A 140,142-nucleotide genomic window follows, 5' to 3' on the forward strand; every position below is an offset into this window, starting at 1 on the left:
ACGTTCTAGAGCACTGTCAACCGCCGAAGAGCAGGTTCATCATGGCTCATCTAGTCAAAAGCTTAAAAGGTGTAAGCGATAAAATAAGGGCTAATTTTTTTCCAGTTTTGTTTTCTTGAAGGGTGATATTCTACTGAGATAAGATTTTCAACAAGAGATGGGAAATTATCGTATCGTTTGTCGCTATTGGGAGAGAAAAATATCTATTGTGGTAAGAATTGGGATTTTTTGTGAAAACAATACACTATTGTCATTCATTTTCTGCCAAACTACACAGTGCATCAAACTCTCCAAATGGGTTTGGCTATGTTACTACTTTATTCTTAAAAACCTTTATAGTTTGCTTTACATTGCAGCTTAATAATAATTTTCCAATCTTTTCATGCTTTTTCAATTTGAAGTAAAATCTTCAAAGACAACAGATGATAAATTCAGCTGAGCCCCACCTGTCTGTGACAGATGAAGCCGAATTTTAAGTGACCTTCACAACTTTGGCAATCAGTTTTATTTAAGTTCAGCCTGCATTTCTGTAGCAACATCTTGCATGCACATTTCCCCTAATTAGCCAATGATTAGGCGTGGCACATACAAAGCAACCTGTAATCAGTCGGTTCCGGTTTGTTCATTTCCATGCTTTCCAACTCACAACACCAAAGACAGGCAAAATATCTAAAAAAGAAAGGGTATTTTTTTTTTTTTTTTTTTGCTGCAACCAAAGCGGGGACTTCAACAACAAAGTGAGTTCCTAAAAAGCTCAAACTACAGGACAAATTCCACAACTAAATGTTGTGGGATTTTAGGCATAGAGAATGTAAGGAGGGCGTGAATATAAATGGTGGATCCTTAGCCAATCGGCTTCCATATGCAAAACCTTAAATACCTACCAATGCTAACAAATACCAGATCTAAAACAGGATATTAGAAATAATAAGAACATGGGGGGGCGCTTTTCTTCTTACACTGATGAACATTTTACCACAGCAATTGTTTGTTGCTAAGACTGATAGTGATCTTTCTGCTAGTAAGTTCAGAACAATACATTGCTTAAAGAATGTGTTACACTAAGAAACCACTGGGCGGCACACTACAGCAGTGTAATCTAAGTCCTAAATAAATTGTCAAACCTAAGCCAGTCTTGGAAAAAGAACTCCTAAAATTCACCATTTTCTGTAACTTGTTTAGGAATCACAACAGGTTTTCTGCAACAACAAGGAGAGTTTCTTTAAAACCCAAATATCCACTTGAATATTTTCTGAAGTAGGATATTTGGATGAGGCCCAAAATAAAAGTACTGCAGTATGTGGACTATGTAATGTGGCAGTCTAATGTTGCCTCACTTTTACAGTGCCTGCGGTTTCTTTTGTGTTACACCCTAATAGGACAGCTAATTAGAACAGAATACCATTACATGGGGGCTGCACGGTGGCGCAGTTGGTAGCACTGTTGCCTTGCAGCAAGAAGGTCCTGGGTTCGATTCCTGGCCTGGGGTCTTTCTGCATGGAGTTTGCATGTTCTCCCTGTGCATGCGTGGGTTCTCACCAGGTACTCTGGCTTCCTCCCACAGTCCAAAGACATGCCTGTTAGGTTAATTGGTCACTCTAAATTGCCCTTAGGTGTATGAATGAGTGTGTGCATGTTTGTTTGTGTGTTGCCCTGCGATGGACTGGCGACCTGTCCAGGGTGTACCCCACCTCTCGCCCATAGACTGCTGGAGATAGGCACCAGCTCCCCCACAACCCACTATGGAATAAGTGGTAGAAAATGACTGACTGACTGACCATTACATGTAGCACTTCATGCTCTTTTTTTAAGCCTAAAGTAAAATGAGAAAAATAAATGAAAAAACGTGTCTTTTGTTTAAATTAAGGCACTGAAAGTCAGGAATTTTAAAGTGAGGGCCTGTTAAAATGATCTAAGCATTTAATATCCTAAGTGCAGTAAATAACTCTCAGGATTTCTTGACTTAGGATAAATCCAGATTAGGTGGTCCAAGAAGTTGAAGCTAGCAGCTACTCCAAGAGGGGCTAAGACCAAAGCAGACTTCTACCACCTTAAAAATTTTGTAACAGTTTAAGATAAAACATTTTTTTTTATCCTTTTAACACCCTCAGGTTTCCAATAAAAGAGTGTTTATGCAGAAGCTGATAATTATTTACACGAAAAATGAAGGTTGGAGGAGGTGTGCCACCAGCAATCTTCCTGTGAGAAACACATACATTTAAAGCGTTTCCAGTAAAGAAGAAAAATACAGAAGTGCAGAAATCAATAAGATAACGTTCACTTAAACCACTGTAATATTTTTGCTTGTTATGCATACCTCTGTATCAGTTACTTCGACCAAAATGCTTCTGTTCACAGAACTCATTTTACACAGAAAGTTCATTGGGGGCGCACCATCTCCATTTCCGGTCTAAATACCTTTAGGCCCATGTGACATATGACCAGTGTTTAAAGATAAACACAAAATAGAGAAAATATTATTGGCATAAACAACTGTGACATTTTTGAGACTGAAATTGTTTTAGGTAGCTTCAACTACTTTACTACTTGCATAGCTTGATATAGCTGTGTAGTAAACGAAGAAAATAGTTTAACCTTCTAACAGAACCTCAAAAATCCTGAACAACCCTATAATGCTACCATACAAACAAATAAGGCACAGCTGTGCAGCTTGTCAGCCTTACCTGAACCTATATTAAAAATACTTTTTATATAATCTGAGTTCTTGTTACTGAGGCATATATAATATGGCATCTGTTAACAACAAAACTGTTTTGTCATTCTCTTCTGCTAAGCATCCAGTATAGCTGCTGGGGACGCAAAATGGCTCAAGTGACAAGAGGAAATTTGTGCTGCAAACGTTACTAGACACTGAATCAAGTAGAAAAAAAAAAAGCCTCTTCATAAGATAGAAACATGGAACAAAACAAAATGGGTTCTATGCCATGTTTCATGAAGTACAAGCCTATTTGAATAAATGTTATACCAATAAAATATGCAAAAACAATCCCTGACTTTGTGCCCTGTCCTCTCTCATGCACACACACAGGCGTGCTCACTCTCACATAGTTTCTCTTCCTCTCTCTTTTAAACACACTCAATATTCAGCTCATATCCGGGTTGACAGTTCTGCACCACCTCAGACTCCAGCCACATGAATGAAGGAAACAGGGACAGGGAATCCCCATGTCACTCATTATGAAACTCTCACACACACTTTACACCACCAGGCCGGGTTAATGTACATGTTCAGTGGGGGTGAGCATAGAAGTTGGTTGGCGGCAACAGGGAAAAGAAAAAGGAAGTTAAAATAAAGTTGAGCAACAACACCAGACTTTTTTAAATCTTTGAGTTTTGTGTGAAAGAAAACCAAACTAGATATTTTCTTAGAAAGTGAAAATAGGAAGAAAAAAAACTGTCTAACTGTGAGGAATGAAGAGAAAACACCTTTTAAAGTCAGGAGATGACTTCAAATACTGTTGATAATAGCAATTTGATGTGAAAGAAAAGTGAAATGGGGGGGGGGGAGGATTACTTTTTAGCCAACAAATGATACGTGTCTCTTTAATTTGATATCATTGCAGTACTCCTATCAGGAAAAATAATTACTGTGAATCACACATGAAGCTAAAAAAACTTTTCCAATTGAGTGTGTTGGCCATCGTCTTGTTCAGCCAGTGTGTGTCATGAAAATAGAACCTGTGATGTTTGAGCACAGTTTTTAGCACAATTTTCATTCACTTTGTCACAGCGGCTAGACTTTATGGTAAAATGGCAAATGGTTCTTATTGTATGACTTTTTGTATAGCTAACCCTAACCCTTTATCTAGTCTGAAGACCCCATAACGCTTTACACTACAATCCATTCACACACTGACAGTGGTAGGCTACACTGTGGCCACAGCTGCCATGGGGCAGACTGACAGGATCTGAGCTGCTATACAACCGAGTCCTCTGACCACCATCAGCAGACAAGGCGAGTGAAGCATCTTGCCAAAGGACACAACAACTGAGACGGACAGAAAAGGGGTTCATACCGGCAACCCACAGGTTACGAGATGAACCCCTACCACCTGAGCCACCATCATCCCTTTATAATGTATACAGAGTCACTACAAACTCCACAGAAAGATGTGACAGTAACAAATTAAACAGGGATTTCAGAGGTGCAGACTTCTTGTTTTCTCACTTTCAAAGTGCAAAGAGAGGGGACGGAACTTCAGTGTTCTGGAGCCATAACATTTTTCACATCATTTACACTCTGAAACAGAATTAATATCACTTCAAAGTAAAAGGAAGTTTCTTACTTTCACAGATTTTTAAGATATAAAGTCTGCATGAAAAAAGCATTTATCGTCCATACACCTGACCCTCTTGGACCTCACCAACAAGCACAAGCTGTTATTCAAACAATTTTTGACTCCGCTGATCCCACTGATCAAATAAGGAAAACATGAACTTCCCCACACTGTATTTCTTAAAAACAGTCGTTTATGTTGTTTTTCATTGTCTGCTTGCAACGGGTGCGGTTTTATCGTTGCGGATGATGCACACAGTAAGTCTGCATGCATACATCTCTGGAGAATACTGGCGCACCCTAGCTGGCAGGTACAGATGGTGAAATTTACATCACGTAGGCTTCAGTGTCAATCAGACAGTAAAGCAGAGTTATAATTTTGACCAAACATGTGCAAAATTACATTGAACTTATTCCCCACCTTCTCCGCAGATGGCTGTGAGTAGACGTCAGTGATTTAAAATCTAATACAGTTAAAATTTACAGAAAATATGAGCTGCAAATGAGTTTAAACTGATATGACAGAAATATGACACTGAAAAAAAATAGAAAACATTTTTCACTCTTCCTCCACAGAAGAAGCCCTAGAGAACTAGTAAAAAAAAAAAAAAGCATCCCCGTAGCATGATGCTGCCATCATGTGTACTGTTAGTTTTCCTCTACCCACAGCGTTTTGCATATAGGTCAAAAAGTTCTGTTTTGGTCTCATCTTGTTGACTCATGTTTGCTGTGTCCTCTACATGACTTGTGGCTAACACTAAATGGGACCCCTACTGGCTTTTCTGTGCTGTCACAGGCAGGCTTTCTCGTTGCCACTCTTTCATAAAGTATAGATTTCAAGATTGCACAATGAAAAGTATCTGAAAATTCTGGCTCATACGGAAACTTCAAGCGTTTCCGGAATCCTGTGAACGCACCATCCCTGGCAGCCTGAGAATGGATTGATAATTTAGGCGACGCCCTTTGCGTTCCGCTTCGAGTTTTCCCAGGTGACGCTCAGCTACCAAAATACCAAAACACTATATATATATATATATATATATATATATATATATATATATATATATATATATATATATATATATATATATATTACATTTCAAGTTTTTTCAAGTTTGTGGATACAACTAAAACTACTTACAGGTGCTTGCTGCACCACGCAGGTATACGCAAAAAATAACATCGCCCAAGTCAAGTCATTCAATAACTTTTTAAAAAAATAAAAAAGGAAGAGGAAGACCGACTTACTATCTCTGTCTGACTGACACCACACACTTCCTTTTATCTCTGTACAAACCGCCCATTACTCATGATTGACGCTGTGCTTGGCCTCCAAAACCTTACAGCTTTTCTAAACTCCATCTCTGCTGTGTAAAGTACAAAGCAGAAAAAAGCTGAAAATGCTGTCAAGCTGCAAAAAAGTCAGGGTAGCTGAATGCACCTTCATCAAAGTCCCAGGCACAGGCTGCTTCCTCATTTGGGCTTTGAAGGGACCGCACAGCTGTGAAGTGGAGAACTTATCTGAACTTTTTATGCGTTTAAATCATAGAACAAAATTTAATTCACAAACTTACCCCGAGTCACTGGCGGTCAGGCGCAACTTTTGCACGTCTTTTTTTCGGATTTCTTTTTTCTTTTTTTTTTGTCAACCAGCATTTGCGAGGCGCGCACTTACATGACCTGACACATTTTCTTTCACTTTCAAACTTCTGCAGCTCGGAATGAAAATCCCTCTGAACATGATCTCCAACAAACCATATGCGCGCTTTCTGTCACTCAGTTTCATCTTTCCCTAACCTTCCTAAGTGCTGCGCCAGCCCGCCAGCCCGCTCCGCTGCACCTTCACCATTCATACTGAGCTGTCTGACAGACTTGCAGAGTAATAGAATTTTGCATTTCTGGGCACACCCACCCGTACAGACCCAGCCATTTGTGCAGCAGCGGAGAAGGCTGGGTCATGAATGGAATTCGCTGGCTGTCGGATAAACCTTGATCCCACGCTCAGAAGTATGCAGGCGTACCGGACTTGTAGTAAACTATACCTAGAAGTTAAAACTCACTTGGCATTGACTATCATTAAGAATGGGAGAAAATGAAACATTTTCTTCCATAAAAGCAGACGTTAAACCAGTTTTAGCAACCTTGTTGAAAACATCTGTTTTCACCCAGGCATAAATTCACTGTCAACATCTGCGCAGAAACAATACCCTTGAAAAAAACCATAGGACCCGAACACACTTCTGGTATTTTGTTCCGATTTTACGTAATAGTTCAACATAAAGGTAAAGCAGAAGAAAATTATCATCTGAGGAGTAGCTAAGAGGTCATTGGATGCAAATACCCACAGCTCATGTGGTAAAATCTGTTGGCAAGACAAAGTTTAGTCATGCCTCCTGGAAGGCAAAGGCAGTTTGGATGGCAAAATTCAATTCAATTCAGTTCAGTTTTATTTATATAGCGCCAATTCACAACATATGTCGTCTCAAGGCACTTCACAAAGGGTTTGGAATGGTATAGGGTTGTTGGGGAGGTTAGATTAAACTACTGAGTGTTAGAGTTTGGCCATTTTAGAATGGGCTATGTGTAGGGGTACTAAGTAAAATAATACACTGATAAAATGTGTCCATTGGTGGGCATGGTTATACTAAAAACCACTAGGATTGGGGGTACCTCTCTCTGTCAGACTGATTATAACCATTGCAAAACAGAAGGGGTCGCACAGGTAGCAGAAATGGAGGGTGTGTTTGCACCTCAACCATAACTGAGCCGGTTTAGGCTAAACCTGAATCACCCTTACTCCAACCAACAGGGAGGTAGGAAGGCAGAGGTAAAAATAGTTGGAGAGTGTTGTTTCCTTTGTTTCCTGTTGCAAAAAGAAGGTCCAACTTGATGCTAACAAGCTGTGTCTAACAAAGGGGCCTTTAATTGTATTTTCAGTTAATAAATGGTCTCCTACATTGAATGTGATTGATAAGTGCTTATTGGCACATAGTTTTCTACAAGCTTCAAAGCTTGTTGAGCATGAGTTACAATGCTAAAGATGCATAGATGTATCCATGAATATTGTTAGAGTTACCTATCCTTTTCCAGCATCTAGATGTTTTCACCAAACCTTATGGATACCAATACCAACTGACTGTAGGGTTCAAAAGTAACAAAGATGTAGTGTCTTCCTCTGAATGGCGGTAAGTTATATTGTAATCACCATGCGACCACTTAATGCAACAAGCTATTTGACAAAATCAAAGTTTCTCACTATATCAACAGCATCTAAACCAATGGGAGACCCTAAAAAGTACAATTGAAACCAAAGGTAAACCTACCAACAGACCATGATATACCATTTTCATATCATTTGTTTATGGTGCAGGATGTTGGTATATCAAAAAGAAGTCATGCATGTCTAAAAGGGAAATTAACCACTTTTTTGTGAACATGGAGGAAGTAAAAACAGAAGCTGATATAAAAACTGGAGTTACTTCCTTGCAGCTTGTTTCGTTTAACTCAGTAGACACATGCAATAAATAGGAGGAAGAGGGTGTCTCTGTACTCCCCCTGTGTTTGAAGGTGTCACCTTCTGTCTTAAAATGTTGCTGCTCCACATTCAAAGAGGTTAACTAGAGGACTTTCTCAAGGAACTGCTCTTCGGTTTTGAAAAGACAAACCACAGTGAAATCTATCCTGTTTCTACATTAATGCTGAGTTACATAAGTTGGGAAGGTTGGTAAGAGCCAACTACTGCACTGGTTATGATGCAACTGCTGGTTCGCTTAACCTATACAACAAAAGCGGACATTAGAGAAAAGGGAAACACAGATGTGGTGACATGTCAGGAAGTCCTCCAATGTTTTAGTCATGTTTCTTAGAAAATGTACTTAATCCCATTGGAGCAGTTCCCACTGTTTGTACTTTGAGCAACATGTAAAGGGAAATATAATATAAGTAAATAAGGATGTGGAAGCAGCCCATATGTAGATGAGTTTTTTGCATACAGGAGGACACATTGTATAGTTCCTTCTACACTGATTTGGATCTTTTTAAGGTTCCATATTGTTTTCTTTACGAGGAATAGCTCATTGTTTTTGGTCAAGAGCTATGTTTCAACATGTTTTTGTATAAAAAGCAAGGGTCCATCACATATTAGCTATGCTTGAAGCCAGACAGGAAACATGGTCTTATAATCTTCAGCAAACATTTAGCCTACAAGGCTAAGGATTTCTTTATTAGAAACACTCCAATAACTCTAGACAGAGACTCTGTATATTCTCAACATTTCTTCAGTAAAAATGGACTGAGATACAGAGAACAGCACTCAGAGATTTTTCTCCATGTTAGGTTGATTGTACCAAATTATTACTGTAGCACATTCATCCTGCTATCTTCTGTCTTAAGTGTTTTACTGGAGTTTGATCAAGTGACTAAAGAGTTCGCCATTTTTATTTGCTTTGTGACATTGAATGAGACTGGGAAAACCCAGACATTCCTCTCTCCAGGGACGTTTTTCAGTTTATTGTGGAAGATCCCAAAGAATGACCTGGTCAGGTGGGAAATATAGTCCTTCCAGCAAGTTCTGGGGCTGGCCCTCCACCCATTGGAAAGCACACAGGAGGCCTCCTGAGCAGATGCCTGAACAACCTCAGCAGACACTTTTTGATGCAGAAGAGCAGTGGCTTTTCTCCACACTCCCCCCAGACAAAGGAGTTCTTTTCTCTATCTCCAAGGCTGAGCTCAACCACCCCAAAGAGAAGGCTCATTTAAGCTCCTTGTATGTCCATTTTTTGGTCCTGATCTATGTCTTATACCCATACAGTAGGTAAGAGTCAGAACATAGATCATTAAATTGAGAGCCTCATTTTTGGGATGAGACCTCTTTTCACCATGCTAGACCAAAGGAGCACCAGAATTACTGAAAACATGTGACATATTTAGGTCTCCAGTTCATTTATCTACATCTATTCTGCCATCACTCATGAATTAAGCTACCTGAATTCTTCCACCTGAGGCAGAGATTGACCTGAAGGGAGCAGTCCACCTTTATGTGGTTGAGAAACTCGGCCTCAGATGTAGGGGAGTTGACTCTCATCCCAGCTGCTATACACACGGCTTTTTTTCTATATAAACGGAAATAAAAAATATTAAATATCTTTAAAATCTACATAAATACACATGTGACTTTACAGAGAAGATAATGTGAGATCAGTCCAAGTATGCATGGTGTTGTTCTGAAACTCTTTTCCTGACTCTAGACCTGAATAACTCCTGGATAGAGGGAAGGTCAGCCCTGATAATTCTCTCTGCAGCCCTAATTGTTAGTTGCAGTCTGGACCTGTCCTGTTTTGTGGATGAGCTAAACCACACTGAGATGGATGAAGACAGGACAGACTGAATTATGGCAGTGTAGTACATGATCAGCAGCTCTTGTGGAAGGTTGGACTTCTTTAGTTGCCTCAGGAAGTACAGTCTCTGCTGGGCCTTCTTCCAAACATTGTCTATGTGTGAGGACTATCTCGGGTCTCAAGAAATGGTGGTTCCTAGGAACCAGAAGTGGTCCACAGCAAACACAGTGTTGTTGAGGATGGTGCGTTTGGGGTCTTGAGTGAGTTAAGTTCCAGGTGGTTCTGACCACGTAAGTACACCAGACAATCCAACTCCTGTTTGTATGCAGACTCATCACTGTCCTGGATCAGACTAATGACATTGGTGTCACCTGCAAACGTCAGCAGTTTTACAGACGGGTTTGCTGAGATGCATACATTTATGTAGAGGGAGAAGAGGAGTGGGAAGAGAGGTTCATGGTCTAAAGTTGCTCACAAAACCACATCATCTGCAAAAAGTAAAAATGGAACTCTGATGTCACTAAACCAGACACCCTCTCTACGACTACGCTATGAGAACCTGTCCACGAACATCCTAAACAGAATCAGTGAGAAGCAGCAGCTCTGGCTTAGTCCAATCCACAAAGGGAGCAAGCTCGACCTTGTGGCAGAAAAGTGGTAGCTTTATCTTTGAACATGTAGTACAAGGAATAGATAACTCTAACAACATCCATTCACTCCCCATATTCTACAGCAACCCTCCACAAAAAGCTTCATAAATCTTCTTCAGATCAACAAAACAAGTATGGACTGGTAAACCGAACTTACATTAACAAAAAAAACAAACACACAACATATTTCATGGCATCATTGCCTCTTAAACAAGGACGACACCAAAAGGCAACTGCTGCAAGTACACTATGGTTCAGTAACTTGTAGAGCCACCTTTAGCAGAAAACAATTGAAGTAGCCACTTTCTGTTTGACTTTATCAGTTTCTCACATCATTGTGAGATTACGTTTTGGCTCACTCTTCTTTACAACATTGCTTTATCTCATTGAGGTTTATATGCATCTATTTATGCCCAGCTCTTTGAAGGTTCAATTGCAGGGTGAGCTCTGGACTTTCACTGGACCATTGCAAAACACCTTTAGTCTTTTCTTTTTCAGTCATATTGTTGTAGATTTGCTGGTGTGTTTGGGATCAATCTTGAATAAATGACACATTTTGGGTCTAGTTTTAGCTCCGGGACAGATGGTTTCACAATTTGACAATACTTTGCTGTACAGAGGAGGTCATGGTTGACTCAGTGACCTCAAGGCAGAGATGGAGGTTTATGTCTGAGACTCAGACTTGCAGTTGGGGATTTGGGTCTCATGAACAATCATTATTTTTGGTATTTGGCAGCCAATTCAATCACAGAACACAGTTCAGACAGGGATGCCCATTTTCTCCTGAGAGTCTAATTTAGTTATGGAAAGTGGAGACTGAGTTTCATTTGTGCACAAAGCTATGTTAATTACAGAATTTCTTTTAGATAATTATACTTTTTTTCCACAGATATTCAGAAAAGAAAATGCATCTTTTGATGTAAAATTCAAACTCCAGAGCTTGTTCTTGATTGTCTCCTACTCTCCTTTTCGTCTCCTTTCATTTTATCTCCTTGGTGGTCCTCGGTCGGCCCGTTGTTTAGAAGAGAAGATCACAGTCTGCAAAGAAACTGTATACATGAGTGTTAAAAATGAATGCACAAACTCCTGTGTAAAGTTAAGACGTGAAAAAAGACAGAAGGGAAAGGCGTGTTCACTCCAACACACTTACATCAGCTTATTTTGGAAACAAACACAATGGCCTTTTTTTCCAAGAGGCAACACTCCTTTTCCCACAGGCTTCATAGATAGTGAGTTGTTAAAAAAACCACAACATTAAGTCAAGGTTGTCCGTTTCCCAACACATGCTGTAGCGTAAACTCCCAGGCTCTTACACAATAATCCATTTTGCTACAATTAAAACTGATCAGGCATGACTGAGAAGAATCCACCCAAAGACACATTTGTTATTTGCTGAAGATCTGAATCTTAAACATATTCAAATCCAGGCAGCATGATGATTTCCTGTTTTACAACTTCACCTCTCATTCTAAGCTGGTTTTGGTAGCCTGAGTGGCCAATGCCACCTTAATTATCCCTATTGGGAATTAGACTTGGAGCCTGCCCACAAATAAAAACCCCAGATACATAATACAATAGACTAAATACAATAAACAAAAATACCAAAAAAGTCCAAATGCTTTGCTCTGTTAAACCTGATGAAATTGTGGCATGCACGGATGGATGGACAGCCTGTACTTGCATACCAAGTGTATTCGGGCCATGCAGGCATCTTTTTTTAACGAAAGTCTTGCCAGTTTGTCCAAGATACCACAAAGCAACATCCTATTTCTACATTCTTGGTGGTGAACTGGTCAGCTAATTGTGAAATACATTAATTATACAACACCCATTCTTGAAAAGTTATCAGTGTGGAGCACAGAGGTGGTGCAGGGGTAAAGTGCGCAACCCATGTACGGAGACATTAGTCTTCACCGCAGATTGTCGCGGGTTTGAGTCCTGGTGCCTTTTGACATTTACTGCATATTCTCCACCCCATTTTCTGCCAACTAACTTTTGAAAAAAAAAAAAGTGTGAAAGATGAAAGCCAATACTGCTTAAAAAAAAATATCAGTCTGAATAAAAACATAGCTGATTGCCTTGACTCAATGACTTTGCAGCTATGCTCCTCTCGATCAAGTCTTATGCAATTAAAGAAAGTCTTATCTCTAATTGCATAAGGCTTTGCTTGGTTTAAAAAGATATAACACTCCTTTCAAACACGTTGTTCCCTTTAGCATCACAGGAACTTGAATGTTACAACAGTTTAACAGTTCATCAGCGAAGACTCCACTTTTCCGGCTGTTAAACCTCCAGACTTCGATCATCTGGAAGACACCCATGGGCTGCACCGGTTTCCTGTTGGCTCTGGACTCTCTGTTTGCTGATCAATGTCATGTGGCATTTTCCTGGAATATTTGCTAAGATGTGTTGACTGGAATGGCATGTGTTACTAGGAAACTGTAGGCGGCTTTATTTGCAACAACACACTAGAAGTCTGACTCTTACACATTTCATTGTGTGATACTGTGCACCCAGTGTAATCTTCATATGGTAGTGTGTAAAGCATTTACACAAGCTGTATATCAAGAACAAAATGTAACAACTGGATTTGAGATGTGAAGGGTTCTTTACCTGCAATGCCACAGTCATTAGAAGGTTCCCTAAAAAACCGAGAGTGAAAAAATATTAAGCCTTGTCAAAAAAAATACAAGTTAATAACTCCCTTCATGAATCGTCTCAAAGTCAAGCCAGAAACACAATTTTGCCATGTGGCTAAGACGATTAGGACCCAGGTGGAATAAGAGCTTGCAGGTTAACCCATGGTTACGCCTCTGAGGCGCTAAAGGCAGCAGTCACATAGCTGAGTTTCTGAGTAGGTGTGAAGCTGGAGGCAGTGCTGCATTATAATTGACAAAACTGGTGAACAAATGTAAGTTTGCATCGATAGGGAATGTGGAGACTGAGTGGTTGAGTTGGAAAATCCCAGGGCAGCTTAAAGGAGTGCTCCTCTGTGACCATATTGCCGAACAGCTTCATGAAAAGGCTTATTTTTGTTTACCCAAGAAGTCATAAGGGTGTCATTATCATTGTTTTCTTGTGCTATTAGATAGGCTTCTTTCAGGCTTTCAACCAATAGGTGATGTTCTTCTGGCTACATATTAAAAAGTAAAGGGTATACTCATGTTTTTGTTTCAGCTAATCATTTTTTTTCTAATGTACTTATTTACACACAAATCAGGTATAAAATTATGACCACCTGTCAATAAGTTCACTCTTTTGCAGCCAGAACAGTCCTGACCCATGAAGGCATGGACTCCAGTATGCCCTTGATGTTGTGCTGTTGTATCTGGCTCCAAGATGGTAGCAGTTGATTCTTTAAGTCCTGTAAATTGCGAGGTTAAGCATTCAGGGATCAGACTTGTTGGTTCAGAATATCCCACTGATTCTCGATTGGATTGACATCTGGGGAATTTGGAGACCAAGTCAATATCTCAAATTCATGGTTGTACTCCTCAAACCATTCTTGAACAATTTTTGCTTTGTGGCAGGGAGCATTACCAGATCTATGAGGCCATATCCATCAAGGAACCACATTTCCATGAAAGAGTGTACATGATTTTCATTGATGCTCAGGTAGGTAGGTAGCAAAACCCAATGCTTCACAGCAGAACATTGCCCGGAGCCTCTATCGACTTGCCTTCTACTCAGAGTGCATCCAGGTGCCATGTGTTTCTCACGTAATGGAGACACACACACACACACTTTTGGCCGCCCGTGTCCTGTAACAGAAAACATGACTCATCAAACCAGAGTAAATTCTTCCATTCCTCCCTAGTCCAGGTCTGATGCTCACATCCGCATTTTTGGTGCTTTGGGGGCCAGGGTCAGCATAGGCACCCTGACTGGGCTGCACCCTTCAATAAACTGAAACCCACTTTGTTTTCTGACATTTTTCTGTCAGAACCAGCAGTAACCTTTTCAGCAATCTGAACTACAGCAGTTCATCTGCTGGATCAGACCAGACATGCGTCAATGAGCTTCCTCAGATCTTCACAATTGTTCCTTCACTAATCACATTTGATATTGACCACTGCAGAGCAGCAACACCTCACAAAAACTGCAGTTTTGGAGATGCTGTGGCCAAGTCTTCTAGCCATCACAATTTTGACTTTGTCAGACTCGCTCAAATCCTTATGGCGGTCCAATTTCACGATTCTGATACATCTGCTTTGATGACACAGTGTTCACTTGTTGCCTAATATATCCCACCAGACAGACAGATGTCAAGATAATCAGTGTTAATCACTCTGCCAGTGGTAATGTAAAAAGCAAATATCGTGTAGTTTTTCTTCCAATAGAGTTTGGTTTTGTCACAAACCCTACATGAAAATCAAGGTTAGGGTTACTTTAAAGCAGATTCAGCTGTGAAGCGTTTTTTTTTTTTTTTTTTTTCCAGCAGGACTGTTTTTTTATGCCTTGTGACAAACCAAGCTGACAATCCATTCATGCCGACATTGTTTTATCAGTGTCCAATCAGTTGCGCAGTGTAACGAATGTCTTCGAGAGAAACCTTAAACAGTAAAGAAGATTCATGAAGGACTCCCTTACTCACGGTAAAAATTTAAAAGATGTAAACTTTGATTTTAATGTACCCAAGCTCTCAGCAGAAAAACGGCTCTGCAGTGATAAAATAACACAGGCTTTCATTGTTTAGATGGAGTCAACTACCATGTCAAGCCTTCACCCAAACAATTCTGAGTGATGACAAAATCCAGGAAGCAAGACACAACAGAAATAACCACAAACCTCTCCTCGTGCCAAAGAAAAATCTACTGTCTCAGCTCTGAAAATGCCTTCCTTTTAATGCCGCAAAATCATGTGAATCCGGACTGGAGGCCTTTTCGGGTGCTAATAAAACACTTCATAAAAGAGTTCTTCATACTTTGTGAAGCCACAAACACAATGGGTCGAACAGCTAATTTAGGGTCTAACAGATGCTTGAAATCCCACATTGTCTGTCCCAACAGTGAGAATAAACTTCAGTATGAAGAGAAGATCCAAAGCAGACAGAAAGGACACTTGTTAATCTTAACTTCTAAGTAATGGTACACAATAAAGTGAATCTAGCTGCAGTTTGCATACATGCAGCTCTCTAGCAATAAGGAAAACAATCTTAGCAATACAAACACATTATACCACCAGGTTCCTACAGGAATGGAGAGCTACTCTAAGTGGGGCAGCTCTGGGACGAGGGTGTGGACCTCTTGTTTGTTCGGATGTTTTCCATTTGTTCTGGAATGTTCTCCAAGCTGTCAGTTAAGTGATCTAAGACCCTAAAGCGCACACATTACATCTTCCCACACACACCAACCACATGATACAAGGATTTCCATGCTCAGCAGAGCATCAGAATTACAGAGCTTTCAGTTACTTCAAGTACTGAGACACAAAAAAACACTTTGAGAATCTGTTAATTAAACAGAAAGGTAAATAAATCTCAGAAAATAGTCAATTTTATATATTCATTGATTTTATCTTCAATTTTATTGTACTTAATTTTAAAGCTACAATAATCCAAAAAAACAATCCACAGATTTGAGGAAGTTGTAATTTTTGGGTTTCCTGGACATTTCTGAGCACTTTTTGAGCTCAGAATATGATTTGTTTTAAACTACATTTGGTTGCAGAGTGCTATAATGTGCATAATCACTTTATAGGTGATTTTTATGGTTTCACATTGGTCTGCAAACAGAATTGGCCCAACTTTAAAAACCTCAATGAACCCAAACTGAGTGAATGTTTTAAGTTTTTTTATGACACAAATGCCATACATTTGGAGCAGAGTCTGAATACCTTAGTACCCTGATTAACATTTATATCCTGAAGAAAATGAAACCCGTCATCTAAGACATGTAGCTGAACTATAATTGACAACAGCTAAAGAAACAGCCAAGATTTCTGTGACTAGAATTCTTCTTTCAAAGCAAAGTTTCGAAGAATTTAAAGTATGTAAGTTTCCACGTCGTTTGCGCACACCCCATATCTGTCCTGGGATTCAAGTGGTTGGCTAAACAAAACATTCTCATGTGACTGAAAATATCAGATAGTATCAGAAAGTGTTGGAATGTGTTGTAGACAGCAATACTGAACAGAAGAAAATGCTTCATGAGATGTTTGGGATTTATTTTCATAAAGCTTGGATAGAAAATTATTATTTTTACCAGCTGGATGTCCGTGTTGCGGTTTGCTGACTGTTTATTGGATTTTGCTTTATGGATTCAGTGCTTCCAATGTTGAAACTTGGATTCTTAAAACACAAACCAAGCTGCTTTCTGTCATATTTTCAGTGAAAGCACCAAAAAGGTTTCCATCTACACCAAGTTACGAGGTTGCGCCCTAATATCAAAAAACGTTATCACCTTTCACTGTCTGCTAGGCATAAAGTCTAAAACGTACTGACAGAAAAGGAAATTTTTGACTTCAGGTTCAAAGGCATTGTTTTGTTTTGAGACATGAGACGACAGCATAAAGCTGAAAGCCAGCTTCTTCCCAAAATAACAAGGAGTGACTGTATAGACTAGCATCTCTGCTTTGGAAGTTGTGGGGAATCCTTTCATGTGGGGAACCACCCAAAACAACATGTTTTGATCTCTGAAAAATGGTAAATAGCCTGCACTTATATAGCACTCTCTGAATAACTTCAAAGAGCCTTTATCTTGACCAAAGGGATGAAATGTGGCCAACGCCACAGTGCCATCTGTGCTAAATAAACAAAAATGTGATAGGAAACTTAGAATGAACAAAAAAAAACACACACTAAGAAACCACAATATTTATAGATATTTTCTCTTTTATTGTCATGCTTTACTCTTGGTGTTCTATTCATTTCTGTTCTAATTAGTTCAGCTCTTTGATGAAAGGTGCTGGATCTCTGAACATCTCCCCCAGTCCCACATAGATTAGTTGTACCACAAAATTGGCACATATACTGCATAATTGCTGCAGTTTGACCTGGAATGCTGTAAAAATCCTAATACAACAGCATATAAAAAATGTATGTTATTACATTTAACAGAAGTTGTCAAAGAAAACAAAGTCTGTATTTTCTATTTTCTCACTGTAACACTGAAAGTGTCACAAACTGACACTTGCTGTATATCAGCTGCAGTTTTTCCACCTCTTCTTGCAGCACAAGGCTGAACTTCATCCCTGAGATTCACACGGACTGGTTCTGAACATCAGGATGGAAATGCTTGCAAAGGGAACAGCAGTGACTGCGATCCAGATGCAGAACTCAGAAGGATGGGTACCAGTCTCAACAGGTCTCTCAGAGGGATGCCTAGCTGGCTGCTATGCGATAATAAATCTGCAAATGAGCTGCAGCCTGCAGGGAGAAATAACAGGATAGTACACTTTATGCAGTTACTTGCATTTATTCAGCTATTGCAACTTATTAGCACCACTAGCATAATCCTGTCAGACCCCTAATAATTTACAGGTTTTTCAGTAGAGTTTAAAAAAGTCAGCATGCTGTATCTTGGAAACTGCATAAAAGTCTTAAAGAAAATCAAAACTGGAGTTGCAGGTTGTGACTATAAAATAAATCCAAAAGATTTTTTTTTAATTGCAGTAAATGTGCATAGAAAGGACATATTCTGTACTATCCTTATATTTCCTAGGTAAACCAACTTAATGATATTGAGTCTTTATTCATAAGTATAAAGCCTTCTAGTTTTCTGCAAACATATGTACGTATCTTACCCTCCAGGTGTGTGTTTGGGTTTTTGAAGCAGGGGATGGAGCGGTACACCAGAAAGCCGGCCAGCATGACGGCCCGGGCGTCCCCGGATAGAACCTCGCTCCTCATGTAGGATCTCAACACTGAGCTGTGGTCTTAAAAGAAGGAAAGAAAAACATTTATAATCACATGTCATTAAACATCTTCATAACTGCCATTCAACCTTTTTCACTTTTAATTTTAGTTATCAAATATAATTGTAATATAGCAGTATTATAGTTATTTCCAGGAGCTGTTTAAGAGATGTGTTAAGAAGCAGTTTGGAAGCTAATAACTCAGAGACACAGACTGATGGCACCGCAAACAAAATACTTCCTGTCATACTGCTCATATGGTATACATATGAGTCCTTTGATGAACTCTAACAACTGGCTGATTTCTATCATTGTATTATGTTTCTAATTAGAAAAAATACGTTTTAGGATCCTATGATATTTTCTGCGCCCCAAGTTTGAATTCAGATCCTAAACTGTTTCACAAGAAGAAATCCCTGTAAATAATAAAATCCTAAAAAACACATGGTTTTATCAAGCTAAAACAAACATTTAGCTGAAGCAATTGTACTTACAACACACACTCTTCTAAGTTTACTATCTTTATGAGGACTTTTCATTGTCTTCCATTCATTTTCATTAATTTCTATGGCCTAAACCTGACCCTAACCATTACCAGTGCATCCCTAACCCTACCCTAAACTTAATTCACATTGTAGTCCTGAACCTAGCCCCTAACCCAAGAACAGTATTTAAAAAAGGGAGGACCTGGAAAATGTCCTCACATTGCTGGTAAAATATGAAAAATGGTTCTCACTAGCAGCAGGTACAAGAGCACACACATTGTTTTCATATGTTTACAGGGACCTTCCATTGACTTCCATTCATTGTTATAGCTTAACCCTGACCCTAAACTAAATTCATACCTTAAACCTAACCATTAACCCACATAAGCAATTTCCCCTTGTGTGGACCAGTCAAAATGTCCACAATGTTGGTTGTCCTGTCAGGGATTGATCCACACATTATCTATACATGCACACACACACATGCAATTTTAACATGTTCACGCATTTCTGTGAAATTGATCCTTTTTTTTGTTTGTTTTTTACTCAAGATGCATAGATTAATCAGCTTGTGACTGGAATCAAACAACTTTTTAACTCAAAATTCTGAGGTTAGAATTTTCCAATCAGAACACCAGAACAGCACAACCAGGCCAAGCTAACAAATTCAAAATTCAAATTCAAAAATACTTTATTAATCCCAAAGGGAAATTAAAAGTTGTTGTAGCTCATTATGAAGGTTTCTTCAAAGAGCCGTTGTAGATGCTGATGGCTGTGGGCAGGAAGGATCTCCTGTAGCGGTCTGTCTTACAGCAGATCTGAAGAAGCCTCTGACTGAAGACACTCTGTTGTTGTAGGACAGTCTCATGAAGAGGATGCTCAGGGTTCTCCACAATGTTCTTCTTTATATGAAGAATCCTTCTTTGCACAATGATCTCCAGAGGTTCTAGAGGAGTCCCCAGAACAGAGCCAGCCTTCTTTATCAGCTTGTTGAGCTTTTTTAAGTCCCTGGCTCTGATGCTGCTTCCCCAGCAGATGATGGCAGAAGAAATCACACTCTCCACAACAGACTTATTGAAGGTGTGCAGCATCTTGCTGCAAACACCAAAGGACCTGAGCTTAGTCAAGAAGTACAGGTCCTTCTCAAAATATTAGCATATTGTGATAAAGTTCATTATTTTCCATAATGTCATGATGAAAATTTAAAATTCATATATTTTAGATTCATTGCACACTAACTGAAATATTTCAGGTCTTTTATTGTCTTAATACGGATGATTTTGGCATACAACTCATGAAAACCCAAAATTCCTATCTCATAAAATTAGCATATTTCATCCGACCAATAAAAGAAAAGTGTTTTTAATACAAAAAACGTCAACCTTCAAATAATCATGTACAGTTATGCACTCAATACTTGGTCGGGAATCCTTTGGCAGAAATGACTGCTTCAATGCGGCGCGGCATGGAGGCAATCAACCTGTGGCACTGCTGAGGTCTTATGGAGGCCCAGGATGCTTCGATAGCGGCCTTTAGCTCATCCAGAGTGTTGGGTCTTGAGTCTCTCAACGTTCTCTTCACAATATCCCACAGATTCTCTATGGGGTTCAGGTCAGGAGAGTTGGCAGGCCAATTGAGCACAGTGATACCATGGTCAGTAAACCATTTACCAGTGGTTTTGGCACTGTGAGCAGGTGCCAGGTCGTGCTGAAAAATGAAATCTTCATCTCCATAAAGCTTTTCAGCAGATGGAAGCATGAAGTGCTCCAAAATCTCCTGATAGCTAGCTGCATTGACCCTGCCCTTGATAAAACACAGTGGACCAACACCAGCAGCTGACACGGCACCCCACACCATCACGGACTGTGGGTACTTGACACTGGACTTCTGGCATTTTGGCATTTCCTTCTCCCCAGTCTTCCTCCAGACTCTGGCACCTTGATTTCCGAATGACATGCAGAATTTGCTTTCATCCGAAAAAAGTACTTTCGACCACTGAGCAACAGTCCAGTGCTGCTTCTCTGTAGCCCGGGTCAGGCGCTTCTGCCGCTGTTTCTGGTTCAAAAGTGGCTTGACCTGGGGAATGCGGCACCTGTAGCCCATTTCCTGCACACGCCTGTGCAAGGTGGCTCTGGATGTTTCTACTTCAGACTCAGTCCACTGCTTCCGCAGGTCCCCCAAAGTCTGGAATTGGCCCTTCTCCACAATCTTCCTCAGGGTCCGGTCACCTCTTCTCGTTGTGCAGCGTTTTCTGCCACACTTTTTCCTTCCCACAGACTTCCCACTGAGGTGCCTTGATACAGCACTCTGGGAACAGCCTATTAGTTCAGAAATTTCTTTCTGTGTCTTACCCTCTTGCTTGAGGGTGTCAATAGTGGCCTTCTGGACAGCAGTCAGGTCGGCAGTCTTACTCATGATTGGGGTTTTGAGTGATGAACCAGGCTGGGAGTTTTAAAGGCCTCAGGACTCTTTTGCAGGTGTTTAGAGTTAACTCGTTGATTCAGATGATTAGGTTCATAGCTCGTTTAGAGACCCTTGTAATGATATGCTAATTTTGTGAGATAGGAATTTTGGGTTTTCATGAGCTGTATGCCAAAATCATCCGTATTAAGACAATAAAAGACCTGAAATATTTCAGTTAGTGTGCAATGAATCTAAAATATATGAATGCTAAATTTTCATCATGACATTATGGAAAATAATGAACTTCATCACAATATGCTAATAGTTTGAGAAGGACCTGTACAGTTTGCTCTGTCCCTTCTTGTAGATGGCTTCACAGTTGCATCTCCACTCTAGTCTGTTGTCCAGGTGAACACCGAGGTATTTATACTCCTCCACCACCTCCACTTCTTCTCCCATGATATAAATAGTTTTTGACTTATTCCTGTTTCTCTTAAAATCTACAATTATCTCCTTTGTTTTAGTCACGTTCAAAATGAGATGATTGTTTCCATACCATGCCACAAAGCTGTCCACCACCTCCCTGTACCCATCTTCTTGTCCATCTCTGATCCACCCCACGACTGCAGAGTCATCTGAGTATTTCTGCAGATGACAGGAGTCTGTCTTATACTGGAAGTTTGAGGTGTACAGAGTGAAAAGTAATGGTGAGAGTACAGTCCCCTGTGGTGCTCCTGTGCTGCTGACTACCTGGTTAGACACACAACCCTTCAGTCTCACAAACTGTGGTCTGTTTGTCAGGTAGTCTTTGATCCAGGAGATTGTTGAGGCCTCCACCTGAGTCTTCTGGAGTTTCTGACAAAGCAAATCAGGTTGGATTGTTTAAAATGCAGTGGAAAAATCAAACAACATGATCCTCACAGTGCTGCTGGCTTTGTCCAGATGACAGTGGGTTTGTTGAAGCAGGTGTATGATGGCATCTTCAACTCCAGCTGCACAGCGATAAGCAAACTGAAGGGGGTCCTGGTAGTTTATTGTTTGCTTACTCAGGTGGGCCAACAGGAGTCTCTCTAGGACCTTCATGATGTGGGATGTCAGGAGAACAGGTCTATAGTCGTCGAGGACCGATGGCTGAGTTTTCTTTGGTACCGGAACAAGACAGGAGGTCTTCCACAACACCGGAACCTTATTCTGGGCCAGGCTAAGCTTGAAGAGATGCTACAGAATCCCACAGAGCTGCTCTGCACAGGCCTTCAGGACTCTGGGGCTGACATGATCTGGACGGAAGCAAAGGAAGCATCAGCATCTTCTGATATGGTTGAAGGCAAACATGTAGAAGCAGAAGGGTCTAGGGCTGAGGTGGAAGATAAACATTTGAGGTGTTACTGGACAGCTGTGGGTCCTGTGGGTCAAAGGAGGGTGGAATGTCTGTTTGGCTGTGAGCAGGAGAGGAGGATGCGAAGCTTGTCTCTGAACTGTACCCATTGAAGAATATGTTCAGTTCATTGGCTCTGTCCAGACCCTCATCGGTCCGATCATCCCTCTGCCTGAAGCCCGTGATCTTCTTCCTCCCTGTCCACACATCTCTGATGTTGTTTGCTGGAGCTTGCTGTCCAGCTTCTTCTTGTACATCTCCTTGCTGTCTCTTATCTTGACTTTAAGTTGCTTCTATAAACTCCTCAATAATTCTGTCTCCCTCTCTGAAGGCTCTTTTTTTCTTGTTAAGCAGGTCCTTCAGGTCACTGGTGATCCAAGGTTTGTTATTGGGGAAGCATCTCACGGTTGTGGTGGGGATGATGTTATCCACACAGAAGTTTATATAGTCGGTTACACACTCAGTCGTGGCATTGATGTCCTCTCCATGTGGCTGGCACAGTGCGTCCCAGTCTGTAGCCTCAAAGCAACCTTGCAGAGCTTCCTGTGACCATTTTCTCACAGTCCTCTTTATTACAGGTTGCCTCTGAACAAGGGGCTTATATTTTGAGCAGAGAAAAACAAGATTGTGATCTGATTTGCCTAGAGGAGGTCTTGCTGTAAAGATGTATGAGTCCTTGACATAAAACAAATCCAATGTTTTGTTTTCTCTGGTAGAGCAGCTGACAAACTGTTGAAATATTAGAAGTGTGGCAGAGAGTGAAGCATAGTTAAAATCACCAGAAATTGCCACAAAAGCATTGGGGTTTTGTGTCTGTAGCTTAGCAAAAACTGAGCTGATGGCATCACATGCAGTGTCGGCAACAGCGGAAGGTGGAACGTAAACTGTTGCCAAAATAACACTGGTGAACTCTCTGGGTAAATAATATGGATGAAAACTTACTGCCAACAGTTCAATATCTGGACTGCAGAGATGACACTTCACAGTAACATGTCCTGCATGACACCATCTGTTGTTCACAAGTACTGCCAGTCCACCTCCTTTACATTTGCCGCTCCTCTTTAAATCTCTGTCTGCTCGTATGGTTAAAAAGCCCGGCAGAGAGACGCTGGAGTCGGGGATATAATCCTGCAGCCATGTCTCAGTAAAACACATACTACTGCATGCTCGGTACTCTGGCTGGGTCCTTTGTAGGGCTTGGAGTTCATCCAACTTGTTTCCCAACAATCTCACATTGCCCATCATAATCGACGGAAGAGATGGTTTGAACTTCCTTCTTCTCTCTCTTCTCTTAGCTCCTGCTCTGCATCCACTGCGTCTCCTTTTCAACTCATCAGGGATTTGGGGTTGTAGTTGAAGTATTATTTGAGCTTTTGAGATATTAATCAGCTGCTCCCGGTTGTAAGAAACAACCCCGTTGCCAATGCTTCATAACAAATGTCCAAAAATAGAAAGTATTAGGAAAAATCCTCCAAGCTGCACAGCATCTGACACCGGAGAGGACAGTTGTCCAAAAAAAAAATCAACTGTGTCCACCACAAGAGGAATAGTTCCCAAAAAAGAATAAATCAGAATCAAAAGAAACAGAACTACTCCAACCTGCTGCCACCTTGAGCGGCGCAATTCTAGAAAGCAACACTATTTACTATCAAAGCTGATACTAGCAGAAAAAGACACCAATACTTTCATTATTACTAAATCTTTTAAAAACATGAAGTCAGAAGAAGCACAACACCTTTAAAGAGCTTCTAGAAAAGTATTTTCGACACAGTCATGTCGGTTGCTCATTAAAGCTGCTACAACTCAGAGCTAGATTTCAGTGTGTGCTGGCCGTGTCACTTCTTCACAGTTCCATCCTTTGCAGCTCTGGTTGTTTTGTACTCAACTTGTTTGGGTTCAAAAAGGAGCAAACTGCCACAGGACGTCAATTCCTACCAAGCTTTGGGACGGCGAGTCAAAAATGGTGTAGGAGTGAATATATACTGTATTTTCAACAAAAGCATGTTGAGACCAACTGTGGTTTGTTCAAGCTGCAAGACACTGAGAGAGAGCAAGACTAAGCAAAAAACAGCTAGCCTAAACGGAGCAAAACAAAGGGTATTTGATTTCATCCTTTGGAGGTTGCAACTTTTGTTATGGAAAGTGCTTGATTTGCAGCCTTTAGGTAATCTCAGGGTTTAGATAAGAATCTGCAGTTGCTAGGCAACCGTCAGACTAGTGTTTACAGTTTGTAATGCTAACCACGCTAATTGCTAATATAAAATTATATATAAAATTTATATAAAATGATAAAGACTGTTATTAACAGCAAATCATTTTGTCTGTAGTAAATTAGTAAAAACCCTGTTCACATGTGGACCATTGCCAATAGTTAATGATGCCTCACAGCAGAAAGGCTAGGATACATATTTTGGAAGCTGCTATTTATAGCTCATGGCAAACAGGCTCTAGGTGACGGGTCAGACAAAGAGTGGTTCAAGAATCCTTCATGAGGACTAATACAGGTCCTTCTCAAAATATTAGCATATTGTGATAAAGTTCATTATTTTCCATAATGTCATGATGAAAATTTAACATTCATATATTTTAGATTCATTGCACACTTACTGAAATATTTCAGGTCTTTTATTGTCTTAATACGGATGATTTTGGCATACAGCTCATGAAAACCCAAAATTCCTATCTCACAAAATTAGCATATCATTAAAAGGGTCTCTAAACGAGCTATGAACCTAATCATCTGAATCAACGAGTTAACTCTAAACACCTGCAAAAGATTCCTGAGGCCTTTAAAACTCCCAGCCTGGTTCATCACTCAAAACCCCAATCATGGGTAAGACTGCCAACCTGACTGCTGTCCAGAAGGCCACTATTGACACCCTCAAGCAAGAGGGTAAGACACAGAAAGAAATTTCTGAACGAATAGGCTGTTCCCAGAGTGCTGTATCAAGGCACCTCAGTGGGAAGTCTGTGGGAAGGAAAAAGTGTGGCAGAAAACGCTGCACAACGAGAAGAGGTGACCGGACCCTGAGGAAGATTGTGGAGAAGGGCCGATTCCAGACCTTGGGGGACCTGCGGAAGCAGTGGACTGAGTCTGGAGTAGAAACATCCAGAGCCACCGTGCACAGGTGTGTGCAGGAAATGGGCTACAGGTGCCGCATTCCCCAGGTCAAGCCACTTTTGAACCAGAAACAGCGGCAGAAGCGCCTGACCTGGGCTACAGAGAATCAGCACTGGACTGTTGCTCAGTGGTCCAAAGTACTTTTTTCAGATGAAAGCAAATTCTGCATGTCAGTCGGAAATCAAGGTGCCAGAGTCTGGCGGAAGACTGGGGAGAAGGAAATGCCAAAATGCCAGAAGTCCAGTGTCAAGTACCCACAGTCAGTGATGGTCTGGGGTGCCGTGTCAGCTGCTGGTGTTGGTCCACTGTATTTTATCAACGGCAGGGTCAATTCAGCTAGCTATCAGGAGATTTTGGAGCACTTCATGCTTCCATCTGCTGAAAAGCTTTATGGAGATGAAGATTTCATTTTTCAGCACGACCTGGCACCTGCTCACAGTGCCAATGCCACTGGTAAATGGTTTACTGACCATGGTATCACTGTGCTCAATTGGCCTGCCAACTCTCCTGACCTGAACCCCATAGAGAATCTGTGGGATATTGTGAAGAGAACGTTGAGAGACACAAGACCCAACACTCTGGATGAGCTAAAGGCCGCTATCGAAGCATCCTGGGCCTCCATAAGACCTCAGCAGTGCCACAGGCTGATTGCCTCCATGCCACGCCGCATTGAAGCAGTCATTTCTGCAAAAGGATTCCCGACCAAGTATTGAGTGCATAACTGTACATGATTATTTGAAGGTTGACGTTTTTTGTATTAAAAACACTTTTCTTTTATTGGTCGGATGAAATATGCTAATTTTGTGAGATAGGAATTTTGGGTTTTCATGAGCTGAATGCCAAAATCATCCGTATTAAGACAATAAAAGACCTGAAATATTTCAGTTAGTGTGCAGTGAATCTAAAATATATGAATGTTACATTTTCATCATGACATTATGGAAAATAATGAACTTTATCACAATATGCTAATATTTTGAGAAGGACCTGTATATCGAGAGACGTGATGTTGCCCGGTACGGCGGAGCCGGGGTCCCACCCTGGAGCCTAGGGGTCGGGACTCGCCGGAGAGCGCCTGGTGGCCAGGTTTCTCCTCGCGGGACCCGGCCGGGCCAAGCCCGAATGAGAGACGCGAGGCCATCTCCCAGTGGGCCCACCACCTGCAGGGGGAACCGTGAGGGACCGGTACAAAGAGGATTGGGTGGCGGACGAAGGTGAAGACCTCAGCGGCCCGATTCCCGGATGCTTAGGCTGGCTCTAGGGATGTGGAATGTCACCTCGCTGGGAGGAAAGGAGCCTGAGCGTGTGTGGGAGGTCGAGAGATATCGACTAGAAATAGTTGGGCTCACCTCCACACACAGCGTGGGCTCTGGAACCCATCTCCTTGAGAGGGGTTGGACTCTCTTCTACTCTGGAGTGGCCCATGGGGAGAGGCGGCGGGCTGCGGTGGGTTTGCTTGTTGCTCCCCAGCTCAGCCGTCTCATGTTGGGGTTTACCCCAGTGGACGATAGGGTCGCATCCCTGCGTGTTCGGGTTGGGGACAGGTCTCTGACTGTCGTTTCGGCCTACGGGTCGAGCAGTAGTGCGGAGTACCCGGCCTTCTTGGTGTCCCTGTCGGGGGTGCTGGATAGTGCCCCTCCTGGGGACTCCATTATTCTGCTGGGGGACTTCAACGCCCACGTGGGAAACGACAGTGACACCTGGAGAGGCGCGATCGGGAGGAATGGCCTCCCCGATCTGAATCCGAGTGGTGTTTTGATATTGGACTTCTGTGCTAGTCATGGATTGTCCATAATGAACGCCATGTTCAAACATAAGGGTGTCCATCAGTGCACTTGGCACCAGGACACCCTAGGCAGGAGGTCAATGATCGACTTTGCTGTCATATCATCAGACCTTCAGCCGAATGTTTTGGACACTCGGGTGAAGAGAGGGGCTGAGGTATCCACTGATCACCACCTGCTGGTGAGTTGGAGGAGGAGAAAGCCGGACAGACTTGGCAGGCCCAAGCGCATAGTGAGGGTCTGCTGGGAACGCCTGGCGGAGCCCTCGGCCAGGGATGTATTCAACTCCCACCTCCGGGAGAGCGTTGACCAGATTCCGGGGGATGTTGGAGATATAGAGTCTGAGTGGACCATGTTCTCCGCATCTATTGTCGATGCTGCTGCCCGTAGCTGCGGCCGTAAGGTCTGCAGTGCCTGTTGCGGCAGCAATCCCAGAACCCTACACCGGCAGCAAGGGATGCTGTCAAGCTGAAGAAGGAGTCCTATTGGCTGTGGTTGGCTTGTGGGACTCCTGAAGTGGCTGACGGGTATCGTGAGGCCAAGCGTGCTGCGGCCCGGGCTGTGGCAAAAACTCGGGCCTGGGAGGAGTTCGGTGAGGCCATGGAGAAGGACTGCCGGTTTGCCTCGAAGCGATTCTGTCCGCGCCTCAGGAGGGGGAAGCAGTGCTTCGCCAACACTGTTTATAGTGGGGGTGGGAGGCTGCTGGCCTTGACTGAGGACATTATCGGGCGGTGGAAGGAGTCCTTCGAGGATCTCCTCAATCCTGCCATCACGCATTCCCTGGTGGAAACAGAGGCTGGGGACTCGGGGTTGGACTCTTTCATCACCAAGGCTGAAGTCACCGAGGTGGTTAAAAAGCTCCGCGGTGGCAATGCTTCGGGGGTGGATGAGATCCACCCTGAGTACCTCAAATCTCTGGATGTTGACACGCCTCTAACATTGCGTGGCGGTCGGGGACAGTGCCTCTGGACTGGCAGACTGGGGTGGTGGTCCCCCTTCATAATAAGGGGGACCGGAGGATGTGTTCCAACTGCAGGGGGGATCACACTCCTCAGCCTCCCTGGTAAGGCCTACGCCAGGGTATTGGAGAGGAGAGTCCGGTCGATAGTCGAACCCCGGCTTCAGGAGGAGCAGTGTGGTTTTCGTCCCGGCCGTGGAACACTGGACCAGCTCTATACCCTCTACAGGGTGCTCGAGGGTTCATGGGAGTTTGCCCAACCGGTTCACATGTGTTTTGTGGACCAGCAGAAGGCACTCAACTGTGTCCCTCGTGATGCCCTGTGGGGGGTGCTCCAGGAGTATGGAATCGGGGGCCCTTTATTAGGGGCCATCCGGTCCCTGTACGAGCGGAGCAGGAGTTTGGTCCGCATTGCCGACACTAAGTCGGACCTGTTCCCGGTGCATGTTGGACTCCGGCAGGGCTGCCCTTTGTCACCGGTCCTGTTCATAACTTTTATGGACAGGATTTCTAGACGCAGCCAAGGGCCGGAGGGGGTCTGGTTTGGGGACCAGTGGATTTCATCTCTTCTTTTTGCAGATGACGTGGTCCTGCTGGCCCCCTCTAGCCAAGACCTACAGCATGCGCTGTGGCGGTTTGCAGCAGAGTGTGAAGCGGCTGGGATGAAGATCAGCTCCTCCAAGTCAGAAGCCATGGTACGCGACTGGAAAAGGGTGGCTTGTCCTCTTCAGGTTGGAGGGGAGTTCCTACCTCAAGTGGAGGAGTTTAAGTATCTCGGGGTCTTGTTTACGAGTGAGGGAAGAACGGAGAGGGAGATCGACAGACGGAACGGTGTGGCTGCCACAGTAATGGGGGCACTGTGCCGGTCCGTTGTGGTGAAGAGAGAGCTGAGCCGAAAAACGAAGCTCTCGATTTAGCGGGCGGTCTACGGTCCTACCCTAACCTATGGCCATGAACTTTGGGTCATGACCAAAAGAACGAGATCCCGGATACAAGCGGCTGAAATGAGCTTCCTCCGTAGGGTGGCCGGGCACTCCCTTAGACATAGGGTGAGGAGCTCGGCCATCCGGGAGGGGCTCAGAGTAGAGCTGCTGCTCCTCCACATTGAGAGGAGCCAGTTGAGGTGGCTCGGGCATCTATACCGGATGCCTCCTGGACGCCTTCCTCGGGAGGTGTTCCAGGCACGTCCCACCGGGAGGAGGCCCAGGACACGCTGGAGGGACTATGTCTCTCGGCTGGCCAGGGAACGCTTTGTGTTCCCCCCGGAGGAGCTGTCTGGGGAGAGGGACGTCTGGGTGTCTCTGCTGAGTCTGCTGCCCCCGCAACCCGGTCCCAGATAAGCGGAAGACGACGAGTACGAGTATTTATAGCTCTTAAAATTAAATTTATAAAACTGAAAGAATCTGTATTATAGGGTCAAGCTTTACAAAAATCAAAGATCAGAATTTGTCCACAAACCCCTGATTGCAGCACCTTTAAGTTTCACAATTATCAAACTCATCACAATTTTCTGTAAAGTGTATTTTTCTTCACAGTGCTTGTTCATTCAAATCCATTCAAACTCCAAGAATGTAAATCTCTTGCATCAACTGCACAAACGAGTACAATAAAAATAAAGTGTCATTTTCAGTAATTCATGGGAGAGTTCCTGAGAACATCAACATTCTTGATCCTTACGTCAGTCGGCAACGCCTTTCAACTATCTCCCAGAACTGAAGAGGCTTAATGAAAGATTAAAGTGAGAACAAGTTTCAACAGTTTAATGATGAAAATCTAGTCCAACCGCTTCACCCGTTTCCCACAACTCATGTGGAGCGTTTTCTTTCTGCTGAAAGTGTTTGTGTGCTGGATACGTTATGGCATGTGTGTTTGGTTGTATGCACAGTCTGTTTGTCCTCTAAACTATGACATTCATGCGCTACACCCTGCACATAAAAACAAGTGGAAACACATCCACCTGTGACACTGTTGCAAATGAGGGCCACAGATAGTTTTCTTGCATAATGACACGGTTAGAGGTAGGAATGTGTGCTAGGAATGCTATAACAACCTAGCAGTTTATGATGACTTTGTTTATCACTGAAGCAATGCAAGATGTCACTTCGAAAGAATCTGTGTAACAGTTGACTCTAGTCAGCTGAGTGTGGTCACGTGACATCCTGCTGACTTCATCGCGCTCACAACTCATCAAAATGCCTTTCAGCAACAATACCTGCTGTGAGGTACAAGGGCTTCACTGACATCCTGTTGTAGACATTTTTTTGCACAGAGAACCAATTTAAAGAGCAGTGTGAAATTTGATCACAGCTTCTTAATTACACAGGTACATTTGGAAGCAATCCAGACCTATCTATGAAGATCAAATTAAACTGCAATCAGCTGTAGCACACTAAGATTAATTTGCTCGACTCTGTGAAAGAGAGTAAAGCACTTCATTGGAACATGGTCAAGGTAAAGAACATTTAGCAATCTTTTCAAATTAAAAGGTTAAATACTAAATCACTAAAACTCCACAGATAATCTCCTAACCATACCATCCACTTTACGTCGCCTAAAAAAGTGAAACTAGCATGACAAAATCTGTGCAAAGTGTGTTTTCTGGTTAGAAAATTGGAGGAACCAGTCCTGAGTAACTGCCTGTAGGGGCTTTATAACTTGCATCATGATCGCCTGATTAATGATATCATATCATTAACTGGAGGTTGCTTGTCTGCTTGGCCATTCTAGCTGACCAAGTAGTGACTAGTCCTTGAGATGCCACCAGACTGAACAAGGGAAACCTGAATCAGGCTTGGAAGTGGTTGTTGATCACTTTTTGTACTTTCAGTGACATTTTGTTTCCATTAAATGGCCTGCTGCCAGCCATGGCTAAATTTTGTCAGGGGGCGGCACAAACATGCCCAGTATAAAAAAAAGCATAAACGCCATCTCTCAGTTGCTCATTGAACTATTTATCTTTTGCTTATGTTTAAAAGGACACAGTGTTTGTAGGACACAGCGAATCAAAGTAAATGGCAGACTGTCTGATGTTGTGGTGTCCTCTACAGGTGCGTCTCAGGGTGGCATTTTATCGCTTTTGTTGTTTGTCTTCAACACAAATATGTGCCAAAGTCAGCATGAGAATCATCAAATAAAGTCTGGGGACAACTCAGTCAATGTGTCGCAGTTGAAGAGTGATGCCCCGACTGGTCACGGCCTGGTCCTGCATCATTTACTGGAGACCTTTCACTTGTCTTTTCTGTACAGGTCCTTCTCAAAATATTAGCATATTGTGATAAAGTTCATTATTTTCCATAATGTAATGATGAAAATTTAACATTCATATATTTTAGATTCATTGCACAATAACTGAAATATTTCAGGTCTTTTATTGTCTTAATACGGATGATTTTGGCATACAGCTCATGAAAACCCAAAATTCCTATCTCACAAAATTAGCATATTTCATTCGACCAATAAAAAAAAAGTGTTTTTAATACAAAAAACGTCAACCTTCAAATAATCATGTACAGTTATGCACTCAATACTTGGTCGGGAATCCTTTGGCAGAAATGACTGCTTCAAAGCGGCGTGGCATGAAGGCAATCAGCCTGTGGCACTCCTGAGGTTTTATGGAGGCCCAGGATGCTTCGATAGCGGCCTTTAGCTCATCCAGAGTGTTGGGTCTTGAGTCTCTCAACGTTCTCTTCACAATATCCCACAGATTCTCTATGGGGTTCAGGTCAGGAGAGTTGGCAGGCCAATTGAGCACAGTGATACCATGGTCAGTAAACCATTTACCAGTGGTTTTGGCACTGTGAGCAGGTGCCAGGTCGTGCTGAAAAATGAAATCTTCATCTCCATAAAGCTTTTCAGCAGATGGAAGCATGAAGTGCTCCAAAATCTCCTGATAGCTAGCTGCATTGACCTTGCCCTTGATAAAATACAGTGGACCAACACCAGCAGCTGACACGGTACCCCAGACCATCACTGACTGTGGGTACTTGACACTGGACTTCTGGCATTTTGGCATTTCCTTCTCCCCAGTCTTCCTCCAGACTCTGGCACCTTGATTTCCGGATGACATGCAGAATTTGCTTTCATCCGAAAAAAGTACATTGGACCACTGAGCAACAGTCCAGTGCTGCTTCTCTGTAGCCCAGGTCAGGCGCTTCTGCCGCTGTTTCTGGTTCAAAAGTGGCTTGACCTGGGGAATGCGGCACCTGTAGCCCATTTCCTGCACACGCCTGTGCACGGTGGCTCTGGATGTTTCTACTCCAGACTCAGTCCACTGCTTCCGCAGGTCCCCCAGGGTCTGGAATCGGCCCTTCTCCACAATCTTCCTCAGGGTCCGGTCACCTCTTCTCGTTGTGCAGCGTTTTCTGCCACACTTTTTCCTTCCCACAGACTTCCCACTGAGGTGCCTTGATACAGCACTCTGGGAACAGCCTATTCGTTCAGAAATTTCTTTCTGTGTCTTACCCTCTTGCTTGAGGGTGTCAATAGTGGCCTTCTGGACAGCAGTCAGGTCGGCAGTCTTACCCATGATTGGGGTTTTGAGTGATGAACCAGGCTGGGAGTTTTAAAGGCCTCAGGAATCTTTTGCAGGTGTTTAGAGTTAACTCGTTGATTCAGATGATTAGGTTCATAGCTTGTTTAGAGACCCTTTTAATGATATGCTAATTTTGTGAGATAGGAATTTTGGGTTTTCATGAGCTGTATGCCAAAATCATCCGTATTAAGACAATAAAAGACCTAAAATATTTCAGTTAGTGTGCAATGAATCTAAAATATATGAATGTAAAATTTTCATCATTACATTATGGAAAATAATGAACTTTATCACAATATGCTAATATTTTGAGAAGGACCTGTATATTACCTGGTCAATAACAAAAGAAATTAGCATAGACTTTAGGAAGGCACAATACTAGCCAATAAACTGATATTTGATTCCCAAGCTGATACAGTGTGCAGAAAACCCACCAAAGGATGCATTTTCTCCAAAAACTGAGAAGTTTGAACATTGGATGTGTTTTTTTAAAAAGGTTTTGCAGGTGCTTTATTGAATCTTTGCTGGACTGATTTGTTGAATCTAAAAAAACAAACAAAAACGTAACGGCTTGTGGGGCATTATCAAACAATGCCGAAAGATCACTGGGATACAGCTGAACATTATGGACCTAATTAAGTCCAGATCAGCATCTAAAGCCAAAAAACTCTTGCTGGAATCCACCCATCCACTGCAAACACAGGTTAAGCCCTTCAGGTGCGAGATATGCCCTACCAAAGTGTAAAACAAACAGATTGAAAAACTCTTTTAACCCTACAGTCACTGGCTTTTTAAACAAACTATATCCATGCAGACTGCTAAAACCAGGACCAGACCATTTAACATTGAACAGAAATTCTTTAAAACTGTTTAAATTTGTAAAATCTATTTGTACCAATAAGAATCACTGTTACTTTCAACTGTATGTAACGTTTTATAATCTACTGAAAATTGCTCTCAAGTTTAATTATTATGGATGACCTGGTTTGACCATATCTTAGGTCAAGGTCAATTTTATTTACACAGCACATTTAAAAACAACAAAGCTGTACCAAAGGTTCTTTATAGGCCAGACACAAAGTTAATCCAAAAAATATATAAACCAGTAATTAGGTATGTTTAAAGTCAAGAACTAATAAAATCAAGGAAAAAAAGGGGCGCGGCGCTGATGGTGTAGGGGTTAAGCACGGAACCATATAAGGAGGCTACAGTCCTGAAAGCGGCCGTCCCGGGTTCGGGTCCCGGACCCGGCGACATTTACCGAATGTTTCCCCCTCTCTCTACCCCTCTATCTTGTCTGCCTACTGTCAAAAAAAACTTATAAATAAAGGGCACTAGTGCCGAAAACATATCTTTAAAAAAGGAAAAAAGTCTGCAAAACTGTTTATGAGAATGATTCAAACTCAACTCAATAAAAGATTTAAGTAAAAAGGTAAGTCTTTAATGAACTTTTAGAGATCTTTACCAGCTGAACGCTGCATATTAAGAGAGGTAAGGGGTTCCACAGAAAGAAAGCGGCTCCTCTGAGCTGTTTTTTTTTTTTTTTAGCCTTCTTTAGTAGAACCTGCCCGACTGAAGGCAGAGATTTGAATGGGTTATAGACACTGATCACATCTAACAAATATGTTGGCACTAAACCACTTTAAACTTTATCAAGGAATAATGAAATGAATGCAGGAGACAGGAGCCAGTGAAGGGGAAATAAGATGGGTTGAGATGTTCACATTTTTTGTGAGGGTGTAAAGACGCGTGGGAAAGTTTTGGACTAGCCGTAAGTGCCGAACTGATAATTGGTCCAAGCCATTATATAGTGTGTTGTAGTAGTCAGGCTGACTGCATATAAAAGCAGGAAATGCTCTCTCTTGGTCTAATGGGGACTAATGGCTTGGCGCCTGATCTCAGAGTAGCAGAAACAAGAGAGACCAACGTTCTCTGCTTTTTGAGGAGAAAGTTCATAAGATCAGCAGTGTCAGCAGCCCATAACTATTAGGAAACAAGTAAATAGCGAGAAACCAACATGAGTTTTAAGAGAATTAAAAATTTCTTAGTAACTGTAAAAGCTGGTTGAGAACTGCTTCAGGAACCTAGAACAGTGCATGAAGTTGCCAGGACTAATAAAAAAGTACTGCAAGAATCTAAGCATCACAAAAGGAAATATTTAAATAATACAAACCCCAAATTTATCTGTAAGATTGTTATAGACGTATCACGACAACTAATCTCCAACCATCACCCACCCAACTATCCCTTCACCTTTGAGCCAGTTGTCCAGTGCCACATCCACTGCATTCTTCATGACAGGAAGAAACTCAGAGGTTAGCAAGGTGTCACGTTTGTTTGCAGGACCTCGCAGCATCCTGCTGTCCCACAACTCCACCACCAGGCGCAGCTGCCACAGGGGGAAGGTCTGCTGCAGGTCGCCCTGACGCAGGGCCCCAACCGCCTGAAAGAAAAGGGTGAAGACATACGTTAACCTGCAGCATTTTTGCTTGCGATGTGAGATGTGTTTGCACAACAGGGACGTTTTCCAGGAAACGGGCCAAAATTAGAATATTAGCATAAATGGTAACAGGCTACCCTTGAAAACCATTCTGATAGAAATGTAGTACTTTCTTGTTGGGGTTCACTGGGGATGGGAGACTCATGGGGTTGGGATTGGAGCTCATTGGGGGGTCGGGACTGCTCCGTCCAGGGGCGGCTCCAGTTGGCGAGCTGGTTTGAGCCATGTGGACCCCTCTTTTGTACATAGCCCTCTCTCCGGAGGTGGATGGGGGTTGTTGGGGACTGGGTTCCCAACAACCCCAGGCCGGGGTCACCCGGGTCTGGGCGGTAGCGGCGCCGTCTGCCTGTCTCTTCCCCAGGATGGAAGGGGACCACCTCCTGGGTCCGGTTGCCCCTAGGGGGTACCGGCGCCTGGACCTGGGAGTATAGAGTATGCATGGGGAGTGTGAGTGAGTGTATGACGTCCATTGTTGTTTATCCTTACTTTGGGTGTGAGCGATTTTATGTGTATGCATGAGGGTGGGAGTGGGTGATTGTGACTGTGTGTGCCTGTTTTTTTTTTTTTTTGTGACAGGTTGGGTCTTGGACTGCTCCCTCTCCTGGATCAGCTTAGGTCCCCCATAGTATGGGCGGCCTATTTCCTCCCCACCACACTACCTGCCGGTGGTTGGAGTCTCTGCCCGCTGGTGTCCCTGTGGTTCTCGGTGTCCGGGTGCTTTGGTGTGTGCTGGCTCACTTCCGGTGGCTGCTTGACGGGGCCTGGCCCCCTGGGCTCTGTCGGGCCTCTGCTTGGGGGGTGTTGTGTCCCGGGGTCTTGAGCCTCTGGGTCCATGGCTGGATCTGCTCGGGCGTGGACGGCTGCCGGCAGGGCCTGTGGACTCGTCGCTGCGGCTCCCTGGGGCTTCTGCACTGTCACTGCTGGATGGTTCCCCTGGGACTCTCCACTGCTCTTCTCTGGGGGGGTGCGGTAGTCCCGGCGGTGGTTCTCCTGGGGTTCCTGTCCTTTGGGGGGGTCTTTGGATGTCTGTGGCTCGGATCTCCTCAGTGTCCGTCCAGGGACCATGGGGCAGGTCTGTGGGTCCTCACACTCGCTGTTGCATATTTTTGTGGAGAAACCTTGTATACAAAAGCACGTCCATACTCATACTCACAGGTGTTAAGCTTCAGGTGTTGACAGATACATAGATGTTCTATATTGTGCTGCACCTCTCACTAAGTACATTTTACATTCAGAATTACCGTGTACTATTTTGTTAAAAAAAAAAAAAACAGCTGCAGGTGTATAAGCAAGCAGGGTGTGATCTTGTATTCTCTTCATCCTTCTTTCTCTCCTCCGCTCTTTCCTCCTTTTCTCCCCTTTTTCCCCCATCTCTCTCTTTTTTGAGCTTCTTTTTTCCTTTTCAATTCAGTCTCCGTGTCCGTAACAATTGAAATATTCCCAAAGAAGTTTGTAATAAAGTTTCTTTTATAAATATCAAGCAGAGCTTTAAGCCATTAGCTGTGATGCTCCGCTTGTGAAAGTAAATCTGTTGGGCTTTTTCTTGGCACTCAGACAACAATTCTGAGCGCTACTCTGCCGGACAGGACACGGTAAAAAAGAAAAAGAAAAAAGAAATGTATTACTTTCGGGACGTATTATGAACAAAAAGGAGCAACCTCAGCCTTTTGACACTAGTTCAATTCAATTCAATTCAATTCAATTCAAAGATACTTTATTGATCCCCGAGGGGAAATTAGAATTTCAGTACAACCCATCCAACCATACATCATGACACAAGACAAGGGAGACGGGTCACCGAGGCTTTGCTGCCCACTCACAGGCGCTGCCCTTGTTAGATGAGAAAAGAGGCCACATTAGGTAAGTAGAGGGAAAAAAAAAAAATCATATTTCACACTTTATCCTTAGCAGGATACAGTTTTGATTGCAAAAAACCTCAGCACAAAGAAGCAACAAGTTTACAAAACAACATCATGCTGGGAACGGTGAAGGTGGTGTGAGGGGTGCATATGTTTATCTTGAGCATGTGTGTGTGTGCGAGTGAGTGTGTGCAAGTAAGTCCATGAAGCACTGAATATGCACTGTCCTTTTTTGCTCATTGACTCCTGGATATAGGCACCAGCCTCATGTCACCATCCCACACACAATACAAATAACACGAATCGCCAAGAATTGCGAAATTTTAGGATTCTTAGTTGAATGTAATAAATTTGTATTTTATTCTGAGTCAGGTATTGCAATTCTTCAGCCTTCTGTAATTCTTTGCAAACGTTTTGAGCTCCAGAACTTCAAAAGAAAAAGAAATCTCAGTTAATTCTTTAAGAAATTGTAGGTCATTCTTCGGTATCATGACAGATTCCTAATTGATTCGTAGGCATTCCGTCAGGGATTCGTAAAGCGTTGTGTTGACCAAGTAAAAAAGGCATTTTCATCTTCCACCCTCAGCTCCTGCATCAGTCTGTTGTGACCATATTATAGCCTTCGAGCCAACGTCAGCCACAGTTTAACCTTTCACCAGGGGGCTCTTCTCTTTCTGTCTTCTTCTACCCATCAGAGGCGGGTGTTGATACTCTAGTTCCGAGGCCAGTACTACAGCATTGAACATCCACTTTGGAACTGATGCCCAAGCAGGGGTGAGGGATTTTATATTATATTTATATATATTATTTATATTATATCTTGATGGAAAATCCCACGACATGTTTGTAATAGTAACAAATTCAGATTGAATCATACCTGATTCTTAGATGCATTCAGCATATTGTTAACTGATTCCTAACATGTTACAGATTGGACCAGAAAATGAGACAAGACGAGTTCTCACGAATCCTAAAATGTAGCATTTCTTGACAATTATAGTAGCACAACAAGGCAGCAGCTGCTGCATGCATGCTCATTGTTATGCCCCGAAAGAAAGAGAACACAAACCTCTGTGTCTGCTAAACGTCCTTAGAGTTTGTGCCAGTTATACCTTATCACAAGGTCTGGAGTGTAAGAGTAATCTCTGTGTTTTATTGCAGAAAAATCAAGGGTTTTCTTGTAAATGAATCCTCCCCTCTCTCAAAACCTGAGCATAAAGAAGAACTCAGAATGCAAGATGATATTTTTTCAAACTTTTTTCTTTTTCAATACGTTTTCAGACTGTACAGGAACCTTGTAATTAACCATTTTTTTCCTGACCCTCTCTCAGCTTTTATCTCTTCAAACTGCACGTGACTGGCCAACAATCCCCCGACAACACCATGTGCCAGGCTGCTGCTACAATTATTGGGGTTTGTTCAATGTTGTTGCCTATGTTAATGTAACTGGAATTAGAGAATTCACACTGAAAATGAAACTTTCTATCTCCCAGCATCTTGGTCTCGCTGCATTTTAAATTAGTGAATCATTGCACGTGTATATTTATGTTATTTTGGCAAAGAAATTAATTGAAGCAACAAAAATCTGAAGAGCCGTTCAAAAGACGATAGAACCGGCTCTTTAAGTGAGCCAAACCAAAAGAACCAATTCTCTAAAAAGCAGCCGTAAATTTCACCACCAATATTATTTATGGCGATATATCTGCTCTACAGTTGCTCTTAGACCAACTATGGCCACGCATGTAAACATAAATGTGTGTGTCCTGTGTTGAGTGGGTGTGTTACCTGCTCAATAGCGATATATGTTGGCAGCATCTCCGGACACTCCTGTGTGACACACTCATACAGCATTGCTGAGAACAACACAAGGCTATCTTCTCTCTGTCAAAACGATAAGATCAGAGCACACATAGCACAAAATTACTGTTTTCTGTTAATGCTTTTGTATTAATGACTTGGTCATAAACATTCTCTACTACTTTGCTTTCCCCATTCATGAATGATTGTTCCCACTTCCTGTTATTATTTCTGCCTGCTGTGCATAAACACTTGTTGCAGTTAGAAAGCCACTGAGTGCATTCATGCTTGTTCTTTCCACTAAAAATGACTTTCAGCGATGTTTAAGACTTCGTTCAAGGGTGTCCAACATGCGGCTCCAGAGCCAGATGTGGCTATTTAGACCCTCCACTGTGGCTCTTCCTAACTTTGGCCAAAAATGCTAAAGAACTAAGCAATGTTTTAAAACAATGATTTTAAACAATATATTCATAACATTTCCACAAAGAATGACAATAATAGCGTAAATAATATTCTTTTTTTATGAAGTGGCAAACTACTTGCATTTGTGCCATCAGTTTTCATAAAACTAATGTCCCATTGAAGAAAACAAAAATAAAATGGTTGTTCTTTATTTTTAAATCTAAACAAATGTCCTACAGTAGATGAAAACAAGCTCTTTTGTTTCAAAAAGTCAAGCTGGAAAAAATTTCTCTCAGGATTGTAAAGGTTGCCGACCTCTGAGTTAGTTAATCAAACCGAAAGTCACATTTAATCAAACAGGAAAAGACGCCAATATAGGAACAGAGTCCAAATGATGTACCAGTATATGCAGGTAGAGTAAACAATATTCATAAGAATAAATATATTCACAATAAAGCGGTTTGTTTATTTTCGTATATTTTCCAGACTGCAAGTTCGTCTCCATGTTATTTCATGCCAAGTTAAGAAATGTATCTTTCAATTATCTGCAAGGAAACTAAATAGCCTCCATTTAGAAACAAATGCTGTGTTGGAGTGTTTGGGATGGATAAAAACAGACAATTGTGAATTACAAACTGTTACAGTTATGCTCCAATATGATGCATTTACTTCTATTTTAGAGTGCAAGCTGAAACTACGGGCTTAGGCAATCTACCCAATTAACCTGAAGTCACGATGAAGCAGCCTCTTTTCTCACAAAATAGAGGTCAAGTGATTAATAATCAGATTTAACATCAGTTGACACAATCACTTTAAACCATTTAATTACTCTGTGTGCAGCTCTGTGTGTGTACATATGAAGACACTTTGGTCAAACAGAAGACATGACGGTATTTACGATCAAAAAAGAAAGCACAACACAGGTTCTCTATAAAATGCTGCAGAAATGTTGAGCTTAGGTCAAGGTTAACATTAGTGGTTTTGAATGAAAGGCCTCGATGACTGCTCAATGCATAGACACGCCATCCAGGACACAAATTTAGCAAGGACTTTCAGTTTACAGCAAATGGATCATTTTCACATTGAAGAATTACCAAACAGTCTGTAGAAGCTGTTTACATTTTTGCTTTAAGTTTTACATAAAGTCAGAATCACAGGTTGGCAATTATTTAAGGATGACACGGGTTAGAACCGGAACATGCTTTTTTTTCTCCTCTAAATCTAAGCTAGCATCTAATGGTTTCAGCTGAGACGGACTAACCATTAAAATTATGGTAGTTTCTTTCTAATTATGTTTATTTGTAGTTTAATTGTATACATATATATATAAATATATATTACAAACAGCTAAATATTCTACCTTTTCAATTCAATTCAATTCAATTCAAATTCAAAAATACTTTATTAATCCCAAAGGGAAATTAAATGTTGTTATAGCTCATATTATGAAGGTTTCCTCAAAGAGCCGTTGTAGATGTTCATAGTTAGCTTAAAAGACATCCAATTCTGAAGATCTGATTTAGAACAGAAAAGCAAATAAATAACCTAAATCCATTTCCTGTTGGTACATGAGTGTGGACAGGAAAACGGCACTGACATATAAGAATAATCTAAAAACAATTGAATTTTAATCTCCTTGGAATTTCTGTCTGGAATAACCCAAAAAACTTTCAAGGTTTTAAGTAAAACCCCAAGATAAAAACGAAACATGGTTCACAGTTAAATTTGCTTTCTGAAGAATTTCCATCTAGGGTATTTTTAGTTAGAGGCCTATTTAGCTATGCGGCAAAAGAACACAAATAGGTCGGTCCTTTCCACCTGATAACCACATAACTTTACAATGCCTTCTTTTAGATTAAAAACGCAAACACAGTATAATGCAGTGATCAACACAACGTTTAAAACTGCGTATTATAATAAAACCAGTGTCAAATTGTCTTACAACCACAGAGCACACAAAAATGAATGCAGCTCTAAACATTTCTTTGATTGGTGTAAAACTTACAGATTTCAGTCCTTCAGAGGTTTTACAGAAGAATTCAGCGAAGGAGATGAGGGCAGGCTCTGAGGTGAAAGTAGAGATGGCTTCAGGCTGCGAAAAAACAAAAAACAGCAACTGATTTTCAGCTAGGCATGTTATACTGAGGTTTTAAAAAATACAGTTTAAAAACACCTTAGTCATCATCGCCATAGTGTTGCTAAATGTTGTGGTAGTACATTTATACAATTTTTTTTTCTCCATAAGGATGCCATACGATGGATCAACAAAAATAGAGGCAAGGAACACAACACACAGACCGGTACAAGTAAGAAGGAATTATTTTTTCAGACAAAATACAGTTTGCAATAAAAAGGTTTTAATAATACGTAACAAAAAGAAAAGAAATCTGGATAAAAAAAGGAAAACAAGAAAGACGGGTAAGGAAGGGCCTTGAGGACAAGTGAAAAAAACAACAGCATTTCCCTGAGTCCTGCAGGTGTATTGACAGAATATACAGGTCCTTCTCAAGATATTAGCATATTGTGATCAAGTTCATTATTTTCCATAATGTCATGATGAAAATTTAACATTCATATATTTTAGATTCATTGCACACTAACTGAAATATTTCAGGTCTTTTATTGTCTTAAAACGGATGATTTTGGCAAACAGCTCATGAAAACCCAAAATTCCTATCTCACAAAATTAGCATATCATTAAAAGGGTCTCTAAACGAGCTATGAACCTAATCATCTGAATCAACGAGTTAACTCTAAACACCTGCAAAAGATTCCTGAGGCCTTTAAAACTCCCAGCCTGGTTCATCACTCAAAACCCCAATCATGGGTAAGACTGCCGACCTGACTGCTGTCCAGAAGGCCACTATTGACACCCTCAAGCAAGAGGGTAAGACACAGAAAGAAATTTCTGAATGAATAGGCTGTTCCCAGAGTGCTGTATCAAGGCACCTCAGTGGGAAGTCTGTGGGAAGGAAAAAGTGTGGCAGAAAACGCTGCACAACGAGAAGAGGTGACCGGATCCTGGGGAAGATTGTGGAGAAGGGCCGATTCCAGACCTTGGGGGACCTGCGGAAGCAGTGGACTGAGTCTGGAGTAGAAACATCCAGAGCCACCGTGCACAGGTGTGTGCAGGAAATGGGCTACAGGTGCCGCATTCCCCAGGTCAAGCCACTTTTGAACCAGAAACAGCAGCAGAAGCGCCTGACCTGGGCTACAGAGAAGCAGCACTGGACTGTTGCTCAGTGGTCCAAAGTACTTTTTTCGGATGAAAGCAAATTCTGCATGTCATTCAGAAATCAAGGTGCCAGAGTCTGGAGGAAGACTGGGGAGAAGGAAATGCCAAAATGCCAGAAGTCCAGTGTCAAGTACCCACAGACAGTGATGGTCTGGGGTGCCGTGTCAGCTGCTGGTGTTGGTCCACTGTGTTTTATCAAGGGCAGGGTCAATGCAGCTAGCTATCAGGAGATTTTGGAGCACTTCATGCTTCCATCTGCTGAAAAGCTTTATGGAGATGAAGATTTCAATTTTCAGCACGACCTGTCACCTGCTCACAGTGCCAAAACCACTGGTAAATGGTTTACTGACCATGGTATCACTGTGCTCAATTGGCCTGCCAACTCTCCTGACCTGAACCCCATAGAGAATCTGTGGGATATTGTGAAGAGAACGTTGAGAGACTCAAGACCCAACACTCTGGATGAGCTAAAGGCCGCTATCGAAGCATCCTGGGCCTCCATAAGACCTCAGCAGTGCCACAGGCTGATTGCCTCCATGCCACGCCGCATTGAAGCAGTCATTTCTGCAAAAGGATTCCCGACCAAGTATTGAGTGCATAACTGTACATGATTATTTGAAGGTTGACGTTTTTTCTATTAAAAACACTTTTCTTTTATTGGTCGGATGAAATATGCTAATTTTGTGAGATAGGAATTTTGGGTTTTCATGAGCTGTATGCCACAATCATCCGTATTAAGACAATAAAAGACCTGAAATATTTCAGTTAGTGTGCAATGAATCTAAAATATATGAATGTTAAATTTTCATCATGACATTATGGAAAATAATGAACTTTATCACAATATGCTAATATTTTGAGAAGGACCTGTACAGCAGCCATCAGGTAAGCCATAATGGTCTGTCAGCTGCAGAGCTACCAGTTGAACCTGCAGGGACAACCTGCCAAGACTGGAAAAAATTATTCTGTGAAAAGGGGACAAGAAGTTTCCACTCATGTTTTGAGCTGTTTCCAAAACCTACATACAAGATAAATGTTTAGTGCAAAATAATACTTTCTAAATGACATAAATTGCTTGTGAAAGCCTCTTTTATTTACCCTGAAGGCTGTGACTCCAGAGTTTCGGTGGTTGGCGGTTGTGGCCAGCAAGCTCTTCCAACCCTGAGGGTCGTCTTTGTAGGGCAGCTGTCCTGCCCGTAACTTCACATACAACATACCATCTCTGATCAGGATGGACCTAAAACAGAGGAAAAACATTTAAATGGTCATTTTTTGGGGTCAAGCTGGACAAAAGGAAAAAAGTTCTGTCTCTACTTACTTCAGATGCTGAGTTTCTTTGCTGAGGTCTAGAGTCAGTTCCCAGTATCGTGGCCCCTTTACCTTTACCTAAACAGCATATGAGGGAGTTAAAGTCCTTTGTATGATGTGTTCTATGCTAAAATAACTTTTTCTTTTGGCCACAAAGGTGACATTCAGCTACTGTGTAATGTTGAACTCTGCTTTACCTGTTTGAGAAGGTGAAGCTCAGGAAGGAGGGTTGGAGCCATCAGTTCTACTGTTGTCTGATTATACCACTTGGTGGCCTAACAAGAGCAACGATTTGTCATTAGAACTAACAATGAAGCAAACACAACCTAAACACAGAACAATGAAAGACCTTTCAAATTAATCACACAAATCTTGTATTGTATCGGAACCTGCATTTTGCATCTCTGCACTTGTACACAAGTATCCTGCATGCTTTTTATGTTAAAATCCAAACGTTTCCAGACTGAATTTTCCAAGGTACTCAGTTTTTTATCCCAATTTAAAAGCATAAACATAAAGGTTTAGAACATATTTATTGCAGTTATTTATACAGTGATCAGGCTTTACATAGAGAACCTGAAAAAAACAAAACAAACATAGCATTTAGATTATAAAGACTGGCAATACAAATATTTTTCCATATTATATTTTTTATCTTTTCTTTTTTGTTTAAAATCAAGCACCAAAGCACCAAATGTATATGCTAGGGTCTTCCTGAGATGTGGACATAGTTCCAGGATTTTCAATGGCTTTTTAGAAAAACACTTCTGATTGAGAAATGAATACCAAAAGGCCCAAAACACAAGGAAATTGCCCGACACATTTAGAGTCACTGAATTCCTGTTTTTCCACTGTTTGTAGGGCGTTTGTATAACTTGTGATTTACAGCAAAATAATTGGTATTTTTCTGTATAGGTAAAAACAGAAAAGCGGAGAAAAAACCCTGTACTTATGAGATGACGCACATGAAGCCACAGTGACGTGCACAAAGAGGCCGACAACAAACTGGGCGACACAGAACACAATGACTTCTGTGTTTTGACACATTTACTTTGTGTATTGGTCTTTACATTGGAAACTTGTTCAAACAATTCCCTTTGAGGGAATATAAATATATGACTTGCTGGGTATTGAACATAACTTCAGTTCCTCAAAAATAAAAACCATATGTGAGGTTTTTCCATTGAACAGAATTGAATTTCATTCACATTTTCTCTCATTTCTAAAAATTGATGGTCACACATACTACTTGAGGGGACGCCATCACCTAGATTTATATGCATTTCTTTAAGAGATTTTCTTTTTTTACAAAGTTTGTAACATATTTGGTTTGTATTATTTTATGAATAAGAGGACAGGAGAAGATTTGGTAGTCGGGAACACTGTATACAAATGCCACAAAAACCTCACAACAAAAGATTTTTAAAAATTACAAAACTGATTTGTTTTTATACTTTATCTAAAATAATATTGATAAAAATAAAAATATAATATAATGGTCATATAAGATTAAAATAAATATAAATCTTGTCAAGAAGTAGTAGAATGAATCAGTTTATTTAAATGGATAAAGCAGAAACTGGGCACTAGCTTTAACAGCAAAAGCTCAAACTCAATCTTCTTGTTTTACAACTTAAACATGAAATGGGGTTGCATGGCTAAAATAAGGAACACCAGCTTTATTTATTTATCTGTATTTTAGATGCTGTCCAGGCTGCTTTTTAAGAAACATTTGGGGAGATCATATAATGAACTTTTGTTTTGAAGGCTGGTTTCTCTACATGTGTCATGTGAACTGACCTTATAAGTGACTTCTAGCAGAGCATAGCAAGGTTTCAGAGAGTCCACGTCCACCGGAACCAGAAGCCGGGGCTCTGCAGCCAGAACAGCCAGGTGCCTCAGGGCCTGCAGGTGATAGCTGTGGAAACGACAGCAACATTAAGCCAACGCTCAATACAAAATACGAAACAAACTGTTATCCTCATAGCATAACTGCCTTAGTCAAAAAAGCCAAAATAAGACTATGAGGGTATCGAAATAAAAAACCCTGATATTATCAACACGAGGAACAACACAAACATTTTTCCAAACTTATTTTGTTTTGATAGACAGTATAAGTATTTTCATATTATATTATCTGTCCAAGAAGCCAATGAAACTGCCTTATTTTATCGTATTTCTTCTTAATGGGCATCACCTGTAGGTTCTGAGCCAGTGAATCAACTTCCAAAACAGTCGATACGTTTCCCCTGAAACTCAACTTGTGATGTGGAAAATCAAAGATCCCAATTTACTGGAAAGTCTGGAGACAAGTGTTTTGCCACACTCAGTCAAACTTATCCAGACCTGGCAAATGATGTATGAATCTATGCTTTTCCAGACTTTTCAAGACTCCATGAGAACCCTGTCAGCTTTGTGTTAATCTTCAGGTAAATCCAGGCTAGGCCCACCATTTAACAAGGTTGACTTTTTACATGCAGAGACTTCTTTGTATCCGACAGCGTATTTAAAAAGGTGCTGGTCTTACCGGTTGTCAGTGCTGTGAGCAGGAAAATGAGGGTACAAGGCACACAGTAGGGCAGCGATGGCTGAGTTGGAACTGCTGAGGGTGTATCTGTAATGAAAAACAACACGATGAACTTTAAAAACACATTCCTATCAATCTCATACACACTCAAACAAAAGCTCTGCATCAAAATGATAGTTTTGTGACGTAAACTTACAACAGCAAACATGTCAACAGTGAAGACAGAAATGTCTTGTTCACTCTAAACAATACACATATGGAAAGCAATACAGTATTTTGTCAATTTAAATCTCAAATTTTTAATTAAACAAGGTGTTGCAATTTAATCAACACAATCAAAGGCCACAACAGTCTCTCTTAAACATAATGGCCTACATAATGACAGAGTATGCGCTTTAACTAATTGGATCATTATCCTGAAGTCAAGCTGCACAAAGAAAAGCTGCTAAGCCTTTAAAAAGGTCACATATGAGTGTTTAGTAACAGTTATCTGAGGTAAAGAATGTCACTCTTCATTTAATGACTGTTTACATGTTTAATGTATCAAAGAACATTTCATTATTTTTCTCTCAAGCTTACAGTTAAACATGTAATTCAACAATGAACCTTCACAGCTATTTGAGGAACGACCTTATCAAAAACTGACACCAATTTGCATTTGCTGCTAAACTATCTGTAGGGATAAGGAATGCTGAGGAAGCACAAAACACTTCATGCATTTATATTCTAATAGAGCAAAAAATATGGATGTAAAGGGCACATCTCTGCAATATTGTAAGATTAGGAAGTTTAAAAAAGGAAAAGTTGGGGAGTCGCTGTGATTTTATTTACATTTCATGGTAAAGGCCTCCAGTTGAAAAGTGCAGTATTGTAATTTAAAACAGGACATTTTCAGAAGTACTGCTTGAAATCTGCAACATTATTCCTTTCAATCTTGCAACCAACAAATGTTTTGACATTTATGCTTTTTGCTGAAAAAACATGAACTTCCTATTAGAGCAACAAAAACAGACACACATGGAAATTGGCTAGTGCCCAAAACTGGACGACTTTCAGCTTGAAACTGAAAAATCGGAACATTTTCTGAACAGTGAACACACCACACCTTAGCGCCACCTAAGGTTGCAATTAAAAACTTCAGTGCGGATGCAGCTACTGTGAGAAGTAAGTATTAGAGAGGTGTTTAAAACTGAAGTCAGAGGAAGCACAAGAGCTGTAAGAAGCTATTTGAAATGAAACTATTGAGAAATGTCTGAAGTTCATTTAGGGCTGCAAGAGGGTGAGAGAGTGCAGGACATTTTAAAGCAAATAATAGAAAGGCCTTTTGAATGTTCAACCTTCATCTGTTATGGAACATGCTGGGTTGGAAAACATTGACAGACTTTTTTGAAATTTTAGAAATAAGATGGAGGTCAGCATTCTCTAGAGAATACATACAAAGACTAAGGTTTAAAGTAATTTAGGCTAACTAAACTTAAACCTAGCATAACAACTTCATACAGGTAAAAAAGTCAACTCTATATTCAAACCAGATATCGGAAATGGGTCATGAAATTCAGATTGGTGTATTTCTACAAAAACAATACAATTTCAATAGAATCTTTCAATTCTGCACACAACAATACAGTCCTGTGTAGTCTTACTCTACTCACCGTGGTGAAGAAATATTGGCAAACTAACTGATAATAAAAAGCATGTTTTAACCTCAACTTTAGGTTTACTTTTAGAAACTTAACAATATGGAGTGGCGATTGCATGTCTCGTGCGACTTTTGGATGAAAAAGGAACCAATTTTCACTTTAGTTTCTATTTAAAACTTAATAAATAGGAAGAGAAATTAACTGAGCAAACAGAAACTGAGTGGGAGGAGGTGGGAAAAAAGCACGGAAAATATACAAGATAAGCAATAAAAAACAGGGGAATTTACGAGGGGAAAACAATGAATGAATAGAAAAGTTCAATGCAAATAAGTGAGTGGCTGAATGGCAGATGAACAGAGAGAAACTGATGGGGTGATGATTGGACTCCAGTATGACCTTCCACCTCTACAAACCCACAATAAGCCACACCTCAGTGCATGACATTCAAACCTGCAGTTCTTGCGACTCCATGACCATTTACCCGATGAGTCTACAATGAAGTAGGACCAGAATTAATCAAAGGTCCATCAGATTATGACTCTGGTAGAGGAAACATTTGCAACATCTAATGGCAGAGTGTGAGCTGTTGTTTCTGCTGAAAACATGCAGGGCGAGGTCAGCAGTTTGAGGAACCTGGACTATGTCATAGTTTATGTGTACACGTTTTTCAATAAGCTCAAAATAATACTCGCAGGCAGGCCTCTGTGTATTACTGCACCAATCACACTATAATGAGTGAATGTGGGCTACCTGATCATCTAGTGTTGATTTAACCAGTAGTTTTAGACAATGTCTGTTTTTCAAACCCCTTCCATAGAAAGACTTGTTTTATTTTCTTTGAAATGTATTTAATTATATTCCACACACCCCTTGTCACATGATGTATGACTTGCTGGGTGCCAGAAACAGGAAATGTAACCAATGTTACAACTAGTATGTAAGCCAACTAGGATGGTTAGGAATGTTACTTTTACCATTTTTCTCCAGTGTTGGTCTCATGAGAGCATCAATGAATATCACTATACTCCACTATATGAATAAAAACAATTATAGTTATATAATAATTATATGCTATTTAGCAGTACAATTGCACTACCTGAGGTAACTGGTGTACATGAGTAGCCAATTTGATGATGGATAAGTTTTCATTTTTGGAGCAGTATTTGTGTTTGCAAGGCTCTGAATGTATGGAGTGACAGACAGTTGAAGCTCCACGATATGTTGCCAAAAAAGACTCTCTCTCTACTCAGCACCGGACCCGCTGATGGCTGGAGTTACGGCAAGAAATAATAAAAAATAATGAATAGGAAATAAAAACGTAACAAAACACAAATGTTTGTATTAGTGTATATACAAGAATGTCTTATATATGTTTCTTTTATATAAAAAATGAGCCACTGGGATAATTATCTGAAACACAGCACAGGCAGAATTTATAATTTACGGCAGAGAGGAGAGAGGCTGCTGTTTGACCTGATGCGGACAGCTGCTTTCTGCCTGCTCCCTCCTGCAGACGAAGGTTCGCTGAAAGACAGTCAATAAATTTGAAAGCTGATCTGTCCCTTTTCTTTTCTTTCAGCCTTCAGGCATGGTTTATGATTTGTAAATAGTAAAATTATATTTGAGTTTGACCTGCTCCTGCCATTGTGGTCCTTAATATTATTGCAGCTGCTCTTCAGCTTTATTAACGTTTCCCTGTACTACCTGGGCAAAAACCTTCTCATTTCTCCTGGTCCCATGACCAGTCAGTAAACAGCAGTCTGTTCAAGTCACATGTAGTGCCTCCTGCAAGCCGAAGGAGACGCTGTGCTCTGCACCGGGTTAAAAACCCAGGCAACAGCATTGCTAAGCAACAGAGCATAGTTTGGGTAAGATTTCACTATAACGCTCAGTGCTACGGTGGCTTGTTAAGTCCAAAGAGACGGATGTTTTCTCCAGTTGGGTAGGATCGAGGCTGGTTAGTAATCACACCAGAAGTGAAGCGCAACAGAGTTCGTTTGGAAGCGAACTGAGACCACCTCACAAAGTGGGTCTCAGTTTAGTTGTTTGGTCCGCCCTTGAGATTGCTTGGGTGTATTTACACCTGCACAAAACGTCCGGACTAACGGGGAAACGAACTCTGGTCCGTTTAAAGTGGACCAAAACTGGCAGGGGAGAATCCACACTAGGAGGGTGAGAAACATCAGGCATGGCCCTGAACACCAACGAGTCTCCTCCACACAGCCTCCGACTGGCAATTTCATTCCTCTGGGACATGATCATAACCTGTGAGGCCATCTGACACCTGATCATGCTGGGGCCTTTAAAAGAGCGGCTGGAGGAAGCCAATGACAGGAAGTAAACCAAGTACCAAGTTTGCTGGAGATGTGCAGAGTTATAGGCAGAGGTAGAGGCTTTAAAGCATTCTACAAACTCACTGGAGCAGGATGCTGAGTACTTACTGGTCACTCCCTCTGCAGAGTTCTCAGCTGACTGGGCATTGGGGGGATGGCTACAAAAAGAGCCATAAAATTCAAAAGTGAAGCTACAGGGTGGCTTTGGCTGAACAGGGTTGATCCTTGGGTTGCTGCTGGGACACATGTCTGGGCCTGAACAACCCTGTCTGGGTCCACAGGGTGAGGGTGTATGATGCTGAGAGGCCTGAAACACCTGTTGTCTACAGATTGCATCACTAATGATGCGTCCCAGTGCATCCATGAGACGTTTCTTACCAAGTCTAACAAACCTTCTTTGCAGAACAGCTGTTTTTCTTACAGATAATGAGTTACACAGAAATGTAATATTATATGACTTCTGAAGTCAAGTGGTTGTACTGGGTTATTTATTTAGGTCCATCAGATTAAATGGGGACTGAACACAAAAGCATTTCACAATCTTCTGATGTTTATTTGTTAAAAATGTCAAAAACCACATTTTCTTTTCGTTCCATTTCACAAACATGCAATACTCTGTATTGGTATATTGTGGATGTGAAAATGTGTAAACAGAAAGAGAAGACAAAACAAGACATGATTAGTGTCAGCATGATTTTGTTTTATACAAAACAGAAAGTGGCACTAGCTTTAACTAATGAAGGAGGGGTTTGGGACTGAAAGTGAGTTCAAAATAAAAGCATATGGGAGGTGAGAATAGTTGATTTAACAGATACTTGTTGACACAAACCATTTCAATCAATATCAATGGCTTTTACAAATAAAAAATAATTTCTGTATTGTTGTATTTTTTACAATATTAAATTGCAACTAACTTCAGCTGTCCATAATTCAAAATATTGTTAGAAGTCTTTTCTGAGCCACACTTGAGAGTTTTGAACCCAACATCATTTTTCATTATCATTGCACCTGCGTTCATCTCACCTGCCACCTCCCAGGAAGAGCAGGCCAAGAGCCATGTGATGAGCCATGTGAAAGCCGTAGTTCATCTCCCCGCCGGTTCTCTTGTGAAAGAAGCGACAGAGCTGCAGCACCTTCAGGTTCCCCGTGCCAGCCATTACCATAGACATCGCCAGCAGAATCATTGACAGGCAGGTTTGTAGGTTATAATAACCCATCTGCTGAGGGGGACCAGCATGCAAGTGGAAGCAAAACAGAGAAAAAGAAACATATGTGTACTTTTCATGACTGTGGGAAGCTAGAAACCAGTAGAGATGATTCAAAGGAAAACATAAATAAACACGCACAGCACCAACAGCCGCTGTACCCGCAAAGGACATCATCTTCATGAAGGTCCTGGCAAACTCATAGAGGCAGTCGAAGGCATCTGAATTGGCAGAGCCAGCAAAGCGTAAACCTAAGGCCATGCACGCCCCTGCTGTGATGTAGTCTTGGGCTTGACTGAGACAAACAAAACACATTTAAGAATTACTCATCTTAAAAACATTTAATATGATATAAAAAACAAAAACAACATGAGTCCCCGTGACCCACTATGGAATAAGCGGTATAGAAGAGGATCAATAAATAAAAAATCATTTATATAAATAGAAAAATAAGCAACAACCAAAAGTGCATGTTAAAGAACATTTAAGCACTAGTCAGTCTGCTCTAAATGCTGAAATAAAGTAACTTAAAGACTTACGCCATCGTGTCCATATTAATGTCTTCAGAGGGGTCGAAATTCCCCCTCATGATCTAAAACAAACCAAACAAATTCCAATGATTTCGTTTTATTGATACTCCAATAAAACATAAGCATTTGATACTAGCCTGTTTTAAACATTTATAATGGATCAGAACTCATGAACATGCTTTGCATTAAGATCATCCCTAATTTCTCTGTTTAGAGTTTAGTGATTGGATGTGACTAAAAAAAATAAATGATTTGGAGATTTTGTTATTTTTTGTAATCAATCACATTTCTAATCAACTAGCAATTTGTAATACAATAAACAGTTTGTCAGTTGACATAAACTTTGGTTGAAGACTGAATCAATAAATATAGAGAAGATTTTTTTTGTGATGATTTATCTTAATTTAGTGGAACCTGGAGTGTTGGGGTTCATCCACCATGCAGATTCAGATGCAGTTAAATTTAAAATGGCAGGTAAACCAGCAGCTTTACACTCCACAATCTTCTAAATCATGCAACTATGCTAGAAAAACATTTATTTATTTTACAGAGCTGAGTTTCTGTCATTTAGCTCTATGTTCTGAAGCTTTCAACCTGCCTCTGTGTCCCTCTGCAGAACACTGGACAGTGATGCTACTGCTCTGTCCTCCCATTCCTGACAATACTACATTGTGGCTATATTTTGGTCTTCATATCAAAAGACAAAACAAATCCTTAAAGTTGTTAAATCTTTTTTTTTCCTTCCCCGATCTCTATTAGATGGCCCTGAGAAAAAAAGAACACATGCAAGCCATTTCACTTCATATGCTACATTTTTAACTTCATAGTCACATTTTAGGGGAAATTTGATTGTACATCCTCTACATGCAATATGCCATGTCCATCTAGTTTGAATGCTTCATAATTGCCCAAAAGGCAATAATGTAAACGGAAAAACTTTCTGGATCGAAAGCATGTTGGGACAGCAACACTGACACACGTTTAGCAGCTTTCTTTTATTCTCACCTCATCAGGATGTCTGATTCCACCACACACATTCTCTGGCTTTAGACTTTTAAATGTTGGGGTTCATCCTTAATATTTGCAGTCAGATGTTTTTGTAATCTTTCTTAGGTAATCTGTTATCAATTGCTCTCCGGGCTTTCTGAAGTTCTCAAATGTTTTTCCTTTTGATTTTGTTCAATAACTTTACTGTCCACTCATTTTGAGTCCAGGATCTGACTGTTTTCAGAGGATGTTTTTAGTTAGTTAGGAAACTTAGGACTAAACTATGAATTATTTAGACACGGACGGTTTCTAGACACTGGGAATGAACCAGTTTTCCATCTACAGACAGAAAATACATCAGAGAAGAAATGTTAAACTGGATCACTGGAGGACTCTGTTCTCAATTCTTTAAATCGATGAAAACTTCAATGTGAGACTCGAGATTTTATGCCTTAGCTCACAACAGAAATATCATCTTCAAGTAATAACACGAAGGTGTCTCCACACTCCGCTTTGTACAGTTAATTGTCTTACAGTATATGCTGCGCTTTTATGTTTTCTATTCCCTACATTTTAAATAGTCAAACATACACATCTATCAGAAGCTAACTAATATGATTTTAATACAGCTCTATAACATTACAACAGTAATGCTGCAGCCGGTGCATCTTCTCACCTGGGGTATGTTACTCTTAACCCACTCTGTGTTAGGCAGGATTTCGTCCCACATGATAATGCACCGTGCAAGAGTCTGTTAGAGAGGCAAGGGGAAGAGAAGCAAGGATATCAGATTTGGAAGAGGTGGGAAAAATAATATCTCACTCATGAGCGGAGAAACACATGGCTGGCGTCACACTAACCCTCAGCAGCAGAAACTCTGGCTTAATGAAGTCCAGCAGAAACCAAGTGTCTGGAGGTTTCAGCCAATCAGCAATCGACCTAATGAACAGAGCCGGGATGAGAAATGGAGTGTTAATATCCTCCCTCAACACCCTCTCCACCAACAGGCAGACAGTTGGGCAAGCTTTGAAGAAATTAGGAACCCCTTGACCAAATATACAGATGGGAGGTGGAGGAGTCTTCTTGTGTCGTCAGGTTATGATGCTCTCAGGTTCACATGGATAAAAGGTAGCAAAAGTTATACAGATTTAAGTAATCTAAAGATTTAAAGCAGTCCTATATTATTGGCACAAATTTAACAATTTGGTATGTATAAAGCTAGACATGCAAAGATACCCAATTAGATAAGAATTTCAAGTATGTTGCTGTGCAGCGCATCCTTTGCTCTTAGCTACACCCCAAATCCCCTCACTTCTTTCTCATCCAGATGCATTCAAAACATGGAGACATCCTTCAGTAAATGATGCTGACACTGATATCAAAGTCACACAGTAGAGAACAACAAAGACAAGGAGGCACCACATAAAAGTAAGAAGATCTTCAGGAGTCCTGCAACAGTTCTTTAAAAACAGGGCAGTAGTGTGGAGACACAGAAACAGGACTCTATCTACAGAGCAGACCACAAACTTTGATGTACTTGATCATTTAGGTGAGAGATCAACACAAAGTAATACATAATGGTGAAATAAAAGAAAAAACGAATTACAAATAGTGTGCCATGCATTTCTGTTCACCCCCCTTTAATCTGATACCCTTAAATCCAATCCACTGCAGTCATCTGCCATTAAAGGCGGCATAATCAGTGAAGAGAGTCCACCTGTTTGAAATCTGATCTCAGTATGAACCCAGCTGTTCTTTAAAGGTCTCTTTAATAGGCCTTTAACAAGGAACAAACAGCTTAATAAAGACCAAGAAACAAACCTGCATTACTTGCTTTTATTTTACAATCATATGCTCCTTTGTCACATCACGTAAAATCCCAATAAAATACCCTTAAGTTCGTGGTTGTAAAATGATGAAAGGGGAAAAAGTTTATGGGGGAATAAATGCTCCAGCACAAAGTGCTGTGTTATGAATAAAAAAAGGCAGGTGTAAATTCATTATGTGCTTCTATTTTCTTACCTGTTATTGGTCTTAAGGTAGATCATGGCGAGGGCCAATGTGGCCCCTGGACATGTCACGTCTACATTTATTGTGTCACCCTCCTGAGACGACAGTTATTCAAATTAATAAGCAAATGAAATTAGTCTTCATCATAACTTTTTGTTTTGTGATAAAACCTAATTTTTAAAATCACTGGACTATGATATTGTTTTTTTTTCTAGTAATTATGTAACTTGTTTCATTTCTGTGTTTCTGTGTACCTTGATCTGGTAGCTGGGAGACTTGTGTCTCTCCCTGTTAGCCCCGGCCTGAGCTCTCCGATGGCCGCCCACCATGTACTGGTACAGCTGTTCAGGCACGTTAAGGTCTGTCATCCCAATCAGGTTGCTGCCATGCTAGAAAAAAAAACACACACACACACACACATGGGTTGGTAATGAAGAGAGAAGTAATGAAATTATTAGGTGAATCAGCTCATAACAACAAAAACAATTAATTAATTAAAAAGGAAAGGAAGGCAGTTGAAACCTTTAATAGTTAATTTTTTTTAAGAAAATAGCAAAAATAACAAGCAGTAAAAACAAAAAAGAACAATTTAATAGTAAAGAAAAGTGGATGGGGCTGAAGATGGTGAGTTTTCTCTTAAAGAAAGCAGCAGCTATCCAAGAACGTGTTAACAACTAATAAGTGAAACATTTGAGGAAATAAACTGTTTCCCCTAAAAATAATACATTATAAATAAATACAGAAGGACAAATCTATAGAAATACAAATATTACACCCACAATGCATAAACCTACTGTAATAAGAAGATAAGACCTTCTTTGTTAGTACTTGTCACTAAAAATTTCTTTAAAAACAAAATAATTAACAGTGATATGAAAAAACCAAGAAGGAAACCTCCACAAACAAATTTGTTTCTGCAACTATTTGTTTTACAAACTGCGTGTTTCTATTCAGGTGCCTCACCCCAAGACAAACCATGCCAAGTGCGAGTCCAGCAGCGAGTGAATAGGATTCCCTGTCAGTACAGTACTCCATCTCTGGCCCGGGAGGTCGGCCTGTCAAAACACAAAAAACTGTTTCACTGACATATAACCAAAAATCTACAATATCATGACAACAGGGAACAGTACACAACACAGATCAGTTAAAATATCTAAACAAAAAAATGGTTGGATGAATGAATGAATGAAAAATTGTAGATAATTCTATAAGACTTGTTATATGAGTATATAGAATAAAAATGTAGGACTTTATGAGGTGGCACCTTACTGAGAACCTTCTCAAGCCTAACTTCACTAGAAAACCGTTTTCTCGAACCAGAACATCACAAAGAGATAGGTTTCATTATGAGATTCATACAGCAAAACAGATATGCTGAAGGTTCTTCACCTAGAAAGAAAAAAACATGTGAGCTTAGAATGACGAATCAGGCACCTTGTATAGAACATGTCCTCGCATCTCAAATTAAAAGAAACAGTCTTATTTACCACAGAAATAATTGTGTCCAGTTTGTTATTCACACATTCCTCCCACTCATCTTGCAGTTTTTTGATGATGTATGAGGTTAACACAGGTTTGAGATTCGAGGCTGGGATTTTACACGTGGTGTGTTTAGCATTAAGGGTTCTAATAGCAGCACTTTCTGCTCTCTCATTTCCAAAAAGGTCAATATGTCAAAGATTACAACAGAAGACAATACTTAAACTTTGACTCTCTGAAAGCTCTAGTTTTTCTAGAGTGGTTAAAAGAAAAAAAAAAAAATCATAGGATTATCAGTCTTTACAAACCAACTTGAATTTTGTGAACATTCAAAACCATAAGTTCTGCTAAACAATGCTCCGATAGAAGAGAGAGAAATAAAACATTGACAATGCTGATTAGTGCTTGTAATTTTAATTAGGTGATCCAGAACATTTTGTAAACATTAGGCTTGAATAAAGTTTTATCTCTGTTTATTAAAGAGCTCCCCCCATCTGTTTGTTAACTGCTACCGTTTCCTGCTGGGCGGCACAAAATTGTGACGGAAAGTGACGTCAAAGTCACGACTAATGCGCCTTGGTCGTTCATACTAGAGTCACATTCCAAAAGATCAGACACGAGTCGGATTCAGGACCACATATGAATGTGGCTCAAAAGTGACTTGAAAATGTCAGATACTGGCCCCATCTGAGCAATTACACTTGTCCTAAAAAAATTTGATTTGCAATGTGAACAGGGCCTTAGACTCTTGTAACCCACTTTTCACATGTCTTAATAAAAAATAAAAATAAAACTGTTGATCGCCTTCAGTTATTCCAAATCTCTTCAGGAAGACTCTTAAAGAGAAGGGCTAACATCACTCCTGTTTTAATTTCTTTGAACCGCTCACATGTTCATTTTAGAATCCGTACTTTAACTTTCAGGGCTCTGCATGGTCAAGTTTCTTCCTATATACTCCAACTAAAGCCCTCAAGTCCTCAAACCAAGGACCAGGTATAAAACTCGAGAGGATCGCTCTTTCCAGACTTTGGCACCTCGACTGGAGAAGTAGCTTCTTTGTTTTGTTTTTTTTACATCGTTTTCAGAGTCTGGACTCATTCAAAAAGCAGCTGAAGACATTTTTATTCAAACACGACGTTCCTTTAAGATCTATTTGAATATTATTGCAAATGTTTTAAACAATTTGTATCATTTAGTTTACTCTTTGTCTTTTGTATCATGTTTTAATGTGTTTATTGTTTTTGTCAAGCACTTTACTTATTCCATAACGTACAGAAACGTTCCCTGCAGTCTGAGTGTTGGCTACTCTGCAATAACTTCAGCCATTTTAACATTTAATTTTTAACTACATATACTTACAATATATTTGATGTAATTCTGTCTGCTTATAATTCCTTTAAGAATTTTTCCAACTATAAGGCATAAAACACAAAAATAAATTGTGCCTCGCAAAAAAAAATGGATTTTCTAATTGCATTTTACAGAAAATTTTAAAAAGACCTCACCTCAGTTTCCTCATTGTTTCAAGATTGTATATCCCATAGGTTAGGCATATTTTTCCTCCAAAAAAAAAAGTATAAATTTTTGATAATTATAAGTTTTAAATCTTTACAGAGTTGATAAAGGTTTAAAACAGTAATTTTGTTATCTATTTCTCGTTTAAAGAAAACAACACAGACCTATCTCAGACAGCAAGACCTCAGCGTTGTGTCTGTGTCCGGTTCCCTGGTACACCAGCCCAACACCAATGACAGCAGCAACCTGCAGGACAGACAAATGACTTTTGTACGGTTTTTGCGCAAGTTTGTAAAAGCAAATTTTGTGGTCTTTTTAGATCTTAATGAACCCAGAAGGAATATTTATATCTACCTTGCACTCAGTCTCACCTGAACATTGTGTGGCACGTCCAGCTCAGTGGAGGTGGGTGGGAGAAGGGCAGGAATGTGGATACTGAGCAATCGGGTGATTGACATGTCCATGGTGCCCAGTTTAGCAGAAGAAACGCCCAGTAGGAGTCCAATGCTGGTCATCTCATGGCCCTGCCAGAGACGAGGAAACGCAGAGGATGCCAGGATTTTTTTTGTCAGTGGGGTACTTAACTGTTCTCAATAACAAAACAATAAGCCCATTTCCTTTACATTCTCACATGTCGTATACAAAAGTATAACAAAGAAAAGATTGTTGCATTAATGACCAATTTTTTCCCGGCCCTTTAAAGGCAGATACACTGCCTGGCCAAAAAAACAGTCGCCACCTGGATTTAACTAAGCAAATAGGTACGAGCCTTCCATTGGATAATTACTGCATGGGCGATTATGTTTCAGCTAGAAACAAGTTATTTAACCCCAACTGCTGCAATGAGTTGCTTCTTATTTCCTGAACAAACATGTCGAAAGACACATCCCGTGGTCGTGGAAAAGATGTCAGTCTGTTTCAGAAGGGTCAAATCATTGGCATGCATCAAGCAAAGAAAACTTCTAAGGAGATTGCAGAAACTACCAACATTGGGTTAAGAACTGTCCAACGCATTATTAAAAACTGGAAGGATAGTGGGGACTCATCGTCTTCGAGGAAGAAATGTGGCCAGAAAAAAATCCTGAATGATCGTGATCGGCAATCACTTAAAACGTTTGGTGAAATCAAAAAAAAAAAAAAAAAAACAACTAGAACTTCGGGCGATGTTTAATAGTGAAAGTAAGTGAACAACTGTGTAGCCTTAAGAAAACCACTAATTAGTGAGGCTAGCTGGAAAAAAGGCTTCAATTTGCTAGGGAGCATAAAGATTGGACTCTGGAGCAATGGAAGAAGGTCATATGGTCTGATGAGTCCAGATTTACCCTGTTCCAGAGTGATGGGGGCATCAGGGAAAGAAGAGAGGCAGGTGAAGTGATGCACCCATCATGCCTTGTGCCTACTGTACAAGCCTGTGGGGGCAGTGCTATGATCTGGGGTTGCTGCAGTTGGTCAGGTCTGGGTTCAGCAACAGTACAGGTCCTTCTCAAAATATTAGCATATTGTGATAAAGTTCATTATTTTCCATAATGTCATGATGAAAATGTAACATTCATATATTTTAGATTCATTGCACACTAACTGAAATATTTCAGGTCTTTTATTGTCTTAATACGGATGATTTTGGCATACAGCTCATGAAAACCCAAAATTCCTATCTCACAAAATTAGCATATTTCATCCGACCAAAAAAAGAAAAGTGTTTTTAATACAAAAAACGTCAACCTTCAAATAATCATGTACAGTTATGCACTCAATACTTGGTCGGGAATCCTTTTGCGGAAATGACTGCTTCAATGCGGCGTGGCATGGAGGCAATCAGCCTGTGGCACTGCTGAGGTCTTATGGAGGCCCAGGATGCTTCGATAGCGGCCTTTAGCTCATCCAGAGTGTTGGGTCTTGAGTCTCTCAACGTTCTCTTCACAATATCCCACAGATTCTCTATGGGGTTCAGGTCAGGAGAGTTGGCAGGCCAATTGAGCACAGTGATACCATGGTCAGTAAACCATTTACCAGTGGTTTTGGCACTGTGAGCAGGTGCCAGGTCGTGCTGAAAAATGAAATCTTCATCTCCATAAAGCTTTTCAGCAGATGGAAGCATGAAGTGCTCCAAAATCTCCTGATAGCTAGCTGCATTGACCTTGTCCTTGATAAAACACAGTGGACCAACACCAGCAGCTGACACGGCACCCCAGACCATCACTGACTGTGGGTACTTGACACTGGACTTCTGGCATTTTGGCATTTCCTTCTCCCCAGTCTTCCTCCAGACTCTGGCACCTTGATTTCTGAATGACATGCAGAATTTGCTTTCATCCGAAAAAAGTACTTTGGACCACTGAGCAACAGTCCAGTGTTGCTTCTCTGTAGCCCAGGTCAGGCGCTTCTGCCGCTGTTTCTGGTTCAAAAGTGGCTTGACCTGGGGAATGCGGCACCTGTAGCCCATTTCCTGCACACGCCTGTGCACGGTGGCTCTGGATGTTTCTACTCCAGTCTCAGTCCACTGCTTCCGCAGGTCCCCCAAGGTCTGGAATCGGCCCTTCTCCACAATCTTCCCCAGGGTCCGGTCACCTCTTCTCGTTGTGCAGCGTTTTCTGCCACACTTTTTCCTTCCCACAGACTTCCCACTGAGGTGCCTTGATACAGCACTCTGGGAACAGCCTATTCGTTCAGAAATGTCTTTCTGTGTCTTACCCTCTTGCTTGAGGGTGTCAATAGTGGCCTTCTGGACAGCAGTCAGGTCGGCAGTCTTACCCGTGATTGGGGTTTTGAGTGATGAACCAGGCTGGGAGTTTTAAAGGCCTCAGGAATCTTTTGCAGGTGTTTAGAGTTAACTCGTTGATTCAGATGATTAGGTTCATAGCTCGTTTAGAGACCCTTTTAATGATATGCTAATTTTGTGAGATAGGAATTTTGGGTTTTCATGAGCTGTATGCCAAAATCATCCGTATTAAGACAATAAAAGACCTGAAATATTTCAGTTAGTGTGCAATGAATCTAAAATATATGAATGTTACATTTTCATCATGACATTATGGAAAATAATGAACTTTATCACAATATGCTAATATTTTGAGAAGGACCTGTATGTGTTCAAAGAATGAGGTCAGCTGACTACCTGAATATACTGAACGACCAGGTTATTCCATCAATGGATTTTTTCTTACCTGATGGTACGGGCATATTCCAAGATGACAATGCCAGGATTCATCGAGTTAGAATTGTGAAAGAGTAGTTCAGGGAGCATGAGACATCATTCTCACACATGGATCAGCCACCAGAGTCCAGATCTTAACCCCATTGAGAATCTTTGAGGTGTGCTGGAGAAGGCTTTGTGTAGCGGTCAGACTCTACCATCATCAATGTAAGATATTGGTGAAAAATTTATGTAACACTGGGTGGAAATAAATCTTCTGACATTGCCGAAGCTTAATGAAACAATGCCACAGCGAATGTGTGCTGTAATCAAAACTAAAGGCGGTCTTACGAATTATTAGAGTGCGTGACCTTTTTTGTTGGTGGTAACTTTTTTTTTGGCATGGCAGTGTATTTCTACAGTGGGAATGATTTACATTGGTACCAGCAAAACAGAAACTGGGGAGAAGGAAATATTAAAGGAATAGAAGAATGAAGGACAAGGATAGAATGGTGGCAGGACACAAGGAAAAAGGAAAGAATGAAGGAGGGGTGTAAGACACAAGGGAGGAAAAAAGGAAAAACACATGGGAGGAAAGAAAGTAAAGGAGGACAAACTGAAGAAAGGAAAGATGGAAGTACATAACGAAGGAAAGAAAGATGGGATGTAGGACACAAAGAAGGTAGAACACAACAATGAAAGGAAAAACAGAAGGAGAGGAAGGACAAGGAATGAAAGAATGATGAAAACAAGGAGGGAAGGAGGCTTGGGAGAAAGGGAAGAAAGGCAGAAAGTAGAAAAGACCATAGGACCTAAGGAAGAGAGGAAGGACACGAATTGAAGGAATGACACAAGGAGAGATGCAAGGAAAAGCACAAGGAAGAGAGGGAGTGGAGAAGGAAGATAATAGGAAAGAGAAAAGAAAGGAAGGACAGAAAGCAAGAAGGAGGGACATAAGTAAGGGAGAGATGGCAAAATATGGACACAAGGAAGAAAACAAGACAGAGAGAAATACATATTGACAAACTGGAGTAGGGAATAGTCTGGAAATACTTTGCATACATATCCAGACCTGGAAAACACTGAAATCAAACTCAACACCTTTCCAGACAACACAGGAATCCTATGGTTATTAACTTATTAACAGAATCCTGCTGAATGGTGCACAACATGTTGCTAAATATACATGAAGCTCAGTGGATTTGGCCCCAACAGTGAGTTTGGTCTAGAAGAAAATCAATCATCTTCCATGCTGGACGACACAGCCGTACAGATCACAATGACAGCATGCCACAAGTTTGCATTAAATGTTTATTTTGAGCATGGCAAATTTCTGTTCTGTGCCACAAATTAAACACATACATTAGTCAAAATGTTTAATGGTGATTTAAAGGAATTTTTGACTTATGGACTTCACTGCGGTTTTGGTTTTTTACTAATAGTGATAAGATGTCTCCTGGTCAATCATTTAAATGTATTTCTAAGGATAGATGTGCCTTACCTGAATTCTATGAAGGTGCGACGGTTTATGTGGACAGATAATTCATAGTTTCTGAATTACTTAAATTAATCTAAATAGGTTTTACAACTATTAAAGTTCTGGTGTGTAAAATCTACAGCGATTTATGAGGGTGCTTTGCTGACTTCATGTCTGTAAAATGCAGTTGGAGCCTGGGGGATTAACAATCAACTTGATTGAGCACAAAACTCGAAATTCTCTTTAAAACCACAGCCAAGCGCAATTTTAACAAACTGTTGGTTTGCATATCAGTGTATTTTGTCTCCTACAGCGAAAGCTGAAACCAAAAGAAAACCACCACCTACGAGCACGCTTTGCTGTCAACCATGTTCACAACTTTCATTCACACTGCTGGATGTTAAGCTGAGTTGAGTTGTCAATTTCCATCTTTGTGAATAAATAAAAGGATATTGTGAACCTCCTCGTTGGTCTAATATGATTTACAGTTTGGTTTACTACAAAATGTGAATCCTTTATTGCTGTTAATCGATACTGAAAGGTATTTAACTACTGCATGAAGATGCATTTAGACCATCAATATCATATGGATGCAAAGTCAGCAATATACCCTTGATGGAACAAAAAGATTGGTTTTAATTTAAATATGACCTGAAAGCCAAAGAGCACCTTGCAGCTTGCAATGAGAACTGACTGAAAAGTTGCATGTGCATTTTTTAGTATAGTCAAATCTTTGAAAGGACCTTCTTTCATTGCATATTTACATAAATGAGTCACAGGGGCGGCACATTAACAATTACTAACTATAACCTAATTTCATGTTCTGAATCAACATGAAATGAATCCTAACTGCTGAATGGATACCTGGCTTCATTGCTGCAGTGGCTCCTATTTGTCTACGTGCAGACTTTTTTAATTAAGCAAAAATAAGATTTAGTTTGCAGCATCCTGTTTTTCTCCCCTGAAAGTGGGAAAGGCTCGTCTTATTTCTAATTTCTCAGAAGCCAGAGTTTCACTTTGACTGGCTGCCGGGCTTTGATGCAAGTTTACAGTTCTCAAACATGCTCCTCTAAAGACAGATGCATATGTTGTTACGTGAGTGCAACTAAATTAAAGCATAGGGGAGCATCATCTTTGTGACTGCCATTTGCTGAGTACTGTAAGTTATTATTGGAACAGTAATTTAAAGCAACCACTAGAATAGATTGAGATTTAAGGCAGAGGATATTCATCAGTATCAACATAAATCTTTCAATCTGTGCATGTTTTTAGGATTTAGGGCTTTAGCAACAAAACAGAAAATGTTAAAACGATTTTTGTGCAAACCTTGGTGAGGTAGTCATGTATGTTGAGCGTGGCCAACTTGGTGAGGTGTCCGTTGAGGCCGAGGGCCATTAGAAAGCCTGCATACTCATTAGCCAGCTCAGGGCTCTTTGGCTTGTTGTATGCAATCCAAGCCGAGTCCACCTTAAGAGGAGGAAAAAAACATGATCTGTTTTATTTGTAAAAGAAAGCTTTGGTTTATTGATAAGTAGTAAGAACATGAACATTTTAAAGAGGAAGACCAAATCTAAACCCCATTTCTTAGAGATACCCACACACAAATACGGGCTGATAAATACATCACTTCTCAGTGATTCCTTGCAAGTAAACATATGTGACTTAAAATGCCTGTTTTTGTCATGTAAACAGTGACCAATCCAGCAGCAGACGTCTGCTGTCATTACGCTTATGCTTGTTTAGGAAGTACAAAAATATAATGTCAAATACAACAAAGCAGACCCCACAGTGGTATTTGTTCTTGTGACAAACTACCCCACTTTAAGTGTTATTTTTCTTGTTGAGAGGAATTGACCCTTTTATTAAACAAAACATGGGTGTGCATTAAACTTCACCTTGGGAGTTTTAGTTGTTTAGCTGAAGCCAGATTTAGGGTGACAACGTACCTGTTACTCTCAGCTTCAACATAGAAATCTAATGAAGGCTCCCTATGATCTCTGCAGTGTGAAAGCTTGCAAGTTGCTTTGAGCTATCAGCAACATGTCTGCTCATTGGTTAGGTATCAATAAAACAAACAAATCACCTGGCTTTAGTTTAGTCAGTTTTCCTTGTAGTCTGTTTATTATTCATACTAAAAGCTAACTTTCATAGTGAAGGGCCAAGTGAAAAGTGACAGGACGTTAGAGGCTACCTCACTGTCCATGCTTGGAAAAATAACCAATACCACACCAGACTTTTCTTTTACCTTATCTGTATAATCTGAAAGAAGCACGAGGAACATTAATTGAAAACGTAAGTGTGACTGAGCTAATGCTGTAGCTATAATTCAATTCAGTTTATTCATGCTGCTTTCAATTTGTCTCTGAAGTGGGAGGGCGGATCTTAACCAGAGTTCAGCTTGGCGTGAGTTTAATTGCAAATGTATTATTCAGTGTTTTTACAACACCAAAGCAAAAATCACGTTTTTGGGTAAGCCCAATTATAAGACCTTTCTGGGCAGAGACTCACAAAACCCTAACTACTTTATTCAACTATGAAGTACCTTTAAAATTTGTATTTTTATTTTTGGGGAACTGTGATTTCCTGTCCAGATATGTGGATACGTATTTATTGGCCATCTTGACTTCTGCCTGTAGAAAAGCATTTATGACACAGTGGCTGCTCTCCAGGACTCCCACATTCTCAGATTGGATAGATATTGTAAACGAGATATATATAATGGAAGCAATTACCTTTCCCATCCGTCCTAAGTATATTTATTAGCCTGTGTGTTATATGGGTTAGATATGTAAAGACCTAACGACCAGACTTTATAGAAGTCATAAATTAATAATCCCTCTTGCAGGTTTCTTCTTCTTTTCTTTGCCTCTGTCCTCTCCCTTAATGTCCCAAACAATATAGTTAACTTTCATATTTTGCAATGACGACGTTAATCTCTAACTAACTGTTCCAAGTTTGAATTTACTTTGTTTAAAAAAAAAAAAAAGAAAGTGAATGAATGGATTGCATTCATTCGCAATCCATTCGAAAAAATAAAGAATAAAAATCATACAAGCAATGAAAGCCAACATGTTTCTCCACTAAATGAACATATAAGAAAGCAGAAGAGCAAATACATAGTTTATACCTGCAACTTTCACTAGGGTTTTATATGCAGCCACATTGAATGACGGACCTGGGACAGCCTAGAAATCTCTGACTTACCAAGTCTGATTTTCAGCTTCAGGGGAATTCTTGTTGTATTTCTGATTGGAAAAATATTACTTCTGAGTACAAAGAGAGCACTCCATCACACAGCACCAACTCACAACAAATATTTTCTCAAGGCACTTTCCAAGATAAGCAGTTCCTACTCATAGGTTCATTTCAATCTAATCTCTTCATGTTCTGTTCAAAACTTTTTATAACCTCCAAGAATCCTTCAAATACATATCGTGCTTTAAGAGCTTTTAGTGGAGATGCACAAAAAAATTAGCTTGTTCTGCCTTGACCTTTGACCAGGCAGGGCTCCAAAATCTGATCCATTTCTAAACAGTGAACACACTATAACAGTGGTGCCCAAACCTTATCATGTGGGCCAAAAAGTCGAAAGTACTCGTGAGTCACAAATAAAAGTAAAAACGCAAAACGTTTGTCAATCTTTTTCACCTGCTATATTTTAATATTTTAGTTAAATTAATAAAGTACTAAGACTTTCTTAGAAAGGGAAGTATAAATCATTGTAGATCAAAAATTTTAAAAAGGCCTTTGCACATAAAATAATGGCATCCAGTTTGCAAATTAGTTTGGGATAAAAAAAAATAAAATAAAACAATGTTGTCTATTTTCAGTCTTAAAACAGAATCTGGGTAACTCCTTAACTTGGTGTATTTAGCAACGTTTATAAAATTTATTAAAAACAGATTTAGATGCACCAAAGTCTGCTCTGAAACTAAAGACAATGTAAAAAGAATGATTATAAATACTTTGTGTTGTACCTAACATTTTCCATTCTAAGAAAAGTTCAGCTTGTGGCTGAGACATTGGGCCTAGTTAAAAATCATCAAACACCTGTGAAAACCTAGACTCACCTGTGAAGCAGGGGTTATTTTAAGCCCTGCTGCAACTCCATTATGGAAACTGGGCCAATTGGTCATATTGGGAGGAACATCGATGTTCCCACTGTTGAGATCTACCATGGTATTTCTGGGAGGAGCACGGCCTGGAGAGGAGAAACAGAAAGCAGACAACATCGCAAAATAAAAATAAAAAACTTAATGAAATAGCAATACTCCTTAATCTTTTCAAGGAAGAACAAGTACTTATTATTGTCCGGACAATAATTAATCAACCCGTCCTATTATTTTGTTCCTATTTCTAAGCTTTCCTGTTGAGAAAATTCCAAATAAATAAATCGCATTTTTTGCATGGTGCAAACGCTAAAGTAAAAACATTCACGCACCAGTATCAGCATAATACCTGTAAGGTTGAGTTTTGGAACAGGCAAAGGTTCAGTCGGTACAGGATGATAGGAAAAGAGCGTGAAGAGGCCTCTGCCAACTGGAAGAGCCATCGTCCTCTGGCACAACTGCAAAAGTCTTAGATAGAACAAAGAGAAAAAGACCACAAGAAATTTAAAATGTAGAAAAACCACATAAAAAGACAATAACATGGATCAAAGTAAATTGAAATATTCTTAGAACTGTAAATGAGTTGAGAAACCAAAACGTGTTTACCAATTATATCAACACATTTATACGTTTTGCCTACTTGTTTTCTTTCTCCTCTATGTACTCGTGGTCTGAAACTTCTGGTAGCTGGACAACACTGACCCGGACCGGCCTAGAGCTCTGGAGTAGCCTTCTGACTTCCTGAACTCTTAAATCCTGACTCCAGATCAGTCCTGTAACCTAAGAAAGAGAAGAAAAAGATAAAGATTTTATCTTAAGAACCCAAAAGTTGAAGATAATCTTTAGAGAAATTAGAACAAGCATTTGCAAGTACATGTGTATGTAAGTTGGAAAAAAACTTCTCTAAGGGCCAAAATATTTCAGTCAAAAAACAAATTTAAATAAATAACCAAAATCTAGTTACCTCATGAATTATGTCCGACATCCCATCTTCCTCCTCATCCACCTCTGTGGATGAAGGAGGGACCAAGGAGAATCCTGATCCTACAGACTGAAAACACTCAAATATTAAAAACACATGTTCCTGCAAAGACAGATGAAAAGGTTAAACAAATTGTATAATCCAATGAATGTTAAAACACCACCACCAATATTAGTATATCTACACCAAATTATACCAATTGCTTTCAGGTATTGGGATAATTAGGAGGTTTTCCACTTCAGAGCCAGTTTGGTTGTATTTAGATTTTTCTTCCCCTTTAGCATCATTAACTAGTAGTATGCTAATAGGTGACAAATTGTGGTCTCCAATCTTTCTTCCAAACACATTAAAACCCACACAATGTCCTGGTTAGCATGATTGTGGTAGTTATAAAGTCTTCAAAAGGTACATTCAACGAAAGAATTTTGTGGTCATCTATAGTATTTTAAGCAAATGAAATTATGAAAGCAAAACTTGATTCTACTATGGATGGCTGCATAAAACAAAGTCTTCATCTTGATTTAACTCTTACAAAAAAAACTCTACTCACAGCTTTGCTTTTTGCCAGGGTCATTTTGTGAGCTTGTTTGGTCAGGTCTTGTCGACCAATCAGCAGACAGACTTCCTCTGGCCAATCGGAGGACGGCTGCTCGCGACATTTATAAATTGCTTCTCTGATGGGCAAAGCCACTCCAAAGGGAACCGACTCCAAGTCCTTCAAGGTGAAGCCTACAATGGTGGAAAGGCAGGGATGGATGATTTGGTTATTTAGAGATTAAAAGCAATCATAAAGACAGATTATGCTTTTTAAAACATGGAACAACTGCTGTTTATTTGTAAACAAAAGCTGTTAAAATAGTGTTAAACCCTTTCCACAAAATGGAAGTTTTAGTTAACAGTCCATACCCACAAACAGAGAAACTCACACCCCACTTTTAACACTGAGAATGAGTCCTTCAAATCAAGTCAAAAACCTGGCCATTATATTTAATGTAAGTTTAAATTTCACAAATTGCATTAACCCAACCCTAACAGGTCACATGTTTTCTCCTCAGTAACCACTTTAGAGGGAAATTAATTAGATCTGGTTAATAATTTAATAATGATTCCCTCACTTTTAAACCACATATTGAAAACCTTGTGAAAAAGATGAAACAGAAACTTAATTCAATTTAAAAATACTTTATTAATCCCAAAGGGAAATTGAATGTTGTTGAAAATCATTATGAAAGTTTCTTCAAAGAGCCGTTGTAGATGCTGATGGCTGTGTGCAGGAAGGATCTCCTGTAGCGCTCCGTCTTGCAGCAGATCTGAAGAAGCCTCTGACTGAAGACACTTTGTTGTTGTAGGACAGTCTCATGAAGAGGATGCTCAGGGTTCTCCATAATGTTCTTCATTTTATGAAGAATCCTTATTTGCACAATGATCTCCAGAGTTCCAGAGGAGTCCCCAGAACAGAGCCAGGCTTCTTTATCAGCTTGTTGAGCTTTTGTAAGTCCCTGGCTCTGATGCTGCTTCCCCAGCAGATGATGGCAGGTAACGTAAGGTAACATACGTAACCCTGGTTCTCTAACAGCATGAGTGAGGTATCACACTATAGGTACGCTCCCCTGGAAAGCCCTCAGAAACATTTATTCCTTTATACCCGCCACAACTGGTTGGCAGCTGTGACGCTGATGCCTAGGGGAGGGACGTCCTCTGAGCATATATAAGTGAGACACTGCACCACAGTTATCTACCAGAATAATATCTTCCTCGCTGCCAGCAAGAAGGGTGAACTGGTGAGACATTTCACTTATGCTCTCAGAGAACAAGGGTAAGGTATGTAACCTTAAGTTCTCTTCCAAGCATTCGCTTGGTATTTCACTAAGTGGATATGCATACTCTTGTATTGCCTCACAAGCCGTTTCTGAAGCCTACTGTAGGTGACTAAAGAGAAGAGGCTCTGTTGGAAGCAGATGAGCTCAACCCTGCATGTGTGGGTGCAGTGACATTTAAACTGTGGGGGATGAAAAGAAGGTAGTTCAATAAGAGAACTCGACGGCGTTGGCTCCTTGGGAGCCAATGCCAGGTTTGGCTGTAATGAGACCTTTAAGTCTCAAGCAGCAAACCGGGTACACTATGGGTGAACTGAAAGTGCATGGATATCACTAACCTGTCTGGCAGAGGCTAAGGCAAACAGGAAGGCTGTCTTAAAAGACAGAAACTAAAGATCTACTTGATCCAAAGGTTCAATCGGTGCCTATGATAGCGTATCCAAAACAGTTAGGAGATCTCATGGAGCACAGGTGAATGGCTGGGTCTGAGATCACAACTCCTCAAATACCCTCCATTTGCATAGGTAGGGCACCTTGTTGAAGGACCCCTAGAGCTTTATATAGTCAGAATAACATTCGAGGGCAGGTCCACTGCATCTAAGGTTGGCCCTCAAAGGGACAGGTCCAAAGAGCAAAATGTTGTGAGTTGGGGTGAAAAATCTGCTCGTGTACCTGCAAAAGCAGATCCCTGCATAGAACCTGAACAGTCTCGGCCAGCCAGTGTTTGATTGGCCAGTAAGGAGCCACTTGGATTAATGACAGTACCTTGTCCCTTACCCTGGCCAAAGTTGGGGGAATTGGTGCTATTGGTAGAAAGGGATATAGGAGGACTTGAGGCCATTCGTGTGCCAGTGCATCCACCCCCAGTGAAGGATCCAGGGGCCTCATGTACGAAGCGTACTTATGCACAAAAGCCTTGGGGCGCAATGTTTTACGCACAACTTGGCACGTACAAAAATAAACGTTGCGTAAAACTGTGAATTAATCCACGCAAACGTTTCACCTGCCGTGAAAATGTGCGGAAGCCACGCAAACGTTTTCAGTCGACAATAATAAACTACAGAAAACCAAAACTCACCTAAATCCACTGAAATATGTCTCCATTCAGCTGTATTTATTTCATGGAGCATCAAACCTGATGTTTTTTCATCAGTTTGAGCTTTTATGGTTTTAACCCGAGCCATCAAACTGAATCCCATTTAGTTTCATACAATAACGAAACACACCTCAGAAAATGATGGAAACAACCTCAGTCGGATGTAAACTGTAAAACTTCCTCTGTTTTTGTCACCTGTAGATGGAAATGCACATCGACCTGTGCTCTGAGGAGCATAAAATGCATCTGAATCATCTAAGGGACACTTCCGTTCTCACTGAAAAAGAAAACGGTGGTGGATCAGCAGATTAATTCCTGACAAGTTAGGTTTGATGATTCCTACGGTGGATAAGTTGTAGACACTCACACGTGTCCATAAATAGCTGCATAAAGTTGTGCGTAACTGTGGAATGATGGCAGCTTTGACACAGCTGGAGGATGGAAGACGTTGGAGGGAGTGTTTTATTCAGAGATCGTACTGACCTTCAGGCACATGATGATGATGATGCATCAGCCGGTTTAGATTGCCCAGGGAATGGAGCTGGCCTCAGTGTTACAGAGAAAAACCAGGAGGAACTGTGCGTCGCTGGTTCCAGTTCTCACTATACTACGGTCCTTTTAACTGGAGCTTTTCAGAGGCAGCTGACTGACAGGTCCGTTATTTAAGAGCCATCCCTGAGCCGGGCCATGCCAGCCATTTGGGTCAGTCTCATCCCTATGTTGCTCATTTATAAAAATTTCCTCTAAACTGTGGCTCTCATTTGCAACTAGGAGTCGATTTCTGAATGTAATCAGAGCTATGGACGGCACTCGTACTGCTATAAAGGCTCCATCTGTAAGTGGATATGAATTTATGGATAGAAAGAATTTTCATTCAATATATGTGCATCTTATTTATGATACGCTAATGTGTTTCACTAATGCAATACCACGTTGGCCTCCTCAGCTCATGATTCCTTTATACTATAATAATCATAGGTGTTGGCAACAAACCTCAAGAAGACTCCGTGCGCGATGGCGGCTTCTAAGTGATTTTCTATTTTTTATGTGGCGTCCTGAATGTTGTTAAAGATTTAAAGTTCTTCACATAGTGTGTGTGGTGACAGTCTTCCTAATAGAAATATGGGAGGAATATTCACATCATTATAATGATCAGCATTGAGCTGTAATTGAGCTTAGTGCAGCAGCTAGACAGCGCCGTCTGGATGTGATGCACACATTGTAGAACTAAAGGGGTTCAAGCCGACAACCTTTTTATTTCAAGTCAGGTTTGAGCCACTGATGTCATTCAAAAAGTTGTTGGTTTGCTGTAATTCACTACAAACATCCCTCATGGTGTGTAGACGCAGTCTCTCTTAGCGTTTTTCGACAGGAACGGTTCTTTGACTGTCACAGCACCGTTGCCATGGTTATTTGGAAAAGTGATGGGTGACATCCGGCTATTTATACTACTTTCCATATGTATCTAAGGGCGGAGACCAGGCGGTCCAGGTGCCATATGCAGCTACGTCAAATCCACCACAAACTGGGATGCATGTATGTGTGCGGTGACATGTCTGCGCACAGATTCGTACATCTGAATTTTTTTGTTTTGTACATGAAGCCCCTGGTCTGTCAGAGAAAAGAACAGAGGACAAAGTGTGTTCTCCTCTGAAGCATACAAGTCCCCTAAGGGTTGCTCGAAATGGTCCCAAATCTGTTGTACCACTTCCTGGTGTAACCTCCATTCTCCATTTTGTAGCCCCATGGAGAGTAAATCTGCTCCCCTATTCCAGGCCCCTGGCACATAGGTTTCTCTCAGGGAGTGGAGGTGCACACTGCTCTACATAATCAGTCTGTGTACCATGTTGTTCAACCGAGGAGACCTCAGTCCCCCTTGTTTGTTGGCATATGCAGTGACCAGTGTTATCTGTCCTGATCAAAACATGGTGGTTCCTTATGGAAGATCCTACAATAATAGTCGTTGGTCTTTTTCCAGTATTTTGGACCCTCTGGCCTTTTACCTCCTGCCCCAGCTGTAGTATTGCTTTTTAAAATGTATCTTGCTGCAGCCGAACAGGCAACACCTCTTTTGCGAGGAAATCCAACGACTTCTTCACATCTTTAATCTCCTTGGCTGGTAGCTGCTGCTTCGACCCCATGTCTTTAATGTCCACGTGTTGCCTGTCAACTGTTGGGTCACTTATGACCAAATTCTCAAAAATAAATATTAGTCTTCTTTAAGAAGAAAAAAATTACTTTTTGGTGTCACCTTTTTATTTGTGCTGGACAATGGGGATGTTTTGTATACGAGTGCCTCTGCTTAATGTCTCCATATGATGGACTCTGCTCACCATGCTTCATTGAGGTTCATTACAAATTGTAAGCCTTGGTCACATTAATGTAAGTCATACCAAAGGCTATTAGTAGTATCTTATCAATAAGGCAGTTCTTGCTCTTCTGCCTACTTATATTTGCAATCTGATAGCTGTGTAAATTGCAGGAAGTTACTGCTTTTTACACTCAGGATTCTGTGTTTCAGCAGTGAAACGGCGGCTTATTTCCATTCTGCTCTTTTTACATGGAACAAGCAGCAGAAGGACAGGAACAGGACTGATTTTACTGAGTGCTTTCACATCCAAATTAGGATTGAGTATTTGAGGCTTATTTCCTCTTATCTACTTGTTTTTGTAATCCACCTTTACTTTTTAATCATATTTTGCTTAGTTTCACTGTGATTATTTTCATCTTGTGTCTCAGTTGTGTAACTTTATCAGTGTTATGTTGACTATCTAGGCCAGGTCTATGTATGTAGTTCTGGAATCTCAATAGAATAGTTCCTGGTTAGATAAATTTCAGATTAAGTCAGTTTAAGTTAATCATTCCTTTATAATTTATGTTTATTTATTTTAGTAATTTTGCCTTTATAAATTCTTATATTTCTCCTTTTTCTCACTACACAATTGCCTCAATTCCTCACCCTCTGTAGTCCTTAGTTAATTTTCTAGTGTGCTTTTAAATCTGTTGGTCTGTTTTTAATCTTTGTAAAGCACCGTGTTACACTTGACTGTATGAAAAGTGCTCTACAAATAAGTTCGATTGACTATACATCCCAAAATCGTTCACTTATCTGAATAGCACGTATCGGATCTGGCTGTGAGAAACCCAGTTTGTAGACTTTAGCTTCATTGCAAGTGTCTAAACAATTATTATTGTTTGCCAGTGGTGTGTTCAATGGGAGGAAATAATATGCTGATCTTACCCTGCGAGGAAAGCCAATCCACCAGCAGCTCAGCTAGAATCTCACTGGAAAACCTGACCTTCACGCTGCTCTGTCTACAAAGAAATTATGTTTTGTGAGAGAAATTATGTAAAACCTATACATTAAGTATGATTTTGTTTCATTATTTAAATGAGTTCTTTAGCAGACAAAAGACATTCAAATTGTGTAAAAGCCCAAAACATTGAAATAACAAAGTCCTTTGTCACATTTTGGTGAGCTTATTTTACCTTCTAAAGTTTGGCTCATTAGCACAGGATTTGTGGCCTAGAATAAAAAAGAAAAGATAATTAAAAAGAGCAAACAGCACAGAAAAGCAAATAAAAGTTCACCTTTAGTAAATGTCCCCTTATTTATGAGACATTAAGTCAAGAATATAATGCCATCATATAGACCTGTCATGATAACAAATTTTGCTAGGTGATAAATTGTCCCAGAAATCATTGCGATAAACGATAATATTGTCGTTTGGAGACCATTTTTAACTAGTATAATAACAGCATAATAACACCTTCTTAAAAATCAATAGACTTTCATGTCTAAATAACATTTAACACCGGAAGACATTTTAAATATCCAAAATAAATAACCACAACAATAAATAAAATAGATTATGAAATCTCTGTAGACAAAAATTGCCCCTCAAAAAATTTTAATCATTAGGCTCAGACAGGGAAAACAGGCAAAACTGACCGTTTTACAAATCAAAAATTGGAAACCAACAACAAAAGCACTCCATTTCAATAAGATCATGTGGCCTCAACAGGCCATATGTAAATCTGTAGCTACTTTAGTCTGGCAGATTAAAAGATTAGAGACTACAATGGTTGTGGACTCCCATGAAGATGAAGACAGCCTGATTTATTTTCCCAGCTGGGAATCTGCATCAGATTATTATATTTTAGTGCAGATGCAGGTTTGTTGTATATCCGCGTTCAGTTGCTGTTTTACAAATAATGCTAGACACTGGCTTGCTCAGGTTAAGTGTGGTTTACCACGGTCATTCTGTTTGAATCCAACGTGCTCCCACACTGCCACTTTGAAACCAGTTCTGTCTCTGGTTTTCCAAATCTCAACTAGCGTTTCTCTGGCTTGCTACTCCTCACGGGGCTCTCATGCAACACTCTGAGGTACGTAAACGAGACCATGCGCCTAGCAAGTACCTGATGGAAGAGTTCACTCCTACCTACAGTAACAAAACGAGAAGGGGAGTGGTGAGTCGCGACTGATGCCCCCACCAAAACCTTTTGTCATCCAGTATAAAGAGGGAGACACAAGCTTGCAAACAGAAATGATCAATCTCATTTTAATTTATCTTGCATTTATTTATTTGATGTGATAAATTTATTTAATGCGATTAATTGATTTATTGCTTATTGCAAAAGGCCTACCATCAAATATTACATAGAAAACTCCATTGTTTTCCAAGAAAATCCATTAAAATCCTTCAAACCTGTAATTGTTGGCTGCTAAAATTTATTACAAAAGAAACATAAGATTAAGAGTTTAATACAGGATTAGTTTTGTGGTGAGGCATCTGTTGTTTCACTAAAAACCAAAATGATGATGCTGGCAGGTAAAAAAATGAATAAACCCAGAGACTTGAGGCTAAATTCTGTGACAGTAGGAAAATGGCGGATTAAATACCTGACACCTAGGAGCTGTAATGGCTTTTAGCATCGGGGGACAAAAAAAGCAAAAATCAGATGACCAGCGTAACAATCTGACTGAAATAGGAAACTGGGGGACTGAAAGGCAATATTGGTGGCTTGATCACACAGAGGAAAACAGGCTGTCCAGCGTTGAATAAAATGTTGTGTTGTGTGAGGCTATTCAAAAAGTACCCAGAACTTCCAGGGACAACTTTGAGGAAATAAACAGTTCCGAATGACAAGAAGCTTTCTCTATTTTTAACTGGTGACCAATGTCTTATATAGGCTATGCAAATTTGCTCCCACAGTGTGAAAGCGAAGAAAACCTAAGCCATACAGGTCCTTCTCAAAATATTAGCATATTGTGATAAAGTTCATTATTTTCCATAATGTCATGATGAAAAGTTAACATTAATATATTTTAGATTCATTGCACACTAACTGAAATATTTCAGGTATTTTATTGTCTTAATACGGATGATTTTGGCATACAGCTCATGAAAACCCAAAATTCCTATCTCACAAAATTAGCATATCATTAAAAGGGTCTCTAAACGAGCTATGAACCTAATCATCTGAATCAACGAGTTAACTCTAAACACCTGCAAAAGATTCCTGAGGCCTTTAAAACTCCCAGCCTGGTTCATCACTCAAAACCCCAATCATGGGTAAGACCGCCGACCTGACTGCTGTCCAGAAGGCCACTATTGACACCCTCAAGCAAGAGGGTAAGACACAGAAAGAAATTTCTGAACGAATAGGCTGTTCCCAGAGTGCTGTATCAAGGCACCTCAGTGGGAAGTCTGTGGGAAGGAAAAAGTGTGGCAGAAAACGGTGCACAACAAGAAGAGGTGACCGGACCCTGAGGAAGATTGTGGAGAAGGGCAGATTCCAGACCTTGGGGGACCTTCGGAAGCAGTGGACTGAGTCTGGAGTAGAAACATCCAGAGCCACCGTGCACAGGTGTGTGCAGGAAATGGGCTACAGGTGCCGCATTCCCCAGGTCAAGCCACTTTTGAACCAGAAACAGCGGCAGAAGCGCCTGACCTGGGCTACAGAGAAGCAGCACTGGACTGTTGCTCAGTGGTCCAAAGTACTTTTTTCGGATGAAAGCAAATTCTGCATGTCATTCGGAAATCAAGGTGCCAGAGTCTGGAGGAAGACTGGGGAGAAGGAAATGCCAAAATGCCAGAAGTCCAGTGTCAAGTACCCACAGTCAGTGATGGTCTGGGGTGCCGTGTCAGCTGCTGGTGTTGGTCCACTGTGTTTTATCAAGGGCAGGGTCAATGCAGCTAGCTATCAGGAGATTTTGGAGCACTTCATGCTTCCATCTGCTGAAAAGCTTTATGGAGATGAAGATTTCATTTTTCAGCACGACCTGGCACCTGCTCACAGTGCCAAAACCACTGGTAAATGGTTTACTGACCATGGTATCACTGTGCTCAATTGGCCTGCCAACTCTCCTGACCTGAACCCCATAGAGAATCTGTGGGATATTGTGAAGAGAACGTTGAGAGACTCAAGACCCAACACTCTGGATGAGCTAAAGGCCGCTATCGAAGCATCCTGGGCATCCATAAGACCTCAGCAGTGCCACAGGCTGATTGCCTCCATGCCACGCCGCATTGAAGCAGTCATTTCTGCAAAAGGATTCCCAACCAAGTATTGAGTGCATAACTGTACATGATTATTTGAAGGTTGACGTTTTTTGTATTAAAAACACTTTTCTTTTATTGGTCGGATGAAATATGCTAATTTTGTGAGATAGGAATTTTGGGTTTTCATGAGCTGTATGCCACAATCATCCGTATTAAGACGATAAAAGACCTGAAATATTTCAGTTAGTGTGCAATGAATCTAAAATATATGAATGTTAAATTTTCATCATGACATTATGGAAAATAACAAACTTTATCACAATATGCTAATATTTTGAGAAGGACCTGTAGTGCATGCACAGAATAATGTAGCCAAGAGAAAAAAGATGATACAAAGCAAAGATGATACCAACATCTGGCGTCGTTACCTCTCTGTACAGGCAAGAGCCATTTTGATTAAATGTTTCTTCAAGGTTCAGTGAGGTGTTTAGATGACATAGCCAGCATCCAAAATACTTGGTTTAATTCATACAACAAAGCTCATGTCTCTTTGTATGCTTTTTAACCGATCTCAAAACAAAACAAAGAAACATTTGATTTTAAAAAGGTTTTTTGATTTTGATTTACAGACCAAAAAAACTTGGAATTTTCCGCTGTAACGAATAGTAAAAAAAAAAATATATATATATATATATTTTTTTTTTTACTATTTGATCAGCCAATTACTGGTCTGAGCTGATCCAGGGGTAAATTGAGTGACTGATTAGTGCATTGTTGCTTTGGTCAGAAATACCCAATGTGATTGAAAGACAAATAAGTAAACATTAAAATATACCTGCTGAAAGCCTAAAAAGGTACTTTGATATATTTGTCGACGTAGCACGCTCATCTCCGATGATGTAGAGAGCATAACTCTGTGAAGCACACACCAAAGAGATTAAAAAACACCAACACTTTTGTCACTTGGTCAAAACTTTTTTTTTTTTTTTTACAAAAAAATTTGTCTGTTGATCTATATTTAAAACTTTACTATTGTCAATAAAATCAAACTTCTTTTAATTGGTTTTAAAAAACTATTAATTAAATAAAGGAACTGTTGCTGTACCAGAACCAGCAGCTCGGTCCTATGACAGATGCCAGGCAGGTATGGGAATGGGGGGCTTTCTTCCCTTCTCAAGCAGCTGCTGAGCCAGTTGAACACACATGGAGGAGCAGAGCTGAGGAAGGATGGCCGCTGCATCTGCCCAATCACAGCTGAAAACAAAGAGGGACAGGGAAAGACAAAGGTCATGGAAACAGGGAAGATGAGAAAAGTTTCAACCCTTGCTGGCAAACAGCAGTGATCAGGGAAGCAATTAAATTTAAACTTGAATTGGATACACATATTGAAATATTGAAATGTTTATGCTGGAATAACCTGGACAAATACAAAGAGCTCTCTGGACAGGAGAGCTGGACATTTTGTCTTGGGTTTCCTGACTGAATAACATAATAAGTCATTTTGTCTCTTACCCTGGTCTATGATGCAGCTCTCAGTAAAACAACTAATTAATGAAGGGTAGTCTCTCCAATACAGATCAACATATTCCTCTAGCTGAAGGTCTCTGCAAACACACACACACAAAACATTAATCATTTAAATACAGCGCAGAGAAAACGTATTCGCCCCCTTGTAGGTTTCTTCTGTTGCTGCTCTTTTGTCACACGTATGTTTTAGCTCAACACATTTGAATATCAGATACTGATAACCAGAGTAAATAAATACAAAGTGTTGATTTCAGAAGATAATTTACAAAATATAATGTAAATTAATCTATAAATTGTTCCCTAAACGTTATAATTGGTTGTAGTACACCTGGCAGCAACAAGTGCCATCAAGCTCTCGTAATACCTGGCAATGAGTCTTTTATGTGTTTGTGGGGCAATTTCGGGCAACACTGGTCTTCCAACACAAATGAACTGTTTAAGGTTATTTCCCAGCATCTCAAATTAGATTTAAGTCCTTACTTTGACTAGGCCACTTCAAAGTCTTAATTATCTTTTTTTTTAATATTTGTTTTTTGAGCGACTCAGAGGTGGACTTCCTATGTGTTCAGCTCTGCTGCGTAACAAACATTCTTAAGCTTAAAGTCACAAAATGTCGGTCAGGCATTCTCTTTCAGCATTTTCTTTTAGAGAGCAGAGTTCATGGTTCCATCATTTACAGCAGGTCGTCCATGTCCTGAAGCAGCACAGCAGACACAGACTAGACCAACACCACCACCGTGTTCGACTGTCAGTAGGATGGTCTGTTTCTGAAATGCAGTGTATAACAGGGCATACACCTTTCAAGAAGCTCCACTTTTCTCTCATCAGTCCACAGAATATTATTTTTCCCAAAAGTCTCAGAGATCATTTAAGATGTTTGTGGGAAATGTGAGACGAACGTTTTTGTTCTGTCTGGTCAGCAGTGGTTTGGGCCTTTGAAACTTTCTCTTAGTGCCCAGCCTTATTGCTATAACATCAACCTTGACCTCATCTGAGTAAGTGAGTTCTGCAGTGTTTTAGATATTGTTCTGGATTCTTTCATTAACTTCTAGATACACTTTAGATTCTTCCTTGCAGTAATTTTGATGGGCCGGCCACCCCTGGTAAGATTCCTTACGTTTTCTCCATTTCTGTACAATGGTGCTTACAGTGGTTGACTGGAGCCCAAAAGACTTAGAAATGGCTTTGTAACCTTTACCAGACCGATGGATGTTATTTACTTTATCATCTGTTCTAGAATTTCTTTAGATCTTGACGTGATGTAATGTTTTGAGATATTTTAGCCTAAGGCATGTTGTAAAGTTGTTTAAAAACTGAATTTTGCATTTACTCAGATTACCTTTGACTGATATTGAAACTTGTTTGATGATGGGAAATGATGAAGTGTCACAAAAAAAAAAAAAAAACTAAACTTATGGCATTGCACATCAAACACAACAAAGGAACACAGTAAAAGCATGGAAGCTTGGATTGTCTGAGGTTTTCACTTGATCAAAGTGAAGTACTATTTCCATTATTAATATTTTTAAAAACTTTATCTTTAAGCCTACCTTGCAATAGTTCTCTACCAGTGTCTGCTGCTGTACATTGGGCCAATAAACTGAAAAGTCATTAGAGCTATTCTAGAAATATCCCGACATTCCCAAATAGCTCTTGTGACATTTAACTTTTTAGGGCTGCAACCGAAAACGGAGCGAAGGTAATTAACACCAATGAACCATTACTATTCGGCTGCAAACCAAGAGCTGAGGGACAATCAATGTTTTGTTTTGGTTTTTTTTAAAAAGGGAAATACTGTATGCAACAGCCTATATTTAGATATCTAAAGTCCTAATTGGAAAGTACCCGTTTAAACACAATACTCAATTCTCTAACTCAAAGTAAGAAGAATTTATCCTCGCATCCCAGATTTAACATCAAAGCATCCTGCATTTACCGTTCTAAAGTAGAAACTTCCTCTACTCTCCATCTTTACCAGACATTCATTAATTTTATTCATCTTCCTCTGACAATGCAGCCATAAATTCTGGCAGTCCTGTTCTTTCTTTTTCTGACCAAAGTATAAGAAACTTTTATTTTTGCATATCTCACACAGCCAGAATATGATCACAGTTATTAAAAACTATGGAATAAGCGGTAGAAAATGAATGAATGAATTATTAAAAACGGAGAATATTCACTGGCTGTGAATATTTTTGCCTTTCCAACAAACAGTTAAAATGCTAAGCTAAAATGTATCCAGCTTCTAAAGACGAATACCTGATAATTAAAATATAGTGAAACATATTTACTTTCTTACTCTTAGTTGACAATTTTGGCATAAAATTTGCTAGGGTTAAATAAAATAATGTTTTTCACATTAGTAAAAAAATAAAAAAAATAACCAAGGAATTATTTATGGGGTGAAAAAAGTAACATTTACATCAAAATTGCTGCTGATATAATAATCATGCTTATCATTTATCCCTACAGTACAGAACGGGTTACAAGTTTACCAAAGTAAAAAAAAGAAAAATATGGATTTAAACCTAAAAAGCTAAAATTTTCCATCATTACCATTTCTACAGTTTAAAGTCCTTTTAACAAAATACTGGAGTTCTGCAGTAACACAATGGTGCCCCTCCCCAACCTGTTGCTGCACACTGCCAATTAACTGACTAAAACAAGGCTACTTCACCTTCTCCTTGCACATAAGAGAAAAGCAGACAGTTTGTAAATATTTAAAGTAGTGAAAAAAAAAAAAAACTTGTCGAAACTAACCGAGTGCCACACAACTCTCTTATTAAAGTAAGCTAACACTACAGCGCAAAACCAAGAGACATGTCTATTAAACTGCTGACCGCAGAGTGGCTAACTAAGCAGATAGCCTGACTAAGTAACCAGCTAATATTAGCTTGCTATAGTCCAGTATAAAGTCTCCCAGTATTATATCCAAAAAATTAACCATGGTCTCATTGTATTTAGATATTGAGAAACAAATATATGAAAATTTTAAACATGATCTAATATCAGAATATTATACTTTTTTATTTTATATGGACTAACACTGTGAGACTTAAATTTATAATTGCTGGTTAATTAGTCAGACAATCTGCTTCTGTATTGTGTCCTTCCTGGATTGGCATAATTTGTGTCTCTAACAGAATTTCTCTTGAATGAATGTATTCAGAAACAGATATAAACATTTCTGCCGTAAAATAGCCCATCTCCTTGGTAATTTACCAAAACACTACAGCCTGAATGAAACATTTAATTTCCAGAGCACATTTTAGGGAATTTTCAGAATCAACGCTGGTAAAATTATTGTGAATATAACAATAATATTAAACGGGCAGATTGCAAAACATTCTGTCTCAAACAATGAGGAAAAACTATTTTTCTGCATTAGAATTAGTGCCAAAAATGACCAAATAAAGCAATCAGTTATATTTTGCTTAGCAGGTTAATAAAGTATAAAAAACGTAAACAAAAAACAAAAAACGACAGCATACTTAAATACAACCCACATACTAACAATGCAGAACAATTACTCTGAAGAGCTCTTCGCCCTCCCACTCCTCTTATTCTCTTATTGTCATGGTCACAAATAACAGCAGTCACTTGACAATCTGTTGAAGTTTATTTCTCAGCGCACACCACTGAAGGGCCTTAGATTACATACAAACTTTCCCTGAAACAATGAGTTGCACTCCCCGTTTCCTTCTCTGTGTGAAAGCTCAATGTAGTTTATAAAATTTCTGAATAGGTCGTGTTTGTGGTGACAACTGTGCAGGTCTCTTCTCAGTTTGCTAACATTTTTGCATTGAAAGGGACATGGTTTTTGTTTTTTTCTCTTTACACTGCTCAAACAAATAAAGGGAACACTCAAATAACACATCCTAGATCTGAATGAATGAAATATTCTCATTGAATACTTTGTTCTGTACAAAGTTGAATGTGCTGACAACAAAATCACACAAAAATCATCAATGGAAATCAAATTTATTAACCAATGGAGGCCTGGATTTGGAGTCACACACAAAATTAAAGTGGAAAAACACACTACAGTCTGATCCAACTTTGATGTAATGTCCTTAAAACAAGTCAAAATGAGGCTCAGTATTGTGTGTGGCCTCCACGTGTCTGTATGACCTCCCTACAACGCCTGGTCATGCTCCTGATGAGACGGTGGATGGTCTCCTGAGGGATCTCCTCCCAGACCTGGACTAAAGCCAACTCCTGGACAGTCTGTGGAGCAACGTGACGTTGGTGGATGGAGCGAGACATGATGTTCCAGATGTGCTCAATCGGATTCAGGTCTGGGGAACGGGCGGACCAGTCCATAGCTTCAATGTCTTCATCTTGCAGGAACTGCTGACACACTCCAGCCACATGAGGTCTAGCATTGTCCTGCATTAGGAGGAACCCAGGTCCAACCGCACCAGCATATGGTCTCACAAGGGGTCTGAGGATCTCATCTCGGTACCTAATGGCAGTCAGGCTACCTCTGGAGAGCACATGGAGGGCCGTGCGGCCCTCCAAAGAAATACCACCCTACACCATTACTGACCCACTGCCAAACCAGTCAGGCTGAAGGATGTTGCAGGCAGCAGATCGCTCTCCACGGTGTCTCCAGACTCTGTCACGTCTGTCACATGTGCTCAGTGTGAACCTGCTTTCATCTGTGAAGAGCACAAGGCGCCAGTGGCGAATTTGCCAATCCTGGTGTTCTCTAGCAAATGCCAAGCGTCCTGCACGGTGTTGGGCTGTGAGCACAACCCCCATTTGTGGACGTCAGGTCCTCATACCATCCTCATGGTGTCAGTTTTTAACCGTTTGTGCAGACACATGCACATTTGTGGCCTGCTGAAGGTCATTTTGCAGGGCTCTGGCAGTCCTCCTCCTGGTCCTCCTTGCACAAAGGCGGAGGTAGTGGTCCTGCTGCTGGGTTGTTGTCCTCCTACGGCCTCCTCCACGTCTCCTGGTGTACTGGCCTGTCTCCTGGTAGCGCATCCAGGCTCTGGACACTACGCTGACAGACACAGCAAACCTTCTTGCCACAGCTTGCAATGATGTGCCATCCTGGATGAGCTGCACTACCTGAACCACTTGTGTGGGTTGTAGAGTCCGTCTCATGCTACCACGAGTGTGAAAGCACCACCAACATTCAAAAGTGACTAAAACATCAGCCAGAAAGCATAGGTACTGAGAAGTGGTCTGTGGTCCCCACCTGCAGAACCACTCCTTTATTGAGTGTCTTGCTAATCACCAAAGATTTCCCCCTGTTGTCTATTCCATTTGAACAACATCATGTGAAATTGATTGTTAATCAGTGTTGCTTCCTAAGTGGCCCGTTTGATTTCACAGAAGTTTGATTTACTTGGAGTTTTATTGTGTTGTTTAAATGTTCCCTTTATTTTTTGAGCAGTGTAGATCAAAAATAAAATAAATAAATAAGATAAAATTGTGGCTACCTGGCCAACTGTTGCAGTAGACACACCAGTGATGAAGCTCTTGCCCTGTGCAGCTCGTCCAACTGCAGCTCCTGGTAGAGCAGATGGAGAACGTAGAAAAGGGCGGGAATGTGAGGGAACAGAGGAGCCGAACTCTCAAGTTTTAAAGATGGACTGGAGGGAGAAGATGCCTGGTGTATTAGAGAAGAAAAAAGAAAAAGGTTATAGCAATGCTGATTGGTCCAAAGCGTGTTTTTGCCAGACACATTTACATTTGTATAATAAGTATCTCTATTTAAAACCCTTTAACATTTCATTTGTACTTGAAAATTTGTTTTCCATCCCTTCTTTTAAATACTATTATTGTACTGAATTAAGTGGAGTAAGCTGAAATGAATGCATTAAATACAAAAGGCTTGCACTGCATAAACCGATCAAAAAATAAGTTAAAATTTCTTCAAATAAGTGTATTTGCCTTTAATTTGAGCAGGAAAATAAGATGGAATGACTATTTTTTCCCTTAAAACAAGATAATTAGATATTATGCACTTGAAGATAATGGAGTTGTTTCTTCTTATTTTAAACAAAAGTTATCTTATTGAAATTGTATTACTGACCTGCTCAAAACAAGGGAAAATACACGGATTTCAAGAAAAATTGACTTACTTATATTTTTATTTAACAGTGTGAAATAGAGTTGGAGTTCTTACAGATAGTCATTTATATAGTTTGGTGGTATTGAAGAGGTTGCAATTTAAGGTCATTTTAAAATATTCCAGCTGGTGGTTGAAATTTTAAGTCTATTTTAAGAGGAACAGGCTAAATAACAACCATACGTCCTCGTTTAACAAATTTCAACTCAACAGCATCCTTAACTGATGACTCTATAGTAGTGGTGTCCAAATAAATTTTTGTAATCATATTTATTTGAAATCTAAAACAAAAGCAAAAAAATGGGGTAAGTAAAAAACAAATAGATTGTGTGGTACCTAACGTTTTCCAGTTAAAAAACGTACAATACAAATCTTTCCCTGACAAAATAAATAAGATTATGTCCATCTGCCTGTGATGGTTGGCCAGACTTTTTCCGTTCTTGAATTGTAGTCAGGGGTCACACAAAATTAACCAGAGGGCTACAAAATGACTACGGGTCCACACTTTGGACACCCCCTGCTCTACAGTAAAGACAACAACTGCAATTAGCTGAGCTTCCTTAGAAAGGTAGCTTTTTAAACTGACATCGCAAGTTCAACTGAATTTCAATGAGTTGTATTAAAATTGGGACTGAAGTAGACTCCATGTAATTTAATCAGAATCAATATCAATGATTAGATTGATTTGAAATAGATTTAGGACACATTTTGGTCTAAATAATTGTATATAAAATGGACATGTGTCACAGACATCACCTTCAGATAGCATTTTTGGTTATGGTTCTGTCCAAACCATACTGTTAAATTACCTCCTCTTATAACTAGTTCCTGCAAGGTTAAATCAATATTAATAACTCATAAAGCACTTCAGGTGTACAAAAATGGAGAAATAACAAAGTACACGACGAAAATGGATGTGACTTTACTAGGATATATGGATGACGTGTAATAAACCGAGTGGGTTACATACACAAGACGGGTCCTCTTTTTCGTTGGTGACAACATTATTGGTACCACAGGAGTCCATTGATCCATAAACAGAGTGAGAATTGATCTGACGATGATAATGAGATGCCAATAGGTAGTCCCAGTCCTACAAAAAAGGATACAGATGAATGCCAGTTCAAACTTGGATTTTATCCACCATAACCACATTTAAATTCAAGTACAAAAAAAGAACATTTTATAAAGCACCACATAATGACAGTTTGTGAGTTCTTTCATTTCATGAGAGGATAGAAAAAAGTACTTTTTTGAAAGCAGAAAGTCAGACTGAAGAGCATATTTCAGTAAAAACCCCAACAAGCAATGAGTTTACCCAGCAGCACCTCTTAGTGAACTAGATAGTTGCACTAAGAAACTAGGCTGTATGGGTCTGATGTACCTGCTGCTATCAATAGTGCCTCCTGAAACATAAACTTATTACTTTATCCACATGTTGTAAAGCTAGAGACACACTAAAATAATTAGAGCAAAGTGATCTCTAAACAACATTTGCACCAATTAGGCCTCAATGATGTATGGAAACATATTTTCGTTCAACTTGAACATTTTTCAGTCAAGCTGATTTTGCAACATTGGTAAAGATAGTTCAACTGGTTTTATGTTGTGGAGCTGGAAATGACATCACACCCAAGCTGAGAGGATTGTGGTTGCAAGTCTAAAAATGCTATATTCTCCACATTATGTGTGTCCAAACACAAAACAAACATGTTCACAGGTACAAATTTTACAGCAGGGCTGCACGGTTGGTAGCACTGTTGCCTTGCAGCAAGAAGGTCCTGGGTTCAACTCCTGGCCAGGGGTCTTTCTGCATGGAGTTTGCATGTTCTCCCCATGCATGCGTGGGTTCTCTCCAGGTACTCCGACTTCCTCCGACAGTCCAAAAACATGACTATTAGGTTAATTGGTCTCTCTAAATTGCCCTTAGGTGTGAACGAGTGTGTGCATGGTTGTTTGTCCTGTATGTCTCTGTGTTGCCCTGTGATGGATTGGTGACCTGTCCAGGGTGTACCCTGCCTCTCGTCCGTAGACTGCTGGAGATAGGCACCAGTTCCCCTGTGACCTACTATGGAATAAGGGGTGTAGAAGATGAATTAATGAATGAATATTTTACAGTACTGTGTGTCAATAGTTTAATAAGCTACAAACTGTCAGAAGTGCTTAAATGATCTCTAAACTAAATCGTTCTTCTCTGAATTTCCGTTTGGTTAGGCGTCCAGGTCTGGGCTTGGTTTCTACTCTGAAATGCGCTGTACAAAAGTCAGTACAATAATGTATAAAAACATGTTTTCACTTCGTCATTACTACAGTTTATTTTTCCCCAAAGACAACAATAATGAAATTAGTTTTAGGGTAACTCAGCAACATAAAGTGTGGAAAAAGTAAAGGGGTGTGAATACTTTCTGGAGGCACTGTACATCGTTATGTACTGGTCACAACTGGGGTTAACTACGCAGTAGCATAAGTAAAACCTGACACATCTTTCCTCAGGTCAAAATAAACCAGCAAAGTGAGCCTCCAGCTGATTGACATTTTCCAGTCGTGTTTGCTTTAATGAGAAAGCACGCAAACACAGATTAGTGAACAAATCCCCTTTAATTAGAGGCATTTTAAGAAAACCCTCTCAGGGCAGTTTCAAGAAGAACAATTTGTTTCAGATTTCCTTTATATAATCAAAGTGCAGGTCAGGCTTATGAAAGAAGGGAGCAATCATACACTCTGAGGGTCTTTATTCACACATAAGCAAAAATGTCTGTGAATGAGAAGCAGAATACAAAATATATCCTCTGCTGTTTCAGAGAGACTGGATCAATTCTCTCAGTAAACAAAGTTTAAAAACTGGGCTGGGTTCAGTTTTTGTTGGAAGTACATCATTTATTTGAATGGATTTTAGTTTGTACTTTATGCAATAAATTACCTCCATCTTAAATGTGCTCCATGTATTACTGCCATTATTTTTTTTAAATACTAAAAAACACAAAGAATTAGTATTTTAACATTCATCCTCCTCTGATGCATCCACATCTACTCCAAATATTTTGTTTATATTTCTCAATTTAACATAAATGACTCTTGGATAATTGTGGTTTTCCAACAGACAGATGTATTTTCTTTTTTATTAAGCTTCACTCTTGTGGGTCCAAATTTTGCATACCTCCTCAGAGCCTCCGTCAGAGGGACGAGCCTTCTTAGCAGCAATAACTGGAGAAAGTGGGACTTCAAACTGCAGCTTAGGAAAAAGACAGCAGAGAACAAAAATAAGATTATCTGGGTACATCTCGTTTCTTGATAATAAAAAAAATGTTCTCAGTTAAAAATATTACATATTTTAGTCAGCTGAACCCTTTCTCAACAGTCAAATTTTCAGTCAAAGCCAACTTTGCAACCTGTATGAACACTGACAACAGCATCATCAACTGTTTTTAAATATGCAATGTAGAGCAACTCCCTTTAAAAACTGGAAGAGAAAAATCCCAACAGCTGACTAACATGTCGAGTCCAGGCCAGGCGCTCAGTGTTGTAGCCCATCAGAGTCATAAAACAGGTGACAAACTGACTCCACTCAGCATGAGCGTTGGGACCACCGGGGGCGTTGTAGATGTTGTACCACTTCACCAGAACCTGCAAGTTTTACAAAAGCTAGCATTAGAAAAATCCAATTTCTGCAAAGAAACATTTGACTAATTTATGTACTTTAAAAGGTTTTCAAATCATGAGCTCATTGAGGTATTTGGAATCTGTTATTTTTGCTTCACTCTGGATCAATGGTTTTTGTGGAAGGGATGCAGGAAAAGCAAAGAAATGAGGAATCAGTAACAACTGCAGTTAATTGTAAGCTGGAATTAACAAAATTAAACACTTTTCTGTCACTGTTTATTCACTGGTAGTTTCTACTTAGCACAAACAAAATCTTGTCATTAAAATCCATAACAAAGTTTGGATATGATAGAAGATTCTGCAAAAATGTGGTTAGTCTGCAGTGTTGGTTCAGTCAGCAAATAGACAATCTGTACATCAATACATTCCTCATCTGAACAAAATAATCAAAATATCAGTATTTCAGATTTGTTTAACTTTGTAGCCTCTCAACTTGACATGATCCAGGTTTGTAAAATCCCAACTTCACAAACCTTCATGGCAACGTCTTTGGGCAAGATGAACCGAATCGCTCGAAGACACTTCCTCACTGTAATATAATGAAATGGAAAAACATTAGGGAGGAAAGTGTTTATAGGTGTTTTTAAAAAATTTTTTTTAATTAGAACAAAGAGCCCAAGATCTTGCAATATTCCACGATATGGTATTTCTGTAAATGGCAGTAGAACTACTTGGAAGACCAGGAGGAGCCGGTTTTTTTTTTCACAGATTTTTTGTCCTATATTCATAGAGCCAGTTAAAAAAAAATACATATTTTAAAACGTTACCTACTGCAGCTTTAAATACTGGTTACTCAAAATAAACAGATAGATGGATTTACAGACAAGCCGTAATTAAACAATCACAGTAGAAAAATCTAAAAACAGGGAAAACAGAAGAAATGAGGAGAAATATAGCTAGAGATTACCCCTAAAATGACCTTCCTCTAAAATGTACTTATTAATACATTTTTCATCATAACTTTATTTATGTAAACAAAAACTTGCCAACTTTCTTTCCCTCCTCCATCTGGCTATGACAATATCTGGCTACTTCTTTTTAACAAATGCCAAGCAGGAAAAGGGAAAAAAAACAAAACAGTGGCACAGTAATTAGTGTCGCTATGTCTGACCAATCAAATTCCTAATCAGCATCACCAGGCTATCTTAATTGGTCATCCGAAGTCAGAAAGGTCGAAAAGGAAGTGGATAAATGCCATTTCATTAGAAGGAGAAAGCCTCGTCCATTAGATCAATTACTAAATAATGGGAAATGGTGCATGGACGAGGAACAAGCAAAAGAGAAAAGGTAGACAGGGTTGTCTTCCAACAGGGGTGACACTGTGGTAATATTAGATTTAATAAATAAATAATAACTAACTTAATAGCCAGAGCTCTCACAAGCCAGATAAGATTAGATACTGGAAGGTAGAAAGATGAGAGCAGGACAGATAAGGAAGATGGCGAAGCTGATGCCAGCTTTAACTGGTCAGATAATACATGTTAATTAGCTTACTTCGTTTCTGACATTATGTTGACGGTGTATTACCACATCACTTTTTAAATCTGTCAAACCGCCCATCTTCCCTGATGAATGGACCGTTTAAGGATAAAAGCAACATAATTTGTGTAAATGTCTAAAGTTTGTCACCCTATTATGCCATAAGTTATCAATTTACATATGAATTGACAAAAATTAAATTGATTTGTCTTTCTTCTTTGCAAATTTTCAAAACCAGAGGAGAAACCGACATCAGTAAAGCGAAGTAGAAAGGTCAGAATGAAAGAAAGTCTTATCACTGCTCTTCAATCAGACAGGCGGTGGCCTCAGCTGTCAGTTATGACAAGGAGGCTTTTTAATTTAGATGAAAACTGCTCGAAAACTCCAAAACAGAACAAAAGCATTTTAGCATTAGTTTCTCTTGAAAAAAAAAACTCAAACAAAAATGATCCTACTACATCTAATAAACATCAGTGATCACAAAGGAGCAGCTGATGCTCACTCTTAAGTTACAGATCTACAAAGTAAAGGGAAAAAAAATTTGTTTTAATTCATTTGTCATTTACTTCATAGAAGCTGAAAATCAGTACAAACAGAATAATTTCTTCCAATGGGAACAAACAGAATCAATACACTAAAAATGTAACTCCCACTCACTTGGTGCGACTTTGTACACTAGGTGGCATTTTTAGTGGAGTAATGGCTGATGTCAAGAATGTGGATTAAAGCATGGTATTATAGGATCATTGGGTTAGCCATTTCGATACCAATTTCTCTTTCTCTCTCTCCACTGAACATGAAGTTCAACCTTAGACCTTCTGCTTTTCATCATTGCTCAACATTCTTGCATAAGCGTGCTGTGGAGGACTTTAAATAGAAGACTGATTCACTCCTTTCTTATCATGGCACTTATCAAAATGAAAAGAACATTTCAGCATGAAACTTCTCTGTGACTTTTATGCTCCATCTGATGGCAAGTACCGGTGTGTTACAAATGTAGCCCAATGATTTGGGACAAAAACAGATAACAATACACGTTGTTAAATCCAGAACAGAATTTAAAATTCTCCTCCTCGCATATAAAGCCCTTAATGATCTAGCTCCATCATACATGAGAGATCTGATTGTTCCATATGTTCCTAACAGGGCACTTTGTTCTCAGACTGCAGGTTTACTGGTGGTTCCTAGAGTCTCTAGAAGTAGAATGGGAGGCAGATCCTTTAGTTATCAGGCTCCTCTCCTGTGGAACCAGCTCCCAGTTTTAGTCCGTGAGGCAGACACCCTGTCTACTTTTAAGGCTAGGCTTAAAACGTTCCTTTCTGATAAAGCTTATAGTTAGAGTGGCTTAGTTTATCAGGGAGGGATCCTTCCTCCTTCCCTGTTGGTTGGAGTAAGGGGGAGTCAGGTTTAGCCTAAACCAGCTCAGTTATGGTTGAGGTGCAAACACACCCTCCATTTCTGCTACCTGTATGACCCCTTCTTTTTTCCAATGGTTATAATCAGTCTGACAGAGGGAGGTATCCCAATCCTTGTGGTTTTTAGTATAACAATGACCATCATTGGGACCCTTTGTGGGGTTCCTTGAGACGACATTGTTGTAAATAAGCGCCGTTTAACTAAATAATCTGAACTGAAACTATCTCTGTAGTTATGCTGCTATAGGCTTAGGCTGCTGGAGGACATAATAACCATTTTCACCCTCTTCGCTACATTCTCACACTACTCTCCAATTTTGTATTATTTGCTGTTATTTCAGCTTTTAACCTTGTTCTCTCTATTCTCTTCCTAGAAGCTACACCTGGCCTGGCTCTGTGTCTACCTGTGACACCTTTCTGGAGAGGAGAATCGTCCGAGCTTCTGCTGGCAACAACTTAATGTTCACCCTCTACCGATGATCCACATAGCCCAGTCTTTTAGTGTTTAACCCTTTCTCTCTCCTAGACATGGCGATTGACTGAGCTTTTACTGTAACTAACTATATGTGCTCTCTTTCAGACTCTAACCTTGAAAACTGGCTCAAAGTTTATCTGTTCTTTCTTTCTAGGTGAAACGACTAAAGGAGCTACATCCATTAACATTTACTTTTCCTTCCCATAGAAAGGACTCCCGGATCAGTGCTTCTTTGTTCTCTTTGTGTCTCTGCTCTGTTCTCTCAAACCCCCAGTCGGTCGTGGCAGATGGCCGCTCATACTGAGCCTGGTTCTGCTGGAGGTTACTTCCTGTTAAAAGGGAGTTTTTCCTCTCCACTGTCGTCACTTGCATGTTCAGTATGAGGGAATGCTGCAAAGTCACTGACTGGATGCAATCTGCTGGGTTTCCTTAGATAGAAAAACTTTTTATCCAATTTGAATAAATAACTAAATCTGACTGCACTGTTCAATGGTTAGGATTAACTGGAATGTATGTACCTGACTGTTGTGAAGTGCCTTGAGACAACATGTGTTGTGAATTGGCGCTATATAAATAAACTGAATTGAATTGAATTACATAAATTTTACAGTTGTTGCGGCACTTTTTATTCCCTTGTTTCAAACTTTCTTTGTATATTTAGAATATAGGGCTGCAAAATGTTATTGATATTATCGCAATATTGATGTACCCTGTATTTTAAAATCACAGGGAGTGGTGGGAGCATTGTGATAGAAGAAAGAAAACGTAGTGAGAAAAGTTAATCGTGACCATCATCATCATCGCACCATATTTAAAAAACAATAATCTAATTTCATGTTTTTCTGATATCTGGCAGCCTTGAATTTTTTTATTAATTATAAAGATTAATCCAAAAACAACAATCAGTTAGGATGGAATCATGCATTTGATTTTTTATCCTCTAGCTGCAGAGGACACTGGCGTGGTGGATTAATCATCAGTAGTGTGTGTGTGTGTGTGTGTGTGTGTGTCTGCCTTGTAATGGCATCCTCAGTAGAAAAGATTTTACGTCACCGTGAAGCATAGCACAGCTCTCAAACCTAATTTTCAGGGTCTAACTGCTGTGACTCACTCATTTGTGTTTGTGTGTGCAGCAATGGTGGGACTAAAAAAAAAAAAGTCTTTAATTTATTAACAAATTGCTTAATTAAGCAACAACAAACACCTTTTTGTTGTTGTCTGTGCTCAGTCAGAGCATCTTACCAAGTTCAGAAGTAGCCATCTCTGGAATAGATATCCTCAGCATCATGCCACTGCTCAGCTCCTAGAAGTGAAGACAAATATTCAGATTAAACCCTTCGACTCCAATTCCCCACAGGTGTAAGGGAAGCAGATGTAGTGTTTGTTATGACAATTCTAGCTGTGCAATCCTCCAATCTGTACAAATGTAAACTGTAACTAAAGCAGGTAAATTGAATTTGTCTTTCCTTAATTTGATTATCTCTACCTTTGCTCTCCCTGCTGCATTATGAAATAAATGCCCTGTGAAAAGGCCAACGGGCTTCCATACGGTGATGGAATTCATCAGCATGGAAAGATTTGAGGTAAATAGAGAAATAAATCGATTTGTAAAATTAATGATTGTCTAAAAGTACAGCACAAGCACTTGCCAGTGATATTTGTATTTGGAGAGCAAAAACAACAGTATTACAAGCAGAAAGAAACTTCTGTAGTATCTTTTTGCAATCAGGAAACCAGCACTGTTTCCTGCTTAGAATTATTTGTGCAACTGATGTTTTATATTTTGAATGTTTACTTTTTCAAAACAAAATGTAGACAATCCATGAAAGAGAGAACTAAAAACAAAGGAAATAAATTACTAAAGTATTGAGCACATCAACGAACAGCAAAATTGCATATTTGTCAAGAAAACTGCATGAAAGAAACTAATTTACATTCAGACAAGTAAACTCACCCAATATCCACAATGGAGAAAACTCTAGTGGTGAACCTTCCATGGGATGCTTAGCCTAACAAAACAACTCCAAGAGCACAGCATCCAGGAAGTTACTAAATAACCCTCGACAACAACAAACTTGCAGATAAGTCAAGCTTGCCTCAGCATAACCCAGGGTTCCAAGGCAAAAACAATTGCTGACCAAAAAGTACACAAATACCTGGTTCACATTTCCCCACAAAACATCTTGATGGTCCACAAGAATTATGGGAAAATATTCACTGGACTGGCAAATCATACAATCAAACAACAAACAGTCCAACAGTGTCAGTATGATGGTCTGGGGCTCCTCCTGCTTCAAGACCTGCATCACTTGCCATAAATAACAAAACCATGAATTCTGCTCTCTCTGAAATTCTGAAGGAAAATGCTCAGAAATCAGTTTACGACTTTCAGCTTAAAAGTTTTCTCCCGGCCAATTCTTTCACCATAAAAGTAATATGAATGAGAGGGAACAAATCAAATAAACACATATCGAAATTTTGCATTAGTTTGGACAAAGAGAAGAACGTCAAAAATGCATTTTTTTTCATTGCAATTTGAACTGCATTTTTAGCCGGATGGTGAAGCGTTCCTAATTACCATAATTATGTGAGGACAATGAGGACAAAACCTTTGCTGCTAGCACAGAGAGATGTATGGAGGGGTTGCAGATTTTATTTATTACCAGCAGAAAAAACATTTTTTTATTTATTTGTTTGTTTCCTTTCGCTGGAGATATGCCAAACAACTGTGCTGCAGTTTGTGGGAATAATAAAGGAACTAATCTGTGTCTATCACATCTCCTGATGCCAAAATCCCACAACGAAGGACAATTATCATTCTCCGGCCATTCCTCTTAGATTTGTAGTCATACAGGACAGAGTTTAGTAGCATGCTGTAAATACCACCACTGTTACAAAAGACTTAACTATGTGGTTTGTTTACATTAGCATGCGCTGGTGGAAATGATCTATGAAATTAATAATGAGTCATCTAAACATAAAGATACCACAGAAAATTAATTTGTTTACAAAACACCATCAAAATGTTCATTTCATCTCACATAATAACTATAATTATTGGGTCGCCAGGAGACAGCTGCTAATTCAGTTCAATCTTCCCAGTTTTATGCTTCATACACCCCCTCATGTGTCCAGACAACAGCATTAACATCATCTTAATCGCTCACAGTCCGTCTCCCAAAACAATCATTGCAGCATCGTTGCTATAGTTCTTCCCTTTGCTTACTTTGAAGCAGAAAACCCTTAAGCTGCCCAAGATACAGTGGAGCCCTTGTCTCCCACTACGTTGCCCCCTGGTGGCGACCTTAGGCGAGTTTTCAGCTACTTCTTCCCTGTAAGTGGAATGTCATTTTTCTTCAAAACCAGCTCACTGACTGTTTAGCTAGAGTCAAAATCTTATTCTTAGGTCAAAATTACAGGAACATCCCCAAACAATTTGAATATTGCATAAAAGTGCAATATTTTTTGCTAGTGATCTCATTATTTAGCATCATTACAATAGAGTGATATTTTCCAAGCCTTTGTTTCCTGTAATTTTGATGTTTATGGCTTACAGGTAAAGAAAAGTTTTAGAATAATGTGAAAAAGTTAATTATTGGAAACTGATGGTGTCACACCCTAATCTGCTAATTAACTCAAAACACCTGCAAAGGTTTCCTGAGCCTTTAAAAGCCTCTCACTCTGGGTCATAGGCTACACAATGGTGGGGAAGACTGCTGAGTTGACAGATGTCCAGAAAACAGTCATCAACACCCTTCACAAGGAGGGTTAGCCACAAAAGGTTATTGCTGAAGAAGCTGGTTGTTCACAGAGTTCTGTATCCAAGCATATAAACAGATTATTGAGTGGAAGGAAAAAGTCTTAATAAACCGAGTAGATATTTGAGTTCAACAAACCTACATTCTCACCAAAAAACATCTTAAAGTTTATTTGGGGTCACAGATAGAGTATTATTTACATCTTTTATTCACAGTTTTTGCCACCATCGTCTGCCATTGTTGCCCGAGCCCGAACAATCTGCTTCGACCCGCAATGAATCATGGGAAATTGTGGGTCACGGGCTACAAAACTCCGTGGTCACACCTGGGCTCCTGCTGTATTCTGATCTACTGGAAGTAACAAAAATTACACTGTGAACGCGATGAATGATAAAACTGAAGTGGTAAAAATGGAGGCGCTAAAAATCAAGGCAGTGAATGAAAATGGCCAATGTTCAATTTGATAACCTTAATATTTACCATGTTATCATTTTAATGAACTCCAAATTGACGGATTATAATTTTCGAAGTTAATCACATGTTGGTTTTTACGGCACTCAGTTTTACCATGTTCAGTATTTTACACCTTCAATTAATTTCATGTTCCTTTTCGCTACTTTGACCCCTCATAGAAAGGGAACTGGACTGTTGTTGCAATGGTGCCACCACCAGTCAGACTTAGAGGGCAATCATTTCATTCAAAAAGGGTCAGTTTGGTCTGGATAACTTTTTTCCTCTTAAATGGAATCATCATTCGGAAATCATCTTGTATTTACTGAAGTTTTTCTTGGTCTGACATTAAAGTCTGTTTGATGATCTGAAATATTTAGTGTGACAAAAAAGGACAAACAGGGGAAATCTATAACTTGTCCAGTACGTTTTCACAGCATTGTACACCACCACCAACATTTGGACAAATGTGTTTTAGCAGGTTTCTCCTTAACCACAGGCTTTTGTTAAAAGCTTAGGACATTATTTGAGTTGGATATTCGACCACTCCTCTTAGAAGGAGGTTGAAGTTTACTGTGATTGACTGTGCTTTTAATCCTAGATGCTGTCAAGTAAGGCAGTGGCTGCATCATGCTGTGGGACCATTTAACTGCCAGTGGTACTTGGCCATTTCACAAAGTGGGTGGAATAATAAAATGGTGAATAGCCTGCACTATAGCGCTTAATCAAGTCCGAGGATAAAGCGCTTTACACTACAATCAGTCATCCGTGGGGCAGACTGACAAAAGTGAAGCTGCCATACAATCGGTGCCACCGAGCCCTATGACCACCATCAGCAGGCAAGGCGGGTGAACAGTCTTGCCCAAGGACACAACTGAGACGCACGGAACTGGGATTAAACGGGCAATCCACCAGTTACAGGACGAACCCCTACCACCATCGTCCCAAAAGAGGATTGCCTTTAATAAACAGTTCGTAATTGGACAGTTGGTTGGTCCAACCATTTAATGATCGGAAGCACACATTAAAGCTGTTTCTGAAAAGAATAAAGCAGACCAACATTAAGCATCTGGAACCACCTTTCTAAAGCCCCCAGTTGTACTGGATTAGTTTGGACAGATATAATACATATATTAAATACTTATATATATTTATCTGTATTTTGAATCCCTACCAGACAATCATCTGAAATTATGTTAATATCAAACTATCTGCCATGTGTGGTCTTGGAAACCTTTTTGACACAATAACCATCAACTTGACAGCATAGCAGAAACTGTATGAACAGCAGTTAGTTTTAATAGTGTTGCAGCGATTGAATCGGAAAGAGCAGATGTTTTCAGGCGGCTAATTTGTTTTAGACTGAATATCATGTGTTCAACTTCAAGCACATCAGTGAGCAGAGCCCTGCATGAGACTAACTGTTTCAGTTTTGTTGTGAACAAACACCAGCATTAATTCTCAATAAAATCAAGTATAAGGGATTCTTTTTTACCAAATCATAACTCCTTACAAAAAACATTTGCAAAATACAGGACTTTTAATAAAAACCATGCTACTTGAATAAAGTTAGATTTTTGTTATTATTTAAAGAGGCTAATAAGCACTTTCACCTAAGTTGTCATTTATGCTGTAAAAGGGTTGTAGGGACTCACAATTGGATATTAAACCCTTTTCTGATGGATGTAGGGAATGGGTTGTGTTTTTTTTTTTTGTTTTTTTTTCACAAGTATATGAATAAAGGGTTAATGGATGTAGCATAGACCTGTCTAAAATGTTCTGAATGCAACCCAAAAGCCAACCTACCAGAGTGACCCGGTTGCAGACAGGGTCTCGTAAAGTGTGGATGAAGGGCGAGGCTTGTTGAAACGTGTAATCTTCAAAGAATGAAGCTTCGTGGTGTTTGATGTTTAGACTCTTCAGCTCTGACACTGGTGAGGGCAACGAATCCTAAAGAGCGAGATGAAAAGAAGTAAGTTTAGGTGACTTTATTGGTACCTTTGGATAGATTTGTCTTGCAAGACAAGAATGCCCATCGTCTGTTTGAACATGTTGGTAATATCAAATACAAAGATAGAAACACCACTGTCTTACACCGAAAATGCTCAAACATCAAGGATCTTTGAAACTTTTTAATAAATTACTAAAATAAAATACAATAAATAAATAAAAGAAAATACGGTAAGTATTAGTAAGTAAAGATATAATTTATGTCAAAGCATTACATTATGAGAGAGGAAATTTAGTGGTAAATTAAAAGATATATAAAAAAAACAAAATCCTAAAAACATCCTGTGTGTATACATTTCTGGAATTTCTGACCATTTCTCAAAAAAACTGTATGATTATGCAAGATGAAACAAGATGAATACGACTTAAGACTAATTCATGCAGCAAGTGGAGTGCATCAACACCACATCGTTGTACCTCATTAAGTCTGTGGATGTGCCTGCTGCCTGCATTAGCAGGTGTACTAACTGTCTCTACCGGCATCCTGAGATGAGGGAGGTGGTTGGTCAGGCTGAAGGAGGGAGACAGCAGGCTGGGGACAAACACCTTACTGACCTACAAGGAGACAAAGAAAGTCATGGTGCTGAAATACTCTAAAGAATATGCTAACTCCAACAGCATGTTAAGCAACAGTGAGACAAACTCTCCCTTATGTTGTCCTTACCCTTGTGATTCCCGTATAAAGAACCAGACTGCCACAAGCTTCCAGAACCAACATGGCATATATATTCTGGGAAGCAAAATATACAAATGTGATTTTTATTAAAAACACTTGCTATTCATGTTTTTTTTCACAGTGAACCAAAGCTCAACTGTGGAATATTTTAGGTGTATTTCAGGACAGAACACAGAAAACTGATAAGCTTTCAGTTTACACACTTTTAAATTACAGAAACACAGATGACATAAACCTGAATGGGTTGGTTAAATTATAGATTCAAAAACAATACATATAGGATCAATGCTTGATAAGACTCAAAGAAACTTGGTTTAAAAGGATGCCGGTTCATTGAACCTACTGCTTCTGTAGAAATAGAGATTTCCTGTGTAGTTCAGGGTCAATATTAACACATAAATGCACATTACCAACTGTATCGAAATAAAATGGACCAATAAACACAAACCAGAAATGGCAAAACACCAAAATAACAAAGTCAATATAACTCAAGTCAATTATTTTCCATATCTACATCACAAATAGACGGAAATCTATTCGGTACTTAGGCCACAGGTAAAATTTCTTGGCATTAGTTGTACCAAAAAAGTGCCGTAAATACCTGCAGAGGTACGGCATCTTTGGCAGGGATGGTTGTGACAGAAGGAAAGATGAGCTGGGTGGTATCGTTGCTCTCAATAAACCTCACACATCTGTGGGAACAAAAAGGCGACAAATTGTAAAAACAGATCAATAAGACGCTTCATGGAACACAAGGGCCTGATCTTTAAAAGGTTTGCGTGTACAGAAGTACGTGCAAATTGGACTGCGCGCTGCTCTACAAACCAGGTGCAAATTGAATTGCGTGTGTAAAATGAGCAGAACAGCAGGCGCAAACCTTTTAGCAAGTTTGCCTTCATGAACATGCCAAACATAAGATAGTTACCCAAACATGCTAATTTATAGGAGGATATGAAAATGTAATTCCTTACCACTCTCAATGCAATTTCTAAAACCTGAAATAGATGGTGGGGTTTTTGAGTCTAAATTTAGCACTTTTGAAAGGCAGATGTAATTATTTAACAAACAAAACTGAATATTAACAGCCACCAGAGACCAGAAAGCCATCACAAAGCCAATGGGACATTTAAGGAAAAACAAATAAAAAACTCCTTGTGCACAAGACAGATTATTTAATTTTTCTCCCTCAGTGTTCCTTTACGGCTCAGTATGCAGCACATTCATGTTGTATTAATTCATTATGGACCTACCCTTGGTTTGCAATGTTTGGGTTTTTTTTTTTTTTTTTTTGCAAAAGCAATATAGCGTTGCCTTTTTGGAATCTTTGAAAATCAGGCCCAAAGTGTGCTTTGTTAAATTCTAGGGGTTTTTATAATAAATGACCTGGTCTTGTGAAATTATTTTAATCTATGCTGAAATGTAAAAGAAAAAAAAACAACAATTAAACAAAGAGCATGGTAAAACAAACATGTTTGCAAAAAACTAAGTACACCCCCAAACGCCAAAAATATGGAAAAAGAAGGGCTGTACAACAGAACAGTGTTCTTGTTTTTCTGCTTTGGGTTCAATGCAAACCTATGAAACTACTGGAGAAAAAAATTATTTCCACTTCAATAACAAGGTTTTACTGAAGACGCTGCATTCGGATACATCTGCTGTACAGACAGTGAACAAGTTAGTTATAGTTTCTGAATGACTTCATCAGATCATCTTAATGCACTCCTCAACATTTCCTGCAGCATTAAAAAAAAACAACAAGCATCACGAAATATATTACTGTAATAAACTAATCATTATAGAGGTCTAAGCAGTTCTTTGCAATATTTATATTGCATTGCATAATAATTGATGAGCTGCAACATAGTGTGCAGCCCTAACAATAAATACATGAAACCCTACCATTGAGAGTCAGGTTTGCTTTATTCTAACGTGACTGTAATGACCGCAATTCCACAAAGAATGAAAGTGGATTCAGTCCGATACTCTATCAGGGCTCTTATTAATAACTGGACACATTTCTGAGAAATCAAAGCTGCGTTCAGCTTTTTAATATTAGAGAAATCTTCACTGCTTTACAAAAGGAACAACCTGCACCAGGAACATGTAATAGAAAAGACAGATTGCAGAAAACCTTGGAGCGTAAAGAAATGCACAAGAACTGACATTGATCATTTATTCGTCTACAGATTTCAGTACTTCGATCTGATCAGGAATGGTAAACAGGTGACGCTAGAATGGACTAAATCCCATTTTAATTCCATATATTGTGCTCTTTAGATGGCTCAAATGCAATGTTAAAGTTAAATGCATGTGAATACATGTCAGCAGAAATTATATTTTCTGCTAAGGTGAAAACTCATTTACCTCCTTCCCAGTTCGCTGAAAATCTCCCAGTGCAGGTCTCATGAATAACCTGGCAGTGACATTCTAAGCAAGCATGTTATGACCCTCCTGTACGCTGGATACGAAAACACATGCTTTTAAAAACCAAATACAATCTATTTTTCCTAAGAGCTATACAATGTAGCAAAAACACTACCTTATGTGTGCTTCTGACAGCTGAGTCAGCAATGGGAGTTCTCAATGAAGTGAAGACAACAGAAAGGTACAGAACCAGAGATGGACACCATGACGCACCTCTGACCAGCCTCCCACCAACCAAGAACTGTGCCCAATCAGACTAAGCAAGCCTGGATCAACTTGTTTAGGTTGCACTATTTCTACTCACTAGAACATCTTTTTATCCTCAGCAAGATAGTTTTTCAGACTGACTACAATTCTGAATCCCCACAAGAGGTAAAACCTCCATCAGCCTTCCAAGTCCTTGGGCAGACAGCACTGAGCCAAAGCTGGCGATTCTTTGCAGCCAAGGCTGAGAGAACCGATGGAACCTGGAGCAGAAGCCCAATCCTAGAAAGTAAAGAGGGTCTGACCCAAAACGGAGGTACTCTCTATCCCATCATATAATAAGGCTGTTTTTGGCACCCAGTCTGCAGGCCTTCCACTGTTGGGACCCCTTTCATGAATTCTTCCAAACTTTCCCGTAGACTCCAGAGATATTTATTAGAAAATCTAAATGATGTGCGGAAACTGTGAGATTAGCTTTCCAGAGAGAGAGACCATTTGATAAAGTTAGATATTTATCTGCTAAAGGAAACCTGACGTTCATAATCCAACCTTTAAAGGATTCCTTGAAGTAGTTAACTTTAATATTTTATTGTTTGTCTTGTTAGTTTAATGACTATTCAATATTTTAGAGTGTTTACAAGTATTTGAATTATTGTTTCCTTTCAAAATTAGATGCAATACAATCAATTTACAATTCAAATGTTAATATTGTGATTCTAAGAATATATAGTATGATATCATTATATATTATAAATTAGGGCAAAAAAAGTGTTCTTTACCATGTCATTAAAAGCTTAATCTCATTCTGTTAACTTTATGAACGAGAAAAACAAAGATTATTTTGTGAAATATATCCAAGATAACCATAAAAGAGAAGTTATTTCAAAGTTATTTATGAGATTTTTTTAAAACTAAAATGATTTACGAACTGGTATGACCTCTCCTTGGTCTGTTCACAGAGAAAGTCCTGTCCAACAACCATTCAGCAGGTTGTCTCATATAAGGCTGTTCTAGCATTAGTTCACAACAGTTTCAGGTGGAAAACAAACAGTGAAACAGCTCTGTCAGAAGCTACAAATCATATGCTAACTTCAGTTTATAACCACAACAGGGCCTTCCTGCTCAGGAACATGTTAGAACGATTAGCAACCATTCTCAGACACTCTGGAATTTCATCTAAACCCGAACGAAACATTTGTTTGATTTGATCTGATTGTGGCACATTGGGTAGTTAGGTTCAACCTTCATTTTTGGCACATTTAATTCTTTATATTTTCTGGATTTTTACTTCCAATACAGATTATAAGAAAAGGGCACCCACCAGGACTGCAAATTGATGCTATCATTTGTTTAATACCTTTGTTTTTATTTATTATTGTTGGAGGCTTTTTGGAGTTGTGTCAGCAGCACTCCTTTTAGAGATCCTAAGCAACAAAAGGGTTTTCATGACACTAACATTTTGAACTCGATACCAACTCTAAGAAAAACACTCGATGCTCGATACCATGTCAAATACTGCGGCAACATTTTTTGAAGACACAAGGTTCTTTCTAGTTAAGAACAGAAAAACATTTATTGCAATATGACCATATTTTAACCCCCTTAAACAGGGCACAACCAATGAGTAGGGGATAATTCAGTCTTTACTCATCATTCTTTACTGAAATAAATTGTTTCAGAACATGGATCTGGTGCATACAAACATAGTTTTCACAGTGGAAACAAAAGGATCTGGTCCATGTAAATGTATTCACCAGCAGCCCCGTACAATTTGGGTTCCAATTAGTTTCTGCTGTAATTGTCAACTTCAGTCTCACTCCACCATAACCTGTGTTATTATTAGCCACATTAACCTCCAATGCCTTTACATGTATTAATTGTTACCACAGTAGAACATGGGGCAGAACTGAAGCGCATCTCGATGGGGGAGCTCAGACTGACAGAACACTCATTGTTCGGTCCATGAAGCTAATATTTAAAGAGATAACGTTAGCTTATGTCGTCCAGGAGCTTTGCTACTTTACTGTTGCAGATACAGATACCTCTTTAGCCTTGACAGCTAAAGAGGTTAGCAGTTTTTTTATGAGTGTTGCTGAGTGTCAATAGAATAATAAATAATCCTGCACAGACAAAGATTGGCCAGATTTCCAGGCCATTTTAGCAACTTTCTCTACTGAAAGTTATTTCCGCCCCCTGCTATCCCAACTTGACTAACATTGAAGTAAAGAAAATAGATGTATAATCAGGATTAATGTTGAAGACTATGGAGTACCCTTGACGTTTAAGGGTGGTTAATTAAACCTGATGTGGCAGCCAGTGTCAGATTGTTCAGAGTGGCAGAAAAAAACATAAGAAAGCAGCTGCAGCAGACTCAGAATCATGAGTCAGAGAAACAATGTTTTCGTTATTTCTTATGCAATTATCACCAATGGAAATATAATAGCAGCCTACATGCATCCAAAAATTGCAGCAGTAACGCCTACTTGTTTACCTCAGGTGTTGATGAGATTCCACCAGGAAACAGAGGTAGTGGTTCTCGCACAGGTCAGAGGTCAGGAATACTTTAGATGCCTGGCTGCTCATCTCCCTGTAAAATGCAAGAGATCAGTGTTGGTAAGACATCAAGGGATACAAAACTGAAATAACATAACGTGTACAAGCATGTACAACAAAGCTGCTTTTTAGGTTTATTGTACACTTTAAAATTTGTGTCATATTTATCATCCCCAGAGAAAGTTTACTATTTTGTTAGAAAATCCAAAAAAAAACTTTATTCATCTGCACAAAAGCATAAAATACGACAATGAGAAAAATTATAATAATTATTCAAATATGAATATTAGGATTTGTGGGGTAAAGACACCAATGGATCGAACAGATATTTAACACAAAATTACAATAATAAAATATTTATTTATTTAACTTTATCCAACAAGCCATCTGGGTTTCTAAGATGACAAATCACAGTAGCTTAACATGACTGAATATGTAATAAAAAAAATCAATTAAAGGTAAAAGATGAATTTATATTGACACAGAACTAATCCAGTAATCCACCTAATAACTGTCTTCTGCTATAAATGAATCCCAGGATGTCTGCGTCTGTGTTCAACGTGATTCTGAGCTGGTTATTACCTGTGACAGCCGGTGGGGATCGTCTCACTCCACAGCTGCTCCACGCAGAGGTCTGGTACAATAGGCTCCATCTCCGGCATTAGCATGCTCTCGTTGGCAGTGCTGTTAGGAGATGGTAACAAACCATGATGCCCCCTGGGGGATGGGCTGTGAAAGGACTTGTTGAAACGAGACGTGCCAGAAAAGGACGGAGCAGCCATGCCCGGAGAGTGGGCGCGACTAGGATGGAAGGAGGAAGAAAGAGACAGCATGTCAGCAGGGCCTCTCCATGCAGAGGTTTGCTGATTTTAGCTTTTCCATGTCCTAAAGTTGAGTATCAAAGCTGTGGTTTACACTGAAACCCACCTTAAGGCGGCCATGTTGGATATACTTGGGGAAGGAACTCGAGAATGTGCTCCTGGTGAGGAGGTCATGATTCTGCTCTGGTGGCTGTGCAAAGCACTGTAGTGCAGAGGAGAGCTAAGAGCAGAACTGAAGGAAGAAGACAAGACAGGATGGGACAACAACAGGGATCAAAGACGACAAAAATAAATGTTTGACACTCTTTCCAATCATTTACAGCTTCATTCTTTTTAGTGCTGGATTTTAAATATCACCTCTTCCTACATATAAACTCCTATCAGGGTTTTCTGCAGAGTTTTAAGACCATATTTTCCACACAAGGTCTTTAATTGCATTTAGTTTGGTATTATATTCATGAATTTGGCCATTTATTTTCTTTCATATATTGTGTTTTAAATTTGTTGAGCAGTATTTTGGCAGCTGTTTTTTTGTTCAATGTGCCATGATGAGGAATTGCAGCATTATTACTCTTTGACAAAACTATAAAGCCCTCAATGATGAGCAGTAAACATCAAGCGTTCTCACGAGGCCCTGATAAAAATATTGTTCCACAACTGGCCTACTATTGTTTCTGCTTTTGTCAAGGAAACAAAATCTTTGTCAGTTATTTATGATCAGCCGAAGAAAACCTGTAGATGTAAAAAGAACCACAGTTACAGGCCAGAGATTTGAATGGGCAACATTTTTAAGTAATTTTTAAGTCAAATAGAAACAAAAAGGCAAGTTCTTCATTTAGTTACTTCAGTCATAATGTATAAAAGGATTCTAAAAATTCTTACATTTCCCTTACAGAAACTTGCAGAAATCCTGATTGATGAGAATTTATAGCTAATTGTAAGACCAAACAAAGTAAAATAAAAAAATGTTTGACTTCTAAATTTGAAAGAATATATATGGAGTATGACTTAAAGTTGAAATTTCTGAACATGGGTTTTCTTCTTTACAGTGGAAGCAACATCTTTTCTACAACTAATTTCAAACACTTACTCAACAAAATATTTTTTCAAAACTCAATGAGTTCAAAAAGCTGAAAAGATTGATTACTTTTTTAAATCCCCTTCAAGCACAAGACAAATTGCCATTTAGCAAATAAACGTCCCTGCAACCAATAATCTGACATTGTGAAATGGTTGGACTTTCAAAACATTTTACATAAAATGCGCCAGAAGTGGATCACTACTAGAAGACTGGGCCATTACGTTCCCATTTCTTAAACAAAAGAGCGAGAGAGAAAACAAGTAAAAATTTCCCTTTATTGCCTTATTTTCCATTACCTTATTCCCCCTCCAGAACTGAGCCCAGCTGCTCCGCTTCCACCCGGTGAGTCAACATGGGAGGCGTTACGTAAATGAGATGTTAGAAAGCCTGAAGCCATTAAACCCAACGGCGTCCCGGCTGGATCTGCCGGAAACCTCAAGACCATGGAACGCTCCTAAGAAAGAGGCCTGAGGTCAGACAAAGCACATGTATTTGTGTGTATTTTGTTATGCCTGTGTGTAAGGTCACTCACATCATGTGTGACTTTGCGCAGGGCCCACACGGTGTGTGTTCCCTGTACAGTGTCATATGATACAACTATAGAAGGCTGGCAGCAGGTGAACACTATCTTCATGTTGGAGTCAGACACATACTGCACACGGGAGCCTTCGAAGAGGCCTGCGAAAGTACATCAAGTTGGCCAATGAATCCTCAGACAGGCAGAAAGAGACGGGCAGAAAAGTCAGAGTTATACCTGAAGGTTTGCACACAATTGGTGCAATCTCATCTAAAGGATGTAGCATGCTGAACACTGTTGGAAGAGGTTCTCTGTATAGAAAAATAGAACTCAGGAGTTTAATGAGGAAGTTCTGGTTAAAATATCTGCCCTGCTTGTATATCCAAATGCTTGTGATTTTAATCACATTACCCAGGGGGATTCGATTGTGTGTCATTTGCTGCATTTTTCCTTTCCAGCAAAAGTCCAAACTTGGTCGCCCACACATTTGAAACCTAGAACAGATAATAAGAGACACATCAGAGACACAATCTTTAACAGCCAAGCATGTACAAAAAAATCCAAATATACAATTAGGACACCACAATATAATATTCACATTCATAGTACGCAAACCATCTCAGCTCATCCCAATTTCATGTAGTTTAAACTAAACTAAGAAGAAAAGCATACAATCAAGCAGTGGGAAAGCAATTTTACACCATGAGCCACATTCTCCTGTCTCCTGCCAGACATTGAAAAAGAAAAGCTGAGTTCAAATTGACAGCATCCAGATAGCAAGGCAACTACTATCTAAATATCTATTTAGGGCTGCACACTGGCTGTACGGTTGCACTGTTGCCTTGCAGGAGGTACAACCTGGCTTTAAGCACCACCCTGGTCTTTCTGGGCATGCATGGATGGATGGCTGATATATTCAGCTCAAGAGCCAACATGGTACATAATATTTGGTTCATGAAACCAATATAAAAATGAGAAAACTAAAGACCCAGAAAATAAAGGGTTCACAAACCACAAACTGTCTTTCAAAGAATTTGTAATCAGTGTGGAACAACTTTGTGGGTGGGATGATGACATAAGATTGTGAAGGATTAGAAAGTGTTGAGCTGCAAAAAAATAGATTAGTGGGATTCTCTGAGAGGCATATTCTATGCATTCTGTGCAAGTTCTCTGTTCCTGCTCAGACGGATCGGTCTTATTTTCCTCCTTGTTAAGACGGAAGAAATGCATTACTGGCTTTGTCTTCACTATGGATGTGTTTGGCTACCAGCTTTCGGTATTGGTTTATTCCTGGCTACGAGTACTGCAGGAACCCGGGTGGCAAAAATAATAACACAAGGGATTCTGGGGTTGTTAAATACCCGTTATGCAGCAATAGTAAACTTTACCTTGGTAGTGGTGTTGTTTTAGTTAGGCAAAACAGCCGGAAACAAACCACATTTCAAGTATTAAATTTACCAGCAAAAAAATGAAATGTTAATTGTTCTTAAGAGAATTTGCCAAAATTATGCAAACTAATTACAATCTGTTTTGACTTTTTTATTGCAGGAGAATCATGATGAAAAGATGATTGAGAGTGTACAGTATAAAAAAAATCTTGATATTACATTTCTGCCATATCGTCCACCCCTAGTTTACAATATTTCTGTCCAACTTTGGTCTGCCTGCAGTTTGTGGTTTTGTAGAAGCACAAAAACACATAAAATGCTCTTTATTGTCTTTTCACAAACATGATAACATTTTTCCAAACCCTAACATGTTTAAAAGAGTCCATTTTCAATGTGAAAATATCCAGTACAAATTTAATGAGTACGTCAAATGAAGTCAAGATTATTAAAAAAAAAACAGCTGAAATGGCAACTAATCATAAGCTCAAATCAGATGCAAACTTCAGCTCAATTCTTATTTTCTCCTTTACCTGGAAAGGTAGCGGTGAGATGAAATCTTTCCCAGTCACCGTGTGTACATTAATGCAGCTACTCTGGACAATACAAACTGTTTGCTCCACTTCTTCCACTGAAAAAGAAATAATCAAGTTGTTTCTTTAGAAGTAAACCATAGAAGCAAAGAAAAATACATAAAGGTTAGCCTTTTATCAAATGGTTAATATTGCTGCACCTTCACTGTTGTTCTGAGAAACAGCAAAGCTGCACCACAAAGCCTGCATGAAGTAAAAGACAGTCAACTAAAACATTCTTATACTTTCCTGAAAAATATCAAAATAACCTTCAACATTTGCTTTAAAAAAGTAACAGCATAGCAGCAACAACTTCCTATAACCCACCTGCTGCACTGGGCTGTCCACAGTGAAGGCCTTGTACACACTGGAGGCTTGTGTACGACTGCCGTGGCTCCAAACAACCACATTACCAGCAGTATAAAGTTCTTCCTCAAACTCAGCTTTATTCTCTTCAACTCCTGTGCAGCCCTTCCTGAGCTGCCAAGACTCCTGTTGTTAGAATGAAGCCACAGAGCCACTGTATGTTTAGGATAAAATATATATTACAAAAAGTCCACATACAAAAGCCATGCCATCTCACCCTCTCCCTTTCCTGCAGACTGACTTCCTGCAGGGAACCCACCAACCCAGCAGCGCCGTCTGAGGACCAGAGCTCGGAGGCTGGCTGGAGCTCCCTAAGCTGCAAGTTGAAGGCATTCGGATGGTTCCTGCAGTGCTCGCGGCCAAATGGGACAAACGAATGCAAATCCCCTGCGGCAATCATCGTGGCTGTCTCGTCATACACGACTTCCGACATGAGTTCCAGATTTCAGCATTATTTCTGGAAGGATATAATAATTGTCGCTATATTTATATCAACCGCAATGAACCCACATTCTTCTCCATGTTTTGCATCATCACAATAACCTCACTGCTCTCCTTGATCTTTACTGTAGTTGGCATTAAAGAATCATGCAATTGACCAAACATATTATTGAAAACAGGGTTTGAATGCCTACCACCTGAAACATTATATCTACAAAATACAGTTTTTGCAATGGGGAGTGCAAATTAACATACTGTGCAGCTCTCGTATATACTTGTATACATACTTGTTTTTGGTGTTCGTTTAATTTCCAGTGAGAAAAGCAAAATAAATATCAACTATGTGAATTATACAGTTAAGTAAAGTTATCTAAAACAAGAGCTTCTGTAATCTCCCGTGCAATGCCATTAGGCTTTAATCACAACACAAGCCATCTTCTGATCACACATATTACAGTCTTAAAACATCTACTTTACATGTAGATATTTGTTGTTAACAAAGAGAAGATCCTGTGCTGTTCATAAACTGGTCGTCATTTTGTGAGCAGTTACTATATTCAGATATGCAGATTTTTCTGAATATGTCGGCTACATGAACTATCAATGTAAAAAAAATCTGATTTTTTTCTGTCATTTTTCAATGCCGCCGTTTTTAAAGCTGACACCACCCGGATCCCTTCTAGCTAACAACTCCACTCCAAAACTTGCCAGCCAGTATACTGAGCACCAAGCAAAGCTCACTGAAATTTATATCTGACTGTGCAAAAATAGCTAACAATAGCATGCTAACGCTTAAACATCAGTTTCATTGGCATCACTGCTATGTTAGCATGTTAGCCGTGAGTTTAATGGGAATTTATCCACTTACCAGCTAATAAGGAATAAGCTGGCCCTTGTCGCGGAGTCCTCGTCTTCCCTTACAAATTGGCTTCGTCACAACGTTCTCAACCGTGCTAGTAAAAATATAAAAAGACTCGGTTGCATTGCTCAAAATGTGAAGTTGGCTACGAGAGGTTTTCAAATGAGCGCGGACATGTTTGCTGTTCTGACAAGCCACTTCCTCCTTACCTCAGCCAATCAGCAAAGAGAACGGCTTGAGCTGGGAGCTGATAGGCTGCTGCGTTAAGGTAGTTTACTCAACCTAGAAAGTAAGCAAGAATATGCAAAATCATGCGCTTAAACACTCCAGCTGAAGTGCCAAAATTAGAAAAGTAAAGATTAAAAAAAGAATGAACAATTATTTATTAGTTAAAGAAAGAAAGAAAGAAAGTTACTCATAGTTGGGAATTGAGAAATCATGCTAACTAATATTAGCAATACATTCCAACACCTGTGTATTTTTCTGCATGTTTTCTTATCAAACACTACAGCAATATGTTCACTATGTCCTTTCAGCCCATGTTAGTACAGCAGTTGTTTCACAATAGATAATGACACTTTCAGCTTTGTTTTTGTTGTTTTTTTTTGTTTTGTTTTTTTCTGGGGTTGATACAATCCTTTTGCAGTAAAACACATTTATTTTTTTCTTGAAGCTTATGAAGGGTGGACATTCCATATCTCAGCAGATGAACATGGCACCTTTAAACATCTGGAAAATGTATTAACCGGACTCGTCCACAACTCTCTTCTTGGCTAAGTTATTCACATTTACCATGATGTCACACATGAATGATGTGTGTTTGAGGTGTTGCCTTAAAATACATCAACAGGTGTTCCTCCAAATACCTCCAATGTTATGAATTAAGCCATCAGGAGATTAAAAAGCCGTGACATCATCATTTGGGCTTTTACACTTTAGGTTTCTAAAATAAGAAGATTGTTTTAAGCCATAGTAATCTTCTCAAAAAAATACCTGTCATTGTTTGGGCATTAAGCAAATAAAAATCATATTGGCAATCTACTCGTTCTCGTACTCGTCATCTTCCGCTTATCCGGGACCGGGTCGCGGGGGCAGCAGACTCAACAGAGACGCCCAGACGTCCCTCTCTCCAGACACCTCCTCCAGTTCCTCCAGGGGGAGCCCAAGGCGTTCCCAGGCCAGCCGAGAGACATAGTCCCTCCAGCGTGTCCTGGGCCGTCCCCTGGGCCTCCTCCCGGTGGGACGTGCCTGGAACACCTCCCGAGGAAGGCGTCCAGGAGGCATCTGGTATAGATGCCCGAGCCACCTCAACTGGCTCCTCTCGATGTGGAGGAGCAGCGGCTCTACTCCGAGCCTCTCCCGGATGGCCGAGCTCCTCACCCTATCTCTAAGGGAGTGCCCGGCCACCCTACGGAGGAAGCTCATTTCAGCTGCTTGTATCCGAGATCTCGTTCTTTTGGTCATGACCCAAAGTTCATGGCCATAGGTGAGGGTAGGAACGTAGACCGACCAGTAAATTGAGAGCTTTGCTTTTCGGCTCAGCTCTCTCTTCACCACAACGGACCGGCACAGCGCCCCCATTACTGTGGCAGCTGCACCGATCCGTCTGTCGATCTCCCGCTCCATTCTTCCCTCACTCATGAACAAGACCCCAAGATACCTAAACTCCTCCACTTGAGTCAGGAACTCCCCTCCAACCTGAAGAGGACAAGCCACCCTTTTCCGGTCGAGTACCATGGCCTCGGACTTGGAGGAGCTGATCCTCATCCCAGCCGCTTTACACTCGGCTGCGAACCGCCACAGCGCATGCTGTAGGTCTTGGCTAGAGGGGGCCAGCAGGACCACGTCATCTGCAAAAAGAAGAGACGAAATCCACTGGTCCCCAAACCCGACCCCCTCCGTCTAGAAATCCTGTCCATAAAAGTTATGAACAGGACCGGTGACAAAGGGCAGCCCTGCCGGAGTCCAACATGCACTGGGAACAGGTCCGACTTAGTGCCGGCAATGTGGACCAAACTCCTGCTCCGCTCGTACAGGGACCGGATGGCCCCCAGTAAAGGGCCCCCGATTCCATACTCCTGGAGCACCCCCCACAGGGCATCACGAGGGACACAGTCGAATGCCTTCTTCAGGTCCACACAACACATGTTAACCGGTTGGGCAAACTCCCATGAACCCTCGAGCACCCTGTAGAGGGTATAGAGCTGGTCCAGTGTTCCACGGCCGGGACGAAAACCACACTGCTCCTCCTGAAGCCGAGGTTCGACTATCGGTCGGACTCTCCTCTCCAATACCCTGGCGTAGGCCTTACCAGGGAGGCTGAGGAGTGTGATCCCCCTGTAGTTGGAACACACCCTCCGGTCCCCCTTCTTATGAAGGTGGGGGGACCACCACCCCAGTCTGCCAGTCCAGAGGCACTGTCCCCGACCGCCATGCAATGTTGAAGAGACGTGTCAACCATGACAGCCCTACAACATCCAGAGACTTGAGGTACTCAGGGCGGATCTCATCCACCCCCGAAGCCTTGCCACCGCGGAGCTTCTTAACCACCTCGGTGACTTCAGCCTGGGTGATGAAAGAGTCCAACCCCGAGTCCTCAGCCTCTGTTTCCACCACGGAATGCGTGATGGCAGGATTTAGGAGATCCTCGAAGTACTCCTTCCACCGCCCGATAATGTCCTCAGTCGAGGTCAGCAGTCTCCCGCCCCCACTATAAACAGTGTTGGCGAAGCACTGCTTCCCCCTCCTGAGGCGATGGATGGTTTGCCAGAATCGCTTCGAGGCCAACCGGTAGTCCTTCTCCATGGCCTCACCGAACTCCTCCCAGGCCCGGGTTTTTGCCTCTGCCACAGCCCGGGCCGCAGCACGCTTGGCCTCACGGTACCCGTCAGCCGCCTCAGGAGTCCTACAAGCCAACCACAGCCGATAGGACTCCTTCTTCAGCTTAACAGCATCCCTTACTGCCGGTGTCCACCACCGGGTTCTGGGATTGCCGCCGCGACAGGCACCGCAGACCTTACGGCCACAGCTACGGGCAGCAGCATCGACAATAGATGCGGAGAACATGGTCCACTCGGACTCTATGTCTCCAACATCCTCCGGGATCTGGTCGAAGCTCTCCCGGAGGTGGGAGTTGAATACATCCCTGGCCGAGGGCTCTGCCAGGCGTTCCCAGCAGACCCTCACTATGCGCTTGGGCCCGCCAAGTCTGTCCGGCTTTCTCCTCCTCCAGCGGATCCAACTCACCAACAGGTGATGATCAGTGGACAGCTCAGCCCCTCTCTTCACCCGAGTGTCCAAAACATGCGGCCGAAGGTCTGATGATACGACAACAAAGTCGATCATCGACCTCCTGCCTAGGGTGTCCTGGTGCCAAGTCCACTGATGGACACCCTTATGTTTGAACATGGTGTTCGTTATGGACAATCCGTGACTAGCACAGCAGTCCAATAACAAAACACCACTCGGATTCAGATCGGGGAGGCCATTCCTCCCGATCACGCCTCTCCAGGTGTCACTGTCGTTCCCCACGTGGGCGTTGAAGTCCCCCAGCAGAATAATGGAGTCCCCGGAAGGGCCACTATCCAGCAACCCCGACAGGGACACCAAGAAGGCCGGGTACTCCGCACTACCGCTCAGTCCGTAGGCCGAGATGATAGTCAGAGACCTATCCCCAACCCGAAGGCACAGGGATACGACCCTCTCATCCACTGGGGTAAACTCCAACACGAGACGGCTGAGCTGGGGGGCAACAAGCAAACCCACACCAGCCCGCCGCCTCTCCCCTTGGGCCACTACAGAGTAGAAGAGAGTCCAACCCCTCTCAAGGAGATGGGTTCCAGAGCCCACGCTGTGCATGGAGGCGAGCCCGACTATTTCTAGTCGACATGTCTCGACCTCCCGCACAAGCTCAGGCTCCTTCCCCCCCAGCGAGGTGACATTCCAGTGGGCCCACTGGGGGAATTTTTGGCAATCTAAACTGACTTAAGGCAGGAAAGGTTGTGTCTAATTATTGTCAGACAGAAAAAAATTATATTTTTCCTTTTATTAATTGTATGTAAATATCTGGTTTCAACAATATAGTGTTCACTTTTATTTCCTTTATTTCATTGAACATTTCTCTTCTCTCTGAAGAGCTAAAACTGGTTTAAATAAACCTATATGTACTGCAAGCAAATCTAAAACTATGATCCTAGTATTTGCCTGAAGATATAAAGTGCATTTCCATCGTTTTAATCTCAAAAAATGCCTTATCTCTTTACCGATATTCATGTGTCACTTCGCAGCATCATCATTTGATTTGGAAATGTAGCCTTGCCGTGCCAAATTTAACTTCTAACACTCCTGCTATTATAAACTAAACTATAAAAAAAATCTTAGTTTTTCAACAAAAAAACTGTTTTGAAGAAATCACTTTAAAGTTAAGATAAATTTCCTTTGAGCAAATCGAGTGATACACATCAAAAGTTTTTAAAAGCAAGACAGTAAAGATGGCATCAGTACACACAGCACATAAAGTAACTGTCACTGCCATTAGGAATAATTAGGTTGATATTTATGAGGAAGGCTGTGAGTAATTACCGGAATACATTTATAGTCACACTAAGATTTTGGCAGAACTCACTAAGCTCTTACAATGGCTTTTTTTATACAACTTCCTTCAGTTATTTATTCAGTTGCATATAGATATCACGTTTGGTTATCACGGCTCAAAATAAAATAATGAGAAGAGAATATGTATAAAACTATTACATACTAATCAGCCGTCTAGCAAAATTTCGTCTTGACATTGCAAGAAAATCATATAAAGCCTTCATATTTCTGCTGTTGAAAGAAAAACTACACACAATTTTGCATCATCGAGTCAAACAAAAGCACAATGATAGTCAAGAGCATGGCTGGCTCTGGTCAACAACAAGGTATTAACTCTGTTCGGTTACATAAAGTAAACGCTTTCCAGATGCCAAGCAGAGGAGGAGACAGACAAAGTGGCAAAATGTTCTATCTATTAAATAAAGTGTTGTTGACTGGTTTAAATAGAAGTGATGAATTACTGTTGGCAGTTATTTTTCTTCACTGTAAAAACTCCTGGGTGAAAAACAACACAATCTGGGTTATTTTCCTTACTCCACCCTGGGTAGGCTTTGGACCGATCCAGGCCTGGATAGATTTCACACAACTAGTGTTGAGTTATGGGTTTGACTAAGAGTTTGCATGTTCTCTCCATAAGAGAACATGCAAACTCCAAGCATAAAGGCCTAAATAAGGATTTCAAGCTTGGACCTCGTTGTTGCAAGGCAACACTTCTAATTACAGTTCCACTTAATACTCAAAGACAGACAAAAAAAACCTTGTAATTGTGTGTGTTTTACCATGAGTCATTTCATCTCATGGATGAGGTTCTGTAAAGTCTGATCAGGTTATTGCATAGTTCAAAATAGGTAGTGAAGAAGGACGAGGCTCATTCTCAGTCTTTCCCCTAACCCAACGAACTGGTTCATTTTTAAATATTTATACTATATTATATTGAGCAAAACTGTCTGCTTTCACTCTCCTTTTCCTTGAAAACAAGGGTTACAAGTTTCCAATTCTATAACTCAACAACAACCATGACAGACGTCTCATTATGCTCATTTAGCTGAGGAATGCTATATGGTTGCAATGATGTCACTGGGTTTTATTGCTGCACAGACGTGAAGTACATTTATAAGCAGCTGTGACGCACTAAGGTAGATTCTCACTCTGATGACTTGATCTAAGGAGGAATCTCTAAAGCTGGCTGCTTCTGCTGCGTCAAAGAATATACCAGTCTGTCGCAGAGCTAGCTCTGGGTGAAAAATTATGTTTATAAATATGTCAAATGCACCCACGCAATCCAGTGCAATTCAGTTATCTGTGTGAAACTCATAATATTCAGTTTTTCTCGATCCTGCATTGCAGCAGGTAATTTAGAATAATTTTCGTCAATATATGAGATTACACTGTATGATAAGATGCTAATGGTTTTTTTGATGGTTTTCTTTAAAGTTCAATATTAGAAATTCTGTTAATGAGATGCTTGTGAATCATTGTATCTGTACTGTTGGAAGAGAGAAATGAGTCTAAGTATGAGAAAAGGCTTTAGAGATGTAGCTCGTTTACTGATGATGAACAAAAGATCCTTCATTTAATTCATATTTTTATGTTTGTCCATCCTGAAAAGAAATTCTAGAAAATGACCTCTCGCAGCACATTTTGACATGTCATTGCAAAAAGGCCCAGCTGCAGCTAATGACATTCTCAATGGCTCTGTTACGCTCAGGTGGGCTGGTGACCCAGCACGCAAAATGGCATGGCAGCACTAAAATGGAATGCACAGTTTACAATGGTATGACTTACACAATTTTGGTGGGTTAAAATGTCTGCAGTGAAAGAATGAAGATTTCAGATAGATAGATAGATAGATAGATAGATAGATAGATAGATAGATAGATAGATAGATAGATAGATAGATAGATAGATAGATAGATAGATAGATAGATAGATAGATAGATAGATAGATAGATAGATAGATAGATAGATAGATAGATAGATAGATAGATAGATAGATAGATAGATAGATAGATAGATAGATAGATAGATAGATAGATAGATAGATAGATAGATAGATAGATAGATAGATAGATAGATAGATAGATAGATAGATAGATAGATAGATAGATAGATAGATAGATAGATAGATAGATAGATAGATAGATAGATAGATAGATAGATAGCTAGCAAGCATAATTTTCCAAGCAGAGCAGTGTAATCTGAGTGGTTCCTACAAGAGAGCCAGTGCATTCTGGGTACAGTTTTCCAGTTAATGAGAGCTAATGAAGGTAATGTGAGGATGTGCTTTTGCAAGTGTGTGTTGCACCAATTACAATCTGAAGACCTCATGTGGTACATAATGGCCATCTTGGAGCTGAATCCAGGCCAAATGTATTTATGTATTTAGTTAATTTAGGATGCATTGAAGAGCTCTGGTGGTCTAATTGAGCTATGCACCAGACGAGCACCGAAAACAAGCCCTTCGTTAACGAAACCTCCAGGGATGGAGCTTTGATAAGTACATTGGCTGTTGTATGGTGTACAGTGCCATGGAGAAGTACTCATTTGCGTTGCCCTTTGGCATGTTTTGTCATGTTCAAACTACATACTTCAGTGTATTTTAATTGGCACTTTACTTAAAAGACCAACAGAAAGTGAAGCATAACTGTGAAGTGAAAAACAGTACATGGTTTTGAAAACGTTTAGACAAATAAAGATCTTAAAAGTGTGGCATTTCTCAGGTAAATGTTAGTACCATGCTTGAGTTTCTGCTGAAAACATTTCCCAGTGCAATCCCCCTTTGAGTAGTCATTGTCTGAAGCAAATATTAATGTACCTGATGCTAATTTGCTTAATTTTTCTGTAAATTTCCTATGAGTACCACAAAAGGCAGCAGAGTATCACAATTTGAGAACTATGGATCTAAAGCATTTATTATAGAAATGGTTGCTTGTAATGCGCTGTTGGCCTCCTGGAATCTAAACGTCCAACCCAGTCTCAAGTCTTTTGCAGGCTCTAACACACTTTAGAAACCATACTGAAGTAAAGTATCACCACAGCATGTTGCTGACACCATCAAGTTTTACTGTGGGGATGATGTGTTTAGAGTGATGTGCAGTGTTAGCTTTCTGCCTCACATAGTGTTTTGCACGTTGACCAAAAAAATTACATCTTCATCCCATCTGGCCAGAACAGCTTCTCCCACATGTTTGCTTTGTCCGCTTTATGGTTTGCAGCAAACTGCAAATTGGAGTTGTTTTGTTGTTTCCACTAATTTGGAAAGTGCACATGTAATAGTTATCATGTTTTCACATTTGCCCACTTGAGCCGAGGATCTCTGCAGCTTCTCCAGTTACCATTCGCCTCTTGGCTGTTTCTCTGATTCATGACCTCCTTACCTGGTCTGTCAGTTTCAGTGACATGTCTTTACTTTGCTATTCTGCCATGTACCTTCCATTTTTGGATGATGGATTGAACCGTTCTCTGTGAGATATCCAACATTCAGCAAATGGTTTTATAACCTAACCCTTCTTTAAACCTCTCTACATCGTTATCCCTGACGTGTCTGCTGTGTTCTTCATGATGCTTCTCGTTCACTAGTTTTCTCCAAAAAACTTTTGGGAATTCACAGTACATCTCTACTCCTATACATTCTGACATTACATGCAGGTAGATTTTATTTACTATTGAGGTGTCCTCTAAAGGCAACTGGTTGCACTGGATTTTATTTTTTAAAGTGGTATCAGAATAAATTGGCCTGAATAAAATGCCTTATATACTTTTCTGATTTTGATTCATAAAAACATTTGAAAATCATGTATGATTTCCATTTCATATGCGCTATATTCTGTTCTATCACATAAATGTGCAACAAAATGATTTAAAGTTTGTATTTGTAACATATTAAAAATTCAAGAAGGATAAATACTTTTGCAAGGTGCTGCAAAACATAGCCTTGCACACTGTCTACACAATATCCTTCCAAATAAGCCTCTCTGTTGAAGGCATCTTCAAAAGGTACCACAACAAGAGATCTTTCCATCCTACAGAAAGCACATAGCAGTTTTATAAAATAAACTTGTGAGTCAAGACAGAAAATCTTTGTGAAAACACACGATAATCCTAACCTTGTCACCATTTCATCAAATCCTAAATTATTAAACTTTTAATATATTATACTGTCTATATTTGCTTGTCTAACTAATATGGCCATTGGTTCCTATTCTCCATGTCATCAGTGAGAAACAGAACTCCAGACAATCTGTGTCATAATAATATTATTTGCATTAGGGCCCTTTAACCGGTCATTTCTCGACATCCCCTCCGGTTCCTTTGAGTTCTTGTGATTCATTTCAGCTCTGAAGGCAGCATGTGTCCTATTAAAGCAAATCAGGTTTAAGCATCAAGGAAGTTTAACTGTGATTCATCGGGGTCGTCTCATCAGGTTAGGGGTCATCATCCATCATCAAAACAAATGGAGTCTGGGTTGAGAGACAGAGTTGTACCACATGGTAGTAGAAAATGATGTTGAAACTGGCACCTCTCACAACATTTCAGACCATTGTCATTTGTTTGTGGAGGCGATTCACTGTTAAAGTTTTTAGAACACTTAATATTAGCTCTCACTTTCTTAATTACATGTCCATTCTTTTATTTTTGCAAATACAAAATAGGAGGATCATCCCATTTTCTTGGTTACAGCTTTTTTAAAACACAATAATGATCTTAGCTACTGAAAAATAATTGTCTCTTCTGCCTTTCTGTTACAGTTCATAGAGCAATGCAAATATAAGCTGGCTAATAAATAGAAAAAGTCTTCTAACTTGCAAGAAAAACTTCAATCTTTTATTTCATTTTATGTGCTTGTACAGCTGTTTAACAGCTTTCTGACTAAATGTTTTTCAGAGATGTTTTATTTGGGAAAATAATCTTAGAATGCTTGTTTTGTTGTGTTCTTCCTTATTTTTGTTGCAACTGTTGCTATGGGTGGGCCTATTTTTGTGATGTAATTTTACTTGCCATGACTTCCTGACTTGCCTCCCCTTACTGCATATCACTGGGATAGGGGTACCCCTGGTAAGCAAACACCTACAGATCATTCAGCAATCACCAGCCGAGGTATTTAGGGTCAGTGTTCCCTCGGTCTTATTACCTGATTGTTGTGTTGACCAAGGTAATCAAGCCATTCTGCTGCTATGTCCAGGTTAATCTTACCGGCCATTGAACTAAACCTCTTTGCCTGGCAAGGAAATAATAGAATGCCCATGGTAACCTTGTAGGAGCAACAGAGATCTATAGCTTAGGTGTGAGAACCTGTGGACTCTATGTCTGAAAAGTGGCAACAATATAGCTATTGTTGAAAAAATAAGAAGTCCATGAGAAGTCCGGTTTAAACTTTGCTACAAGCCATGAAGAGGACACTACAAACACGTAGTTTGGTCAAATGAGACTATAAATTAAACTTTCTGGTGTACATGTAAACTGTAAGTGTGGCAGAAAACTAAAACTGCCAATCACCTTCAAACACACCATGCAAATAATGAGATATGGCAGTGGCAACATCAGGGTGTGGGGATACTTTCCTTCAGAACAGTCAGGGAAGCACTTCCAAAATGAAACATGGTAGTGGCTTTATCAGGCTGTGGGGATGCTTGCCCTCACCTTGGGCAGGAAGCTGGTCAGAGCTGATGGGAAGATGGATAGAGCTAAACTGGCAAGACAACCCCTGAGAGGCTGCTAAAGATGTGGACGGTTCAACTTCCAGCAGTACAGCAACCGTAATCGTACAACAAGGCTTGCAATGGAATTATTTAGATCAAAGCGCATTCATTTGCTGCTATGGCCAGTCAACCCAAATCCACTGAGGAATTTATGACAAGACTTGAAGAATAAGCTAAACTATTAGTCACTAGTTAGCTGTAATTGCAGTAAAAGGCAGAAACAGAAAAACAACAACAAAACCAAACACCCTGGAATTGTGGCTCCTCTATTGCCTGGTCTACACAGCAAGATTTTAAAATTGTCAGTTAATTTTCAAAACCTGAGAGGCTCAACACATGACGATAAAAAATTACAGATATAACAGGTTTGGTCCTATAGATTTTACTTACGAACATTCAGATGTCAGACAGGAAATCTCGCAAAACCTCTCGAAGTCAAATGTGATTTCAGAGTAAATAAACATGGCTGACAGGGAAGAAGCAATGCCCATAGTTTCTGAATGGCTATTCAACATGTTGAATGTGACATGTTGCCACATTCAACATGTTGCATGCTCAATTGTCCCTCGAGAACACTCCAAATACTAGGATATTGGGCCAAGATAATCCAACATGTTGAATATCCCCGATTTGAGGTTGGAGCGGTCCGGACGTCCTTCCGAGCAGACTAGATCACTCCTAATACACCACACACAGCAGGAATATCTCATAAGATAATCTTTAGACCCATAATCAAGCGTCCTTAAGATTGTTGTCAGGAGAAGATCCTGTCAAAAATCAGCAAAATTATTTTGCCGTGTGGACCAGGCATTAAGAACCTTAATGTGTGATCTTTATAAGAGCGGTAGTTTCTCTAAAGACAGAGCAGAAAGATGTTCATTACATGCATCTCTTCCTTTGTTTATTTTACTTTCTGTGTTTTTTGTCTTCCACCTTCCCCCATCTCTCTGTCAATCACTCTTGTTTCACTCCTACCTTTGGTGCAGCCTCTCTTTCAAAACTCTTTCTGTAATCATGTGTCGGTCTTATCTCAGTTGCTGTATTCCATCTGTCTACCTGCCATGCACTCAGAGGAGAAGGATATGAGCAAAAGTGACAGAGAGACCCCAGTGCGTCCCATCAGACTGCCAGCTGTAATCTGCCATCAGAGTTGTTACTCTGTGGTTCACTAATTGGATAATGTTGGACAGAGGAGGCACTCAGCCAGCCAGGGGATTCCCCTCATCACAGCGACTGCTGGAAGAGTTGTGATGTGGAGTCTCTTGTTAAAATGACATAGATGCAGTAACTGCACTACTGATCTGTCACCTATCTTTGTCTTTAACATGTTTTGAGCTCTCTCTGTACTATAGTCTGTTTACTTTGTCTTCTCTCACTGCCTAATAAGGCTGTCACAGTAGTAAATTCCCTTGATACAATGCTAAGAAATGTTGATTCTGCAATAACCTTTTCTGAATTCAGATTCAAATTAGGGTTCTTTCTTATAAAGATCACAAACATATAACCAGTCACAGTTTGACAACACATTCATTGTCTTACTTAAGTTAAAACCAATAAGTAGTAGGCAATTCAGCACCCATTTAGTGTCACTTTCCTGTGTTGCAAACTGTAGACAAGATGTACCTTGGATTTAGCTGTGCAATCCACTGGGAAACTGATTTGTACAGAGTAAACAGCAGCCCTGTTCAATTGCAATGTTTCGCTAGAGAGTTTGACTAGCTTCTGCTCTAACTGTCAGCTTTGGCCTGGGTTCCCCTCACGTTAGCATTTCCCTGTTTTATTATAAGCCGCATTTTCCACTAATTCCTTTACAACTGAACAGGTCATTTCGCTGCTTCACCCTTTTGTACTCAATGAAGCCATTCGCTGCTTCATTACATACTCACAGAACAGAGCTGTGGTATAGTTGGTGGGGAAATATATATCAACTGGGAAACTCTGACATAGGAATGGGGCTAAGCCATTAGTACTTTTGTTTTTATAATCAGTTGAATGGTCCTTCTTATCCCAAGCATTTCATTGCATTATTGACTGTATGTTAACCTGCATATGACAAATAAAACAATATAAGAGTTAGCTGTTAATATTTAAACAAATAATGTTAGCTTATGTCATCTGGCATGTTTACTATGTTAATGTTGCAGACAGAAGAGTTTTACTCACCTTAACTTACTCTTAAACATAAGGGTGCCAGTCTTTAAGATGTTTCGCCAAGGTTATAGCTTTTGTAGGCCCCTGCTTCGCAGCACAGCAAACATCAGTGCATTACTGGCATTCTTTGGCTATCTATATATATTATAGATCATATACATTGACTAGTTTTAATACACAACCGAAACTAGTTGTCCTGTACTTACTGTCTTAGATTACTCTTGCACTTCTTTGGAAACATTTATAATTCATAAACATTTATTATATTTAATAAAGTTACAGCATTTGGCAAAAGTCACCAAAGGCTCTTTAGGGTTTGGATGTGCTCAGTGTTGATTTCAAGGCATAGCTGGAACTTGTTTAAAATGGTAAATGGACAGCATTAGTCCTACTTACCACTCGAAGTGCTTTACACTAGAGCCACACTTACCATTCACATAAACAAAAATCCACACGTTTACGCACCAATACACAGTTGTTAGGCAACTTTGGGCAGATTGGTGGGCAACTTGGGGTTATGTGCCTTGCTCAGTGGCCCATGGGCATGTGAAAGGAGGAAGCTGGAATTGATCCCACAAGACGACTACTCTACCCACTGTGCCACACTCACGCCTTTAATTTTGTTACAGTGAGCCCATTGCTCCTAGACAATTGCATTTCTGCATCAAATCAATTGTGCAAAGTTTCATGTTGAATAATTCATACACAAAGACTGCAAGCTTTGAGAATGAATTTCAAATCCATTTTTTCCCAGAAGGTTTTATAAGTTTTCTCAAGGTATTGCCATTGTGTTATAATAAATTTGAAAAGTTAAATAAATTTGACGTTTACAGTAGCCCACTAAAAGCAATGAATCACAAAGTGTGGTGCTAAATTACACTTTTCATATTTCAGGTGGGTGACTATATAAAGACAACAGGGTTGGGCCATTGTTGAATTAAACTGCTGAAACTTTACATAAAAGTACAAAACATGTCTTAAGTATTCGGAACCATTTTTATTTTTAAACCTAAAATAAGGAGAACACTGCCGATGACCCATTTTGGCCTTAATTTGCATCTTTATGCTTACCGGGATTTCACATCCTGTGGTATCAGTTTCTATTTTCTAGAGGAAAAATCAATTCAAACTTGACAAGAATTGAAGTCATAACGTAGACATATCACAATATTAAAATTATTAAATGCAGAGAAATGATGGAGTCTACCTGGACTGCAGCAATCTTGAATCACCTCTGTTGCCACCTATATGTCAAGGGAAAAAACTACCTGCACCATTGGGCCTCTTATTAAGAACAAATACATGTGTGCATGGGAGTTGGGACTTTCCCGAACCCAATGCAATTCATTTTCACCAGTAGATCTCAAAATCAGTCAAACCTTAATTTAAAAAAATTGAGGAGTTGGACCCTTAATTAATTAACAGATTGAGTTGCACTAAGGTTTAAATGGTAAATGGACTGAACTTATATAGCGCTTTTCCAGTCATATAGACCACTCAAAGCACTTTACACTAGAGCCACATTCACCCAATCGCACTCAACACTCACACACCGATACGCAGAACGGTAGGCAACTTGAGGTTAAGTGCCTTGCCCAGGGGCACATTGACATATGGCAGGAGGAAGCTGGAATTGAATCCACAACCTTCTGATTGCAAGACAACTATTCTTCATACTGAGCCACAGTTGCCTCAGTGTGACACAATGCTTACAGTACATTTGCAGTCTCTATTCATTTGTCCTTTTTCTTTTTGTATTGTTATTTCAGAAGGGCTTAAGATAGTTTTCTATACATCTTTTCTTGTTTTCCAATCATTCTCCTTGTATAAATCCTATGTGTGGGTGTACCAATGAAAAAGCTGTACATGTACAACCAGCCCAGCATTAGGGCACTGGGTTGCTGGATATTTACGTGCAAGCTCACCTTCACAATTGTAATAACAGGGCCCATCCTTTGTCTGTCTCCAAGCTCTGTTTGCACTGCATAAGTCAAACCACACAAATCACAGAAATTAAATATACAATGAGCTTTCAGTGAACAGTCAGAAACCCTTTCTGACTGTTTTAGTCACAGGTGTTGTATTTGCTGTCAGGACTAGGAACAGCATGTGCTGCTCATGTAGTTTGCAAGCAGACGTGGGATTCTGACAAGCTGTAGTCACTTGTGGCTGTTTATGACCACCAATTCTGAAGACTCAAAACTGACGGCAGTTCTTTTGTTGATGGTGAGATTTTTTTTTATTTTAGCCATCCTCCAGCAGACACATGTCTATGTTCCTATTTGACTCTATCAGCTGTGGAATTGTGCACACTTCAACATATTTCAAAAAGTTTGCTACTCGCTTCTACAATCAGTATTGCTCTGGTTTGAACAAAGTAACTCTGGTTTCCACTTGCAGATTTTTTCTTTGATCCCCATCCAGTTTTTATTGTCACATTTCCAGTTCTTTCAAATTTCTAATTTATTTTTCTAGCAGTATATATGGACAACTCAACATTTTCTTGAAGCCATTTCCCAAAGTATGAAGATCAGCACATCTCTGTGTAATATATTCTCTTGTTTTCTGATCTTGAAAAGAATTGGCCAGAATATATGAACTCCGAAGGAAAACAGGGAAGCCATGGTTTACTAATAGATAGTATTTTAGGGGTTAATAATGAATAGTAATTTATGGACTTCTAATAAAAATGTATTTATGGATAACTAATAAATAGTAATCCACGATCTAAAAATTTATTATGTTTTACTTTAGATTTAAGTTTTTAACTTGTTTAACAGGAATTTCTTTGGGCAACAGCAATTATTATCTAAAGAACAAATGATAAATTTTAGTGGGATTTTTCCCTCTGAATAAATTACTACTAAATGAAGATTAGCATTTTCTAGATTTTTCTGACTGAGATTAAGAGACTGCAATAAAAATGGCATTTTTTTAGGACTTTTTACTAATGTTTAGTGCTAATAAATGTGAATGGCAAGGCATGTATTTCTTGAATAGAGAAGGAAATATAAAATTTTAAGCTTTTACGTCTCAGATTCAGTAACTGGATCCACTGAGACTTGTATTTTTATTCAGCAATAAAAATAATAGATATAAATTGCTTTACAAGAGTTGCATATTTTCTCAAACCAAATTATTTAAAACTAATTACCCTCTGCATCAACCCTGTAGCTAAGCACTGTTCCGGGATGCAAGGATTAAGTCATTTGTTGTGCTCAGTGTACAGCCAAAGAACAGCGCAGGGTAAGTCTAAACTGAAGATAAAAATCTTAAGATCAATTCAATTTATTTAAACCTTCTGAAAGAATGCGATAGTTTTACCAAATTTCAGAGGCGCTGTGGTTTTTGACTGCATGTTATCAAAAGTAGCAGAAGCAGAAGTGAATGACTCAGTGTTTGCACGTAACACTGGTGGGAGCCAAGAACTAATAAAGAGACTTGAGTGTGTCGTCCTGAGCACATAGGTGAGATGCTCTGATTCACGTCTATAGGAACGTTTTCCTCTGTACATTCCATCAACATCAACATAATATGGGTGACATTTCCTCCATCAGCTTCCCTTTCCTGCAGGGATCTGTCTCCAGTCGCTGCTGTCAATTAGACCAGCTTCTTCTCCCTTGGACTTCTGTGTAATTCACTTTTTCTCTGGACTGATCACATTAAGGTTTACGCAGTGCCATCATGGCTGCGAAGAGGGAGGATAAGAGGGAGGTCATCTGCTGACTGGGAGGAGATATAAATATATAAGAGATATAAATCATGGTGCAGCGGTAAATACAATTTATAGTCATTATCAGGTGGACAACCACAAATGTGAATCAAAATCAATCCTGCTCTTTGGAAAATGTGTGCAAAACAATCATATTTCTTTTGCTGCAGGGAGCAACATTTATTGCGGCGATATTGTGCTTTCAAAACCATACTGCTGATTTTTTTTATTAATATAAATGCATTGTTGCCTTTATCATAACTGCAAAATAAGTTAAAGTTGTTGTAAATCATTTTCACTGTTGCTGTATACTGCTGCATTGTAAAGTTGTACGTGAATTGTATGATTTTATAACTGATTTGCTGTATTTGATAGTATTTTTTTAATTTGCAGTAATTTATACATATCCAGCATTACTGCAACTGAGCACCTAAAGTTGATAGACAAACATTTTCATCTTATTAATCATATGTCCTTTAAAAAAATTTCTATGTAGGGGAAATGGAACAACACTGGTTTACAAGGTGGTGAAAGGTTTACAAACTTAGCACAAAAAGTATGTTATCTGTTTGGTCAATTATTTATTTGTTGTAACAATATTTTTTGGTAGGTAATCTTATACCATTGGAAACCCTGTTTGTTTGTCCTTTATTTGGTGCCACATTTGCAAAAAAAACAGATTTGGATTGAGCAGCAAAGCTGAGTATGTAGATTGCAACCATCAAAAACATCTCTCTGCTGATGCCAAACTGCTTATTTTACTATTGACCCTTTGGTGCTGTACTAAAAATAAGTGCAATTTAGCTAGTTATTGTTTTTGAAAAAAGAGGGTATGGTTGTGTGTAGGAGCCTGGATGTAAACAGCCAGGCACCTCCTACTCATGCTGGACACCGGGTTGGTCACACACTGCTGTGGGATGACATCTCATTTTCAACCAGCATTTGTTCCTAGTCCGCCAAATTCTGGGGGTAATCTCTGATAATTTCCACTCTGTGGGGCACGTGTTGACATTTTAGAAGATAAAGTTGCAAGCCTTGTTTTTCCAGTGAGGGAGAAGACGCGCAACGCTATAACACCCCAATGGAAGCTATTACCTGTAATGTCTGTACAGAAATCAGCATCTCTGTGGGTTCTCTACACAAGGTTTCCATTATCCAAACACCATGGGCAGAATCTGGACCTACTGTTTTCCTCCACGGTTTCAGGTTTAGGTTTCATCAGATGTTGACAACCCTAACGCAAACGCAAACAAATCTAGACTGTGAATCTGAGGAAGACAACCATTGATTTCTAAGGGCAGGCAGGCAGGCAGACTTGGCTTTCAATTTGGAAATCGTACTAAGGCTCTCTCTAAACAATAACAGTAACCTGAAGTTGCGCTACTGCATGGACCCTATCCAGATCATTCAATTGTGGCATACTTGGAGCAAACTGCAAAAAATGACTTATACATATGCACATGAACCTGCTACAGGGTTCCACCAGGTTTTAACAGTGAAGCATCTGATTGTCGTCACTGTCAGGATCTGTCTGTGTGTCGGTTCCACTTTGTATTTCTTTTTAGCAGTTTCAGTTGGAGGGTGGAGCTGCGCGCTGCCTCTCACACCTGTGAGTCATTAGGCTCGTTCTGGCAGTTTCTTAAGGAGAGGGTTGCTGAGCATTCAACGCCTGAGTGTCGTCCTTTGTGGTACCTCAAGCCCTGTATCCTGTTCTTGTTTTACAAGCTCTCTGAGATCTTCTTGTGACCTAGCTCTGTTCCTTTTTTAAGGTGCCTTCCTGGATCCTTCTGGTGGTTCCTGTGCAACCTGTTCTCACTCTCCTTCTGAAGTTCCCTGTTTGGATCGCAGGCTTACCATCACCAGGTTCTAGACGCTCAGCTGCCTAACCTGTCCGCCCTCCAACAAACTGCTTACCTTTTAGAAACACGGACCTTCCATCCAAGAACTGACCACCCCTTCCGGACTCCATTCCTGCCAGCAACAGTAAGCCTTCATCACTCAAACTTCCCTTCCTCACTCTGAAACAATACTCACCGTTTTGCTTTCCCTCCTCAGAGGACCTTCCGCCGGAACCGCCCTGAATTCCTCATTCATGTCATATCTCTTCTGAATAAATTTCTTAAAACTTAATTTGTCTCCTGAAAGTTTCTGCATGTGAGTCAAGAAGCTCGGTAAAACGATGACAGTCGCATGGAGTACCAGAACTCAAAAAATAACCAATAGCAGAACAAGCTGTTTTGCATTGTCACAGAGGTTTTGGCATGTTTTTCATAATCACAGCCCACAAACCCAACCCTGCTAAACCCACAAATGAATTTTTTGTAAAACTGCACCACTGTTTAAGGGAAGATTAACAGGCCTTCCATGTCTACACAATTTATCGACAAGAACAATTGTTACAAAAAAAAAATCCAAACAAACACAATCTTCCTTAGTTTTTGTACTAAGTTTATATACAGTACAGACCAAATGTTTGGACACACCTTCTCATTCAAAGAGTTGTATTTATTTTCATGACTATGAATATTGTAGCTTCACACGGAAGGCATCAAAACTATGAATTAACACATGTGTAATTATATACTGAACAAAAAAGTGTGAAACAACTGAAAATATGTCTTATATTCTAGGTTCTTCAAAGTAGCCATCTTTTGCTTTGATTCCTGCTCTGCACACTCTTGGCATTCTGTTGATGACCTTCAAGAGGTAGTCACCTGAAATTGTTTTCTAACAGTCTTGAAGGAGTTCCCAGAGATGCTTAGCACTTGTTGGCCCTTTTGTCTTCACTCTGCGGTCCAGCTCACCCCAAACCATCTCGATTGGGTTCAGGTCCGGTGACTGTGGAGGCCAGGTCATCTGGCGCAGCACCCCATCACTCTCCTTCTTGGTCAAATAGCCCTTACACAGCCTGGAGGTGTGTTTGGGGTCATTGTCCTGTTGAAAAATAAATGATGGTCCAACTAAACGCAACCGGATGGAATAGCATGCTGCTGCAAAATGCTGTGGTAGCCATGCTGGTTCAGTATCCCTTCAATTTTGACTAAATCCCCAACAGTGTCACCAGCAAAGCACCCCCACACCATCACACCTCCTCATCCATGCTTCACGGTGGGAACCAGGCATGTAGAGTCCATCCATTCACCTCTTCTGTGCCACACAAAGACACGGTGGTTGGAACCAAAGATCTCAAACTTGGACTTATCAGACCAAAGCACAGATTTCCACTGGTCTAATGTCCATTCCTTGTGTTCTTTAGCCCAAACAAGTCTCTTCCGCTTGTTGCCTGTCCTCAGCAGTGGTTTCCTAGCAGCTATTTTAGCATGAAGGCCTGATTCACACAGTCTCCTCTTAACAGTTGTTCTAGAGATGTGTCTGCTGCTAGAACTCTGTGTGGCATTGACCTGTTCTCTAATCTGAGCTGCTGTTAACCTGCGATTTCTGAGGCTGGTGACTCAGATGAACTTATCGTCCGCAGCAGAGGTGACTCTTGGTCTTCCTTTCCTGGGGCGGTCCTCATGTGAGCCAGTTTCTTTGTAGCACTTGATGGTTTTTGCGACTGCACTTGGGAACACTTTCAAAGTTTTCCCAATTGTTCGGACTGACTGACCTTCATTTCTTAAAGTAATGATGGCCACTCATTTTTCTTTACTTAGCTGCTTTTTTCTTGCCATAATACAAATTCTAACAGTCTATTCAGTAGGACTATCAGCTGTGTACTGTATCCACCTCCTGCACCACACAACTGATGGTCCCAACCCCACTTATAAGGCTTGAAATCCCACTTATTAAACCTGACAGGGCACACCTGTGAAGTGAAAACCATTTCAGGTGACTACCTCTTGAAGCTCATCAACAGAATGCCAAGAGTGTGCAGAGCAGTAATCAAAGCAAAAGGTGGCTACTTTGAAGAAACTAGAATATAAGACATATTTTCAGTTGTTTCACACTTTTTTGTTCAGTATATAATTCCACATGTGTTAATTCATAGTTTTGATGCCTTCAGTGTGAAGCTACAATATTCATAGTGATGAAAATAAATAAAACTCTTTGAATGAGAAGGTGTGTCCAAACATTTGGTCTGTACTGTATAAGTAAAGTGTATACAACTGCACTGGACTGTTTATAATGTTTTGGTTTCACTTACCTGTTGTTTCCTTAACTCTTCCGTCAGTATAAACCAGTCTATAACCAACAGTAGATTTATCAAGGTGTCATTGGGATTTAGAAAAAACAATAACAGATGATAGAACAATCAGAATTAAATGTCAAAATTTCTTTAAAAATTATTTAAAGCCAAGAATATTTTAAGGAAACTTTGAGTGACCACTTTTGCCAAATGTAAAGACTTTCACTTGGTTAATTGTGTAACAAAACAAGTAGGTATTGTCCACACGTGGTTACATTAATTTAATGAAGCTCCCATTCTGATAGAGTCGACGCCTCCGAACTACAATTTTCTTTGTGAGGGCAGACAGCAAAGAAAAGGTGGAGGGGTGGCCACTTTGTTTAAAGATTTATTAGAGTGTAAAAAAGTATTTCTGGGCAAATTTGACTCTTGAATATTTGGCTCTCCAGGTAAAGAGCCTGGTCCGAACAATGTTCGTGAATATTTACAGGCCTCCTAAGTCCAAAACAAACTTTATCAGTGATTTTAATGAGCTTTTATCTGTGATATGTGTTGATTATGACTGTTTAATTATTGTGGGAGACTTCAACATTCACATGGACAATCTTGAAGACAGAAGTGCAATAGATCTATGTGAAATTTTGGTTTGACTCAACAGCAAACGCAGAAACAGGGACATATTTTGGACTTGATCATCACTAAGGGTCTAAACATTTCCAAGGTGTCTGTAACTGATGTTGCCCTATCTGACCACTTTTCTGTTATTAAAGCATCATCTGCAATGACTCAGTTTGCCAAAGAGACATGATAAGAAAATGTATCTTTAAGGACGATGCTGCTGAAACCTTTAACCAGATTTACTCTTCTACCTCCACTTTGCCCTGTAACACTGTAGATGAGCTGGTAGAAAACTTTCATTCTAAAATCTCGGACATCATTGATTCAATTGCTCCAATTAAAGTGAAAGTTGTTTCTGGGAAGAAAATGTTTCCGTGGAGAAGTGCTCCACCAGTCAGAAGTGAAAAAAGGAGTGTCGAAAAGCTGAACACAGGTGGCAAAAGACTGGACTCCAGGTTCACTATATTATCTATAAAGAGAGACTATACAGATATAACCTACTACTGAAAAATACAAGGGAATCTTTCTTTTCTGAGATGATCAGCAAAAACATTAATAATGCTCCTGCATTATTTGCCATGGTAGACAGGTTAACAAACCCTCCTGTAACTGTAGCATCTGAACTCCCCTCTACCAGGGCCTGCAATGAATTTGCTAAATTCTTTACTGAAAAAATCCAAAAGATCAGAGGAGCAGTCAGCACATCCACATCAACTCCAGTACCAATGTTGTCTCCAACTAGAACTGATTTTGACAAAATTTCCCAATTTCACCAGATAAACTGCAAAATCTTAGAAGAAATCGTACAGCAACTATGCTCTTCTTCCTGCTGTCTCGATCTTTTACCCACAGCTTTCCTTAAGAAAGCTTTGCCTGTAATAACATCTGATTTAACACAAATAATAAACACATCCCTTTTGTCAGGTATTTTCCCCCAAGCCCTAAAAACAGCAATTATCAAACCTCTATTGAAAAAGAGCAACTTGGACAAGCTGCTATTACAGAACTACAGGCCTATATCAAACCTCCCCTTCATCAGCAAGATTATTGAAAAAGCAACTTCCTAACGACGACCAACCGCTTTGATGTTTTCCAGTCAGGCTTCCGTGCTCACCACAGTACAGAAACTGCTCTTGTCAAGGTGTTCAATGACATCCATGTAAATGCAGACTGTGGAAGAACCACAGTGCTGGTATTATTGGACCTTAGTGCAGCATTTGACACTGTTGATCACTCCATTTTATTAGAGCGCCTGGAAAACTGGGTCGGCCTTTCTGGTACAGCACTCAACTGGTTTAAATCCTACTTGAAGGACAGGGACATTTTTGTGTCAGTAGGTAACTTTACATCAGAGACCACAAAAATCACATGTGGCGTTCCCCATCTTAGGGACCCTCCTATTCAATATCTACATGCTCCCCCTAACTCAGATTTTAATAAACAACAACGTAAGTTATCATAACTATGCAGACGACACACAGCTATATGTTACGATGTCACCAGGTGACCATGAACCCATTCAAGCGCTGGGTAAATGCTTAGAAGAAATCAATGCATGGATGGGCCTAAAGTTTCTTCAGCTGAATCAAAACAAAACTGAAGTAATGATCTTTGGACCAAAAGGAAGAGCGTTTAAAGGTTAGCACACAGCTTCAGTTAACACAGCTAGAAACCACCAGTCAGGCTCGAGACCTGGGTGTAGTGATGGACTCAGACCTGAACATTCAGAGGCACATAAAGGTAGTAACTAGGTCGGCCTTCTATCACCTAAAGAACATCTCCAGGATTAAAGGACTGATGTCTCAGCAGGACCTTGAAAAACTAATTAATGCGTTCATCTTTAGTAGAATTGATTACTGCAACGGTGTCTTCACAGGCCTGCCTAAAAAGTTGATCAGACAGCTGCAGTTGATCCAGAACGCTGCTGCCCGCGTCCTCACTAGAACTAAGAAAGTGGAGCACATCACCGCGGTTCTAAAGTCCCTACACTGGCACCCTGTAGCTCAGAGAATAGAGTTTAAAATACTTCTGTTAGTCTATAAATCACTGAATGGCTTAGCACCAAAATACATTATAGACTTGTTGTCAGTGTATCAACCAATCAGACCTCTCAGGTCATCTCGCTCTAATCTACTCTGCATACCCAAAACCAGAACCAAACATGGAGAAGCAGCTTTTAGTTCTTATGCTCCACTAATCTGGAATAAACTGCCAGAAAACTGTAAAAGCGCCGAAACCCTAAGTTGCTTTAAATCAAGATTCAAAACCTATTTGTTTAGAGTGGCCTTTGACTGGGCCATCTAGGCATGATTAGTTGCGTTTTCAGTCCAATTTTCCTTTCATTTTCTTGTCCATCATTCTATTCTCCTTATTTTATTTTACTTTTTTAAATTACCTCTGTTGTTTGATTTTATCATTTGATTTGTTTTTCTGTGTCTGTATCTGTGTTTATTTGCTTTGTGATTTTATTGTAATTGTATGTTACCTTACCTTACCTTACCTTACCTTACCTTACCTTACCTTACCTTACCTTACCTTACCTTACCTTACCTTACCTTACCTTACCTTACCTTACCTTACCTTACCTTACCTTACCTTACCTTACCTTACCTTACCGATTTTACCTTACCTTACTGATTTTTCTTTAACTCTCCTTATTGTCAGGATGTGAGATTTTGGACTTTGTTGGTGGTTTGGTGTTTTTGTTTTACTAGATGCTCTTGTTTGAAGTTTTTGTATTCTTGTTCATCACTTTGTGTTCTGACAATTCTGGTTTCCTTTTGCCTCCCTGTCTGTTCTCCTCTCATCATTAGTTTCCTCTTTTAGTTGTTAATTACTCATTTTCTGTTCCCTTTACATTCATTGTTCCTCTTAGCTCTGTTTCTTCTGTTTATCTTGTTCTCTAATTCCTCCTTTAACAGGTTAGCTTTAGTTACTGTTTACTTTTATTCTAGTCATCTTTTCTCCTGTTCTGCTTGGGTCTGTGTTTCTACTTATTGGTTAATCTGTTTCACCTGCTCCCTCTGCCTCCCAGCCTCCTTGTGTCACCTGTTCCCTGTTCCTCTGATTACCTGCCCTATTGTTTCTTGTCCACCTTTGTCTGTATTTAAGTTTGCCTTCGTCCTTTGTTCCACGCGGTGTCGTTATGTCTCTTTGGATTTTGTTCTTGCTGCGGATCCTGTTAAGTTCTGTTTTGAAGATGCCTTGTAATCAGGATTATCCTGTCATCCAGAACCTCGCCTGCATGTAAGTGGACTCACTTAAAATTAAAGGAATTTTCGACCACCTCTCTGCTTTTCTCCGTGCTTGTCTGCCTTTTTGTCCACCCCAAAAATAGAGTTATGACACTTATAGTCTCCACTAGATATATGCAGTGCATAGTAAACAAAAAATATTACTTCAAGTCTAAGAGAGCAAAGCATGATCTACAGTAAAATTACAGCAGACCATCCATCCATCCATTTTCTATGCCCTCTTTTTCATTACAGGGTCGCGGAGGAGCTGGAGCCTATCTCCAGAGGACTACGGAGATAGGCTGGATAGGTCGCCAGTCCATCACAGAGCAACACAGAGACACACAGGACAAACAACCCTGCATACATCCATTCATACCTTAGGGCAATTTTAGAGAGACCAATTATCCTAACAGTCATGTTTTTGGATTGGGAAGAAGCTGGAGAACCAGGAGAGAACCCATGCATGCATGGGGAGAACATGCAAATTCCATGCAGAAAGACGCTCGACCGGGAGTCAAACCCAGGATCTTCTTGCTTCAAGGCAACAGTGCTACCAAGGTGTCTTGTTAGTATGACAATATTATATAAGGCAGCTTTTGCAATATTAGAATTTTCTAAATTATTCCTTGTTCTGTTGTTTGCAACTTCTAGGAATAAAAACAGCTGCAGTCAAGTGATTGGTTTTGGTAGGGGATGTGATTTAGAACTAACTGGTTTAAAGTTTTGCTGATTTTTTTTTTCTTTTTTTGTCTGTGTCAATAATCACCCACCTATGGACATGTCCCTGCAAAGCTTGAAGATGTCTGGACATGCCTACTTTTGTGGTTTTTGTGGCTGCACTAACTGTGCAATCAGACAATGCTTAACCTTTGGCTGCAGCAGGTCCATAAAATGTGCACCCAAAGTGAAACAGGATTGTTTCTCAGCTCAGTGGATTATTTTCTATCAACAGATAAGGAATCAAGATGAAAATGGCAAAAGAAACTAAACTTAGCTACGACTGTCAGCTAACAGGGACAAGAAGATCATATCACCTGATTTTATTTATTTTAAAGTCCCAATACTGGCTGCCTGTTTCTTTTAGAATTGTTTTTAAGGTTTCACTTTTAGTTTTCAAATGTCTAAATAGTCTGGCACCTCATCATCTCAACAGGTTTTTACATACACACACCCCCAGTATAACTCTAAGATCTCTAGACCAAAAGCTCCTAGTTGATCACATGACTTGGCTCATGACCAGGGGAGACATAGCTTTTTCAGCCAACATTTGGCTTTTTCAACTGTCTCCCTCTTTCTGTGAGGTCACCTGTAACTTTAGATAATTTTAAATCTCTTTTAAAAACTCAACAGCTTTTAATGCCAGAGAACAGGGCCATTAGGCATGTTTCATCTATGCCTTTTATTGCTAACTTTATTGCTTATACTGTCAGCCTTGTATTTTATTGCTTATTCCTTTTGTATTGTTTTGTTATTTTTATCTTCCTTTTTAGTTTTTTGTTTACCTGTACAGCACTTTGGTTTATGAAGTGCTTTATAAATAAACAAATGATGAATGATGATGGACCCCTGCGTCATGTCATATTTATACCCAAGGGAAACATAAACTCATAAATTACTGAATAAATGTTCCTAGAAACTCTGATCAATTTAAAGCTGAAAGACATAATTTAGAAAAACGATTCAGTTGATTTAAATTGCAATTAATTCATTTTAATTGTGCTAACTTTGATTTTGTAAAAAATTTATTTTTCAGTGTGGTAATTCTGCTTCAGTAAATAAATTTTATTTTAGGTTTTGCTTCATTTTGCAAGTTCATGCTGCAATAGTCCTGAAGGCCTGTGCAGAGCAGCTCTGTGGGATTCTGCAGCACCTCTTCAACCTTAGCCTGGCCCAGAAGAAGGTTCCGGTGTTGTGGAAGACCTCCTGTCTTATTCCGGTACCACAGAAAACTCACCCATCAGTCCTCAATGACTATAGATCTGTTGCCCTGACATCTCACATAATGAAGGTCCTAGAGAGACTCCTGTTGGCCCACCTGAGTAAGCAAACAGTAAACCATCAGGACCCCTTTCAGTTTGCTTATCGCTGTGGGGTTGGAGTTGAAGATGCCATCATACACCTGCTTCAACACACCCACCGTCATCTGGACAAAGCCAGTAGCACTGTGAGGTTCATGTTCTTTGATTTCTCCAGTGCATTTAATACAATCCAACCTGATTTGCTTTGTCAGAAACTCCAGGAGACTCAGGTGGAGGCCTCAACAATCTCCTGAATCAAAGACTACCTGACAAACAGACCACAGTTTGTGAGACTGAAGGGTTGTGAGTCTAACCAGGTAGTCAGCAGCACAGGAGCACCACAAGGGACTGTACTCTCACCATTACTTTTCACTCAGACCTCAGACTTCCAGTACAAGACAGACTCCTGTCATCTGCAGAAATACTCGGATGATTCTGCAGTCGTGGGGAGGATCAGAGATGGACAAGAAGCTGAGTACAGGAAGGTGGTGGACCGCTTTGTGGCATGGTGTAGAAGCAATTATCTCATTTTGAACACGACTAAAACAAAGGAGATGATTGTAGATTTTAAGAGAAACAGAAATAAGTCAAAAACTATTTCTATCATGGGAGAAGAAGTGGAGGTGGTGGAGGAGTATAAATACCTCGGTGTTCACCTGGACAACAGACTAGAGTGGAGATGCAACTGTGAAGCCATCTACAAGAAGGGACAGAGCAGACTGTACTTCTTTAGGAACCTTAGGACCTTCGGTGTTTGCAGCAAGATGCTGCATATCTTCTTTAAGTCTGTTGTGGAAAGTGTGATCTCTTCTGCCATCATCTGCTGGGGAAGCAGCATCAGAGCCAGGGACTTAAAAAAAACTCAACAAGCTGACAAAGAAGGCTGGATCTGTTCTGGGGACTCCTCTGGAACCTCTGGAGATCATTGTGGAAAGACGGATTCTTCATAAAAGGAAGAACATTATGGAGAACCCTGAGCATCCTCTTCATGAGACTGTCCTACAACAACAGAGTGTCTTCAGTCAGAGGCTTCTTCAGATCTACTGTAAGACGGAGCGCTACAGGAGATCCTTCCTGCCCACAGCCATCAGCATCTACAACGGCTCTTTGAAGAAACCTTCATAATGAGCTACAACAACATTTAATTAATAAAGTAAAGTATTTTTGAATTTGAATTGAATTGAATTGAATAACAAGTTAATTTACACATCTTTACTATAGGTGCCAATTAATGTGACAGGCATGGTAATACAGACTGCTTTAGTTCAGAATAAACTGTAAAACCACTTCTTAATTCACTTTTTACTGCTTATAAAACATACAAATGAATACCATTTACCTTTTTTCTTTGCTTGATGGCCGTTTTTCACATTTTTACTTTGCTACATAATGAGTATTTCCTTTCCTCCTCTTATCTCCCATGTTTTAGCCTGTCATATGTTTCTCTGCAGTGATTTAAGCTAAATGGTTCACACTCATTTGGATGGAAAGACGGACGGATGGATGGATGGACAACAGGACGTGCGGATGAGGCGCCAGCTAACGTCACAGCTGTTTCACCGTGCTGTTCCAGCAAAACAAATCAGGCTCATCGAGAACACTGTGGGTGGACTCAGAAACACTTCAGTCCAGCATGGAGGTTCTTTCATAAAAGCCCCAAACAACCTGAAAAATAAAAAAGCATCAGTGTCTTTGGGTGTAAAATGCTTAGCTGCATTTATCTACAGTGATCATTTCAAAGATTTGTGCATACAGAGCCCACTTTGCTTCATGAATAAATGGATGGACAGGCAAGGTGAGAGGATTGGAGGAGTTTGTCGACATTGTTGTTGAATGAAGTATTTATGTTGTTAAGAGGCAAGAATGTGAGAAATAAATAATATATTCCTAATATGCTGAAATCTCTCTTAATTAATGAAATCACATCCTCTGTTGACAGGTTTTGATTTTTCAGAAGATGTTTATTTGTTATTTTGAGGACTGTGTGACTAATGGATCCTTGTTATATGGTCTGGGTCACAACAGTAGCAATACATTAATTTTAACAAGTATTACATCCTGAAACTATAAGTGGTTCTTTGTATTCAAACTGATACTGTGACATTAAAAGGGTGAAAGGAAAGACAAAACACTGATTTCGATTGAAGCCATATTAGTAAATTATCTTTGTCTTTTTTCCAGTGATGTTGGCATTTTGACTTGTATTAAAAAGACTTTAAGATGAAAACACCTAGTAATTTTTTCTAAACGTCCTCAGAGTGAAACAGGAAGATTTAGCTAAAAGATGTACAAAGAAAAATGTTTTGGTTTTTCTATGTATATTATTAAAATTTAGCTACATATTGATAATACACAGAGTGCGACTACCAGAATTATCGTTTTGGATTCCAGGAGGCAGCTACAATAAGTTCTTCAGTGTGCCAAAATAACTCCAACAAAGACTACATTAAGACTGACAGTCAATGTTGAATTTATAGAACTGCAAATTATTGGAACAAAGTAAACATGCAGCATAGACAGCCAGAATAATCCCCCCCATAAAATCAACATATGCATAAGCAGGATGATCTGACAAGGCTAAATGAGACCCAGGAGTATATACGCAAGGAAAGGTGATCACTAGATAACAACAGGTGAGAAAATTAGCAAATGAGTAACAGCTGATAGCGGAGCAGGAAATTTGGGCACTAAGGGTAACTACCTGAAGAGAACAAGTGAAGCACAACAATAATATCAATAGCGAAAATAAAATTGTGTCCTTCCAAAGTGATTACCACCCTGTCACGCTGATCTCATTATGTTGAAGTGTTCGGAGGGGATTGTCAAACTGCCGGTAACAGGGCTCTGAACATTGTCAGAGACTCATTACACCTTCTTCAGATTGTTTTAAATTGCTGTCATCAGGGCAGCCATTGCTTAGTTCATTCCAATTATGCCATTGTGCCATGGTTTTTAACAAGGCTGAATTGTTGTTGTTGAACTATAGATGGGTGTGTACATGGGGCAGACGAGCATTGCAATAATGGGGAGCACAGCATTGATATAACAAAGAGCTGTGTGGAATTCAATAACTGTTGGCTAATATATTCCGAGTGTCATAAGTTCACACTTTACCTGGTAATAAGATATTGAGCTAGTTGGATTGATTCAAACTGCAGCAGATGCCCACATACGTATGACACAAATTAGAGCACACAAGATGCTAAAGGTCACAGAGAATACCGGAAGCACATTAGAAGCAGGAGGTCTGAAAATGTGTCTTCGTTGCAACTGAAATGGTCAGTACAATATTGTGGGATTTTCTAACATCATTCAACCTAAGCTAGCATGGTTAGAAACCACGCTGTAAAGACAGATAAGCCATACAAAACATTGCTTCTTCCAGTCTACTGAACAGTGGGGACTGCGTAAAGGTCCAAGAACCACCAGACTACTACTGAGCTTTCTGCCTCAAGCTGATGTTGAGCTGTTTAAAGATTTTTTTTATTACCGGACATGTTTATATATATATATATATATATATATATATATATATATATATATATATATAAACATAAATATGTGTGTGTGAACAGTATATTAGTATATATATATATATATATATATATATATATATATATATATATATATATATATATATATATATATATATATATATATATATATATATATATATATATATATACTAATATACTGTTCACACACTAATATACTTTTCATACTAATAAAATAATATAGTGATTTAAACCAAAATAAAGACAAAAGAGAGACAGACCAGGAAAAATAAATAATGACAGAACATAAAACAATAAAAAAAAATTAATAGTCTCAAAACTCAAAACCCAGTCCTAATTATTATAAAGTATGTTTTGGTAAAAATGACTCAAGTGCAGAGCTGAACAGAAGTTAGATTGGGTACTTAAACGATAAAATAAAAGAAACTTACAAAAATGGTCTTTTACAAGGAGATGATACAGGAAGCACATG

General features: G+C 39.9%; 1 protein-coding gene across 2 annotated transcripts; it reads right to left on the reverse strand.

Moving 5' to 3' along the window:
• Positions 1 to 17,097: 17,097 nt before the first annotated feature.
• Positions 17,098 to 110,198, reverse strand: anapc1 (anaphase promoting complex subunit 1). 2 transcript variants are annotated; one of them, XM_047352185.1, is made up of 53 exons: positions 110,012 to 110,198; positions 108,920 to 109,159; positions 108,664 to 108,828; positions 108,498 to 108,540; positions 108,298 to 108,395; positions 106,791 to 106,873; positions 106,617 to 106,690; positions 106,395 to 106,540; positions 106,159 to 106,316; positions 104,888 to 105,013; positions 104,543 to 104,761; positions 103,899 to 103,994; positions 99,381 to 99,471; positions 98,768 to 98,833; positions 98,521 to 98,658; positions 97,900 to 98,043; positions 93,128 to 93,188; positions 88,990 to 89,045; positions 88,349 to 88,480; positions 88,014 to 88,088; positions 85,827 to 85,949; positions 84,225 to 84,394; positions 78,757 to 78,848; positions 78,350 to 78,498; positions 78,080 to 78,158; positions 74,225 to 74,261; positions 73,977 to 74,050; positions 68,373 to 68,551; positions 67,805 to 67,891; positions 67,481 to 67,620; positions 67,190 to 67,308; positions 66,802 to 66,932; positions 64,058 to 64,198; positions 58,493 to 58,645; positions 58,286 to 58,367; positions 56,091 to 56,182; positions 55,382 to 55,516; positions 55,140 to 55,222; positions 53,978 to 54,056; positions 53,794 to 53,868; positions 52,140 to 52,192; positions 51,742 to 51,895; positions 51,419 to 51,612; positions 46,423 to 46,509; positions 45,696 to 45,813; positions 44,093 to 44,170; positions 43,906 to 43,973; positions 43,686 to 43,824; positions 41,358 to 41,444; positions 38,939 to 39,034; positions 35,048 to 35,237; positions 18,027 to 18,158; positions 17,098 to 17,649 (listed from the first exon to the last, which is right to left on the reverse strand). In XM_047352185.1, the coding sequence occupies exons 2-53, from the start codon at positions 109,133 to 109,135 to the stop codon at positions 17,504 to 17,506; spliced, it is 5,949 nt and encodes a 1,982-aa protein (XP_047208141.1). In that variant the 5' UTR covers positions 109,136 to 109,159; positions 110,012 to 110,198; the 3' UTR covers positions 17,098 to 17,503. The 2 variants fall into 2 exon arrangements, with proteins under 2 accessions (XP_047208141.1, XP_047208140.1); XM_047352184.1 differs by having other exon boundaries at positions 51,419 to 51,615.
• Positions 110,199 to 140,142: the final 29,944 nt, after the last annotated feature.

This window comes from Girardinichthys multiradiatus, chromosome 22 (genome assembly GCF_021462225.1).
Source record: "Girardinichthys multiradiatus isolate DD_20200921_A chromosome 22, DD_fGirMul_XY1, whole genome shotgun sequence".
In the NCBI taxonomy this organism is placed as follows: domain Eukaryota; kingdom Metazoa; phylum Chordata; class Actinopteri; order Cyprinodontiformes; family Goodeidae; genus Girardinichthys; species Girardinichthys multiradiatus.

Coding starts and splice junctions, on each gene's coding strand:
- anapc1 (XM_047352184.1), bottom strand. CDS start 109,135: ATGTCGGAAGTCGTGTATGACGAGACAGCCACGATGATTGCCGCAGGG. Junction 106,317..106,394: donor TGCGCAAAGTCACACATGAT/GTGAGTGACCTT, acceptor CCTCTTTCTTAG/GAGCGTTCCATGGTCTTGAG. Junction 88,481..88,989: donor CCAAAGACGTTGCCATGAAG/GTTTGTGAAGTT, acceptor TAAAACTTGCAG/GTTCTGGTGAAGTGGTACAA.